The sequence below is a fragment of the Zea mays genome, chromosome 1 (assembly GCF_902167145.1).
Source record: "Zea mays cultivar B73 chromosome 1, Zm-B73-REFERENCE-NAM-5.0, whole genome shotgun sequence".
Classification (NCBI taxonomy): domain Eukaryota; kingdom Viridiplantae; phylum Streptophyta; class Magnoliopsida; order Poales; family Poaceae; genus Zea; species Zea mays.
Genome location: NC_050096.1, coordinates 67885505 through 68029242, shown reverse-complemented (window position 1 = coordinate 68029242; position 143738 = coordinate 67885505). Strand labels below are relative to the sequence as shown.

General features: G+C 50.0%; 3 protein-coding genes across 5 annotated transcripts; all 3 read right to left on the bottom strand.

The window, feature by feature from the left end:
• Positions 1-82477: 82477 nt before the first annotated feature.
• Positions 82478-87089, bottom strand: LOC100192808 (uncharacterized). Of its 2 annotated transcripts, none has more exons than NM_001138001.2 (5): positions 86874-87089; positions 84422-84685; positions 84248-84330; positions 84076-84157; positions 82478-83012 (listed from the first exon to the last, which is right to left on the bottom strand). In NM_001138001.2, exons 1-5 carry the CDS (start codon positions 86907-86909, stop codon positions 82959-82961), a joined length of 519 nt encoding a protein of 172 aa, NP_001131473.2. In that variant the 5' UTR covers positions 86910-87089; the 3' UTR covers positions 82478-82958. The 2 variants fall into 2 exon arrangements, with proteins under 2 accessions (NP_001131473.2, XP_008643509.1); XM_008645287.3 differs by having other exon boundaries at positions 82728-83012; positions 84084-84157; positions 86874-87084.
• A 2915-nt stretch (positions 87090-90004) lies between these two features.
• Positions 90005-97299, bottom strand: LOC100383440 (uncharacterized). Of its 2 annotated transcripts, none has more exons than XR_002262507.2 (16): positions 97013-97299; positions 95667-95774; positions 95453-95508; positions 95202-95344; positions 94887-95084; positions 94608-94807; positions 94097-94196; positions 93433-94017; positions 92925-93047; positions 92394-92474; positions 92008-92315; positions 91687-91923; positions 91279-91363; positions 91024-91204; positions 90744-90947; positions 90005-90419 (listed from the first exon to the last, which is right to left on the bottom strand). XR_002262507.2 is itself a non-coding variant. In NM_001176090.1 (16 exon segments), coding segments are annotated over 16 exon segments (2862 nt in total). In that variant the 5' UTR covers positions 97144-97200; the 3' UTR covers positions 90151-90268.
• Positions 97300-98156: 857 nt separating this feature from the next.
• On the bottom strand, positions 98157-100465 carry LOC100274492 (uncharacterized). Its single transcript, NM_001353618.1, has 4 exons — positions 99832-100465; positions 99435-99712; positions 98772-99294; positions 98157-98684 (listed from the first exon to the last, which is right to left on the bottom strand). Exons 1-4 carry the CDS (start codon positions 100384-100386, stop codon positions 98388-98390), a joined length of 1653 nt encoding a protein of 550 aa, NP_001340547.1. The 5' UTR covers positions 100387-100465; the 3' UTR covers positions 98157-98387.
• Between the last annotated feature and the right edge of the window lie 43273 nt (positions 100466-143738).

Sequence of the window (143738 nt, the reverse complement as noted above, 5' to 3'; positions counted from 1 at the left end):
CCCTCCGACGTGTTCTACCATGTTATCGGCACGCCAGCCGTCCGGAGCCCCGAAGGGCTCCAAATAACCAATGACAGCGAGGGCCACCGCATAGTCAACCTTATTATGACCGAAGACTGGCGGGCACCAATAACCCTGTTCCTACAGGGGTACTACCACCCAACCGACATCAACGAGGCCAAGCGCCTCAAGCATCGAAGCCAGGACTTCGCACTGATTGAGGGCTAGCTCTACAAGAAGGGGGTCAGTCAGCCAATGCTTAAATGTGTCACCGAGACCGAAGGCGTCCAAATCCTGCGCGAAGTCCACAGTGGTACTTGCGGCTCTCACGCAGGGCCAAGGGCACTAGCCGCAAAGGTAATCCGTCAAGGTTTCTACTGGCCCGCAATGATCTGCGCCGCAAATCGGGTCACAAGGTCCTGCGAAGCCTGCCAGAAGTTTTCTCCTCGATCAGGCAGCCCCTCGCAATTCACAAAACTGATCGCCCACACATGGCCTCTCCAGCGCTGGGGCCTGGACATCGTCGGGCCCCTGCCCACGGCTCAGGGGAACCTCAAGTTCACCTTCGTCGCTGTCGAGTATTTTACAAAATGGATCAAGGCGAGGGCTGTTTCCACAATAACATCAAAGACTGCACAAAAATTCTTCTGGCAAAACATTGTTTGCCGCTTCGAAGTACCGTCCGAACTCACAGTTGACAACGGCAAGCAGTTTGACAGCCAAGACTTCAAGGATTTCTGCTTCTCCATTGGCACCAAGCTTGCCTTCGCCTCAGTATATCACCCGCAGTCCAACGGAGTTGTGGAACGCGCCAATGGAAAAATTTTCACAGCTGTCAAGAAGATGCTCCTCGACGAAAAAAGGGCAGGTGGGCCGATTTGTTACCTGAAGCGGTCTGGGCGCTAAACACGACTGAGTGCAGGGCGACTGGGTTCACCCCTTTCCGTCTTCTATATGGATCAGAGGCCATGACCCCACAAGAAATAAAGCATGGGTCCCCGCGAACAGTTTCGTCAGCTGTCCCCGACGTGGACGAACCCACTTCGAAGGATCTTATCGATGGAGACAGCGTCTTCGCTCTACAGGCTCTAAATAAATACCAAGCCCAGACAAAAGCATGGCGCGACCACGCAGTCATCCCGAGGGAATTCAGCGAAGGGGACCTCGTACTCGTTCGAACAGCTCGGACAGAGTCTAGGGGCAAGCTGGAGCCCAAGTGGGAGGGCCCTTTCATTGTCAAGACGAAGGCATCCCCCAGCGCATACAGGCTCGCAACGCCCAACAGCGAAGACTTGGAGCATTCCTGGAACATCGATAATCTCCGCAAATTTTTTGTTTGACTCATCAGGGCCAGCTCGCCCTTGTAATTCGCAAAAACAATTTTATTCTGGCCCGCACTGTTTTCCTCCTGGGGGGTGAGGTTTTTAACGAGGCAGAGTCATGTAATATACAATTGAAAAATCCCTCGCAAAAATCTACGTCGAAAAAAGACCGCGCCGACGGTCTTCGACATTCGACCAATACAAAGTCACCGCGAGGCCCAACGCTAGCTACCCTCGCGTGCGACACTCCACGCAAAAGTCGCCTAAGGGTGCAGCCGGACTAGCACAACAAGTGCGAAAAATCGAAGTCTTCTCAAAAAAGACTATCCGTGCAAAAGTCGCCTAAGGGTGCAGCCGGACTAGCACAACAAGTGCGAAAAATCGAAGTCTTCCTCAAAAAAGACTATCCGTGCAAAAGTCGCCTAAGGGTGCAGCCGGACTAGCACAACAAGTGCGAAAAATCGAAGTCCTCCTCGAAAAAGACTATCCATGCAAAAGTCGCCTAAGGGTGCAGCCGGACTAGCACAACAAGTGCGAAAAATCGAATTCCTCCTCGAAAAAGACTATCCGTGCAAAAGTCGCCTAAGGGTGCAGCCGGACTAGCACAACAAGTGCGAAAAATCGAAGTCCTCCTCGAAAAAGACTATCCGTGCAAAAGTCGCCTAAGGGTGCAGCCGGACCAAGCACAACAAGTGCGGAAAGGACTACACCAAACTGTCCGCGCAAAGACCAACTACATGTGCGCCAGACTGACATAACAAATACACCAGACCAAGTGCGCAACGCCTTCGTGAGCATAGCCGAATGTGCGAAGGCACACAACCTCATCATACAAGCCATTACATATGTACAGCGATGGCATCACACTTTACATCGGCTCAACCTTCGGAATAATTCCCATCTCCCTATAGTTAAATAACATTATCCTCAGCTCCTCACCCGCAAAAAGACTTCGCAGCTCCCCCTCACCTACACTTGCAACGGCCGGCAAGGACAACGGTTCCTGCCAGCCAGCCCTACCAACACAAAGTCGACCGCCGTCCGCCTCACTCACTCTACGCTTCGCAACCGCCCTTCGCCGCCTACGCCTAGCACTTGGACCAGGCACAACTTCAGCGTCCACAGCACGCGGCAAAGCCTCCGCCGCTGCCACATCCAAGGCCGCAAAGTAATCCAAGTCCTCATCCGACGACTCTTCAGTCCACTCAACCGAACTCCCAGAGTCACCAAAATCAGAAAACTTAGACGCAGATTCATCTGATTCATTCCCACCATCCACGGTCGAAGCCGCCAAAAAATTAGCAGTAGCGGTTGCGTGCGCAGGCCCAAAATCTTGAACCTGCGCAGCAACCAAGGTTCAGCAACATATACAAAATTCCCTAACTACCCACACCCACTAAGCCACCTGCGAAGACCCAGCCGTCGTGGGATCCTCCGCTGCCGGCTCCGCCGCCATCTTCACAGGATCCTCAGCCCTCGGCGCAGCAGTTGGCGACGGGCCACCGCCGGCCGCAGTGGCTGCGGGGGCATCAGGGGCGCTTTCGACGGTCTCTGGGGGCGGCGCCGGGGCGACCTCGGACACAGCCGCCACCGGGTTTGACTCCGAATCAGGCTGCGCGCTGTTCAAAGTCCTAAAGTCCTCCACTTTATCGTTACGTGCCGCCTGAGACACAGCACATAGATTCATCAAGCCCACATATAATCCACATTCAGCAACACTAAACAAGAGTCAAACATTACCTGACCCCTCGTCGTCTCAGACCGCTCCCTGACCACCTCCCGACCGTGGGGACCCCACATCCGGCCGAAGAGGGCTCCCGCGGATTCCTTCACCACAGGGTCCTCAACCTTGTAAATCTCGCGCTTGAAATCCTCATCAGCTTGGTCAAAGACCTCATAGTGCCGGCACCCTTCGCGGGACAGCGCGTTCATCGCCCCTTCGCAGGTGACCAGGGAGGCATAGGACATAAAGCCCTCCACAATGGCGGGGAGCGCCAGTAACTTCCCCTGCAGCCACTCGAGGCAGCGAAGTCCGGGCTCTTGATCTGGCACTTCGAAGTCAGCGGTCCGCGCGCCCAGCTCGCGGTACGAGTCCATCAGCTGTTTGCGCGTCCGCTCAGCCTCTGAGCGCGTCGAAGCCTCGGCCCTCTCCACACGGGTCTGCAGAGCGTTGAACCGCTCCTCCCATTCCTCGGCACGCTGTCTGGCAAGGCTACCCTCCACCCACGCCAAATTGGCCTCCGCCTGCGCAGACTGCGCCTGGGCGAAGGCCTCATTAGCCTCCCTTCTCTCCTCCGCTAGTTGGCGCCGGAGGTCAGTCCTCTCGCCCTCCAGCGCGGCCACCTTCTCCGCCAGCTTGCGGTACTTGCTGTCGGCGGCCGACTTTTCTCGGACGGCGTCAGCATGTTGCGCCCGAAGTCTCTCGACTTCGGCAGACACAACCGCCGTCAGGGCCCCCGACGCCACGCGGTCAGCGAAGTCAGCCGCATACAAGACACTCATAAGACCACAATCCCAACGAAACTGGTAAAAGCCGAAGTCTAGCTCAACTTACCTGACTTAATGCCTCCTTCAGCCGACGGGACACAGCGCCTGCCTCGTCCTTGACGGCAGTGAGCGCCGGAATCTCACCATCGGCGCTGAAAGCACTACCCCTCGCCCCAGGCACCACGACAGCAGCCGCGGTCGCCACCGCAGGCGGAACAACCACAAGTTGCCCCTCGCCCGACCCTGCAACGTACCAACAGTTAAAAAAAACCCTCGGGCTATCGACTTACCAATGAGATAATCGTCCACGCTAATATCGGTGGCGAAGTCAGCAACGCGCTTGCCCGGCGGTGGCAATTCTCGGGCCTTCGCGGCTCCGGCCGGGACAGACTTGGTTCCGCCGCCGGCGGCCGCCTTCGCAGCCTCCGGCACCCTGCTGGACCCAGGGGCGGCCGACTTCGCCGCCAGCGTCGGCTGGCTGCCGCCGGGGGCAGCAGCCTTCGCAGTCCCCCGCGACCTCTTGGGCCTAGCCTCAGGCAGCCTGACGACCGCCTAGCGCTTCTGCGCAGCTCCCTGATGATCCTTGTCCATCACTGCCGACACAACAACAGCAATATTCCGTCCATAAGGAAACACTCTCCAGTCACGAACCATGCGAGATGTAAAAAAGTCTTCGCCGGCCGCGCGGGGGATAGGGACATTCTTAGGCCACCAACCCCCGGTAACCTTCAGCATCTGCGCCGAAGACTCCCGGAGCTCGGGCGAAGACATCCTTCCCCCGGGGGCCGCACATGTCCTCATCAATTCCCTAGCAAAACCATCGGAAACCCCCAGTCCTCCCGTAGCAGTACCTAGCTTCCTCTTTTTAGAGGATGGGGCGGCCGCCGGCGCGGGGTCGTCTCCAGTCACTGCCGCCGGCTTCTTCCCGCGACAATCCACATCGTCTTGCCCGGGATAACCGCCATACGGCAGACAGTTCAACTCGAAGACCCTGTTCAAGCGGTCGTTGGACCCGCGTATATCCCAGCTACGCTGGCCCTCCGTCTTCGGCACGTACCGACCAACAATCCGCACCACCCCATCCTCCGCCTCACGCACAAATGCGGCAGGATCGCGGCTATGCAAATCCAGCGCGAAGGCGGGACTTCGCACTAGCATCCCACCACGGGAAGGCATCTGGCGAGGGCATACTTCGCCCAACGCCCAGCCATGCGCCAAAGGCCACACCCCATACGCCACAAACTCCTCAACCAAATCGCGCCCGCTACTCAGGCCGGTCGCGCACCGCAAGGCCCCTTCGTCCGCATCCTCCTCCGCCACTTCAAACTGCGGGTATGCTGAGTAATAATGCGAGCACATCTCGGCCACGGGCAGCCCCGGATGGTCTTCGACTGTGCCCTCCGCAACGTAGAACCAAAACTCATACCAGTTGCCCCATTTATTGCGGGCGCAAGGAACCAACTCAACGACCTTTATCGAGGTCTTGCCGGTGTTCGGCGTAAATGTACAGGACCCAAACTGAGCAACCTTATTTCCGATCATCCTTTTCTGCCAGTGCAGACAATAGTACTTCGCGAAGACTTCAACCGATGGCTGCTCGCCGTACGAAGTCGTCGCCCAGACATATTTCGATAGGGCCGCCACGGCATTCGGCGTCAGCTGGTGGATCTGGACGTTGAATATGCGCAGGACTTCTCCCACGAATCGATGAACAGACAGGCGAAGACCAGCGGCAAAGAACGCCTCGAAGACAACCAACTCGCCTTCTGGCTCGGGGATCTCCTCCGCCCCCGGGACACGAGCGACTCCGCCGCCAAAGTAACCAAGCTGCTGCATATCTTGCACGCGGACCGAGGACATCCGCGACACACCGAAATCCACCGTGTCGCCGGCGCGCAACTCCTCCGCCGCCACAGTGCTCAGCGTCTCCTCAGACGACACATCGGCCGGCGGCATAGCGGCAGCAGAAGAAGAAGAGGTCGGCATCGCTACGTACCATCGGCGGCGGCGAGCGGTCTGCTTCACACGGGCCAGATCTCCAGCGAACAAGAGCAAGGAGGGCAGACGAGCAACGAGAGGATTGAGAAGGCGGTTAGGGTTTTCGTGGAACGCGGAAAGATAAAGTTCAAAACGCGCCGCCCCCCGTCCCCTTTTATACACAGGGCGCGACGCTTCGGGAAACCCGCAATCCAACAGTACGGCGTAAATCAACGGTCATGTCAAAACCCCCCGCGGAACCACTTCGAGCGAGGGTAGAGTCTCCGCCATCTAGCGACGTCTTCGGCACCAGATGACTTTGTCGAACTGGTCCCTTGGAGGGCAAATGTTGGGGCGAAGGCGAAGACGCCACCCTTCGCTCGAGGCCTTCGCCGTACTCGCTGCGCCAACGGTGACAAGACAACAGGCAGGCTTACCCTTCGTCTCATATGCCGCCGGACGAAGACCCATGACGAGGTCGTCTCATCTTGCGACCTCGTCCAGAATGGAGGCCCGCGTGCGATCCGGCCCATTGTAACAGGCCCTGCGTGGCCGCTGCGCGTTACGGGCCTAACTTGTAAAGGCCTCCCTATAATTACGGTCTGTAACCCCGCTTTATGGGAATATTCCGGGGATAACCTAGGTGTCTGAGGGCACATGCGTCCTTAACACGGGACGCCGGGCACTCAGATACCTATAAATACCCCCGCACAGTGCCCGTGAGAGGCTAGATTAACATAACTATTGCCATCTCGTGTTTAAACCCTGTTTGCGTTGCTACACTCCCCCGTTGGATCAACTTGCACCGGAGAGCAAGTTCCAACAATCCTTCAGCTGAGGCAACCTTAACGGGTGTAAAATTTTACAATGATGTCTGAGTGAATAGTGGTCGAGAGATGGCCCATGACATTATAAAAAAGAGTGAAAAAGACACCCACGACGCCAGAGCAGAAGCAAAGCGAGCTGAAGAAGATGCAGAACGCGATAGGCGTATAGGTATTATTTTTTGGTTTTTTAGCTTCGGTACTTGTTTTATGGCTTCGAGCTAATTAATTTTTCCTACTTTAGCTGAACTATCTCCGCCGCCAGAACCGTATGATCCCGTAGCTGATCCAAAAATGAAGGAAGCGCTGGACATCATAAACATGGTTGAATCCATTATCGACGAAGTCGTTAACAAATTACTGAACGAAGTTGCAGAGAAAGTTCTTAAAGAGGAATAGATTGTGTTGCAATAATAGCTGGAATGTATGGAACAATGTAAGTAAGACTAAGCTTCTATTGTAACAAAAGTATGTGACACTTGATGTATGTAACATTTTGAAATGGTCGATGTATGAGACACTAGAATGGACATTATGCTTCTATTGTAACAAGACTGTAATATTTGATGTTTGTAGCTTTGAATCGAATATGTAAATTATTGTAATTTATTTCTTTGCGATGCATGAAACTTACATACATACCGTTTTTGAGCCTTCGGCGAAAAAACACCTTCCCTTCTTTTCATGCTTCGTAAAGAAAAAGATTCATGCTTCGTAAAGAAAGATCCCTTCTTGTGACAAGGCTGGTAAAACTGTATTTCCCGAAGCTTACTTCGTGCCTTAGCACCTTTTCATTTTGACGAAGCATTTGCCGAAGATCAGCTCCGTATTTAATTCTCATGTCATTGATGCAATATGATGTATGATGTGATGTTATGCGAAATGATGTGATGATATGATGCAAAATGATGAGGATACCGAAGACACACACTCACACTGGAACACACAAGCTCTGCATCCCCTTAGGAACGACTTTTGAGCTTCTTCACCTTCTATTTCGGTGATATAAGTTATGCATCCCCTTAAGAATGTCTTTTGAACTTTTTCGCCTTCTATTTCGGCGGTATAAGTTCCGCATCCCCTTAGGAACGACTTTTGAACTTCTCCGCCTTATATTTCGGCGGTATTTGGCTCTGCATTCCCTTTGGAACGACTTTTGAGCAGGAAACTTACGCTGCGCTCCCTTAGGAACGACTTTTTGTAGCTTCAGAATTTTAGCTCTGCATTCCCTTAGGAACGACTTTTGAGCACAAACTTTCGTTGCGCTCCCTTGGGAACGACTTTTTGCAGCTTTGGAATTTTAGCTCTGCATTCCCTTAGGGGCGACTTTTGAGCATAAAACTTACGTTGCGCTCCCTTGGGAACGACTTTTTACAGCTTCGGAATTTTAGCTCTGCATTCCCTTAGGAACAAATTTTTAGCTTCCTAAATCTGTGAAGAAGATATATTTCATTCTGATAGAAGCAAAATCATTACAAGAAATTAAAACTAAGTTTTCATTGCTTGTTCCTTATTCAACAAGAAAATAGCCTAGAATATAAAAGTATTTAAGAAGCAGGATATTGCTCAGTATATGTGCTTTGATTCTGGTACAATACTATTGACTATACGAGCTTCGAACTCCTCCCTGAAGTCACGTTGTTGTTGGGAGTGCTGGCGCCCTTCTGGCTGCTGGCTTCGGGAATAAGTAGGTTGCAGTGGTGGTGGCGGTGGGAGCTGAGGCCAAGAAGCTTGTGAATGGCTTGCCGAAGCAACAGAAGCTGCAGGTTGATTGCCCACATATTCTGGTATGTAAGGAGAGTGGCACGAAGCAGTGTGTAAGACCTGCTTCGGCTGATTCTACCGAGCTTCTGCTTCGGCAATTTCCTTTTTCTTCAGAATGGTGATTTGGCACATTCTTTTAGTGTGGCCCTTGTCCTCACCACAGAATAAGCAATAAATTTTCCTGGGCTGATCCCCATATCTTCCTCCGAAGCCCCTGATGGCTCTGCCCTTGGAGCTGGTGGCCTGAAGGAGCTTTGCTGCTGTCCCGAAGACTGTGAGGTGTGCTGTGGCCTCTGAAGCTAGCTTCCTTTGTCATCATTCTGACTGGAGCTGTGGATTGATCTGACATGCCTAGGGTGGATTCTCCCTCTGAAGCCCCTAGTCATCTCAGAAAATCTATAAGCTTCCTCCCTTCTTTGTCGGAAGTCATTATCATCTCGGATGTACTCATCCATCTTCTGAAGCGGCTTTTCCAGAGTCTGGGGGGGTTTCCTGGCAAAGTATTGAGCCGTAGGTCCTGGCCGAAGACCCTTGATCATGGTCTCAATGACGATTTCATTGGGCACTGTAGGCGCTTGTGCTCTCAAACGCAAGAACCTTTGGACATACGCCTGAAGGTATTCCTCATGGTCTTGTGTGCACTGGAACAAGGCCTGAGCTATGACTGGCTTCGTCTGAAAGCCCTAAAAACGGGTAACCGGCATGTCCTTGAGCTTCTGCCATGACGTGATTGTCCCTGGCCGAAGAGAAGAGTACCATGTCTGGGCCATATTTCGAACTGCCATGACAAAGGACTTTGCCATGACAGCTGTGTTGCCTCCATATGAGGATATTGTTGCCTCATAGCTCATCAAAAATTGCTTTGGGTTCGAGTGCCCATCGTACATGGGTAGCCGAGGCGGCTTGTAGGATTGTGGCCATGGGATAGCCTGCAATTCTGCTGCAGAGGAGAAGCATCGTACCATTCATCTTCGTTGAATGAGCCCTCTTGACGAAGCTCCCGGTGTTGAGGCCTTTGGTCGTGATCATCTTGAGTAAGATGACGCACTTCCTCACTAGCTTCGTCGATCTTCTTTTGAAGGTCGGCCAATCGAGCCATCTTCTCTTTTTTCCTTTGCACCTGCTGGTGAATGATCTCCATGTTCCTGATTTCTTGGTCCAACTCCTCCTCCTGAAGTGATGGACTAGTGGCCTTTCTCTTTTGGCTTCTGGCCTCTCAGAGAGAGAGAGAGTCTCCTGGTTTGTGTCCAGTGGCTGCAGTGCAGCCCCTGGCGCTGTTATCTTCTTCGGCGACATGATGAAGGTTGATGCTTTGTCGAAGATTGTAGAAGTGAGTACACCGGAGGTGGGCGCCAATGTTGGGGACTTGTTCTCAAGTCCTATAAGTTAAGAACAAGGCAACACAAATGTTAATGATTAAAGCTCTTTGTCCTCCGAAGCATTATCTCCCTCAGGATATAATGGTCTTCAGACGAAGGTCATGAAGGACGTACCTTATCATCCCAGTTTATATTAAGGAAAGAAGAAGCATATGAAACATGAGAGACAACATGAATAATCATACAACATCTTTAATATATCTTTATGAAATCATCATAAATAAATATGAACAATATTGAATTACATTTGTACCTTCGTCTTGACAGAAAGCGAAAGTACAAGCGTGATGCACGAGTGAATACAAGTCAGCGTGAATAGTACGGGGGTACTGTTCATCTATTTATAGGTACAAGACACAACCTATGAAAAATTACATTCATGCCCTTTATCTTTACTATTGACTTAAGGACAATCCAACGAGGACTAGATAGCCTTTTCCCCTTTAAGTTGGTTCCCTTTTTTGCCGCTGAGCCGAAGCTCCATTGCGTGTAGTGTCGGCGTTTCGAGACCGGGGGGTCCCTGGGCCGACGAGTGAATGTCGCCGCGTGCCCCAGCCCAGATGGGTCGAGCGAGAGGGCGAGCGCGAAGGGGGGAGAGCGAGGCGGCCGGAGTCCGGCGTGAGAGAGGTGGGAATCCCGCGGCCTTCGTGTTCGTCCCGCGCCCAGGTCGGGTGCGCTTGCAGTAGGGGGCTACAAGCGTCCACGCGGGAGAGGGAGCGAGCGGTTCCAGGCGAGCGCTTGTCTCGTCCTTGTCCCCGCGCGGCCAACCCTCTCTAAGAGGGCCCTGGTCCTTCCTTTTATAGGCGTAAGGAGAGGATCCAGGTGTACAATGGGGGGTGTAGCAGAGTGCTACGTGCCTAGCGGAGGAGAGCTAGCGCCCTAAGTACATGCCGTTGTGGCAGCCGGAGAGATTTTGGCACCCAGCTGGTGTGATGTCGTGGCCGTCGGAGGAGCGATGGAGCCTGGCGGAGGGACAGCTGTCGGAGAGGTTGAGTCCTTGCTGACGTCCTCTTGCTTCCGTAAGGGGGCTGAGAGCCGCCGTCGTCACAGAGTATGCGGGGCGCCATCATTGCCTATCTGGCGGAGCGAGCCAGATGGGACACCGGTCTTGTTCCCTGCGGCCCGAGTCAGCTCGGGGTAGGATGATGATGGCGCCTCCTGTTGACGTGGCTGATCTGCGCCCTAGGTTGGGCGATGTGAAGCTCCTCCAAAGCCGAGGTCGAGTCTGTCTTCCGTGGCCGAGGTCGAGTCCGAGCCCCTGGGTCGGGCGAGGCAGAGTTCGTCGTCTTCTAGGGCTGAGCCCAAGTCCGAGCCCTGGGTCGGGCGAGGCGGAGTTCGTCGTCTTCTAGGGCTGAGCCCAAGTCCGAGCCCTGGGTCGGGCAGAGCGGAGTTCGTTGTCTTCCGGGGCCGAGCCCAAGTCCGAGCCCTAGGTCGGGCAGAGCGGAGTTCGCCGTCTTCCGGGACTTAGCCCGAGTCCGAGCCCTGGGTCGGGCGGAGCGGAGTTCGCCGTCTTCCGGGACTTAGCCCGAGTCCGAGCCCTGGGTCGGGCGGAGCGGAGTTCGCCGTCTTCCGGGGCTGAGCCCGAGTCCGAGCCCTGGGTCGGGCGGAGCGGAGTTCGCCGTCTTCTGGGACTTAGCCCGAGTCCGAGCCCTGGGTTGGGCGAAGCGGAGCTTCCTATGGCGCCTTTGGCAGGGCCTGACTGCCTGTCAGTCTCACTCTGTCAAGTGGCACCGCAGTCGGAGTGGCGCAGGCGGCGCTGTCCTTCTGTCAGGTCGGTCAGTGGAGCGGCGAAGTGACGGCGGTCACTTCGGCTCTGCCGGCTGGGGGGCGCGCGTCAGGATAAAGGTGTCAGGCCACCTTTGCATTAAATGCCCCTGCGATTTGGTCGGTTGGTGCGGCGATTTGGTCAGGGTTGCTTCTTAGCGAAGGCAGGGCCTCGGGCGAGCCGGAAATATGTTCGCCGTTGGAGGGGGGCCTCGGGCGAGACGGAAATCCTCCAGGGTCGGCTTCCCTTGTCCGAGGCTAGGCTCGGGCGAGGCGTGATCGAGTCGCTCGAATGGACTGATCCCTGACTTAGTCGCACCCATCAGGCCTTTGCAGCTTTATGTTGATGGGGGTTACCAGCTGAGAATTAGGAGCCTTGAGGGTACCCCTAATTATGGTCCCCGACAGTAGCCCCCGAGCCTCGAAGGGAGTGTTAGCACTCGCTTGGAGGCTTTCGTCGCACTTTTTTGCAAGGGGACCAGCCTTTCTCGGTTGCGTTTTGTTCCGGTGGGTGCGCGCGAGCGCACCCGCCGGGTGTAGCCCCCGAGGCCTCGGAGGAGTGGTTTCACTCCTTCGAGGTCTTAATGCCTCGCGTAATGCTTCGGCTGGTCTGGTTGTTCCCTCATGCGAGCTGGCCGTAGCCCGGGTGTACGGTCGGGTCCCAAGTTCTCGGGTTGGTATGTTGACACTGTCAACGGTTCGGCCGGAGCCGGGCTTGCGAGAGCAGCCCCCGAGCCTCTGCACAGGGCGAGAGGGCGATCAGGGACAGACTCAGCTTTTTTACATACGCCCCTGCGTCGCCTTTCCGCAAGGAGGAGGGGGGGAAAGCGCCATGTTGCCCTCGATGGGCGCCAAACATGGTGTCTCCGGTGAGCTGCAAGCGGGTAATCCGAGTGGACGTCCGTGCCCCGTTCGTTAGGGGTCGGCTAGGGGCCCAGAGGCACGCCCAAAAGTACCTGCGGGTGATCTGCCGGACCCGGTCCCCTGGCGACGGGGTCCGAGGGCTCGATGCCTCCCTCTGATGGGATTCCGTTACAAGATCGCTCCCGCTGGTCTCGGAAATGTCCTAGGGTACCTCGGGAGTGCAGCCCGAGCCTTGGTTATGTATCGAACGTACCCATGGTCATCCCTCGCTCGGCGTCTGAGGCGGCTGTGAACCCTTCGGGGGCCAGCCTTCGAACCCCTGATCAGTAATGGGCGCGGAGCCCGAGTGGCCTAAGGCGGCCGTGGAACCCTTCCGAGGGGCCGGCCTTCGAACCTCTGACCAGTAGTGGGTGTAGGGCCCACGCGATCTGAGGCGGCTGTCGAACCCTTCCGGGGGGCCAGCCTTCGAACCTCTGATCAGTAGGGAGGCTCGGAGCCTGGTTCCTTCACGGGGAAGGATCCTTTTCGGGGTATCCCTCTTTCCCGGTCCCTGTTGCAAGAGAGAGAAAGAGGAAAAAAGGAAAAGGATACGAAATCGAACGACGTGGCGTACCTTTACTGACGCGGTCATTATGGCGAAGGCGAAGCGTCGCCCGCTTCTCCTGCCAAAGGCGCCGCCTGTCCCACCGCGGAGTCAATGCGACGAGGCGAGTGGTTGGCGGGGCGGCGGTTGCGCGTGCGCGAGTCGTTCGAGGAACAGAACACGGGCGCGTTGTCTTCACGCCGTGAGAGAGGGTTCTCTCGCTGCCCCCGGATGGGACGTGAGCTTGGCTGACGACGTGACCGCTGCTCCTGCCCGCCTGCCACCGTCATTACTGCCGGCCCATTTTTGGCCGCACCGACCGCCGCGCCAGGCTGGCGCTGCTGGGTCGTGCGCTGGGTCACCTCGAGTCGCGGTATTGGTTCCGCAATCGAGGAGGCGCGGTGGTGGCGCAAGTGGCGGTGCAGTTGCATGCATGAAGCATTCGGCGCGCCGGTTGCATGACACGTGGGCCTGGGCCTCCAGGCTGGGCATGTTGGGAGTTGGAGAAGCGCGCCCACTTGGCGCGGTTGCATGCCGCCTGCATGGCTGCCCGCCCCTTTCGCCCGTTGGTCTGGGCAAAAGTGGAGGGTCACTTGTAACCGCTGGGCGGTTGTGCGCACCGCGCACGGCGGTTTGGCTTCTTCTGCTCGGAGCCGGCTTGCATGACGTGTGGGACCCAGCCCCCGCGCCGCAGGGGAGGACCTTGGAGCGTGTTGGAGAAGACTCAGTCCGTGACGGCTGGGGACGCAAGTAGGGATAGTCGCCTTTAAAAGGAGGGTGACCCCCTTGGAAGGCGACCATGTCTTCGTGCTCCCTTATGCATCGTGTCTTTCCACCTTCCAAGCCCCCGGGGGATACCCGCTGTCTTTCCGCCTCATCGTTGGAGGAACGCAACTCCGTGGGAGTTGGTACCTTTCAGCCATCGTTCGGCTTCAAGGATTTTCATCAGCCAGCCCAGCTGTACCCCCCCGCCGGCGGTCACCCAAGACGGCGACCACCAGCCCCTGGGTGGGGAGAAGCAAGCCGGGCTACGATCTTGGTCCCACCCTCAGCTTCAAGGATGTTCATCATCCTCGCTGGGGTGGAGGCCGGGCTGAGCCGGAGCTCTACCTCCCGCGCGGGTTCGTGGGTCACCCTCTCATGCGGCGTTCGAGGGAGAGGGCGCTCGCTGGCCCTGCGGGCGGGTCGGACTTCGACAACGCGGGGCTGGTCGACGACGGGCGTCGTCAGCCCCAGCGTGTCGAGCTCGTCGGCTTGGCTCCCGGTGGCCCCTCCTGCCGGAAGGCGGCTGCTGCGCCGTGTGCACGGGAGGACCGCCCAAGATGTCGCGCGCTGCTAGGGCGGCGTTCGTGTTCTGGGGCGGTCCTGCCTTTGCACCGGTATGGCTCCTCCGCGCGGAGGTCGGTGCCCCACTCGTCCGGGAGGATCTGAGTGGGGATCTGCCAGAGGGCTGACGGCCCCTGTCGTCGGTGCCGAGGTGGAGGCGGCTCGAGAAGTCCCCGTCGCCGATGGGATCACCGCCACCATCCGCGCTTCGGGCCTCCGGCTCTTTGTACTTGTCCTCGCCCCTCGAGCGTCGGCGTGGGCGAGGGCAAGATTGCAGCAGCACCCACCCTGAGGCCTGCGCTGCTGCAGTTCGGCCACCCGGAGTGGGGGTCGTTGTTGTTGCTGTCAGAGCGGGCGGCGGCGAGCCGCCCGTCAGTCTTCTGTTGCTCCGCAGGCCCTCCCCCATCGAGTGGGGTTGTTCGTACCTGCGGAGGTGGAACCGGAGTTCCGTTTGTAATGGCACCTTGAATGCCAGTGTTTTTGTTCATTGTGGCTGTCGAGGCCTGAACATGTATGTAATTTTGGCACGGAGCCGTGTTGTTTCCTCATTTTCGAGCACTAAAACTCGCCTGTTGGTTGTCTGAACCGCTTCACCAAGCGTGAGTCGCCCCGTGTCAAGGTGACGAGTGAGGTGTCCATATCCCGGAGGCGTAGGAGTCCCTCGGCTCGGTCGGCCTTGTTGTCCGAGGCTCCTCTAGCTTAGTTAAAGGGACCCCTTGGCCGCTCTTGGATGAGCCAAGGCCAGGGGTAGCAATATCAGCATGAACAGGGGCAGAGTTGGCTCGAAAATGAAACCTGGTTGGCCGGAGCCTAGCCGGGTTGTCCGTTAGCGGGATCGACGCCGGAATTAAACTGCCGAGGCCTCGGGCCGGGCTGATGTCCTCGGAGGACAGCTGGCCGAGGCCCCGGGGTGATCGGCCGAGCCGCCTGCTCGGGCCAGATTCTCGGGGAAGATCCTGGCGGCGATGGCCCGGGCTTGGTGATGACATCGTCCTTCAGAGCGGAGACCCTTGGACCGTGTCGCCGTCCGAGGCCAGGTCGGACCTCGCCGAAGGTGTTATCGACGCCGAGGGTGCTGCTGCTCCCTTCAAGCGTCAAGATCCGAGCCTGCAGGATCGGATCATCTTGTAGCGTGTGTTTTCTGCGGCCGCCGAGGCCAACTCACACCCTCACTGTGTTGTAAAGCTGCGTCTCTTTTCCTCTTGTTTCGAGTATCTGGACTTTTTTTGTCGGTAACAGGGATGTTTGTGCGAGCGAGAGTTGCTTCTCACGGAAGGTGATGAGTGAGGTATCCGTATCCCGGAGGCGTAGGAGTCCCTCGGCTCGGTCGGCCTTGCCGCTTACGCGCACTTTTACCCGTCCATGAGGCTCTGTCACTGACTCAGTCGAGAAGGCTCGAAGGATCGCTTCGGTAGAAGAACTTCCGAACGTGAGGACTTGTTCGGTCCGCAGAATCACTTATCCGAACGTGAGTTACTTATCACAGAAGGTGATGAGTGAGGTATCCATATCCCGGAGGCGTAGGAGTCCCTCGGCTCGGTCAGCCTTGGCTGCTTACGTGTACTCCGTCGTTTTCAGGATCCACTTTTCGAAGTAGTCAAAAAGCACGAAAGACATTCTGGCAGAAAAGATCTTTTTTCGAGGAAAATTTCAACGCAGAGGGGGTTCCCCCCTTTTAGCCCCCGAGGGAGGGTCGGGCTTTGCCGAGGCGAGGCCGACCCTTCCTTGATGACTAAACTTTGCGTGGGTGCGAGGTATATGAACAACTTGAAAACATCTTAAGGGTAGAAGCGACGTAGCTGTTGGATGTTCCAAGCGTTGCCGTAGACCTCGCCTTGACTGTTGGCCAGCTTGTACGTTCTGGGCTTCAGAACCTTGGCGATGACGAACGGTCCCTCCCAGGGGGGCGTGAGCTTGTGCCTCCCTCGGGCGTCTTGTCGCAGCCGAAGCACCAGGTCGCCCACCTGGAGGTCTCGGGACCGGACCCCTCGGGCGTGGTAGCGTCGCAGGGACTGCTGGTACCGCGCCGAGTGTAGTAAGGGCTTGTCCCGAGCCTCTTCCAGCTGGTCCAGCGAGTCTTCTCGGCTAGCTTGGTTGCTTTGATCGCTGTAGGCCCTCGTCCTCGGGGAGCCGTATTCCAGGTCTGTGGGCAAGACGGCCTCGGCATCGTAGACTAGGAAGAACGGCGTGAAACCCGTGGCTCGGCTCGGCGTTGTCCTCAGGCTCCAGACCACTGAGGGGAGTTCCTTCATCCATCGCTTGCCGAACTTGTTGAGGTCGTTGTAGATCCGAGGCTTGAGCCCTTGTAGAATCATGCCGTTGGCACGCTCTACTTGCCCATTTGACATGGGATGAGCCACGGCGGCCCAGTCCACCCGGATGTGGTGATCCTCGCAGAAGTCCAAGAACTTTCTGCCGGTGAACTGGGTGCCGTTGTCGGTGATGATGGAGTTCGGGACCCCGAAGCGATGGATGATGTTGGTGAAGAACGCCACCGCCTGCTCGGACCTGATGCTGTTCAGAGGTCAGACCTCGATCCACTTGGAGAATTTGTCGATGGCGACCAGCAGGTGCGTGTAGCCCTCGGGTGCCTTCTGCAAGGGGCCGACGAGGTCCAGACCCCACACAGCAAAGGGCCAGGTGATGGGTATCGTCTGCAGAGCCTGAGCGGGCAGGTGGGTCTGCCTCGCGTAGAATTGACACCCTTCGCAGGTGCGGACAATTCTAGTGGCGTCGGCCACCGCCGTCGGCCAGTAGAAGCCTTGTCGGAAAGCATTCCCGACAAGGGCTCGAGGCGCTGCATGATGGCCGCAAGCCCCCGAGTGTATCTCTCGCAGGAGTTCCTGACCTTCGGCGACGGAGATGCATCGCTGGAGGATGCCTGAGGGGCTACGGTGGTAGAGCTCCTTCTCATCGCCCAGCAAGACGAACGACTTGGCGCGCCGCGCCACCCGCCGGGCCTCGGCTCGGTCGAGGGGTAGCTCTCCTTGGTGGAGATATTGCAGGTACGGGGTCTGCCAGTTTCGATCAGGCGTGGCCCCGCTTTGCTCCTCCTCGACGCGCAGTGCCTCACCCTCGGGGGCCGAGGGTACCTCGGGCTGAACCGAGGGCGCCTCGGGCCGAGCTGAGGGTACCTCGGGCTGAACCGAGGGCGCCTCGGGCCGAGCTGAGGGTACCTCGGGCTGTGCCGAGGTTACCTCGGGTCGAGCTGAGGGTGCCTCGGGCTGTGCCGAGGGTACCTCGGGCTGGGCCGAGGGTACCTCGGACTGGGCCGAGGGCGCCTCAGGCTCGGGCGTGTCGTCGATCTTGACGGAGGGTTGATGCAGATCCCGGGAGAAGACATCCGGGGGAACCGTTGTTCGCCCCGAGGCTATTTTAGCTAGCTCGTCCGCAGTCTTGTTGTAGCGCCGAGCGATGTGGTTGAGTTCGAGCCCATAGAACTTGTCCTCCAGGCGCTGAACCTCATCACAGTAGGCCTCCATCTTCGGGTCGCGGCAGTGGGAGTTCTTCATGACTTGGTCGATGACGAGCTACGAGTCACCGCGGGCGTCGAGGCGCCGGACCCCTAGCTCGATGGCGATCCGCAACCCGTTGACTAGAGCCTCATACTCATCCACATTGTTGGACGCCGGGAAATGGAGGCGTAGCACATAGCGTAGGTGTTTCCCGAGGGGCGAGATGAAGAGTAGGTCTGCGCCAGCCCCCGTCTTCATCAACGACCCGTCGAAAAACATGATCCAGAGTTCCGGTTGGATCGGAGCCGTCGGTAGCTGGGTGTCGACCCATTCGGCCACGAAGTCCGCCAAGACCTGGGACTTGATGGCCTTCCGAGGGGCGAACGAGATTGTCTCGCCCATGATTTCCACCGCCCACTTTGCAATCCTACCCGAGGCCTCTCGGCACTGGATGATCTCCCCTAGGGGGAAGGATGACACCACAGTTACCGGATGAGACTCGAAGTAGTGTCGCAACTTCTGTCGCGTCAGGATCACTGCATACAGCAGCTTCTGAACTTGTGGGTAGCGGATCTTGGTTTCGGACAGTACCTCGCTGACGAAGTAAACTGGCCTCTGAACAGGCAATGCATGCCCCTCTTCTTGCCTCTCGACCACAATCGCGGCGCTAACCACCTGGGTGGTCGCGAAGACGTAGACCAAGAGGGCTTCTCCGGCAGCTGGAGGCACCAAGATAGGCGCCTTTGTGAGGAGCGCCTTCAAGTTCCCGAGAGCTTCCTCGGCCTCAGGGGTCCAAGTGAAGCACTCGGCCTTCCTTAAGAGGCGGTACAGAGGTAGACCTCTTTCGCCGAGGCGTGAGATGAAACGACTCAGAGCCGCGAGACATCCCATGACCCTCTGTACGCCTTTCAAGTCCTTGATGGGCCCCATGCTGGTGACGGCTGCGATCTTCTCCGGGTTGGCTTCGATGCCCCGCTCGGAGACGATGAAACCCAAGAGCATGCCTCGGGGCACCCCGAAGACACACTTCTCGGGATTGAGCTTGACGCCTTTCGCCTTGAGACATCGGAATGTCACTTCAAGGTCGGAAAGGAGGTCGGAAGCTTTCCTCGTCTTGACTACGATGTCATCGACGTAGGCCTCGACCGTGCGGCCAATGTGTTCGCCGAACACATGGTTCATGCACTGCTAGTACGTCGCGCCCGCATTCCTCAAGCCGAACGGCATGGTGACATAGCAGTACATGCCGAAGGGTGTGATGAAAGATGTCGCGAGCTGGTCGGACTCTTTCATCCTGATTTGATGATACCCTGAGTAGGCATCGAGGAAAGACAGGGTTTCGCACCCAGCAGTGGAATCCACGATTTGATCGATGCAAGGCAGAGGGTAGGGAACCTTCGGACATGCTTTGTTGAGACCAGTGTAGTCTACACACATCCGCCATTTCCCCCCTTTCTTTCTCACAAGCACAGGGTTAGCAAGCCATTCGGGATGAAATACCTCTTTGATGAACCCTGCCGCCATTAGCTTGTGGATCTCCTCGCCTATCGCTCTGCGCTTCTCCTCGTCGAATCGGCGCAGAGGCTGCTTGACGGGTCGGGCTCCGGCTCGAATGTCCAGCGAGTGCTCGGCGACATCCCTCGGTATGCCGGGCATGTCCGAGGGACTCCACGCGAAGACGTCGGCGTTCGCGCGGAGAAAGCCGACGAGCACTGCTTCCTATTTGGGATTGAGCCCGGAGCCGATCCGGACCTGCTTGAAGGCGTCGCCGCTGGGTCGAGGGGGACGGCCTTAACCGTCTCCACTGGCTCGAAGTTGCCGGCATGACGTTTCACGTCTGGCACCTCCTTAGAGAGGCTTTCCAGGTCGGCGATGAGGGCCTCGGACTCGGCGAGGGCCTCGGCGTACTCCACGCACTTCACGTCGCATTCGAACGCGTGTTTGTACGTGGGGCCGACGGTGATGACCCCGTTGGGGCCCGGCATCTTGAGCTTCAGGTAGGTGTAGTTGGGGACGGCCATGAACTTCGCGTAGCATGGCCTTCCCAGTACCGCGTGGTAGGTTCCTCGGAACCCGACCACTAGGGATGTCAACGGGGCTGCTCCCCGCCGGGGAATGATCCCCATACCCGTCCCCGTCAAAATTAAAAGTCCCCGTTCCCCGTCCCCGTCCCCGCTCGCAGGGAGATTTATTCCCCGTCCCCGTCCCCGTCGGGTATACGGGGACCCGATGGGGAAAAATCCCCGCCCCGCCAGCAGCTCCATTTAAAAACATGTCCAGCACTACAGCACAATAAATCAGCAGCATATTTACATTTGCAAATATATGAACAACACAAATCATAGCAGCTATTGCAACTATGGCATGATACATCATAAGTCATTAATACAATAATAAGTAATAAATAATAACCATAGTATATAGTACAACCACAAGTCCACATTCCACAATGCCACATAGCAGTACCAGTCTATTACACACATGAATGATACACCAAATCCAAACATAAGTTCTGTTCATAGTCCATACTTAAAGATTACAGTTCCAACAAGAGTACATAAATAAGATGACACATGGCAGTGTACCAAATACATGCAACAAGCTCACAAGTCACAAAGTCTGAACTAACTTCCTTGCACCAATATCACATTACCAGATCCTGCAAATGAAGAAAGTAAATTTTAACATGTATTCATCAAGCCAAAAATGACATTGTCTTTAGAACATTACCTGCATCCCTTCTGATATGTCCTGAAGAACCGTCCAAAAGCTCGAAGGAAGACCATTTGCATCATCTGTATTTCACGAACATAAAATTTTAGTACAAGTTAATAATACAACCAACCAAATTAAATGCTTTATATACCTTTGTATTGGTTTCTAAGCCAATCCTGTGTGCACATTAAGGCCTCTAACATCCCAGGAGTAAGACGGCTACGATGCTCACTAAGAACTCTTCCACTTGTGCTGAATGCTGACTCTGAAGCAACAGTGCTCACTGGAATCGCATAAATATCACGTGCAATCATCCGCAAGGTAGGATATCGTGTCCCAGCTACCTTCCACCAATCCAATACATTAAAATTTTCCTTTGTAGCTGGAACATAATCATCCTCCAAATAACGATCCAATTCAGATTTTAGACGTAGAGATGCCGGCCTCTTCTTAGCAACACGGGCATTAAAAAGAGACATAACTGCTGGAGCTTCAATGGATTGCATTGAGGTAGATGGTTCTGTGTTACCTTCATCATCTTGTAGTTGGTACTCATTCATCAAGTCACATAATAATTTGGTGACTCCTCTAACATGATCCTCACAGTCATCACCACTAATACCCATGAGCATTTCAAAACAAACTAGTAACATTTTAGTTTTAAATCGAGGATCAAGAAGTGTAGCAATGCCCATTAGACCTTGCACATCGAACCAATACTTGTCAAATTTCTCATGCATCTTAATTGACATTTCTTCTATGATTTCATTGCCACAACTTGACCACTGTCTCATATTCATTTTGATTTCACAAACCTTTGGAAACATGATATTAGCAGTAACATATTGGGTTCCAGAGAACATTTCTGTGATGTCGTAAAACATACGCAGCCTATCAACCACATCATGGGCAAATGACCATTCTTCTTCACTAGGACAGCATTCATATAGTTTCTCAACACGCACAGCACGAATAAAAACAGCCTTATAGGGAAGGGCAACACTAAGCATTGTGAATGTTGAGTTCCATCTTGTTTTGCAATCAAGGCACAACTTCTTAGTTATAGTGACTTTCATAAATTTAGCAATCTCTTCAAAATTTTCAACTCTTTTTGGTGTTGCTGTCCAAAAAGCTACACTATCACGAATCCTTTCAATAGCCTTTTGAATGATATCTAAACCATCCTTGACAATCAAGTTGAGAATATGGGCGCAACACCGCATGTGTAATGTGCTACCCTGTAACATAAGTTTACCTTTCCCTATCTTTCTCACTAACAAGTCTATAACCTTATCATTTGTAGAACAATTGTCAACAGTTAGAGTTGATACCTTCTCATCAAGATTCCATGCAATTAAGGATTCATTCAACTCTTCAGCGATAACCTCAGCAGTATGTGGACTTGGCACATAAATGAACCTACAATAGTGAACATACAACAGTAAACATACAATAGTAAACATAAAATTGGTTCCATGATTCCATGAACAAGTCACATTACCTCATCACAATGCTCCTAAGCTTCCATGATTGATCAATAAAATGGGCTGTGATAGCCATGTAGCCTTTCTTTTGGTTGTCTGCAGTCCACATATCAGTAGTGATAGCAACCCTAGAGTTGTTTGCTGCCATGAAATCAATGGCTTTCTTCTTTTCTATCTCATATTGCTTCATAATGTCATTCCTAAGGAAATATAAGTTAGCCAAAACACACTAAGTAGTTTAGTACAGTTAGCCAAAACACACTAAGTAGTTTACCTAATAGTGTTCCTTGTCACCATTTTAAACAAAGGTTGAAGTGCGCTAACAAATCTTCTAAATCCTGTATGATCAACCATGCATAATGGGTATTCATGCAAAACCATCATAGATGCAAGCTCCTTTCTAGCAATTTCTTGATCAAAAGTATAGTTCTCCACTGACACTTTCCCTGTATCACGACAACCAAACCTCAATGAGCTTTGACTAAATGTCTTGCTTTGTCCGGTCATTTTGCTTTTACGATATGGACATGTCTTGAGATGATCATGTAGATGTTTGGTTCCATTTTTTGTCTCTCCTCCAAGTTTCTTTGCGCACCAGTTGCACTTTGCTTTAATTTTATCCCCTACTCTAACCCTTTTGAATTCTTTCCAAACAGCTGAAGTCAACTTTCTCTTTGAACCAACACCACCTTCCTGGTCTTCATCATCAGAAACTTCAATCTCTTCCACTTCCGCATTTCCTCCTACTGCTTCGGAGTCATTAACAGATGGTAAAGAACCCTGCTGTGACTGTGATTCATTGACATTATGGTCATGATTGTTGTTGCTCGATGACATTATCTCAAGTCCTCAAGACCAACTGCAAATAAATATGGAATCACTGAATAACTAATCTGTGCTACACTACTACTATGGAATCACTAAAATCTGAATCAGCAGGAAGCCAGGAACAAATTACCGGGAGCAGCAGGTAGCAGCAGTAGGTAAACCGGAGCAGGCAACTGAAACTGAAGAAGCCGAGCAGCAGAGTTCTTTACTCGTCGGAGCAGTAGGAAGCAGCTAGCAGCAGCGCGCCGGAGCCAGCAGCAGCAGCGGACTCTGGAAGTCTGGAACCGGAGCCAGCAGCAGCCAGAAACTGAAGAGGCCGAGCGTGCGGCCTGCGAGCGACGGCCGACGGGGCGAGCGTGCGGCGTGCGGCACTGCGGCCTGCGAGCGCCGTGCCTCACTGCGGGCTGAGGGAGAGCGTGCCTGCCTGCGAGCGCCGTGCCGCCGTGCCTGACGCAGAGGGACTGAGCCACTGAGGGCTGAGGGAGCCACGGACACGGAGACGCAGAGGGACTGAGGGCTGAGGGAGCCACGGAGACGGAGCGCGCGGCGTGCCTGACCGCGGACTGCCTGCGGCCGTGCGGCGTGCCTGCGGGTGAGCGGCGGCGGGCCGGCGGCGGAAGTGGGAAGCTAGGGTCGCACGGCGGAAGTCGGAAGCTAGGGTTGCGCGTTGTTCGGGCCGGGCTGAACCGCTGAAGGGAACTGTCAAATGAGAATGAGTCCACGCCGAGACAGTGAGACACTGAATTATGGGACCCACCTGTCATACCGGATCCCCGACGGGTAGCGGGTATGGGTGGCCATTATCCGTACCCGACCCCGCCATACCCGATGGGGATTGGTTTTTACCCGTTTCGTTCCCCGCGGGGAGTATTTTCTCCCCATCCCCGTCCCCTAATGGATGAATTCCCCGCCGGGGATCGGGGAATGGGGCCCCGTTGCCATCCCTACCGACCACCTCAAATGTCAGGGTCTCCCTTCGGAAGTTGGAGGGTGTTCCGAAGCAGACGGGGAGGTCGAGTTGTCCGAGGGGCTGGACGCGCTTCCCGGGAATGATCCCATGGAAGGGCGCAGCGCCTGCTCAGGCGGAGGACAGATCGACCCGCAGGAGCCCGAGGGTCTCGGCGTAGATGATGTTGAGGCAGCTGCCTCCGTCCATAAGGACCTTGGTGAGCCTGACGTCGCCGATGATGGGGTCGACGACGAGCGGGTATTTCCCCGGGTTCGGCACGTGGTCGGGGTGGTCGGCTTGGTCGAAGGTGATGGCTTGTCGGACCAGTCTAGGTAGACTGGCGCCGCCACCTTCACCAAGCAGACCTCTCGGCGCTCTTGCTTGCGGTGCCGAGCCGAGGCATTCGCCGCTTGCCCACCGTAGATCATGAAGCAGTCGCGGACCTCGGGGAACTCTCCTGCTTGGTGATCTTCCTTCTTGTCGTCGTCGCGAGCCCTGCCACCCTCCGTGGGTGGTCCGGCCCTGTGGAAGTGGCACCGAAGCATGACGCACTCCTCAAGGGTGTGCTTGACGGGCCCCTGGTGATAGGGGCACGACTCCTTGAGCATCTTGTCGAAGAGGTTGGCACCTCCGGGGGGTTTCCGAGGGTTCTTGTACTCGGCGGCGGCGACAAGGTCCGCATCGGCGGCGTCGCGTTTCGCTTGCGACTTCTTCTTGCCTTTCTTCTTGGCGCCGCGCTGAGTCGACGCCTCGGGAGCATCTTCCGATGGGCGGCCCTGGGGCTACTTGTCCTTTCGGAAGATAGCCTCGACCGCCTCCTGGCCGGAGGTGAACTTGGTGGCGATGTCCATCAGCTCACTCGCCCTGGTGGGGTCTTGCGACCCAACTTGCTCACCAGGTTGCGGCAGGTGGTGCCGGCGAGGAACGCGCCGATGACATCCGAGTCGGTGATGTTGGGCAGCTCGGTGCGCTGCTTCGAGAATCGTCGGATGTAGTCCCGGAGAGACTCTCCCGGCTGCTGCCGGCAGCTTTGGAGGTCCCAGGAATTCCCGGGGCGCACGTACGTGCCCTGGAAATTGCCGGCAAAAGCTTGGACTAGGTCGTCCCAGTTGGAGATCTGCCCCGGAGGCAGGTGCTCCAACCAGGCGCGAGCGGTGTCGGAGAGGAACAGGGGGAGGTTGCGGATGATGAGGTTGTCATCGTCCGTTCCACCCAGTTCGCAGGCCAGACGGTAGTCCGCGAGCCACAGTTCCGGTCTCGTCTCCCCCGAGTACTTTGTGATAGTAGTCGGGGGTCGGAACCGGGTCGGGAATGGTGCCCATCGGATGGCCCGGCTGAAGGCCTGCGGACCGGGCGGTTCGGACGAGGGACTCCGATCATCCCCGCTGTCGTAGCGTCCCCCACGCCTGGGGTGGTAGCCTCGGCGCACCCTCTCGTCGAGGTGGGCCCGACGGTCGCGGTGATGGTGCTCGTTGCCGAGGCGACCTGGGGCCGCAGGCGCGGTGTTGCGCGTGTGCCCGATGTAGACCGAGGCTTCCCGCATGAATCGGGAAGTCGCGACATGAGGTTCCGAGGGGTACCCCTGCCTTCGGGAGGCAGAGCTCTCGGCCCGTCGGACCGCGGTGCCTTCCAGGAGATTCTTGAGCTCCCCTTGGATTCGCCGGCCCTTGGTGGTTGATGGCTCCGGCATCGCGCGGAGAAGCATCGCTGCTGCAGCCAGGTTCTGGCCGACCCCACTAGATGCGGGTGGCGGCCTGACCCTGACGTCGTCGGCGGCGCGGTGCTGGAAGCCCTGGGGCAGATGACGTATTTCTCCGGCCGGGGGTTGGCCCGCCCATGCCTGCCCGACGTCCCGGCGGATCGGCTCAAGCGCTCCTGCTCCGTCGTCGAGCCTGGCCTGCACCCCGCGGATTTGCTCGAGCCATGGGTCATGGCCCCCCGCCTGAACGGGGACCACAACTAGCTCCCATGGGATGTCAACACGGGGCACCGACCTAGGGAGATCACCGTCCTCCGGCATGCCGAGATGATTGCCTTCGGAGGGACCCCCTAGATCGACGTGGAAACATTCGCGGATTGGGCCGCAGTCCTCGTCGTCGAGGCTGCGGCTACCGTCGGAACAGTCGGAGAGGCAGTAGTCACATGCGGTCATGAAGTCCCGCATGGCACTGGGGTTGCCAACTCCAGAGAAATCCCAGCAGATGCTGGGCCCGTCGTCTTCCTCGGACCCAGAGGGCCCGTAGGTCAAGACGTCCGTCAGCCGGTCCCAAGGCGACCGCATGCGAAACCCCGGAGGGTTTGGACTCGCCTCTACGAGAGCGCCCGCCAAAGCGAGGTCGCTAGGCGGGTTGAGGCTGAATCCGAATGACGTGGGATGGGAATCGGTCGGTACCTCTTGGTCAACGAGCGGCGATAAAGTCACGTCGTGGACTGACTGCACCGTCGTCTCAGGTACGAGGGTGACGTCCAGCAAGCTTTTCGCAAGCGCGCTGGCGTCGTCCGCTTGCTCGGGATTGGCGTGTCGCGGGGAGACGGCGCTCGTCTTTGTCTCAAGCGCGAAGTCGATACCCGGTGCGCCCCCCCGTTGGGGTGCCGGCGCTGTCGACTTGCTCGACAGCCGATGAGGCGCTGCCTCCTGCTTGGTCTTGGTTGCCCTGCCTTCCCCTCCGTCGGCAGGGAAGAAGGCGGGACGAGCTCGAAGGTTGTTCTTCCACCACACGGGGAAGACGTCGTCGGTTCCGCCGCCGGCGGGCGGGCTGTCGGTTGCCATTGTCGTTGTCGCGCGGCGGTGGAAGGAGTATCATGTCGTAGCCGCCGTCGAGGGACATGAACTCAAGACTCCCGAAACGGAGCACCGTCCCGGGTTGGAGAGGTTGCTGGAGACTGCCCATCTGGAGCTTAACGGGAAGCTGTTCGTCAACACGCAGCAGGCCCCTACCTAGCGCGCCAACTGTCGGCGTTTCGAGACCGGGGGGTCCCTGGGCCGACGAGTGAATGTCGCCGCGTGCCCCAGCCCAGATGGGTCGAGCGCGAGGGCGAGCGCGAAGGGGGGAGAGCGAGGCGGTCGGAGTCCGGCGTGAGAGAGGTGGGAATCCCGCGGCCTTCGTGTTCGTCCCGCGCCCAGGTCGGGTGCGCTTGCAGTAGGGGGCTACAAGCGTCCACGCTGGAGAGGGAGCGAGCGGCTCCAGGCGAGCGCCTGTCTCGTCCTCGTCCCCGCGCGGCCAACCCTCTCTAAGAGGGCCCTGATCCTTCCTTTTATAGGCGTAAGGAGAGGATCCAGGTGTACAATGGGGGGTGTAGCAGAGTGCTACGTGCCTAGCGGAGGAGAGCTAGCGCCCTAAGTACATGTCGTTGTGGCAGCCGGAGAGATTTTGGCACCCAGCTGGTGTGATGTCGTGGCCGTCGGAGGAGCGATGGAGCCTGGCGGAGGGACAACTGTCGGAGAGGTTGAGTCCTTGCTGACGTCCTCTTGCTTCCGTAAGGGGGCTGAGAGCCGCCGTCGTCACAGAGTATGCGGGGCGCCATCATTGCCTATCTGGCGGAGCGAGCCAGATGGGACACCGGTCTTGTTCCCTGCGGCCCGAGTCAGCTCGGGGTAGGATGATGATGGCGCCTCCTGTTGACGTGGCTGATCTGCGCCCTAGGTTGGGCGATGTGAAGCTCCACCGAAGCCGAGGTCGAGTCTGTCTTCCGTGGCCGAGGTCGAGTCTGAGCCCCTGGGTCGGGCTAGGCGGAGTTCGTCGTTTTCTAGGGCTGAGCCCAAGTCCGAGCCCTGGGTCGGGCGAGCCGGAGTTCGTCGTCTTCTAGGGTTGAGCCCAAGTCCGAGCCCTGGGTCGGGCGGAGCGGAGTTCGTCGTCTTCAGGGGCCGAGCCCAAGTCCGAGCTCTGGGTCGGGCGGAGCGGAGTTCGCCGTCTTCCGGGACTTAGCCCGAGTCCGAGCCCTGGGTCGGGCGGAGCGGAGTTCGCCGTCTTTCGGGACTTAGCCCGAGTCCGAGCCCTGGGTCAGGCGGAGCGGAGTTCGCCGTCTTCCGGGGCTGAGCCCGAGTCCGAGCCCTGGGTCAGGCGAAGCGGAGTTCGCCGTCTTCCGAGACTTAGCCCGAGTCCGAGCCCTGGGTCAGGCGAAGCGGAGCTTCCTATGGTGCCTTTGGCAGGGCCTGACTGCCTGTCAGTCTCACTCTGTCAAGTGGCACCGCAGTCGGAGTGGCGCAGGCGACGCTGTCCTTCTGTCAGGTCGGTCAGTGGAGCGGCGAAGTGACGGCGGTCACTTCGGCTCTGCCGGTTGGGGGGCGCGCGTCAGGATAAAGGTGTCAGGCCACCTTTGCATTAAATGCCCCTGCGATTTGGTCGGTTGGTGCGGCGATTTGGTCAGGGTTGCTTCTTAGCGAAGGCAGGGCCTCGGGCGAGCCGGAAATATGTTCGCTGTTGGAGGGGGGCCTCGGGCGAGACGGAAATCCTCCGGGGTCGGCTGCCCTTGTCCGAGGCTAGGCTCGGGCGAGGCGTGATCGAGTCGCTCGAATGGACTGATCCCTGACTTAGTCGCACCCATCAGGCCTTTGCAGCTTTATGCTGATGGGGGTTACCAGCTGAGAATTAGGAGCCTTGAGGGTACCCCTAATTATGGTCCCCGACATGTAGCTTCGGAGCTGCATCAACCTTCGTCTCGACCATGCTTTTCATATAGTGTACAATTTTATTCCGAGTCCGAAGGTACCTGTATATATATTACACTTGGGGAACATTGTTAAATCATGTTTTTGAGGACCTTCGGAAGATGAAGGCCCCCAACATGTATATCCCTTATATAGAGTAAACTTTTATGTAAGAGAACATCATAGCTAACTTGGGTGTAACAACTAAGCATTAAGATCTACGGGCTCCCTTCGTCTCTTTGTTTATGGTTAGAGTTCTAGCCTAATATTCTTAATATACCTTTATGTATATGAAAGTCGCCTAGAGGGGGGTGAATAGGCGAAACCTGAAATTTATCAACTTTAAACACACACTAAGGTCAGGGTTAGCGTTAGAATTAAATTCAAGTCAAAAGAATGTTTATCTTGCTAAGAGTTGCTCAAATAATGCGGATGACGTATGGGAACCAACTCAAATCAATACTAGCAAGGAAACATTAGAGAGGGAAAACAAATGAAACGAGAATCAAAGCGAGTGAACATGATGATTTGTTTTACCGAGGTTCGGTTCCAAAGAACCTAGTCCCCGTTGAGGAGGTCACAAAGACCGGGTCTATTTCAACCCTTTCCCTCTCTCAAACGGTCACTTAGACCGAGTGAGCCTTTTCCTTAATCTCTCGGGTCACTTAGACCCCACAAGGACCACCACACACTTAGGTGTCTCTTGCTTAGATTACAAGTCTCTTGAGAATAAGAAGGGAAAAAGAAAAGGCCAAACCAAGCAACAAGAGCAACAAAAGAACATAAGTGATCCTCTCACAAGCTCTAATGCACTAGAGTTGATTTTGGGGCTTTGAGTGGATTGATTGCTTTGATTGTGTCTTGGAGTGTTGAGCTTTTGCTCTTGCAATGAATGAAGATTTCAGAAAGTTTGGATTGGAGTGAATGAGGTGGTTGGGGGTATTTATAGCCTCCCAACCACTTCTAGCCGTTGGCTGATTTCTGCTGGCGATATGCGTACCGGACAGTCTGGTGCGCCACCGGACAATCATTGTGCACTGTCCGGTGTGTGCCACGTCAGCGCAACCGTTAGGGTTCGGAGCAATTGACCGTTGGGGATGCTTGTCGTCTTGCTGCACCGGACAGTCCGGTGCCCTCTGACTCTGCGCTCTGACTTCTGCATTTTCACTGTTCACCGCATAGCACCTTTTGCAGTCGACCGTTGGCGCGCAGGGAGCCATTGCTCCACTGGTTCACCGGACAGTCCGGTGGCACACCGGACAATCCAGTGAATTATAGTGGAGCGCGCCCTAGAATTCCCGAGAGTGGTTGGTTCATCTGTTGTACGGCCTGGTGCACCGGACAGTGTCCGGTGCGCCAAAAATCAGCACACTCAAGTCTTTTTGCTCCATTTTCGATTGTGTCCCTAACCAGATTTCTTTCTCGATTTGTGTTGAACCTTATGCACCTGAGATAAATAGCATCAAGACAAACTAGTTAGTTCACGTGTTTGCGTTGGTCATCAACCACAAAAATTAATTATAGGAAATGGTTAACCCTATTTCCCTTTCAATCTCCCCCTTTTTGGTGATTGATGCAAACACAAACCAATGCAAATAATGAGTGTAGAAATGTAACTAGTTTGTAATTGAGATGAATGTGCATAGGTCACTGAAAGTCGCCTAGAGGGGGGTGAAAGGGCGAAACTGAAATTTACAAAGTTAATCACAACTACAAGCCGGGTTAGCGTTACAAATATAATCGAGTCCGCGAGAGAGGGTGGAAAACAAATCTCAAGCAAATAAGAAGTGTGACACGCGGATTTGTTTTACCGAGGTTCGGTTCTCGCAAACCTACTCCCCGTTGAGGAGGCCACAAAGGCCGGGTCTTTTTCAACCCTTTCCCTCTCTCAAACGGTCCCTCGGACCAAGTGAGCTTTCTCTTCTCAAATTAACCGGGAACAAAACTTCCCGCAAGGACCACCACACAATTGGTGTCTCTTGCCTCGGTTACAAGTGAGTATGAATCTCAAGAAAGAATGAGAAAGAAGAAAGCAATCCAAGCGCAAGAGCTCAAAAGAACACAACAAATCACTCTCACTAGTCACTAAAGCTTTTGTGGAATTGGGAGAGGATTTGATCACTTGGGTGTGTCTTGTATTGAATGCCTAGCTCTTGTAAGTGGTTGGAAGTTGGAAAACTTGGTTGACTTGAATGTGGGGTGGTTGGGGTATTTATAGCCCCAACCACCAAACTAGCCGTTTGGTGGGGTTGTCTGTCGCATGGTGCACCGGACAGTCCGGTGCACACCGAACAGTGTCCGGTGCGCCAGCCACGTCACCAGGCCGTTGGGTTCCGACCGTTGGAGCTCTGACTGCTGGGCCCGCCTGGATGTCCGGTGGCACACCGGACATGCACTGTAGAGTGTCCGGTGCGCCACTTTCGCGCGTGCCTGACTTCTGCGCGCTCTGGCGCGCATTTAATGCTTCTGCAGGTGACCGTTGGCGCGAAGTAGCTGTTGCTCCACTGGTTCACCGGACAGTCCGATGTACACCGGACATGTCCGATGTACACCGGACATGTCCGGTGAATTATAGCGGAGCGAATTCCCGAAGCTGGCGAGTTCTAGAGTCGCTCTTCCCTGGGGCACCGGACACTGTCCGGTGTACACTGGACAGTCCGGTGAATTATAGCGGAGCGCCTCTAGATTTTCCCGAAGGTGAAGAGTTCAGCGTGAAGTCCCCTGGTGCACCGGACACTGGCCGGTGGCACACCGGACAGTCCGGTGCGCCAGATCAGGGCACACTTCGGTTGTCCCTTGCTCTCTTTTGTTGAACCCAATTCTTGGTCTTTTTATTGGCTAAGGTGTGAACCTTTGACACCTGTATAACTTATACACTAGAGCAAACTAGTTAGTCCAATTATTTGTGTTGGGCAATTCAACCACCAAAATCAATTAGGAACAAGGTGTAAGCCTAATTCCCTTTCAATCTCCCCCTTTTTGGTGATTGATGCCAACACAAACCAAAGCAAATATAGAAGTGCATAATTGAACTAGTTTACATAATTTAAGTGCAAAGGTTACTTGGAATTGAGCCAATATAATTACTTATGAGATATGCATGGATTGTTTCTTCATTTTTAATATTTTGGACCACGCTTGCACCACATGTTTTGTTTTTTGCAAATTCTTTTGTAAATCCTTTTTCAAAGTTCTTTTGCAAATAGTCAAAGGTAAATGAATAAGATTTTGCGAAGCATTTTCAAGATTTGAAATTTTCTCCCCCTGTTTCAAATGCTTTTCCTTTGACTAAACAAAACTCCCCCTAAATGAAATTCTCCTCTTAGTGTTCAAGAGGGTTTTTATATATCAATTTTGAAATACTACTTTCTCCCCTTTTTGAACATAATAAGATACCAATTTGAAATTTCCAATTGAAAATCATTTTAAAATTAGGTGGTGGTGCGGTCCTGTTGCTTTGGGCTAATATTCTCTCCCCCTTTGGCATGAATCGCCAAAAACGGAGTCATTAGAGCCCTTTAAATTACTTTCTCCCCTTTGGTAGATAAAATATGAGTGAAGATTATACCAAAGTAGGAGAGTTGCTCTCTCCCCAAAGATGGAGAGTTGCCCGGAGTGACGGCGAAGGATGACTTACGGAGTGGAAGCCTTTGTCTTCGCCGAAGACTCCAATTCCCTTTCAATACACCTATGACTTGATTTGAAATAGACTTGAAAAGACATTAGTCATAGTATATGAAGGAGACATGATCATAGTTATATTTATGAGCTATGTATGCAAGACATCAAAAGAAATTCCTAGAATCAAGAATATTTAGCTCATGCCTAAGTTTGTTAAAAGTTTGTTCATCAAGTGGCTTTGTAAAGATATCGACTAATTGTTCTTTAGTGTTAATATAAGCAATCTCTATATCTCCGATTTGTTGGAGATCCCTTAGAAAGTGATACCGAATGGCTATGTGTTTAGTGCGGCTATGCTCGACGGGATTATCCGCCATGCGGATTGCACTCTCATTATCACATAGAAGAGGAACTTTGGTTAATTTGTAACCATAGTCCCTAAGGGTTTGCCTCATCCAAAGCAATTGCGCGCAACAATATCCTGCGGCAATATACTCGGCTTCGGCGGTTGAAAGAGCTACGGAATTTTGCTTCTTTGAAGCCCAAGACACCAAGGATCTTCCTAAGAACTGGCAAGTCCCCGATGTGCTCTTTCTATTGATTTTACACCCCGCCCAATCGGCATCCGAATAACCAATTAAATCAAAAGTGGATCCCCTAGGATACCAAAGCCCAAACTTAGGAGTATAAACTAAATATCTCAAGATTTGTTTTACGGCCATAAGGTGAGCTTCCTTAGGGTCGGCTTGGAATCTTGCACACATGCATACGGAAAGCATAATGTCCGGTCGAGATGCACATAAATATAGCAAAGAACCTATCATCGACCGGTATACCTTTTGATCGACGGGTTTACCTCCTTCGTCGAGGTCGAGATGCCCATTGGTTCCCATGGGTGTCTTGATGGGTTTGGCATCCTTTATCCCAAACTTGCTTAGAATATCTTGGGTATACTTCGTTTGGCTTAGGAAGGTGCCTTCTTGGAGTTGCTTCACTTGAAATCCTAAGAAGTACTTCAACTCCCCCATCATAGACATCTCGAATTTTTGTGTCATGATCCTACTAAATTCTTCACATGTAGACTCGTTAGTAGACCCAAATATAATATCATCAACATAAATTTGGCATACAAACAAGTCATTTTCAAGAGTTTTAGTGAAGAGTGTAGGATCTGCTTTTCCGACTTTGAATCCATTAGTGATAAGGAAATCTCTAAGGCATTCATACCAAGCTCTTGGGGCTTGCTTGAGCCCATAAAGCGCCTTAGAGAGTTTATAGACATGGTTAGGGTACTCACTATCTTCAAAGCCGGGAGGTTGCTCAACATAGACCTCTTCCTTGATTGGTCCATTGAGGAAGGCACTCTTCACGTCCATTTGGTAAAGCTTGAAGCCATGGTAAGTAGCATAGGCCAATAATATACGAATTGACTCAAGCCTAGCTACGGGTGCATAGGTTTCACCGAAATCCAAACCTTCGACTTGAGAGTATCCTTTGGCCACAAGTCGAGCTTTGTTCCTTGTCACCACACCATGCTCATCTTGCTTGTTGCGGAACACCCATTTGGTTCCTACAACATTTTGGTTAGGACGTGGAACCAAATGCCATACCTCATTCCTAGTGAAGTTGTTGAGCTCCTCTTGCATCGCCACCACCCAATCCAAATCTTGTAGTGCTTCCTCTATCCTGTGTGGCTCAATAGAGGAAACAAAAGAGTAATGCTCACAAAAATGTGCAACTCGAGATCTAGTGGTTACCCCCTTATGAATGTCGCCGAGGATGGTGTCGACGGGGTGATCTCGTTGGATTGCTTGGTGGACTCTTGGGTGTGGCGGCCTTGCTTCTTCATCCTCCTTGTCTAGATAATTTGCATCTCCCCCTTGATCATTGTCGTCATCTTGAGGTGGCTCATTTGCTTGATCTTCTCCTTCATCAACTTGAGCCTCATCCTCATTTTGAGTTGGTGGAGATGCTTGCGTGGAGGAGGATGGTTGATCTTGTGCATTTGGAGGCTCTTCGGATTCCTTAGGACACACCATCCCCAACGGACATGTTCCTTAGTGCGATGCATGGAGTCTCTTCAATACCTTTCTCATCAAGATCAACTTGCTCTACTTGAGAGCCGTTAGTCTCATCAAACACAACGTCACAAGAAACTTCAACTTGTCCAGAGGACTTGTTAAAGACTCTATATGCCCTTGTGTTTGAATCATATCCTAGTAAAAAGCCTTCTACAGTCTTAGGAGCAAATTTAGATTTTCTACCTCTTTTAAGAAGAATAAAGCATTTGCTACCAAAGACTCTAAAATATGAAATATTGGGCTTTTTACCGGTAAAGAGTTCATATGATGTCTTCTTGAGGATTCGGTGTAGATACAACCGGTTGATGGCGTAGCAGGCGGTGTTGACCGCCTCGGCCCAAAACCGATCCGAAGTCTTGTACTCATCAAGCATGGTTCTTGCCATGTCCAATAGAGTTCTATTCTTCCTCTCCACTGCACCATTTTGTTGAGGGGTGTAGGGAGAAGAGAACTCATGCTTGATGCCCTCCTCCTCAAGGAAGCCTTCAATTTGAGAGTTCTTGAACTCCGTCCCGTTGTCGCTTCTAATTTTCTTGATCCTCAAGCCGAACTCATTTTGAGCCCGTCTCAAGAATCCCTTTAAGGTCTCTTGGGTATGAGATTTTTCCTGCAAAAAGAACACCCAAGTGAAGCGAGAATAATCATCCACAATAACTAGATAGCACTTACTCCCGCTGATGCTTATGTAAGCAATTGGGCTGAATAGATCCATGTGTAGGAGCTCCAGTGGCCTGTCGGTCGTCATGATGTTCTTGTGTGGATGGTGAGCACCAACTTGCTTTCCTGCTTGGCATGCGCTACAAATCCTGTCTTTCTCAAAATGAACATTTGTTAATCCTAAAATGTGCTCTCCCTTTAAAAGCTTATGAAGATTCTTCATCCCAACATGTGCTAGTCGGCGATGCCAGAGCCAGCTCATGTTAGTCTTAGCAATTAAGCAAGTGTCAAGTTCAACTCTATCAAAATTCACTAAGTATAGCTGACCCTCTAACACTCCCTTAAATGCTATTGAATCATCACTTCTTCTAAAGACAGTGACACCTACATCAGTGAATAGACAGTTGTAGCCCATTTTGCATAATTGAGATACAGAAAGCAAATTGTAATCTAATGAATCTACAAGAAAAACATTGGAAATAGAATGGTCAGGAGATATAGCAATTTTACCCAATCCTTTGACCAAACCTTGATTTCCATCCCCGAATGTGATAGCTCTTTGGGAATCTTGGTTTTTCTCGTAGGAGGAGAACATCTTCTTCTCCCCTGTCATGTGGTTTGTGCACCCGCTGTCGATTACCCAACTTGAGCCCCCGGATGCATAAACCTACAAAACATGTTTAGTTCTTGACTTTAGGTACCCAAATGGTTTTGGGTCCTTTGGCATTAGATACAAGAACTTTGGGTACCCAAACACAAGTTTTTGATCCCTTGTGTTTGCCCCCAACATACTTGGCAACTACCTTGCCAGATTTGTTAGTTAAAACATAAGATGCATCAAAAGTTTTAAATGAGATGTCATGATCATTTGATGCACTAGGAGTTTTCCTTTTAGGCAACTTAGCACGGGTCGGTTGCCTAGAGCTAGATGTCTCACCCTTATACATAAAAGCATGGTTAGGGCCAGAGTGAGACTTCCTAGAATGAATTCTCCTAATTTTGCTCTCAGGATAACCGGCAGGGTACAAAATGTAACCCTCGTTATCCTGAGGCATGGGAGCCTTGCCCTTAACAAAGTTGGACAATTTCTTAGGAGGGGCATTAAGTTTGACATTGCCTCCCTGTTGGAAGCCAATGCCATTCTTAATGCCAGGGCGTCTCCCACTATAAAGCATACTACGAGCAAATTTAAATTTTTCATTTTCAATTTCATGCTCGGCAATTTTTGCATCTAACTTTGCTATATGATCATTTTGTTGTTTAATTAATACCATATGATCATGAATAGCATCAATATCAACATCTCTACATCTAGTACAAATAGAAGTATGTTCAACGGTAGATGTAGAGGGTTTGCAAGAATTAAGTTCAACAATCTTAGCACACAATATATCATTTTTATCTCTAAGATCGGAAATTGTAACATTGCAAACATCAAAATCTTTAGCCCTAGCAATTAATTTCTTATTTTCAATCCTAAGGCTAGCAAGAGAAATGTTCAATTCTTCTATTTTAGAAAGCAACTCAATATTATCATTTGGAATTGAAACATTACAAACATTTGACTCAACCTTAGCTAACAAATTAGCATTCTCATTTCTAAGGTTGTCAATGGTCTCATGGCAAGTGCTTAGCTCACTAGATAATTTTTCACATTTTTCAACTTCTAGAGCATAAGCATTTTTAACCTTAACATGTTTTTTGTTTTCCTTGATTAGGAAGTCCTCTTGGGTGTCCAAGAGGTCATCCTTCTCATGTATGGCACTAATCAATTCATTTAACTTCTCTTTTTGTTGCATGTTTAAGTTGGCAAAAAGAGTACGCAAATTATCTTCCTCATCACTAGCATAATCATCGCTAGAGGATTCATATCTAGTGGAGGATTTAGATTTAACCTTCTTCTTTTTGTCATCCTTTGCCATGAGGCACTTGTGGCCAACGTTGGGGAAGAGAAGGCCCTTGGTGACGGCGATGTTGGCGGCATCCTCGTCGTCGGAGGAGTCGCTAGAGCTTTCGTCGGAGTCCCACTCCCGACAAACATGGGCACCGCCGCCCTTCTTCTTGTAGTACCTCTTCTCCTTTCTTCTCCCCTTCTTGTCATCGCCTCTGTCACTAGAAATAGGACATTTTGCAATAAAGTGACCGGGCTTACCACATTTGTAACACACTTTCTTGGAGCGAGGTTTGTAGTCCTTCCCCCTCCTTTGTTTGAGGATTTGGCGGGAGCTCTTGATGACGAGCGCCATTTCCTCATTGTCGAGCTTGGAGGCGTCGATTGGTTGTCTACTTGGTGTAGACTCCTCCTTTTTCTCCTCCGTCGCCTTAAATGCGACCGGTTGAGCTTCGGACGTGGAGGGACCATCAAGCTCGTTGATCTTCCGTGAGCCCTTGATCATAAATTCAAAGCTCACAAAATTCACGATTACTTCCTCGGGAGTCATTAGTGTATATCTTGGATTGCCACGAATCAATTGTACTTGAGTAGGGTTAAGGAAAATAAGTGATCTTAAAATAACCTTAACCATCTCGTGGTCATCCCACTTTTTGCTCCCAAGGTTGCGCACTTGATTCACCAAGGTTTTGAGCCGGTTGTACATGTCTTGTGGCTCCTCCCCTTGGAGAAGACGGAAGCGACCGAGCTCCCCCTCGATCATTTCCCGCTTGGTGATCTTGGTGAGTTCATCACCCTCGTGCGCGGTTTTGAGCACGTCCCAAACTTCCTTGGCGCTCTTTAATCCTTGCACCTTGTTGTACTCCTCTCTACTTAGAGAAGCGAGAAGTATGGTTGTGGCTTGGGAGTTGAAGTGCTCGATTTGGGCTACTTCGTCCTCATCATAATCCTCATCCCCTACGGATGGTACCTGTGCTCCAAACTCAACAACATTCCATATACTTTTGTGGAGTGAGGTTAGATGAAATTTCATTAAATCACTCCACCTAGCATAATCTTCACCATCAAAGGTTGGCAGTTTGCCTAATGGAACGGAAAGTAATTGAGTATGTCTAGAAGTACGAGGATAGTGTAAGGGGATCTTACTAAACTTCTTGCGCTCATGACGCTTAGAAGTTATGGAGGGCGCGTCGGAGCCGGAGGTAGATGGCGATGAAGTGTCGGTCTCGTAGTAGACCACCTTCCTCATCTTCTTTTTCTTGTCGCCACTCCGATGCGACTTGTGGGAGGAGGCTTTCTTCTCCTTCCCTTTCTTTTTGTTGCGGGACTCTTCCGATGAAGCCTTCCCGTGGCTTGTAGCGGGCTTGTCGTCGGTCTTCATCTCCTTCTTGGCGAGTTCTCTCGACATCACTTCGAGCGGTTAGGCTCTAATGAAGCACCGGGCTTTGATACCAATTGAAAGTCGCCTAGAGGGGGGTGAATAGGGCGAAACTGAAATTTACAAAGTTAATCACAACTACAAGCCGGGTTAGCGTTACAAATATAATCGAGTCCGCGAGAGAGGGTGGAAAACAAATCTCAAGCAAATAAGAAGTGTGACACGCGGATTTGTTTTATCGAGGTTCGGTTCTCGCAAACCTACTCCCCGTTGAGGAGGCCACAAAGGCCGGGTCTTTTTCAACCCTTTCCCTCTCTCAAACGGTCCCTCGGACCGAGTGAGCTTTCTCTTCTCAAATTAACCGGGAACAAAACTTCCCGCAAGGACCACCACACAATTGGTGTCTCTTGCCTCGGTTACAAGTGAGTATGAATCTCAAGAAAGAATGAGAAAGAAGAAAGCAATCCAAGCACAAGAGCTCAAAAGAACACAACAAATCACTCTCACTAGTCATTAAAGCTTTTGTGGAATTGGGAGAGGATTTGATCACTTGGGTGTGTCTTGTATTGAATGCCTAGCTCTTGTAAGTGGTTGGAAGTTGGAAAACTTGGTTGACTTGAATGTGGGGTGGTTGGGGTATTTATAGCCCCAACCACCAAACTAGCCGTTTGGTGGGGCTGTCTGTCGCATGGTGCACCGGACAGTCCGGTGCACACCGGACAGTGTCCGGTGCGCCACGTCACCAGGCCGTTGGGTTCCGACCGTTGGAGCTCTGACTGCTGGGCCCGCCTGGATGTCCGGTGGCACACCGGACATGCACTGTAGAGTGTCCGGTGCGCCAATTTCGCGCGTGCCTGACTTCTGCGCGCTTTGGCGCGCATTTAATGCTTCTGCAGGTGACCGTTGGCGCGAAGTAGCCGTTGCTCCACTGGTTCACCGGACAGTCTGGTGTACACCGGACATGTCCGGTGAATTATAGCGGAGCGAATTCCCGAAGCTGGCGAGTTCTAGAGTCGCTCTTCCCTGGGGCACTGGACACTGTCCGGTGTACACCGGACAGTCCGGTGAATTATAGCGGAGCGCCTCTGGATTTTCCCGAAGGTGAAGAGTTCAGCGTGAAGTCCCCTGGTGCACCGGACACTGTCCGGTGGCACACCGGACAGTCCGGTGCGCCAGATCAGGGCACACTTCGGTTGTCCCTTGCTCTCTTTTGTTGAACCCAATTCTTGGTCTTTTTATTGGCTAAGGTGTGAACCTTTGACACCTGTATAACTTATACACTAGAGCAAACTAGTTAGTCCAATTATTTGTGTTGGGCAATTCAACCACCAAAATCAATTAGGAACTAGGTGTAAGCCTAATTCCCTTTCAGTTACTTAGAATTTGAACCAATGAAATATTTTAGTCATATGAATAAGAATGAATGCTTGCTTTTCTTTTATTTGACATTTTGGACCATATTTGCACCGCTTGATTATTTTTGCAATTCTTTTGGAAAATCCTTTCAAAATCTTTTGTAAATAGTCAAGGTATAGGATTATGATTGCAAGAAGCATTTTAAGAAAGCATAATATCATGTCGAGATGCACATAAGTAGAGTAAAGATCCTATCATCAACGGTATTGAAAGGGAAATGTGCCTTTGGGCCATTTCTATAATGTTTTGGTGATTAAGTGCCCAACACATTTAATTAAGTTCTTATGTGCCAAATAAAGTGAGAAGTGCAAATCAAGGCAAAAGGTATGTTTCTAGACTTGGTGAATTGTTTTATGTACTAACATGGTTATCCAAGTGCTAGAAACAGTGACTAAAGAAGAGAGAAGAATGGAAAAGATTGGCTCTGTGCAGCCAATCTTCTGCTCGGTCTGGCACACCGGACTGTCCGGTGGTGCACCGGACAGTGTTCCGTGCGCCAGGCTAGTCCGCGGTGAACTTGCCGCTCTCAGGTTTCGATGGCGGCGTATGGCTATAATTCACCGGACTGTCCGGTGGTGCACCGGACTGTTCGGTGAGCCAACGGTCGCCTAAGCAACGGTCGGACGCGCAATCTTCGCGCGACACATGGTCTGCTCCAACGGTCAGCTGGTACACCGGACATTGTCCGGTGCGCCAACCAGCCCAGAGGAGCAACGGTCGGATATACCAAATTTGGAAGGAGATCGCGCACCAGACAGTCTACAGGACCTGTCCGGTGGCGCACCGGACTGTCCGGGTGCCACTCGACAGAAGGCAAGGATAGCCTTCCATGTTGATCTCCAACGGCTCCTAGCTGCCTTGGGGCTATAAAAGGGACCCCTAGGCGCATGGAGGAGTCATCCAAGCATTCACTAAGCATTCTAAGACTCCCACACTCCGCCTCCACGCATTTGATCGATTGTGTTAGTGATTTGAGCTCCGTTCGAGTTGTGAACTCTATGTGCTACTTTTCGAGCTCAAGTCTTGGCTTGTGTGCGTGTGTGTGCTGCGGAATTGTGTCGTGTGTGCGTTGCTTCTCCCAACCTTACTCTGTGCTTTCTTTGTGATCTTTATTGTAAGGGCGAGAGACTCCAAACTGTGGAGATTCCTCGCAAACGAGAAGATACTCTAAAGGAAAAGACCGTGGTATTCAAGTTGATCATCGGATCACTTGAAAGGGGTTGAGTGCAACCCTCGTCCATTGGGACGCCACAACGTGGAAGTAGGCAAGTGTTACTTGGCCGAACCACGGGATAAAATTGTGTGTCTCTTGTGATTACTTTCTCTGTGATTGTTTTGTCCACAAGAACTCGCCTCTCAACTACTAAGTAGCACTAACACTTTTATAACTAAGTTTTGTGGCTATTTAGTGTTGAATTTTACAGGATCACCTATTCAACCCCCTCTAGGTGCTCTCAATTGGTATCAGAGCCATAATCTTCATCTAAGGGACTAATCGACCGAAGAGATGGATCCTAAGGGAAAGGGGATGGTGGTCAACGACAAGGAGAAGGAGTCCATCTTCAACGAGCCAAGAGATGACAAGCCCACTGACTCAGGCTCGAGTCATAAGAAGAAGGACGGGAAGAAGAAGAGGCGCATCAAGAAGATCATCTACTACGACAGCGATGCATCTTCTTCTTCACCAAAAGACGATGACGATGAAGATTCTTCGTCAAAGAAAAAGACGGTTAATCAAAACTATTCTTTTGATTATTCCCGCATGCTGTACAATTCGAATGCTCATTTGCTATCAATTCCACTTGGTAAACCTCCACACTTTGATGGAGAAGACTACTCTTTCTGGAGTCATAAAATGTGTAGCTATTTATTTTCTCTCCATCCTAGCATCTGGGAAATTGTTGAAAACGGAATGCACTTTGATAACACTGACAATGCCGTTTTTATAAATGAGCAAATTCATAAGAATGCCCAAGCTACTACTGTGTTGCTAGCATCTCTTTGCAGGGATGAGTACAATAAGGTGAGTGGCTTGGACAATGCCAAGCAAATCTGGGACACCCTCGAGATATCTCATGAGGGAAACGACGCCACCATGATCACCAAAATGGAGTTGGTGGAAGGCGAGCTAGGAAGATTCACGATGATCAGGGCAGAGGAGCCAACACAAACCTACAACAGGCTCAAGGCCCTGGTCAACAAGATTCGAAGCTATGGAAGCACAAGATGGACGGATCATGATGTCGTCCGACTCATGCTAAGGTCATTTACTGTAATTGACCCCCATCTTGTCAATCTTATTCGTGAGAATCCTAGGTACACCAAGATGACGCCCGAGGAGATTCTTGGAAAATTTGTGAGCGGGCGCATGATGGTGAAGGAGGCTCGATACGTGGACGATGCTCTAAATGGTACACTACCCGTCTACGAGCTTCAACCTGTTGCTCTTAAGGCAACCAGTAGCAGGGAGGCGCTTCCAAGCAAGGTGGCACAAGTAGAGGCTGCTGGCCTCAACGAGGATGAGATGGCGCTTATCATCAAGCGCTTCAAGACCGCGCTTAAAGGACGCAAGGAGTACCCCAACAAGAACAAAACAAGGGGAAAGCGCTCCTGCTTTCAATGCGGTAAGACTGGTCACTTTATTGCAAATTGTCCCGATAATGATAGTGACCAGGGACAAGAAAAGAGCGAGAAGAAGGAGAAAAAGAAGAACTACAGGAAGGCAAAGGGCGAGGCGCACCTTGGAAAGGAATGGGACTCGGACTGCTCCTCTTTCGACTCTGACGACGAAGGACTTGCTGCCTCAGCCTTCAACAAATCCTCACTCTTCCCCAACGAACGCCATACATGTCTTATGGCCAAGGAGAAAAAGGTATGTGTTCGGGACACACCCAAGTACACTTCATCTAGTGATGAAGAATCCTCCGATGATGAAGTAGATTACTCTAGTTTATTTAAAGGTTTAGATAGAGCTAAAGTAGAGAAAATTAATGAATTAATTGATGCTCTAAATTAAAAAAGATAAATTGCTAGAGAAGCAAGAAGATATTTTGTATGAAGAGCATGACAAATTTATTAGTGTTCAAAAATCTCTTGCTCTAGAAATTAAGAGAAATGAAATGCTATCCTCTGAGTTGTCTGCTTGCCATGAATCTGTTTCTAGTTTAAGGAGTTTAAATGATGATTTAAATGCTAAGCTAGAAGAAGTTAATAAATCTAGTTCATGTGTAGAGCATGCTGTTATTTGTAATAGATGTAAGGATTTTGATGTTGATGCATATAATGAACATATTGTTTCTATTACAAAATCAAGTAATGAGGTGGCAAGTCTTAATGCTCAACTTAAGACTTGCAAGGACGATTTTAATAAATTGAAATTTGTTAGGGATGCCTACACTATTGGTAGACACCCTTCAATTAAGGATGGACTTGGTTTTCGAAAGGAAACCAAGAACTTAACAAGCCAAAAGGATCACGTTCTCAACAAGGAGAAAGGGAAGGCCCCTATGGTTAGTAGTTCTAAAAAATGTCATGCCTACATTTATGATAGAAAATTTTCTGGGAAAGCTTATAATTATAGAGACTATGATCATGCTATGATTGCTTCCAGCTCTACTTATGATTATAGTAGAAATAAGCCTAGGCGCAATCATGTTGTGTCTCATGCACCTAGGAGAAATAATGTTGTGTCTCATGTGCCTAGAAAAATATGCAATGAACTTACTACTGTTTTTCATGCTTGCAACACTTATTTTGTTCTTTCATGTAAGAATGCAAAAGTAGTTGCTAGGAAGTTGGGATCCAAATGCAAGGGAGACAAAACTTGCATATGGGTTCCAAAAATTATTTTGACTAACCTTGTAGGACCCAACAAGAGTTGGGTACCTAAAACCCAAGATTAAATTGCCTTGCAGGTTTATGCATCCGGGGGTTCAAGCTGGATTATCGACAGCAGATGCACAAACCACATGACGGGGGAGAAGAAGATGTTCACCTCCTATGTCAAGAACAAGGATTCCCAGGATACGATCATCTTTGGAGATGGGAACCAAGGCAAGGTCAAAGGCTTGGGCAAGATAGCCATCACCAACGAGCACTCCATATCGAATGTATTTCTAGTAGGGTCGCTTGGTTACAACCTTCTGTATGTAAGTCAATTGTGTCACATGGGTTACAATTGTCTTTTTACAAATGTTGATGTATCTGTCTTTAGGAGTGATGGTTCATTAGCGTTTAAGGGTGTATTAGATGGCAAACTCTACTTAGTTGATTTCGAAAGAGGAGGCCGATCTAGATGCATGCTTAATAGCTAAGACTAGTATGGGCTGGCTGTGGCATCACCGTCTAGCACATGTTGGGATGAAGAACCTTCATAAACTTCTAAAGGGAGGACATGTGTTAGGACTAACCAATGTTTGTTTCGATAAAGATAGGCCTTGTGCAGCATGTCAAGCAGGGAAACATGTGGGAAGTACTCATCATAGCAAGAATATGATGACAACATCAAGACCACTGGAGCTTCTTCACATGGACCTCTTCGGACCCGTTGCCTACCTTAGCATCGGGGGAAGTAAGTATGGTCTTGTAATCATTGATGATTTTTCCCGCTTCACTTGGGTGTTCTTTTTGCAAGATAAATCAGAAACCCAAGGGACCCTAAAGCGCTTTCTAAGGAGGGCTCAAAACGAATTTGAGCTAAAGGTGAAAAAGATAAGGAGCGACAACGGGTCCGAGTTCAAGAATCTGCAAGTTGAGGAGTATCTTGAGGAGGAAGGCGTCAAGCACGAGTTCTCCGCTCCCTACACACCACAACAAAATGGTGTGGTAGATAGGAAAAACACGACACTTATCCACATGGCGAGAACGATGCTTGGAGAGTTCAAGATGCCCGAGCGGTTTTGGTCGGAAGCTGTGAACACAGCTTGCCACGCCATAAACCGGCTCTATCTGCATCACCTTCTCAAGAAGACCTCCTACGAACTCCTTACCGGTAACAAACCCAACATCTCAAACTTTCGTGTATTTGGGAGCAAATGTTACATTCTGGTGAAGAAAGGTAGACATTCTAAATTTGCTCCCAAGGCAGTAGAAGGGTTTTTACTAGGGTATGACTCAAATACAAAGGCGTATAGAGTCTTCAACAAATCATCGGGTTTGGTTGAAGTCTCTAGCGACGTTGTATTTGATGAGACTAATGGCTCTCCAAGAGAGCAAGTTGATCTTGATGACATAGATGAAGATGATGTTCCAAAGGCCGCAATGCGCATGATGGCGATTGGTGATGTGCGACCACAGGAACAACAGGAGCAAGATCAGCCATCGTCCTCCACAATGGTGCATCCTCCAACTCAAGACGGTAAACAGGTACCTCAAGAAGAGGGACAGGATCAAGGGGGAGCACAGGAAGAACAAGTGATGGAGGAAGAAGCATCACGTGCCCCTCCAACTCAAGTCCAAGCAACGATCCAACGACATAACCCCGTTGACTAGATTATGGGTGCCATAAGAAAGGGAGTAACTACTCGCTCAAGATTGGCTAACTTTTGTGAGCATTACTAGTTTATCTCTTCTATTGAGCCTTTCAGGGTAGAAGAGGCCTTGCAGGATCCGGATTGAGTGTTGGCCATGCAGGAAGAGCTCAACAACTTCAAGAGAAATGAAGTTTGGAGTCTGGTGCCACGTCCAAAGCAAAATATTGTGGGAACCAAGTGGGTGTTCCACAACAAGCAAGACGAGCATGGGGTGGTGACAAGAAACAAGGCTCGACTTATGGCAAAATGTTACGCCCAAGTCGCAGGTTTGGATTTCGAGGAGACTTTTGCTCCTGTGGCTAGGCTAGAGTCTATTCAAATTCTATTATCCTATGTCGCTCACCACTCTTTCAGGCTATTTCAAATGGATGTGAAGAGCGCTTTCCTCAATGGGCCAATAAAGGAGGAGGTATACGTGGAACAACCCCCTGGCTTTGAGGATGACAGGTACCCCGACTATGTGTTCAAGCTCTCTAAGGCGCTCTATGGACTTAAGCAAGCCCCAAGAGCATGGTATGAATGCCTTAGAGATTTCCTAATTGTTAATGCCTTCAAGGTTGGGAAAGCCGATCCCACTCTTTTTACAAAGACTTGTGATGGTGATCTTTCTGTGTGCCAAATTTATGTCGATGACATAATATTTGGTTCTACTAATCAAAAGTCTTGTGAGGAGTTTAGCAGGGTGATGACACAAAAGTTTGAGATGTCGATGATGGGAGAGTTGACCTACTTCCTTGGGTTCCAAGTAAAGCAACTCAAGGACGACACCTTCATCTCCCAAACGAAGTACACACAAGATCTTCTCAAGCGGTTTGGGATGAAGGACGCCAAGCCCGTGAAGACTCCGATGGGAACCGACGGGCATGTTGACCTCAACAAAGGAGGTAAGTCCGTTGATCAAAAGGCATACCGGTCTATGATAGGGTCATTACTTTATTTATGTGCAAGTAGACCAGACATTATGCTAAGTGTATGCATGTGTGCTAGATGTAAATCCGACCCCAAGGAATGTCACCTTGTGGCCGTTAAGCGAATTCTTAGATATTTAGTTTCTACGCCTTGTTTCGGGATCTGGTATCCAAAGGGGTCTACCTTTGACTTGATTGGATACTCAGACTCCGATTATGCCGGGTTCAAGGTTGATAGGAAGAGCACATCGGGGACGTGCCAATTTCTAGGAAAGTCCCTGGTGTCCTGGAGTTCTAAGAAATAAACATCCGTTGCCCTAACCACCGCTGAGGCCGAGTATGTTGCCGCAGGACAGTGTTGCGTGCAACTACTTTGGATGAGGCAAACCCTCCGAGACTTTGGCTACAATCTGAGCAAAGTCCCACTCCTATGTGACAATGAGAGTCCTATCCGCATGGCGGATAATCCTGTTGAACACAGCCGCACTAAGCACATAGACATCCGACATCACTTCCTGAGAGACCACCAGCAAAAGGGAGATATCGAGGTGTACCATATTAGCACCGAGAACCAGCTAGACGATATCTTTACCAAGCCATTGGATGAGAAAACTTTTTGCAGGTTGCGTAGTGAGCTAAATGTCTTAGATTCACGTAACTTGGATTTATCTGTAGCATACATGTGTTCTATGCCTTTGATCATGTTACTTTATGCATTTTGTTTTATCTATTTGTGGTGCTCAAGTTGTACAAAATATCCCCGGACCTCACAAGTCCATATGCAAATGGTGCACATATTTAGGGGGAGACATGCTACAACTTGACCCTTTGAGACTAATCTTTGTGTTTGAGTATACTCGATGTACTCTCAAAAGTGAATTGAAAGGGAAAGGTGAACTTGGACGATGCAAAGACTTCCACTGCACTCCGGTATTAGTGTACTCTCTTCCAAGTTCATACTTATGCTCTCATTGCCTTTTTGCTCTTAATTGACATTTTTGGTGAGGCAATACGGTTAAAGGGCAAAAAATGGTCCCGTTTTGGTGCTTAATGCCAAAGGGGGAGAAATTAAGGCCAAAGCAAATGGATCAGCTACCACTTGTGAATTTTGAAAACAATAGAGTTAGAACTTTTGATTTGTCCAAAATACTCTTATTGCAAAATTTGGTCTCTTGTGGGAGAGAACTTTGATTATGGGAAAAGGGGGAGTTTTTGGCACTTGATCAATTTTTCTCTTGGAACATCTCTCCTTGTGCCCAAACAAGCGTGTTTGACTTAGAGATAGGAAAATGAATTTGATTTGCAAAAACAAACCAAGTGGTGGCAAAGAGCGATCCAAATATGCCAAATTATAGTCAAAAATAATTTGGTCCTCAATTGCATTGATGTTGCACTTCTTTTGGTTGCTTTTGGTTGTGTTGGCATAAATAACCAAAAAGGGGGAGATTGAAAGGGAAATGTGCCTTTGGGCCATTTCTATAATGTTTTGGTGATTAAGTGCCCAACACGTTTAATTAAGTTCTTATGTGCCAAATAAAGTGAGAAGTGCAAATCAAGGCAAAAGGTATGTTTCTAGACTTGGTGAAATTGTTTTATGTACTAACATGGTTATCCAAGTGCTAGAAATAGAGACTAAAGAAGAAGAGAGAAGAATGGAAAAGCTTGGCTCTGTGCAGCCAATCTTCTGCTCGGTCTGGCACACCGGACTGTCCGGTGGTGCACCGGACAGTGTCCGGTGCGCCAGGCTGGTCCGCGGTGAACTCGCTGTTCTCGGGTTTCGACGGTGGCGTACGACTATAATTCACCGGACTGTTCGGTGAGCCAATGGTCGCCTAAGCAACGGTCGGCCGCGCAATCTTCGCGCGACACGTGGTCTGCTCCAACGGTCAGCTAGTGCACCAGACAGTGTCCGGCGCGCCAATCAGCCTAGAGGATCAATGGTCGGATATGCCAAATTTGGAAGGAGATCGTGCACCAGACAATCTACAGGACCTGTCCAGTGCGCCACTCGACAGAAGGCAAGGATAGCCTTCCATGTTGATCTCCAACGACTCCTAGCTGCCTTGGGGCTATAAAAGGGACCCCTAGGCGCATGGAGGAGTCATCCAAGCATTCACTAAGCATTCTAAGACTACCACACTCTGCCTCCGCGCATTTGATCGATTGTGTTAGTGATTTGAGCTCCATTCGAGTTGTGAACTCTCTGTGCTACTTTTCGAGCTCAAGTCTGGGCTTGTGTGCGTGTGTGTGCTGCGGAATTGTGTTGTGTGTGTGTTGCTTCTCCCAACCTTACTCCGTGCTTTCTTTGTGATCTTTATTGTAAGGGCGAGAGACTCCAAACTGTGGAGATTCCTCGCAAACGGGAAGATACTCTAAAGGAAAAGACCGTGGTATTCAAGTTGATCATCAGATCACTTGAAAGGGGTTGAGTGCAACCCTCGTCCATTGGGACGCCACAACGTGGAAGTAGGCAAGTGTTACTTGGCCGAACCACGGGATAAAATCGCGTGTCTCTTGTGATTATTTCTCTGTGATTGTTTTGTCCACAAGAACTCGCCTCTCAACTACTAAGTCGCACTAACACTTTCATAACTAAGTTTTGTGGCTATTTAGTGTTGAATTTTACAAGATCACCTATTCACCCCCTCTAGGTGCTCTCAGGTATACCTTTTGATCTACGGATTTACCTCCCGTGTTGAGGTCGAGATGCCCATTAGTTCTCATAGGTGTATTGATGGGTTTGCCATTCTTCATCCCAAACTTCTTAAGTATGTCTTGAATGTACTTAGTTTGGCTGATGAAGGTGCCATCTTGGAATTGCTTGATTTGAAATCCTAGGAAATACTTCAACTCCCCCATCATAGACATCTCGAATTTCTGAATCATTATCCTACTAAACTCATCACAAGATGACTTGTTAGTAGACCCAAATATAATATCATCAACATAGATTTGGCGTATAAACAAGTCTTTTGCAATAGTTTTAGTGAAGAGAGTAGGATCGGCTTTTCCGACTTTGAAGCCATTAGTGATAAGGAAGTCTCTTAGGCATTCATACCATGCTCTTGGGGCTTGCTTGAGCCCATAAAGCGCCTTTGAGAGCTTATAAACATGATTAGGGTACTCACTATCTTCAAAGTCGGGAGGTTGCTCAACATAGACCTCTTCCTTGATATGGCCATTGAGGAAGGTACTTTTTACGTCCATTTGATAATGTTTAAAGTCATGGTAAGTAGCATAGGCAAGTAATATACGAATTGACTCAAGCCTAGCTACGGTGCATAGGTTTCATCGAAATCCAAACCTTCGACTTGTGAATAACCTTTGGCCACAAGTCGGGCTTTATTCCTTGTCACCACACCATGCTCATCTTGCTTGTTGCGGAATACCCATTTGGTACCTACAACTTTTTGATTAGGACGTGGAACTAACCGCCATACCTCATTCCTTGTGAAGTTGTTGAACTCCTCTTGCATAGCCACCACCCAATCCGGATCTCTTAGTGCATCCTCTATCTGGTATGGCTCAATAGAAGACACAAAAGAGTAATGCTCACAGAAATGAGCAACTCGAGATCTAGTGGTTACCCCCTTATGAATGTCACCAAGAATGGAGTTGACGGGGTGATCTCTTTGAATTGCTTGGTGGACTCTTGGGTGAGGCGGTCTTTGATCCCTAATTTCTTGATCATCTTCCTTATCTTCATCTCCCCCTTGATCCATGTCCTCCTCTTGAGGTGGCTCATCCTCTTGATCTTCATCTTCAATACCTTGAGCCTGATCCTCGTCTTGAGTTGGTGGAGATGCTTGCATGGAAGATGATGGTTGATCTTGTGTTTGTGGAGGCTCTTCGGATTCCTTAGGACACACATCCCAATGGACAAGTTCCTTAGTGCGACGCACGGAGCCTCTTCATCATCTAATTCATCAAGATCAACTTGCTCCACTTGGGAGCCATTAGTCTCATCAAACACAATGTCACAAGAAACCTCAACTAATTCAGTGGATTTGTTGAAGACTCTATATGCCCTTGTGTTTGAGTCATACCCTAGTAAAAAGCCTTCTACAGCCTTAGGAGCAAATTTAAAACTTCTACCTCTTTTAATAAGAATAAAGCATTTACTCCCAAAGACTCTAAAATATGAAAGATTGAGCTTTTTATCAGTGAGGAGTTCATATGATGTTTTCTTGAGGATTCATTGAAGGTAGAGCTGATTGATGTAGTAGCAAGCTGTGTTGATTGCTTCCGCCCAAAACCGGTCTGGAGTCTTGTATTCATCAGGCATGGTCCTTGCCATGTCCAGTAGAGTTCTATTCTTCCTCTCCACTACACCATTTTGTTGAGGTGTGTAGGGAGAAGAGAACTCATGCTTGATGCCCTCCTCCTCAAGAAATCCTTCAATTTGAGAGTTCTTGAACTCTGTCCCATTATCACTTCTTATCTTTTTGATCCTTAATTCGAACTCATTTTGAGCCCATCTTAAGAATCTCTTTAGGGTCTCTTGGGTTTGAGATTTTTCCTGCAAAAAGAATACCCAAGTGAAGCAAGAATAATCATCCACAATAACTAGACAGTACTTACTCCCGCCAATGCTTATGTAAGCGATCAGGCCGAATAGGTCCATGTGGAGTAGTTCAAGTGGCATGTCCGTTGTCATGATGTTTTTGGGTGGATGATGGACTCTAACTTGCTTCCCTGCTTGACATACGCTACAAATCCTGTCTTTCTCAAAATAAACATTGGTTAGTACTAAAATGTGTTCTCCCTTTAGAAGTTTATGGAGATTCTTCATCCCAACGTGGGCAAGTCGCTGATGCCAGAGCCAACCCATGTTAGTCTTAGAAATTAAGCAAGTGTCTAGTTCAGTTTGGTTATCATTAAAATCAACTAAGTATAGCTGACCATCTATCACTCCCTTAAATGCTACTGAATCATCACTTCTTCTAAAGACAGTAACACCTACATCAGTAAATAGACAGTTGTAGCCCATTTTGCATAATTGAGAAACAGAAAGTAAGTTGTAATCTAAAGAATCTACGAGAAAAACATTGGAAATAGAATGGTCAGGGGATATAGCTATTTTACCCAAACCTTTGACCAAACCTTGATTTCTATCCCTGAATGTAATAGCTCTTTGGGGATCTTCATTTTGCTCATATGAGGAGAACATCCTTTTCTCCCCTATCATGTGGTTTGTGCACCCGCTATCGATTATCCAACTTGAACCACCGGATGCATAAACCTACAAAACAAATTTAGGCCTTATTCTTAGGTACCCAAACGGTCTTGGGTCCTTTCACATTAGAAACAAGTACCTTGGGTACCCAAACACAAGTCTTTAGGCTCTTGTGTTTGCCCCCAACATATTTGGCAACTACTTTGCCTGATTTGTTAGTTAAAACATAAGAAACATCAAAAGTTCTAAATGAAATGTTATGCTCATTTGATGCATTAGGGATTTTCTTCTTAGGCATTTTAACATGAGTAGTATGCCTAGAGCTAGAAGCCTCATTTCTATACATAAAAGCACAGTGAGAAATAGTATGAGGTTTCCTAGCATGAATTTTCCTAATTTTAAGCTCAGGATAGTTTGTGGGATATAAAATGTAGCCCTCACTATCCTGAACTATGGGAGCCTTGCCCTTAACAAAATTAAACAATTTCTTAGGGGCATTAAGCTTGACATTGGATTGACTCTCTTGTTGGAATCCAATGCCATCCTTAATGTCAGGGTGTCTCCCATTATAGAGCATGCTTCTAGCAAATTTAAAATTTTCATTTTCTAACTCATGCTCGGCAATTTTAGCATTTAATGTAGCTATGTGATCATTTTGTTGTTTAATCATAACAAGGTGATCATCAATAGCTTCAACATTAATATCTCTACATTTAGTACAAATAGCATTATTTTTAACAATAGATGTAGATGTTTTGCAAACATTCAATTTCTCAATCTTAGCATTTAATTTATCATTCTCAATTCTAAGACTAGAAATCGAACCATTGCAAATATTCAAATTTTCAATCTTAGAAACTAAACTAGCATTCTCAGTTCTAATACTTGAAATTGAATCATGACAAATGCTAAGCTCCTTAGATAAGTTTTCACATTTTTCTACTTCCTGAGCATAAGCATTTTTCAACTTAACAAATTTTTTATTTTCTTTAACGAGCAAGTCCTCTTGGCATTCCAAGAGATCATCCTTCTCGTTAATGGTCTCAATTAATTCATTTAATTTTTTCTTTTGTTCAATGCTAAGGTTGGCAAATAGAGAAAGTAAATCATTCTCATTATCGCTAGAGCTATCCTCATCACTAGATGTAGTATATTTGGGGTTGGCTCTAGAGTGTACCTTCTTCTTTCCGTCCTTGGCCATGAGACACTTGTGGCCGACGTTGGGGAAGAGGAGGCCTTTGTTGACGGTGATGTTGGCGGCGTCCTCGTCAGAGGAGTCGGTGGAGCTCTCGTCAGAGTCCCATTCACGGCACATGTGCGCATCGCCGCCCTTCTTCTTGTAGTATTTCTTCTTCTCCTTCTTCCCCTTCTTGTCTTTGTCCCTGTTACTTTCACTAGAAATTGAACATTTAGCTATGAAATGGCCGGGATTACCACACCGGTAGCACACCCTCTTGGAGCGGGGCTTGTAATCCTTCCCCCTCCTTTGCTTGAAGATTTGGAGGAAGCTCTTGATGATGAGCGCCATCTCCTCATTGTCGAGCTTAGAGGCGTCGATTGGAAGCCTACTTGGTGTGGACTCCTTCTTTTATCCCGTCGCTTTGAATGTGACGGGTTACACCACGGGTGTAGAGGTGGCGCCTTGCTCCAAGTTGACAATGTGTTTGGAGTCTTTGATCATAAGTTCAAAGCTCACAAACTTGCCAATAACTTCCTCAGGAGACATTAGTTTATATCAAGAATCCCAACATATTAATTGAACTTGAGTAGGATTACGAAAAACGAGGGATCTAAGAATAACCTTGACCATTTCAAGGTCATCCCATTTTTTGCTCCCGAGGTTGTGTACTTGGTTCACCATAGTCCTGAGCCGGTTGTACATGGCTTGTGGCTCTTCTCCTTTGTTGAGGATGAATCAACCGAGTTCTTCCTCGATCATCTCGCTCTTGGTGATCTTGGTCACTTTGTCCTCGTCGTGCGCGGTTTTGAGGATGCCCCAAATTTCTTTGGCGTTTGTCAGTACCCTGGAACAGGGGTACCCCTTACTATAGTAAGAAGGCACGGTAAACCGCACCTTACCCCACCACGTGGAAAACCCCGAGGTCACCAGGTGACCTCGGAGTAGGTAACATATACCGTAATATCATCAGTGGATCCGGACCCTCGTGAGAGAATGCCGGACCCCGGCATACCTAACTAGGGCTTCGGCGGGACCCGGACCCCTCCTAAGTGAGGTCCGGACCGCCCACGACAAGACCTCGGGGCAAAGAATACCCTGGCCTGAGTCAAAGGCATACATGGGTCCGGCACAGACACTTGTCTGGGTATGGTCAGGCGCGCCTGCGCTCCCCACTCAGGCAGGGACCCGGTGCTGCCACGTGGCCTGCGGTCTGTGACGTAGGACGGAGGGCAAAGCCTGACGTAAGGCCTCGAAGCCACGCGATCTCTACATTTATTGCGGAGATCGCGCGCCGCCTGACCACCCTACGGGCAGGCGATGTGCCGACTCGGCATTTAATGCGCCCCGTCCACTCTGATGGCAGGCGGCGACCAGACCAGGCGGCATGCCTGTCCAATCAGGCAACGGGCAGTACGCCCACACCAGTGCACGCGCGCAGTGGTCATCATGACTAAAACGATACCAAGGAACCTTCGGCAGCACGCCAATTCTACTCGAGCAGCGGATGTCGGGGCACAGGGGGATGGTGCAAGGTGATCGACATTAGTTGCTCCGGTTATCTCATTCGTTATGTCTCTGAGCCCGCGTGTCAGGGTTGAGAGTCCTTTTGTACATGCCCCCTTACATCTATAAAAGGGGAGGCATGTGGCAGATCCAATCTTAGGCTCACTCAGACACTCATGAGTTCATACAAGCTCTCAAGCAATACATCACATAGTGGAGTAGGGTGTTACGCTCCAGCGGCCCGAACCACTCTAAATCCTTGTGTGTTCTTGTGTTTCCACCCAGCTTCCAACTAACAAGCAAAACGTCGAGGCCCCTCCTCATCTTAGGATTTAGGGCGGGTGCACTCCGCCACCCGGCTGGAGATTTCCTCTCTGACATTTGGCGCGCCAGGTAGGGGGCTAGGCATTAGGTTTTTGCTGGTTTTCTCGCTCAACATGATGGTGCAAATCGTTGAGCACCGCGCCGAGACTTCGACGGATTTCCTGGTGGAAGAAGAAGATGTTTCTTCCACGCCACAGGTCTCCGACCGCCTAGTGCCGAGCGCTGCTACTGTACACGCTGCACGACAGCATACAGCAGCGCAGACATCCCGGACTCCGTCAAGGACGGCCCCGGGAGCATTGTCAGCAGCCAGGGAGTTGCTGTGCCACCCCCCCAAGCTCCACGGCCTCACCAGGGGCCATGAAGCAGTGGCGGGACGACGTCGACCGACTACTCAGCATGGCGCATTCTACCTCGACCAGGTCAAGGCCACGGTCATCTCGGCGCCAACATGAGGTGTCAGCATCTATGTGTTCACCCCCAGTAAGGGGCGCACAAACCAACGACCTCCGGGCCGAGCTCAACCGCAGACGCGTGGGAGAGGACGCCCAGATCTCTTTGGAAAGGGCGTGCGAGCGCCGCCAAAACATCGAGGGCCGCAACCTCGATCAAGACTTCGCTGCGGCAGCACCACAGGCACCAATGGACACCCGGTCCCAAGTGGGTGTCCCCCTGGCCGGCGTGGGCTGTGCCGCTCTCGCGGACCATCTCCGTGCAGCGTCTTGGCCGCCCAAGTTCAGGTCGCATCTGCCGGAAAGTACGACGGAATGTCAAATCCGTCGGAGTTCCTGCAGGTGTACGTCACCGCCATCACGGCAGCAGGTGGAAACACCGCTGTGATGGCAACATATTTTCACGTCGCCTTGTCTAGACCAGCCCGGACTTGGCTCATGAACCTTGCCCCAGGGTCAATCTACTCTTGGGAAGAGCTCTGCACGCGGTTTGTAGTGAACTTCGCCAGTACTTACCAGTAGCATGGAGTGGAGGCCCACCTCCATGCGGTGAGGCAGGAGCCCGGGAAGACTCTCCGGACGTTCATCTCCCGCTTCACCAAGGTGCGAGGTACTATACCTCGCATTTCCGATGCTTCCATCATCACGGCCTTCCGTCAGGGAGTACGTGATGAGAAGATGTTGGAGAAGTTGGCCACGCACGACGTGGAAACCCCACACTCTTCGCTCTGGCCGACAAATGCGCCAGAGCCGCCGAGGGCCGTGCATGGCACTCGGCCCCACAAACTGGGGCCGCCCAGTCGGGTGGCTCGGGTGCCGTCTCCCAGGATGGCAAAAAGAAGAAGAAGAACCGTGGCTATAAGAGGCCACAGTTTGCTGCCCTGACTGTCGCAGCCGCGGATAGAGGGCGGGGCGAGCGCAATAAGCACCCCCGGCCACAGGGAGGCAATAGCGGCTCGTGCCCAGTGCATCCCAACGCTCACCACAGTGCCTAGGAATGTCGCGAGATCATCAAGCTCGCAAAACACGTCAGTGAGCGACGCGAGCAGCCGTCCAAGGATGACTCCCCGCTCCGTCGTCAGCCTGGTAAGGAGAGGGTCGACGACGGTAAAGTAGCCGCGGGAGAACGAGAACTCGGGTATCAATCACCCGAGGGGGACCTCAAGGACGTCCTCACCGAAGATTCTGACTCTAGGGATGACAGCGACCGCCGCAAGAAATTGTACGTCATGTATGGCGGGAGCTGGGAGCTGACCTCCCGCAGGAACGTCAAGTCCTTACGCCGTGAGATCCTATCGGTAACTCCAGGGGTCCCGAAGGCTGCCCCCAGCAACGATGGAGGAGCACCACCATCTTCTTCGGGGCACCCGACTGCCTCGACAACATGGCAGGGGCCAGCATACTGCCACTCATCACCGCTCCTGTCATCGCCAACATGCGACTGCACCATGTCCTGATTGACGGCGGAGCAGGCCTCAACGTCATCAGCCATGCTGCGTTTAAGCAGCTGCAAATCCCGGGATCCCATCTGGGACCCTCATGCCCATTCTCCGGAGTGGGCCCGCAGCTGGTGTATCCCCTGGGGAGTATCGCACTCCCAGTTACATTCGGAACTGAGGAGAACTTCCGCATGGAGAACGTCGTCTTTGACGTGGCGGAAGTCAACCTCCCCTTCAACGCCATCATTGGCAGGCCGACCCTGTACCGGTTCATGGCCATTGCCCATTACGGGTATTTGGTCCTCAAGATGCCATCCCCAACCGGGGTCCTCACCGTGCAAGGTGACCGCCACTGCACTTGCAGCCATAGAGAAGTTGCATGCCATGGCGGCAGAGACTGCTCGCCCAGACGACGGAAGGAGGGACCCCTCGACCTCTGGCACCAAGGCGCCCCTCAAGGCGCCAAAGGTATAACCATCCGGAACGGATGGTGTCCCCGTCAAAGCCATCTGGCTCGCTGAGGACTCCACCCAGACCACTCGCATGCATTGCGGGTGATCTGGACAAGAAATAGGAACTCGCGCTCGTTGCTTTTCTCCAGGCAAACGCCGACGTATTCGCATGGGAGCCGTCGTAGATGCCTGGGATCCCCAGGGAGGTGATCGAGCACTGCCTGAAGATTAACCCCGACGCCAAGCCAGTAAGCCAGAAGCCTCGCAGACAGTCTGTTGAGCGGCAGGACTTCATCCGAAAGGAGGTCCGGAAACTGCTGGACGCTGGCTTCATCGAAGAGGTTCATCATCCAATATGGCTGGCCAACCCAGTCATCGTCCCCAAAGCGAATGGAAAACTTCGGTTGTGTATCGACTACACCAGCCTGAATAAGGCCTGTCCTAAGGACCCGTATCCACTGCCACGTATAGACCAAATCGTAGATTCTACCTCCGGGTGCGATCTGTTATCATTCCTAGACGCTTACTCTGGTTTCCACCAAATCCAGATGTCTAGGGAAGATAGAAAACATACTGCCTTCGTGACAGTGGATGGGCTGTACTGCTATGTTGTAATGTCATACGGTCTGAAAAACGCCCTGCCAACCTTAGTGCGGGCGATGAGTAAGACTTTCGGGGACCTGATTAGGGACAATGTAGAGGTCTACGTCGATGACATCATGGTCAAGACTAAGAAAGGGTCGACCCTAGTGGAAGACTTAACCCTGGTCTTCGACAAGCTGCGGGCAACCCGCACGAAGCTGAACCCGGACAAATGCGTTTTTGGCATTTCCGCCGGGAAGTTGCTTGGATTCCTGGTTTTGTACCGAGGCATTGAAGCGAACCCGGAGAAGATCAGAGCAATCGAGGCAATGAGGCCCCCAGGCCGAGTCAAGGATGTCCAGAAGCTTACAGGATCGCTAGCTGCCCTTAGCCGCTTCATTTCAAGGTTGGCTGAGAGAGCGCTGCCTTTCTTTAAGCTGCTACGGAAGTCCGGGTCTTTCTCTTGGACCGAAGAGGCGGAACAACCTTCTAGGAGCTGAAGCAGCACTTGGTGTCCTTACCAATATTGGTAGCTCCGGAACCAGAGGAACCGCTATATTTATACATCGCGGCGGTCGCAGAAGCAGTGAGCATGGTGCTGGTCGTCGAGAGACCGGCACCAGAAAGCCAGGAACCTGGGGGCTCGGGACCGACTGCAGGGGTCTGAACCATTCAAAGACCAGTCTACTACGTCAGTGAGGTCCTTCATGAGGTGAAAACCAAGTACCTTGAGACACACAAACTCCTCTATGATGTGCTTGTCGCATCCAGGAAACTGCACCATTATTTCCAAGCGCACATGATTGTGGTGGTGGCCTCCTTCCCATTAAGGACCATCCTCCACAACTCCAACGCCATAGGCAACATCGCTAAGTGGGCTGCGGAACTCGCTGAGTTCCACCTGGATTTCCGACCACGCCACGCCATCAAGAGTCAGGTCCTGGCTGACTTCATCATAGAGTGGACGCCCCCCGCAAGCGTCCCCAAGGGTCTGGGCCCTAATTCGGACCCCACGCCTGTGGAACCTAGGGGACCAGTCTTCACCGAGCCCCACTGGACGCTCTACTTCGACGGATCTGCTCGCCAGCAAGTTGGCGGGATCGGAGTGATACTCATCGATCCAAGCGGAGATCAAGTGAAGTACATGGTGCACCTTGAGTTCAAGGCCACCAACAACATGGCAGAGTACGAGGCACTGATCTTCGGCTTATCGGCGACCCTATCCTTGGGGATTCGCTAGCTCCTAGTGAAGGGAGACTCCCACGCGGAGAGTGTAGCTGCAATGAGCCCAGGCTCGCAGCCTACCTTCTTCACGTAAGGAAGGGAAGCTGGAGAAAGACTTCACGGCCCTGGAACTACAACATGTTCCTCGGACCGACAACTCAGTGGCAGATGACCTCTCCGTGAAGGCATCAAATTGGGCACCCGTGCCCGAGGGCGTCTTCGAAAGACGGCTGCTGAGACCCACCGCCCAGCCTGCCGGACTGGGCGAAGGGGGTGAGACTAGCACCTCGAAGCTAGCGGTCCTGGTGGCGTCCCAGTACCCACCAAAGACTGTGTGCACTACAGGGGGGCCTGCCAGCCCCTTAGCGCCGCAGCCAATATCTTAGAGTGGTCCCGATGCATGGATCTCCGAGATCCGAGACTGCCTGAAGGAAAATATCCTTCCTGAAGACCATGCGTCTGCAGAACGCATAGTGCGGTTGGCTAAGCGTTACACGATGGTGAAAGGGGATCTCTACCACCGCGGCGCCAACGACATTCACATGTGATGCATTACCCAGGAGGAGGGTCGTGGGTTGCTCACGGAGATCCATGGAGGAGAGTGCGGAAGTCATTCATCATCTCGCACATTGGTCGGCAAGGCGTTCCGGCATGGCTTCTACTGGCCAACCGCTCTCTAGGACGCAGCTGAGATGGTAAAGTTTTGCAAGGCGTGTCAGTTCCACGCAAAACAAATACACACACCAGCTCAGGCGCTGCAGATGATTCCACCCTCTTGGCCATTCGTCGTATGGGGGGTGGATATCCTGGGACCATTTCCCAGGGTTGTTGGCAGGTACCGGTACCTCTTCGTCGCCATCGACAAGTTCACCAAATGGCCAGAAGCCACCCCTATGGTCAACATCACTCAAGGTGCCGCTGTCACCTTCCTAAAGTCCATTGTCTGTAGATTTGGGGTCCCAAATTGTATCATTACGGACAACGGAACCCAGTTTACAAGTCGGATCTTCTAGGAATATTGTGAGGGCATTGGCACCCAGCTCTTCTTTGCATCTGTGGTCCACCCCAGAAGCAATGGCCAAGCAGAAAGGGCAAATGCAGAGATCCTCAGGGGACTCAAAACGCGCACCTACGACTGCTTGAAGAAGCATGGTGCGAATTGGGTCAGTGAACTCTCCTCCGTCCTATGGGGGAACCGGACAACACCGAGCTGGGCCACCGGGGAGACCCCGTTCTTCTTGGTATACGGGGCCGAAGCCTGTCTCCCCCCCCCGGAAATCATCATGGGCTCCCCTCGGGTCCAAGCCTTCGAGGAATCTATGCAGGGACAACTACGACGTGAAGACATGGACTTCGTCGACGAGCGTAGATGACAGGCAGCCATCCGAAATGCACGGTACAACCAAGCACTCAGGCGCTACCACCAACGGTTCGTGCATAGTAGGGAGCTCAGGGTCGTGGACCTAGTCCTAAGGCGAGTACTGAACCGAGAAGGGCTCCATAAACTCTCCCCCAGCTGGGAAGGACCCTTCAAAGTGACGGAAGTAAGCCGACCCGGGTGCGTCCGCCTCGCCACAACCGAAGGAGAGTCTCTGCCCAACCTCTGGAACATAGAACACCTCTGTAAGTTCTTACCATAAAAGAAAAGCTGGGGGATATAGTTTTCTTCCTTTGTAGCTAGGTAGCACACATATGTACGCCAGCCTGGTAAGGCCCGCCCTTACAAGCTCGGTCTGTCGGTTTACGCTCATGAAGCTATGAAGAGAAAATTCATCCCACCCCCGGATTTACTTTGTGGTGGTCTTATCCTGTTCAATCTTGCAACCATTATTTTTATCTAACCCACCCACTCGGATTCCATCTATTACTGGTATATCGCATCCGGATTGAATAGCCAGGCCATGTAGCTTGGGGGCCAGCCCAAGAGAACGGATCATCGTCCACAGGGAGGTCCGGGGCTGTGTGGCCACTTAGCTTGGTCCAGTACCCTAAGCGCACTCGCCCCACCACCCCATGGCGGGTGTCCTAGTACTCGGAACTATAAGTCCAGACACACGGGTCGGCCCCCCAGTCCAGGCCCTACAGGTCATGTTACGTAACTCAAAGGATGAAGGATACCAGCTAATGGGTCCGATGGGTGCACTACTGAAACTCCCTAGCTAAGACTGTGTGCAGGTACGGATCCCGCTGGGGGCCAGGTCACCAACTCCTTCTTAAGTTTACTGGCATCCAGCCTCGACAAGTCGAGACCACATCCCAGAGGGGCCAAGCACTAGGGAAGAAGTTGACAACAACACACATAGCAAAAGGAAAGTAGCATACAGATAAGTTATAATGTTGCATGGCAGGAAATACTTAAATGTATCTTACAAAACCAGAATATGATAAGCCGCTCCCAGCGGAATCCTTGCTTTCTTTCCACAGATCCGACTACTCATCAGTAGGATCTCGCTGGAAACGCTTGGCCACCACGTCTACAACGTCCTGCACCCTCCCCCGGGCGGCGTCTTCGGTATCGGCCACCGGACCGGCAATCACCGGTCCCAAGGAAATGGTCGGGTCGTGGCTCCGGAAGCACATCAGGATGTATTCTATCACCACCCGGCAGAGTCTGCTGCCCTCAGCCTCCAAGCGGGCGCCAAGGATCTGATCCAGGCGTCGGAGGCGGTCAGCAGCGGAATCCAGCACCAGGAGCGCATCAGAAATGGACACTGACTGCTTTGACACTGGGATGGGGCTCACCCCCAGCGGCACCAGAGCCTCGCGAGCTCGCCTCGTTGGCCCATGCGGTGATACGCTAGACCCCGATGTGATGCTCCGCCCGGAGATCCTCTAGCATCTTCTTCATCGTCTCTGCCGCTTGAGAAACCGGAGCCACCTGCGCCATCTGGCTACCTGCGCCACCTGGAACCAGCGGACCCACTCCTCCAAGTTCTTCTCCTTCTCCTCCTCGAGCTCGTGCTCGGCCAGCAAATTGTCCCGCCTTTCCCACATCTCCTCCCTGTCACACCCGGTTTTGGAAGGCAAACCGAATGCGAACTATGTACGTGCCAGGATCAGAACTCACGTACACAGCGATTACATAACTGAACATCATCACACAATGCTCGAATAATAACATAAAAGAGTACTTATTACATCATAGAGTCATAGACATCCACATAGTCATTGTCTTAACAAGTAAATCAAAGTGCTAAACGAAACGCAGTAAAGATAAGGCCTTCACAGGCAGCTGACTGGGGGTTGCCGCCAACCCACGCCTAGAATTCATCGTAGTCTTGAAACTCCTGGAAGTCTTCTTCCACGGCTTCGCCTTCTCCTGAGCAGTGATTACAATGCGGACAACCTGGTGTTTTGTGGTAAAGCAAGGATGAGTACACATCAACGTACTCAGCAAATGTCCCGTTTGGCTGAAGTGGACTAGCTTTATGTGGGGTTAGGCTCAAGCAGTTGCTTTTAGTTGGTCAAGTATTAATCATTAGTAGAAGCCAGATTTTAGCATTAACCAACCCGTAAACCATTTCCTCATCGAGGAACATCATCAACATAGTCGAACCAAAACCATATCATAACCATTGTATCTCGAACCATCTGTATCTCTAATCAAAGAGGATCCCAAGGCTGCTCTTAACCGTGAGCACGGCTGATATACCAGTTTCACTACCCTCTGCAGAGGTTGCACACTTTACCCATGAGTCATGATCCCCTTTCTACCCGGGGAGAGCTAATCCCCATTGACCACTACCTAGGTGGTCCGGCAGGGCATCACTATGTAGCTTTTACAAAGATTCCCTAGAGATCGTAGCTGCCCGTTAGGTTTCTCCAGTTTGATAAACACAGTACCCCTCCCCGCAGGAGAGTGACTAACAAAGAGCAAAACGAAAGAACCTCGGCACTCAGCCTCGGCAGAGCAAGCACTGTGCCTGGACCCCATTGACGGCACGACGGCTAAGCAACTACACCCCTAGTTCATCTAATTAATCAGCTAAGGGCATCCCATTTCACCCTCATGGTTGCACTGTTATCCCGGGTGGTCTCTCAACGAACCAGTCCTTACGGAGAGGTACTCAGGAAACAGCCTGAGCCCCCTTAGAGTATCACAAGATCATCCACATCAACAGGATAACAGTATCATAAATAGCCACATCATGTTCATTGATTATGTTAAAGCAATAGCAAAGTGCTAACCATAATAGCCCATAAGGTCATCAAGGATCAAGTAAAGTGTAAAGCTAGTCAATCCTTAGGTTTCAAGTAAGTAATGCGGGGTAGTAAGTTGTAAGTGAATAGGACATAATGGGACAGAGGACACTTGCCTTCACCAAACTGCTGATCAGGGACTTCCTCTGCAACTGCCTCGGGAAACACAGACTGCTCGTTGTCTACGCAAAGCAATCATTCACACTATGCACTTGGGAAAATAACAAACAAAAACAATATACCAAACATATGCAGCAGAGAGGGGTCACAAGTTCATAACAGAAAAGGGATAGGCACTCTAGTGTTCCCTAGGTCTGGGGTAGAGGACTACACAAAGTGATTCACTATCTACTAATCAGGTCTAAGTTAGTGGTGGGATTAAATAATTATCTGGTTTAAGTTCCTAAACTTAAGTGTTTAAGTCCATAAACTTAAGTAATCCAACTTTTATTAAAGTCTACTCATTTCCAATTATCTTAAATAAGGTTTCAATAGTCTTAATCCTTTCCTAGTGATTAGCTATTAATTAATACATGGGAACAGTAGGGAAACATTACATAAACAGATAGATAATAATATTATGAACATTTTGCAATTTGAAGCACCTAATTTGGAGTTCATATGACGAAGTTATGAATTTTACAAGTTTAGGGGTTAAAATTATACCCTAAGGACTTATTTTGAATTAAATAAAAGGGCAAGGGACTTAACTGCGAGAAACCAGGGACGGCGGGCGCAATTTCCAGAAAATAGGGGGCTCTTTAAGAAAATGCGCGGGCGAAGGGGTATCGGGCGCCTACAGCCGTTGGATCTCAGATCTACGGCCAGGATTAGATCCTGCGGGCGGGCGCGCGGGCGCGCGGCGGCGGGAGCGGCTGACAGGCGGGGCCGGGCGGGCAGCGCGGGCGCGGGCGACTGGCAGGCGGGACCGGGCGGGCAGAGCGCGCGGGCGGACTGACGGGCGGGGCCGGGCGGACAGCGCGGGCGCGCGGGCGAGCTGACAAGTGGGGCCTAGCGGGCAGAGAGACGGGGCGAGGGGGCAGTGGGCCTGGGCCGCCGGATCGCTGGCGGACGGCCAGGATTAGGTCCGGGCGAGTTGAATCAGGGCCGCCCGATCTGAGTTGAACGGCGGAGATCGAATGGGCGGCCTGGGTCTTCCCTACGGCTAGCTGGGGCGGCGGCGCTCGTCCCCGCGGCGGAGGGTTCGCCGGAGACGAGGGGCACGGGCGATTGGCGGGGCTCTGGGGCAATCCGAGTGGTCGGGGAGGTCGGGGAGGGCGCGGGGAGTTCTCCGGTAGGGTCTGGGTCGGGGCAGAGGCACCGGAGGGGGGCGGTTCACGGCGGGGCGGCTCGGCGGCGGGGTTACTCTACTCCGGCGAGCAATCAGACGCAACAGAGAGCAAGACAAAGGGCGATAGGGGCGGGAGAGGTCCGTTACCTCAAGGCGGGCTCCGGGGACTCCTCGGCGGCGACGAAGACGCGACGGGGACCCGGGTCGACGGTGGCGGCTGCACGGCGGACGACGGGTGAGCGCGGGCAGAGAGAAATAGGGAGGGGGAGGGGGAATTGGGGGGCGTTCCGGGTTGCGGACGTCGGGGCGGAGCTCACCGGGGCTAAGGGCGCGGCGGAGCTCCAACGGCGACGGGGAACCAAGCTCGGGACGGCGGGGTTATGGCGGCGGCGCTCTGCGTGCGCGCAGCGAGGGGGAAAGGGGGCTACTGGGGCGCAAATGGGGGGAGAGGGTGAGGGCGAGTGGGGTTCGGGGCACAAGTGGCCGAGGGCGAGGTGGGGCGAGTTCCACGCGCGACGTGGGCGCGGGGAAGGTGGGCGCGAGCAGCTCGGCGGCGGTTACGCGGGGACGACGGGGCTGACAAGCCGGGCCCGCAACGCAGAGAGAGAGGGGAAAGCGGGTGCGGGCGCGAGAGAAGCGGGGCTGACGGGTTGGGCCCACGGGCAGAGAGAGAGCGAGGGAGCGGGCGCGCGCGGGGAAGGCGGGCGCCGACAGGTGGGGCCGGACGAGCAGTGAGAGAGGGAGGCGGGTGCGCGGAGGGCGGCCGCGCCGACAGGCCGGGCCCGCTGCGCAGAGAGAGAAGGGGGGGAGAGGCGCGCGCGCGAGGGATGGGCCGACTGGGCCGAAAGGCCGAGGGGGCGGCTGGGTTGGGCCTCTTTGCCTTTTTCTTTTATTCTGAATTGTTTTTCCCTTTTCTTTTATTTATTCTATTTGATTCAAATTCAAATGAGCCCCAAATTCAAATTAGACCTTTTGAGAATTATGCACCAAACAAAAAGTGAAATCTAGGGTTCAACATGATGCAACAACTCATACTCCCTTAGGGTTTTAACATAATAAACTATAGTTACAAGTAAAATAAGCACTTAGCTCCTATAGAAATGAGAGAGAAAAGAATTAGGAAGGATGAGAAAAGGAAGTAACACCTGAATTTGTGAATATGAGCAAAGAAATTTTATACCCCCAAATTCAGGGTGTTACAAACCTACCCCCCTTAAAAGAATCTCGCCCCGAGATTCAAGGTTGGTCAGCAAAGAGTTCAGGGTATTTGGCCTTCAGGTCATCTTCTCGTTCCCAGGTTGCTTCTTCCTCAGAGTGGTGACCCCATCTGACTTTGCACATTCTGATAGTATTCCTCCGGGTGACTCTGTCTGCAAACTCCAGAATCTGCGTTGGCTTTTCTATGTATGTCAGATCCTCCTGGACCTCCAAACCCTCCATTGGCAACTGTTCTTCTGGTACTCGCAGACACTTTTTCAATTGCGACACATGGAACACATTGTGCACTGCTGACAAGCTCTCTGGTAGGTCAAGCTGGTAGGCCACTTCTCCACGCTTTGCTTGAATCTGATATGGTCCGACGTACCGGGGTGCTAACTTGCCTTTAACTCCGAACCTTCTGACTCCCCTGATAGGTGACACCTTCAGATAGACGTAGTCTCCCACTTCAAAACTCAGTTCTCTTCTCCTTCTGTTCGCATAGCTTCGCTGTCTTGACTGGGCTGTCTTCAGATTCTCCCGAACCATTTTGATATTCTCTTCGGCTTCAAGCAAGATGTCGGGGCCAAACACCTGTCTCTCTCCAGGCTGGTCCCAATGCAGCGGAGTCCTGCAACTCCGCCCATAGAGTGCCTGAAACGGTGACATCTTCAAGCTGGCCTGGTAACTATTGTTGTAGGAGAATTCTGCATAAGGTAACCTTTTGTCCCATCCTGACTTGTCTTGCAACGCACAGGCTCTCAACATATCTTCTAGGATCTGATTAGTTCTTTCAGTCTGACCGTCTGTCTGCGGGTGATAAGCTGAGCTGAAGTTCAAATGTGTGCCCAAAGCTTCTTGTAGCTGCTGCCAAAAATGAGATGTGAACTGCGTTCCTCGATCTGACACTATCTTCTTCGGCACACCATGAAGGCAGACTATTCGTGACATGTATAACTCAGCTAACGTTGCTCCGGTGTATGTCGTCTTCACCGGTATGAAGTGGGCCACCTTTGTTAAGCGGTCCACAACCACCCAGATGGAATCGTAGCCGGCCCGGGTACGAGGTAGGCCAACTATGAAATCCATCCCGATCTCATCCCACTTCCACTGAGGAATCCGCAATGGCTGCAACAATCCGGCAGGCCTCTGATGCTCCGCTTTGGTTCTCTGACAGCTATCACAGATGGCGACATATTCTGCGATCTCCCTTTTCATACCATACCACCAAAACCTCCTTTTTAAATCCTGGTACATCTTCTCACTCCCTGGGTGTATGGAGTAGGCTGTCTCATGAGCTTCCTTGAGGATCAATTCCCGAATAGGTTTGAGGTCGGGAACACACAATCGGTCCTTGAACCAGATTACTCCTTCTTCATCCTCTCGAAAGTCTTTGCCTCTTCCTTCTAGGATCAGCTGCCAGATCTTGTTGATGTTTTCATCATCCTTCTGCCCTTCTTTGATCTCCCGCTCTAGGGTAGGCTCTAATTCCACTGTCACTCCTTGCGTACTATTCAGGAAACCGAGGCTCAGTCTGTCAAACTCCTTGGCTAACTCATACGGCATTGGGTGCGAGGCCAACATATTGACTTGACTTTTCCTGCTCAGAGCATCTGCAACAACATTGGCTTTGCCCGGATGGTAATGTATCTCCAACTCATAGTCTTTGATCAGTTCCAACCATCTTCGCTGCCTCATGTTTAACTCTGACTGGGTGAATATGTACTTCAGACTCTTATGATCTGTGTAGATGTCGCACTTCTGCCCATACAGGTAATGTCTACAGGTCTTTAAGGCATGAACCACTGCTGCCAATTCCAGGTCATGTGTGGGGTAATTCTTCTCATGGATCTTCAGCTGTCGAGATGAGTATGCTACAACTCTCCCTTCTTGCATTAGCACACATCCCAAACCGGTGTAAGAAGCGTCGCAGTACACTGAGAATGACTTGTGAACATCAGGCAGGACTAACACAGGAGCTGTAGTCAATCTATTCTTCAGCTCCTCAAATGCTTCCTGACACTTTTGAGTCCACTTAAACTCAACTTTCTTCGCGAGTAACGCTGTCATTGGTCTAGCAATCTTCGAGAAACCTTCAATGAAACGCCTATAATACCCAGCCATTCCAATGAAGCTCTTGATCCCACGAACATCTTTCGGTGCTTTCCAGTTCAGGATATCTGCTACTTTCTTTGGATCCACTGCTAACCCATCTTGGTTTATGATGTGACCCAGAAATAAGACTTCATGAATCCAGAACTCGCATTTGCCCAGCTTGGCATACAACTGATGTTCTCGAAGCCTTTGCAATACCATCTTCAAATGCTCTACATGATCTTCCTCACTTTGAGAGTATATGAGAATGTCATCGATGAACACTACCACAAACTTGTCTAGATAGTCCATGAACACACTGTTCATCAGGTACATAAAGAAGGCTGGCGCATTTGTCAAACCAAAGGACATAACTGTGAACTCATATAACCCGTACTTGGTGATGAATGTTGTCTTCGGTATGTCCGAGGGTCGGATTCTGAGTTGATGGTAACCTGATCTCAGATCTATCTTCGAGAATACGCTGGCACCTCTGAGCTGGTCGAACAAATCTTCTATCCTTGGCAGGGGGTACTTGTTCTTGATAGTGACTTCATTCAAGGCTCTGTAGTCTATGCACATCCTTTTGGTACCATCTTTCTTCTCTACAAACAACACTGGAGCGGCCCAAGGCGAGGTGCTTGGCCTGATGTAACCCTTCTCTAACATCTCGTCTATCTGCTTCTTGAGTTCCACCAATTCTGGTCCAGACACTCGATAGGCTCTCTTTGAAATGGGGGCGGTACCAGGGATAAGCTCTATGGCAAATTCGACTTTCCTCTCGGGTGGCATGCCCGTTAGCTCCTCGGGAAACACATCCGGAAAGTCCGACACAACCTTGATAGCCTCGAGCGGGTTGGGCTCCTTACTATCAACTGAAATCTGGTGACAGACTCCCTCTTCTGACTTGGGCATCCTTAGCTCGGCCACTACCTCTTCTCCTGACGAGGACTTCAATGTTATGGTCCTCTTGTCACAACTAACATTTGCTTCATACTTCATTAACCAGTTCATTCCTAGAATGACATCTATCCCAGGGGTGCCTATTACTATTAAGTCACTGGGGAATCCTATCCCCCTTATTTCCACCATTATGTTTGAACATATTTTATCTGTTTGCACCTTGCCACCAACCGAATTAATCCTCATGGGTGGCATCATTGCCTCTACTGAGATGTTATGCAATTCTACCCATGTTGCAGTGACAAAAGAATGAGTTGCACCAGTATCAAATAGCACTTTCGCGGGATGAGATTCGACTGAGAACATACCTACTGCCACATCTGGTGCATCCTGGATCGCTTCGGCCTCCAAGTGGTTCACCTTTCCACGGTTGTACGCTTGGTTACGATTGCCTGCTGCCGGCTGCAGTACACCTTGCCTTGCTGGAGCATTGGGGTTGATCTGCTGCTGAGCCGACTTCTTTGGGCACTGCATCGCCCAGTGGCCTTGATCTCCACAGTGGAAACATCCTCTGCCTCCTCCTTGTGCTGGGGCTGCTTGGTTGTTCTGATTCGCTGCTGGGGCAGGAAGGCGAGGTGCCTGGTTGTTCTGCTTCTGATACTGATTACCTCCCTGCTGGCTGTGCTGACGATACTGCTGCTGCTGCTGCGGGTACTGTCTCTGAAACTGCTGCTGATGCGGACGCTGATTCTGATTCTGATATCCCTGTGGGTGACCAGATCTGCCTTGCTGAGATGAACTGCCTGAGAAACGTGGGCGGCTGATGCCTCCGGACTGGGGTCCACTCATCTTGCGCTTCCGATCTTCCATATCCTTACGCTTCTTCTCAGTCATGACTGCCCTATCGATCAGGTGCTGGAAGGTTGGGAAGGTATGATTCATCAGCTGGTAATGCAGGGGATCCACCAAACCTCTCATGAACCTGTACTGCCTCTTGGCATCAGTGTTGACATCCTCGGGTGCATAACGAGACAGCTGCAGAAACTTGTCTCTGTACTCACTAACAGACATGGGTCCCTGCTTCAGAGCCAGAAACTCCTCCTTCTTCACGATCATCAGTCCCTCTGGCACATGGTACCGACGGAAACTCTCGCTGAATTCCTCCCAAGTGATAGCTTCGAGGTCAGCATGGGTGGCGAGGTAGGACTCCCACCAGGACTAGGCTGCTCCCCTCAGCTGGCGGGGACCATACAGAACCTTCTCCCTGTCGTCGCATTGGGGGTGCGTAGCTCCCTCTCCACTGCGCGCAGCCAGTCTTCTGCATCCATGGGGTCAGCAGAATGGGCGAAGGTAGGAGGGTGCCCTCTCATGAACTCACCACGCTTATCTCGTGGCATCTGGGGCATCTGCACTTGCAACTGGGGTTGGGGCTGCTGTTGAGCCTGCTGCATGGCTGCCAGAGTCTGCCCAATGGCCTGCACTGCCTGGGTCTGCATCAAGAACATCTGCTCCACTGACATCGGGGGTGGTGGGGGAGGCTGCCTCTGATTTTCCTCCTGCTGGTCATGCTGCTCCAGCTGAGCACGCCTGTTGCATCGGCGCCTGTTGTCAGACATCTGTGGAAGACATTCATACATCAGCATTGATCTTACAATCTTTCAGCATAAGAAAAGAGAATACAGAATTCTTCATGACACTGAGTGAACAAAGAGCCTCACTGATCCTCATTCATGATTCAACACAGCTTCTCAGATAAGAAAGGAAAGTAAGAGTAAATGGTTTCCCAACTAAACAACTGACTTCATTAATATTACTAGCTAAGCCAAACTGCAGGGGAAACCCGCAGGTTGGCAACAGTCATTACAAAGATTCAAATCCAGTACAAGTTCATCATAACAAGCATGAAAGCAACTGATAAGCAAACTAAACTAAATGGAAGCAACTGATAAGCAAACTAAACTGACTACCTAAGACTGAGACACCTGACTTAAGAATTATTACAAACTCCGACGCTAACGACCTAAGGATCCAAATCTATCCTGGTCTTACAGACAGGGGAACCATAAGTGTGGTGACCACGTGGCGGTGAGCGGTATGGGTGCTGAGTCCCGACAGGAGCGGGAGAACCACCCTCCTGGTGATGGCGCTCTGCCAACTCAGCACGCAACTCCGCAATCTCCGTGCGAGCCCTGCTTAGCTCGTCCAGAGAGTGATCCAGCTCCGTGTTAAGCACTGCGACTAGGTTGACTGTGCTGCTCAACCTAGGGTTAGCCTCACCAACAGGTGAAACAACCACACTCTCTGTGCTGCCAGTAGGGCGGCGGGGGTAGTACCGAAGGTTAAGACCGTCGGCCACGCCACCGAACAAAGAACAGTACTGAGAGAGTGCACGTCGTGCTGCATCCTGCATAGCCGCCTCTGCAGTGTCCCTCTCGGAGATGGAATAGTGCTCCGAAACGGCCTCCGCACCCCGGAGGTCATCCTCCGGACGGCGAACTAGGCAGGTAGCCTCCCAGCGGTCCGGGTACCTCCCGCGACTGTGCTGGTAGACTACACAACGATACTCGATCAACCAGGTGTGTCGGTCGAAAGCCTGGCGCAGCAAGGTGTCGAGTGCGTCGTGGAAGTGACAACCGCGAGCGGCGTCACGGGTGATGGGTCGGGCGACCCATCCTTCCGCCTCCTGCGGCTCAGAAGACTCTGTGCTGTGGTCTGAGTCGTCGTCGTCGGGATCTCCTCCAGTAGCTCCTCCAACAGCCGGGACGTCCCGCGGTGGAACAAGGGGCGCCTCCAGCTGAGCAACAGAGGAACGGGGCCTCACGGTCTCCACCTCCTGCTGGGGTGAGGAGGAAGAGCCCTGCTGCTCTCCGTGCTGGCGCCGGCGTTCCTGCTCCTCACGCAGGCGGTGGTGCAGCCTCTCCAGGTGACTCGACTGTCCGGACACGGTGCGGTGCAGAGGACGCTCCGCAAGTCGAGACGGCAGGAAAGGAATCACCGACTTATGTGCAGTGTGTCTAAGACGAGCCATCTACAAAAGACACCGTAAGCATAAGAGTAAGAGCAGAACTAATATGACAAGTGAATAAGCCAAAGACAGAATAAGATAAAAATTTTAACAAGGTATTGTATAGATAGATAGTAAAATATAGGGTTGGTCGAGGTGACCGACTTTTTGAAGTAACATCAGATGTCAAGGTGAGGGGGAGGGTCAATAGTCCTTAGTACGACCAGTGCTACTCTAGGTCAGCGGTCCTACAGTCAGCATGGGCTTTGATACCACTTATGTCACACCCGGTTTTGGAAGGCAAACCGAATGCGAACTATGTACGTGCCAGGATCAGAACTCACGTACACAGCGATTACATAACTGAACATCATCACGCAATGCTCGAATAATAACATAAAAGAGTACTTATTACATCATAGAGTCATAGACATCCACATAGTCATTGTCTTAACAAGTAAATCAAAGTGCTAAACGAAACGCAGTAAAGATAAGGCCTTCACAGGCAGCTGACTGGGGGTTGCCGCCAACCCACGCCTAGAATTCATCGTAGTCTTGAAACTCCTGGAAGTCTTCTTCCACGGCTTCGCCTTCTCCTGAGCAGTGATTACAATGCGGACAACCTGGTGTTTTGTGGTAAAGCAAGGATGAGTACACATCAACGTACTCAGCAAATGTCCCGTTTGGCTGAAGTGGACTAGCTTTATGTGGGGTTAGGCTCAAGCAGTTGCTTTTAGTTGGTCAAGTATTAATCATTAGTAGAAGCCAGATTTTAGCATTAACCAACCCGTAAACCATTTCCTCATCGAGGAACATCATCAACATAGTCGAACCAAAACCATATCATAACCATTGTATCTCGAACCATCTGTATCTCTAATCAAAGAGGATCCCAAGGCTGCTCTTAACCGTGAGCACGGCTGATATACCAGTTTCACTACCCTCTGCAGAGGTTGCACACTTTACCCATGAGTCATGATCCCCTTTCTACCCGGGGAGAGCTAATCCCCATTGACCACTACCTAGGTGGTCCGGCAGGGCATCACTACGTAGCTTTTACAAAGATTCCCTAGAGATCGTAGCTGCCCGTTAGGTTTCTCCAGTTTGATAAACACAGTACCCCTCCCCGCAGGAGAGTGACTAACAAAGAGCAAAACGAAAGAACCTCGGCACTCAGCCTCGGCAGAGCAAGCACTGTGCCTGGACCCCATTGACGGCACGACGGCTAAGCAACTACACCGCTAGTTCATCTAATTAATCAGCTAAGGGCATCCCATTTCACCCTCATGGTTGCACTGTTATCCCGGGTGGTCTCTCAACGAACCAGTCCTTACGGAGAGGTACTCAGGAAACAGCCTGAGCCCCCTTAGAGTATCACAAGATCATCCACATCAACAGGATAACAGTATCATAAATAGCCACATCATGTTCATTGATTATGTTAAAGCAATAGCAAAGTGCTAACCATAATAGCCCATAAGGTCATCAAGGATCAAGTAAAGTGTAAAGCTAGTCAATCCTTAGGTTTCAAGTAAGTAATGCGGGGTAGTAAGTTGTAAGTGAATAGGACATAATGGGACAGAGGACACTTGCCTTCACCAAACTGCTGATCAGGGACTTCCTCTGCAACTGCCTCGGGAAACACAGACTGCTCGTTGTCTACGCAAAGCAATCATTCACACTATGCACTTGGGAAAATAACAAACAAAAACAATATACCAAACATATGCAGCAGAGAGGGGTCACAAGTTCATAACAGAAAAGGGATAGGCACTCTAGTGTTCCCTAGGTCTGGGGTAGAGGACTACACAAAGTGATTCACTATCTACTAATCAGGTCTAAGTTAGTGGTGGGATTAAATAATTATCTGGTTTAAGTTCCTAAACTTAAGTGTTTAAGTCCATAAACTTAAGTAATCCAACTTTTATTAAAGTCTACTCATTTCCAATTATCTTAAATAAGGTTTCAATAGTCTTAATCCTTTCCTAGTGATTAGCTATTAATTAATACATGGGAACAGTAGGGAAACATTGCATAAACAGATAGATAATAATATTATGAACATTTTGCAATTTGAAGCACCTAATTTGGAGTTCATATGACGAAGTTATGAATTTTACAAGTTTAGGGGTTAAAATTATACCCTAAGGACTTATTTTGAATTAAATAAAAGGGCCAGGGACTTAACTGCGAGAAACCAGGGACGGCGGGCGCAATTTCCAGAAAACAGGGGGGCTCTTTAAGAAAATGCGCGGGCGAAGGGGTATCGGGCGCCTACAGCCGTTGGATCTCAGATCTACGGCCAGGATTAGATCCTGCGGGCGGGCGCGCGGGCGCGCGGCGGCGGGAGCGGCTGACAGGCGGGGCCAGGCGGGCAGCGTGGGCGCGGGCGACTGGCAGGCGGGACCGGGCGGGCAGAGCGCGCGGGCGGACTGACGGGCGGGGCCGGGCGGACAGCGCGGGCGCGCGGGCGAGCTGACAAGTGGGGCCTAGCGGGCAGAGAGACGGGGCGAGGGGGCAGTGGGCCTGGGCCGCCGGATCGCTGGCGGACGGCCAGGATTAGGTCCGGGCGAGTTGAATCAGGGCCGCCCGATCTGAGTTGAACGGCGGAGATCGAATGGGCGGCCTGGGTCTTCCCTACGGCTAGCTGGGGCGGCGGCGCTCGTCCCCGCGGCGGAGGGTTCGCCGGAGACGAGGGGCACGGGCGATTGGCGGGGCTCTGGGGCAATCCGAGTGGTCGGGGAGGTCGGGGAGGGCGCGGGGAGTTCTCCGGTAGGGTCTGGGTCGGGGCAGAGGCACCGGAGGGGGGCGGTTCACGGCGGGGCGGCTCGGCGGCGGGGTTACTCTACTCCGGCAAGCAATCAGACGCAACAGAGAGCAAGACAAAGGGCGATAGGGGCGGGAGAGGTCCGTTACCTCAAGGCGGGCTCCGGGGACTCCTCGGCGGCGACGGAGACGCGACGGGGACCCGGGTCGACGGTGGCGGCTGCACGGCGGACGACGGGTGAGCGCGGGCAGAGAGAAATAGGGAGGGGGAGGGGGAATTGGGGGGCGTTCCGGGTTGCGGACGTCGGGGCGGAGCTCACCGGGGCTAAGGGCGCGGCGGAGCTCCAACGGCGACGGGGAACCAAGCTCGGGATGGCGGGGTTATGGCGGCGGCGCTCTGCGTGCGCGCAGCGAGGGGGAAAGGGGGCTACTGGGGCGCAAATGGGGGGAGAGGGTGAGGGCGAGTGGGGTTCGGGGCACAAGTGGCCGAGGGCGAGGTGGGGCGAGTTCCACGCGCGACGTGGGCGCGGGGAAGGTGGGCGCGAGCAGCTCGGCGGCGGTTACGCGGGGACGACGGGGCTGACAAGCCGGGCCCGCAACGCAGAGAGAGAGGGGAAAGCGGGTGCGGGCGCGAGAGAAGCGGGGCTGACGGGTTGGGCCCACGGGCAGAGAGAGAGCGAGGGAGCGGGCGCGCGCGGGGAAGGCGGGCGCCGACAGGTGGGGCCGGACGAGCAGTGAGAGAGGGAGGCGGGTGCGCGGAGGGCGGCCGCGCCGACAGGCCGGGCCCGCTGCGCAGAGAGAGAAGGGGGGGAGAGGCGCGCGCGCGAGGGATGGGCCGACTGGGCCGAAAGGCCGAGGGGGCGGCTGGGTTGGGCCTCTTTGCCTTTTTCTTTTATTCTGAATTGTTTTTCCCTTTTCTTTTATTTATTCTATTTGATTCAAATTCAAATGAGCCCCAAAATTCAAATTAGACCTTTTGAGAATTATGCACCAAACAAAAAGTGAAATCTAGGGTTCAACATGATGCAACAACTCATACTCCCTTAGGGTTTTAACATAATAAACTATAGTTACAAGTAAAATAAGCACTTAGCTCCTATAGAAATGAGAGAGAAAAGAATTAGGAAGGATGAGAAAAGGAAGTAACACCTGAATTTGTGAATATGAGCAAAGAAATTTTATACCCCCAAATTCAGGGTGTTACACTCCCTCCAGGCGAGGTCCTTCTCCTGTCGAAAGAGATCCATCGCCCGCTCCTCTAGGGAGGCATCCTTCACCCTAAGGTTTTCCTCGGCAAGAGAGATTTTGCCAGCCTTGTCATCAAGCTCCTGCTGCAGCTTCTGTAGTGCCGCCTCGGTCGCGGCCTGCTTATCCCGCTGCTTCTCCAGCACTGCATTGTAGGCTTTCAACTTCTCATGAAACTCTGTGATGACCACCTCCCGTTGGTCCAGGCGCTCTTTCTTCTTGACCAGCTTAGCCTCCTCCCGGGTCGCTTTCTGTTCCCGCTCGATCACCTCCTCCAGGTCCTCCTTGAGGTCCTTACGCCCCTGCTCAAGCTCGAACTGCTCCGAAGCAAATTGACAGGACGCGGCTTTGGTACGTTCCTCCAACTGGGTGCCCCAATCGCCAAGGCGCTAGTGCACAGTCTCGAGCGCCTCCCACTCCTAGAGGATCGCCGCTTCAGTCTCCCGGAGAGCCTGACGGGCGCGGGACAACACCTAAGGGAGGGGAGGCGGTGCTGTTTCTGGCCCGGCGCCGGTCTGGAGCCGCCGCCCAAGAACGACCTCTGGCTCCTCAAGAACGGGCGGCGGGACGGGATCGGGCACGCCCCCCATGGGTTCCGCCATTGCCGAAGGTATATTCGACGTCGCCGCCGTCGTTGGGTCTGCCATAGCCGTTGGCAGTGCTGCAGCTACTGGACTCCCGGCTAGAGCCTGGGGTCCCGATGGCACTGCCTCGGCAATGTCAGCCGGAACCTGGGGCCCGGCGACGCTGCTACTGGACCCCCGGCGGGAGCCTGGGGGACCAACGGCACTACCTCGACAGTGCCAGCCAGAACCTGGGTGTCCGACGGCGCTACCACGACAGCAGCCGGAACCTAGAGGCACGACGGCGTCGCATCGACAGTGGCAGGCAGAGCCTGGGGGCCCGATGGTGCCGCCTCAACAGTGGCAGTCAGAGGCAGGTCACTGGCATCAAAGCCAGCAGACACTTGCTGCTGGGAGCCGGACTCGCCAGTGGGAGCGACTTTGGAGGCAGAGGAAGAAGAGGCCCTGACAAGCAAGGAACGGGTTAATACCCGTCAACATGGTAACTAAACCAATGGGGGAAATGAGAAGGGGCACACTTACTTGGGGGCCTGGACTTTCCAATGACCTTGGAAGCGGGGTGTCTGCTGCCCTTGCTGCTTTTGTTGTTGATGTTGCTGCCCCTGTGGCGATGGCAGGCCAGATGATGGTGGCAGCGGTGGCGGAGGGACTAATGGTGGTGCTGGTGGAGGACTAGCGCGCCTTTGCGAGTCCTGAGCTGGGGAGCCGGCCTCCCCAATCCCGTCGGCTGTCTTCTGGCGCTTCTGAGGAAGGTCCGAATCAAGGGGTGGATCCGTGACGAAAGATCCGTCGGCACGACACAGTCGGTGCCGCCTCTCTCCCTCCGACCTCCCGAAACCACCCGGGGTGGAAGAACTGCTCACGGCTCCCTTGCCCTTGTCAGAGGGGCTGAGAGTTGCTGGGGGAGCTCTGGAGCCGGCATCGGCAGGCCGAGAATCTCCGACCAGTACACCAAGGATCTGAATCCCGCGGTGGGGGTCCCGACCACCGGTCTGGCGAACCGCCACGCCGCTCTCGTTAAGGGTCGGCAGCCAGCCCAAGATCGCTGCCCTCAACCCTTGGTCATCGCAAAGCGGAGGAATGTCCTCGGGAGGAATCAAGGACTCAGCAACGAAGGGCTCACAAGTGATCCCCTTCACCAGGAGCTCTAGCTCCTCCTAGGACAGGTCGGTGCCTGGCCCGCGTTGGATCCGGCCGAGGTCGTTCGAGCCAGTGAACCAGCAGCTCAAGCGTGCCCTCGTCTGTAGCGCGCGCGATCCTGCGCTGCAAAAAGTCGCCGACCACATGCATTGACGTCAGACCACAGGTCGCCAGAGACTCGATCCTGCCCAACACGGGCTCGAACTCCGGCACCAACGACGGCTTAGCTCTCCATAGCTTCCTCTCAAGCCTCGGCCTGTCACTCAGAAGTGCGAGGCGGTCGCTAGCCTCGGTACTAGCGATCACCCATTCGGCCCGCCAGTTTTCCCACCTCGCACCGCTGAGGGAGGAGATATAGGCGCCGGCCGAATCCGCCCTTGTCTGGAAGTAATACGCACCGAGATGGTCCTTGGCCTTCCCGGACTTCACCAGCACGAAAAAGTGGCGGAAGAGAGAGGTGCATGGTGCCACCCGCACGAACATCTCGCACAGGTGAGCAAAGATGGCCGCCTGGAGGATGGAGTGGGGTGTGAGGTGCTGCAGCTGGAGACCGAATTCCTCCAACAGTAACATGAAGAAGGGGGAGATCGGCAACGCCAGCCCGCACGAGATGTAGGAGACAAAGAGCACAAATTCCCCAGCGGCGAGATCGCCAAGGGGGGAAGCGCCGGCCCGGATCCTTCGGGCGTGCGACGACGCACTCCATCCGAGCAGGCAGCGCACCGTATTGAGCCTTCTCTCGGTCTAGTAACGCTCGGGATGAACCAGTGAAGCCATGGCTGCTACAGCGGCGAAAAGCAGAGGAATGCGAGTGCAATAGAAGCGCAGAGGACTCAGAGGAGAAAGGACACGGTAGTTGAAGAAAAGTGTGAATGCGAAACTGCTGGTCGCGGAGTGAGTCTGCTTTTCTCAAAGAGGGCTCTTCCACGCGCGCGTCCCAACCCCATCCAGCGCGCACTCAGTACTCACAGTAACCCGGTCCCCGACATGGGGGCCTAGGTCCACATGACACACACCTAGAGAACCAGCCTCGAAGTGTATGGAAGACGGGCCGTCCTCCCGGAAGCGAACCGTCACGCACGACCGCACGTCGCCTAGGGGCCGCTGGAAGATATTTTTTAGGCGGCGGCAATAAGGCGCCCCGCGCGCACCCCGACGAAACTGGCGGGAGCGGGGGCCACGTACTTGCCAACTGCGGAGACATACGTGCAGGCGGTATGACTGAAGATGGATTGGCGACCGTTACGTCAGCAAGTGCCCGAAAATGGCACGCCAACTAGGCTTTGGCCCCACCTGCAGGTTTGTAACCTCCCCTAAGGCGGGCCCGGGGGCCACTGTCAGTACCCTGGAACAGGGGTACCCCTTACTATAGTAAGAAGGCGCAGTAAACCGCGCCTTACCCCACCACGTGGACAACCCCGAGGTCACCAGGTGACCTCGGAGTAGGTAACTTATACCTTAATATCATCAGTGGATTCGGACCCCCGTGAGAGAATGCCGGACCCCGAGCTTCGGCGGGACCCGGACCCCCCTAAGTGAGGTCCGGACCGCCCACGAAAAGACCTCGGGGCAAAGAATACCCTGGCCTGAGTCAAAGGCACACAGAGGTCCGGCACAGACACTTGTCTAGGTCTTGTCAGGCGCGCCTGCGCTCCCCACTCAGGCGGGGACCCGGTGCTGCCACGTGGCCTATGGCCTGTGACGTAGGACGGAGGGCAGAGCCTGATGTAAGGCCTTGGAGCCACTCGATCTCTGCATTTATTGCGGAGATCGCGCGCCGCCTGACTGCCCTACGGGCAGGCGATGTGCCGACTCGGCATTTAATGCGCCCCGTCCACTCTGATGGCAGGCGGCGACCAGACCAGGCGACGTGCCTGTCCAATCAGGCAACGGGCAGTACGCCCACACCACTGCACGCGCGCAGTGGTCATCATGACTAAAACGATACCAAGGAACCTTCGGCAGCACACCAATTCTACTCGAGCGGCGGATGTCGGGGCACAGGGGGATGGTGCAAGGTGACCGACATTAGTTGCTCCAGTTATCTCATTTGTTATGTCTCTGAGCCCACGTGTCGGGGTTGAGAGTCCTTTTGTACATTCCCCCCTTACATCTATAAAAGGGGAGGCATGCGGCAGATCCAATCTTAGGCTCACTCAGACACTCACGAGTTCATACAAGCTCTCAAGCAATACATCACACAGTGGAGTAGGGTGTTACGCTCCAGCGGCCTGAACCACTCTAAATCCTTGTGTGTTCTTGTGTTTCCAACCAGCTTCCAACTAACAAGCAAAACGCCGAGGCCCCTCCTCATCTTAGGATTTAGGGCGGGTGCACTCCGCCACCCGGCCGGAGATTTCCTCTTCGACACAAGGAGGCGAGGAATATAGACGTGGCTTGGGAGTTAAAGTGCCTAATTTGGGCGGCCTCATCCGAGCCGTAGTACTTGTCCCCCACCTTTGGTGTGTGCGCTCCAAACTCAACAATATCCTAAATACTTTCGTGGAGTGAGGTTGGATGGTGTCTCATTTTATCACTCCACATACAGTAATCCTCACCATCAAAATATGGCGGTTTGCCTAGGGATATGGAGAGTAATGAGGCGTGCTTTGAAATACGGGGATAGAGAAGGGGCATCTTACTATACTTCTTGCGTTCATGGCGCTTAGAAGTAGTCGACGACTCGGTGCTGGATGTGGAGGGTGACGAAGAGTCGGTCTCGTAGTAGACCACTTTCTTTTTCTTCTTCTTCTTCTTCTTGTTGTTGTTGTTGTCACCTCTCTGATGTGACTTGATGGAGGAAGAGGATTCCTCCTTATACTTGTTGTCGGACTCCCTTGAGAGAGTCCTCCCCGAGCCCGTGGGCTTTTCACCAGTCATGATCTCCCTCTTGGCATGATCTCCAGACATCACTTCGAGTTGGTTAGGCTCTTAATGAAGCACTGCCTTTGATACCAATTGAAAGTCACTTAAAGGGGGGTGAATAGGCGAAACCTAAAGTTTATCAACTTTAAACACACACTAAGGTCGAGGTTAGCGTTAGAACTAAATTCAAGTCAAAAGAATGTTTTTCTTGCTAAGAGTTGCTCAAAGAATGCGGATGACGTATGGGAGCCAACTCAAATCAATACTAGCAAGGAAACATTAGAGAGGGAAAACAAATCAAACGAGAATCAAAGCGAGTGAACACGATGATTTGTTTTACCGAGGTTCGGTTCCAAAGAACCTAGTCCCCGTTGAGGAGGTCACAAAGACCGGGTCTATTTCAACCTTTTTCCTCTCTCAAACGGTCACTTAGACCGAGTGAGCCTTTTCCTTAATCTCACGGGTCACTTAGACCCCGCAAGGACCACCACACACTTAGGTGTCTCTTGCTTCGATTACAAGTCTCTTGAGAATAAGAAGGGAAAAAGAAAAGGCCAAACCAAGCAACAAGAACAACAAAAGAACACAAGTGATTCTCTCACAAGCCCTAATGCACTAGATTTGATTTTGGGGCTTTTAGTGGATTGATTGCTTTGATTGTGTCTTGGAGTGTTGGGCTTTTTGCTCTTGCAATGAATGAAGATTTCACAAATGAATGAAGGTGGTTGGGGGTATTTATAGCCTCCCAACCACTTCTACCCGTTGGCTGATTTCTGCTGGCGATAGGCGCACCGGACAGTCCGGTGCGCCACCGGACAGTCACTGTGACCTGGCCGGTGTGCACCACGTCAGCGCAATCGTTAGGGTTCGGAGCAGTTGTCCGTTGGGGATGCTTGTCGTCTTGCTACACTGGACAGTCCGGTGCCGCACCGGACAGTCCGGTGCCCTCTGACTTTGCGCTCTGACTTCTGCATTTTCACTGTTCACCGCAGAGCGCCTTTTATAGTCGACCGTTGGCGCGCAGGGAGCCGTTGCTCTGCTGGTTCACCAGACAGTCCGGTGAATTATAGTGGAGCGCGCCCTGGAATCCCCGAGAGTGGTTGGTTCATCTGTTGTATGGCCTGGTGCACCAGACAGTGTCTGGTGCGCCAAAAATCAGCACACTCAAGTCTTTTTGCTCCGTTTTCGATTGTGTCCCTAACCGGATTTATTTCTCGGTTTGTGTTGAACCTTATGCACCTGAGATAAATAGCATCTAGACAAACTAGTTAGTTCACGTGTTTGCGTTGGTCATCAACCACCAAAATTAATTATAGAAAATAGTTAACCCTATTTCCCTTTCAGTATATCCCTTATATAGAGTAAACTTTTATGTAAGAGAACATCATAGCTAACATGGGTGTACCCTCTTAGGGCATGTACAACCTAGATACTATGATTCGATTCTCCAAGCACTAAATACACCTAAGAAACCCTTTCATACAACCTAATGTACCTAAGTCTTATATCTTATTGACTAGAACCTCTCGAGATACGACTCGTTTATGTGGGTTGTATGCATAGAACGAACCGTATCTAGACGTAGAGAACCGTGCTAGAGACATTCCTTCATCAAGATATCATCTTTTATGTTTTTGCACTTACTCCCTTAATACCCCTTAAGATACGGGGATATCTATGTGGGTTGTACATTCCCTTAAATGTTAGTTTGTCTCTTCTTTTTATGTATGACAACAATGTGTGTTCGGGGCAGGTCACTACGGGATTGTGGATTTTGGACCTCGTGGAGGCAGGGGGCAGGCTGAGGACCCAAAGAAGAGCGGATGCGAGCTCGGTTGTTAAGGGGGGCATTTGGTTCGCTTGCCTAGACATGTCTGGCTCACACTAGCTCAGCGGGGCTATAACTGATCTGGCTCAGTACATGCAGCAGAACATGTTTGGTTGTTTGTATGTGTTCAACCTGGTTCACAAGAGATGATGTTTGGTTGTTTGCACGAATGTTTGTTGCAGGAGTTTAAAAAATTGTTAAATAAATAGAAAATGTATTAATATACACTAATTACATGTTAAAATTATTTAATAGACACTAATTACATGTTAATAGACACTAATCATATGTTAATCTTAATCACGTAAATTTTTTATTTGAAATATACATAGCATGTGTGGTCTAGTTTCGTTTGCAAAGATGTTAGGAATACATATATGAAATCGGTTCAGTGATTAAATCTTTTGATTAGAAGATTAAACAAAAGGACAAATAAAAAATATGTCTCGATTTCGTGCGAGAGCATGTGCGCGCGACGGGATGTTTCCGGCGAGCGAGGCTATCTCTAACCATTCATCCTCCGACCCCTCATTCGTACTACCTCTTCTCAAATATCCTCCACATATTTCTCCTCTTCTCGGACCATTCCCTCTATTCAGCTCTCATTTTATTCTTTAACTAAGACATTTGACTTATATATCTTAATTTTTTGGAGTTTTTAAAAATACTATCATAATACACATTGTTATAATGTAATAAAACTAAAAAAATTAATTTTGCACTAAATACAATCAATTAGTAAAGAGAGGGAGATTCCAGAAGGAAAAAAATGGATGACACACCCTCTCGAGAGGAGGGGCCGACGACGGGGGTGATGTTGGACGCAGGCGTGCCCCGCAGGGAACTGGGGAGCGGAAAGGTGGCCCTTTGGGGCTGGTTTGGGAGTCCAAAAACTGGAGGGGATTGGAGAAGCTAAAATCACATCTTTATTCAAAATTAAATAAGGACTGGATTTTAAACCATCCAATCACCTCTGATGTTATGGCTCCCAAACTAGACTTTGGAGTTTAGAGTCAGCCTAAGATGCTTTGAGTTCAGGGGAGTGGGAGGGTGGCCCGTTGAAGCCAGCCTCAGACGCTTTGAGTTCTATGTTGATCAGTCTCTAGAGATACAACAAACCAAACAAAAACTGTTTTTTTATGCACAGATGCAATTGCATCTCTAGAGACGGGCTCCCCTGTGGCGCCCAAAATCCCTTCTCTCACGGATCCCCTCCAAATCCCTTATCTCCAATCCCCTCCAGTTTTGTAGCTTCCAAACTAGTCCTTCCTCTTAATCCCCTCCTTCAATTCATTGTCACCAAACCAAAGAGCCCTTAAGAGGAGTATCATCCATGTATATCGCCACGGAAGGCGCTCACTACTTTGAAGATCCCAGTGCATCAAATTTGCATCGTAAGCCTAATCGAGTTGCGTCACAGTGCAAATATGGGGAATCACGAATCATTTTCTGAACTGTATAAAGAAAATTGTTAACTGTGACGCTAGTTTCTCAGCAGCGCACAACATGACCGTTAGGAAGAGCAACAGGGCATTCTTCAAGCCAAAAGGGATTTCTTATTCTGTAGAGAGCTCCAAAAAAGGTAACTTGGCGCCAGTTACCAAGGAAGAGAAGCCGGCACAACATCGTGAGTTCATACTTCTTTTGCATTGTAGGATTACAGAGGTCCAGGGAAGGTGCCGTTTTCGCGTTGCTCGTTCCAGCGATCAACCTGCGAATTGAACACAATTCAGCCGAGCTTAAGATGCCAAGACGGTAACAGGAAAAGCTGAGGGACTGAAAAATTACAGACAATACAGTTACAGACACAGAATTCTTCTTCAATTATGAAAAATTAATGCGTGCAAGGGCAGCTATTTACAAAATGTGTTTAGACCATTAGATGTTAGGATATGGAATGGGACATTACTCACTATGCTAATGCTGTAGTACTGTGAACCATCATTTCACTTCAATAAGACCAATAAGTGCAGATATTGGGCTGAAGCTCCACATTAATTAACCCATATTATTCACAACTTGAACAAATTTATATACAGCTATGAACAATATCGGTTTCCATTCGCTAGACAAACATATTAAACACTTGAATCTCGGTTAACCAGCTATGTTCAGGTGGTTAACCATTTCACTGAAAAAATATTATATCTATTTCACCAACTACTGGGTACAAGTTATGAACCAAGACTACACATTTTTTTACATAACTACACTCATGGTTATTAAAGAGAGAATTAATAACCAAAGCACTACAGGATCAGGTTTATTATGCTCCTAAGATTATATGACTGGTCCCTTTGGAACCTTTGCCTAGTCTTGACAATGCGAAAACAGAAAGCTTGCAAGTAAGGCGAGCCCTGAAAGCTAAAAAAGCCATGTCCACCTGAGCACACATGGACATGGATTTTTTAGCTTTCAGGGCTCGCCTTACTAGCAAGTCCTTGCACATATAGGCAAAAAAAACATTCAGGACCCTCCGTGACTTCGCTAGACAAGGACAAGGTGAAGCAACACATCCAACCATTTATAACTCTACAAAATCCAAACATATCCTAAAGTTCAAGTATTTTATCTGGGTAAAGTACAGTAATAGTGCTAGACAGCTAAAACATCGTTATTCTTTTTAAAGAACAGTGCTGCTGTAAAGTGAATGCTTAATTGCGTATCAACTCGAAATGCATAATTCACATGCCTCAGAAAGTTTTTTCTAATCTCAACACTATAACAAGCAACAAGGACAGAATGTAAATCTGATGAAACCAATAAATACATACCCATTCACCTGGGCACAGGGATCGATAGTACTTGGCGAACTTATCACACTCAGGTGCATCCTCACCTTTTGCAGCCACACACCTGATTAATTAACCACAGTTATTGAGAAGACTTACCACGATGATCCTTATCTATCTCGACTTTATGAAATATCAGAATGATAAACCCTACCTGTGATATTCAACATAGCGTGTGAAACAATGCCTTGTTTGGTTTGTTGTTGGGAAACGAAAATCTGCTGGAGCTGTTTCGATCTGTATATTGAAATTTAAAAGCATTTAGCATCTATTAACATGAAATTACCAAGTGATATCACCATCAGTATATTTTTTGGCAGCAACAAACCTTGATCTCAGGTTTCTCAGCCTCTTCCTCCTCGGTAGTCTCACTTGCTTCCTCTACAGCAGGTGTTTCCTCTGCAGCAGTGTTAGTTTCTTCTGCCTCTGGATTTTCAGCAGCATCTTGTACTTCAGAAGTTCCATTCTTGTCTTCTACAGATGGAGGAGTTTCATCATTGGTTGAGGGAGCAGCTTCAGACTCAGTACCACTAGAGGGCTTCTCCTCAGCTGCCTTTTCCACTGGAACTTCCTGTGGTGGAAGTGAATACTCCTACAAATGAAGCATGGGTTCAATAACACTAATCATGGATCATAAAATGGAAATAAAAGCGCAAATCAAAGAGGAATGAGCTTTCAGAAGAACTAGTGTATTATTCATCACATACAACTAGTGAAGTTTAATGCAAGCAATTAACATCAAAGGAGATCAACTTTTGCATTTAAGATCTAACATGAAAGTAAGCAAGCCAGTATGCATATGCAGACCCAATGACAGAGGCTATCACATGAGTAGGATCTGGGGAAGCCAGTATGCATATGCAACTTTGAGAAATGAACCTTATGACACATATGTAGCCATGACGGTGTAATACACTTGGGATTCCTTACAAATTCTTGCAGGCCATAGACGACGAAATTGTTGTAAGTGAAAAACTTAAAACTGTATTCAAGAAGGGAGCACATGTAGAAGCCTTAATAACCTTAAACTGTATTAAACAGCCAAGTCCAATTTAATATTGACTAAACTGTCCCAACTCATATACAACTAGTGCAGTGTAGCAATTACCAAGCAACAAGTACATGAACCCATATAACCAGCCCCATCAGATTAAAATATATAACAACACAACCAACTTCAACATAGGAGACCAATTTTACATGTGCACTCAAAAGTTCCATACAAAGATTGCAAGTATGAGCACACCCAGACACTATGATCCGGTAAACATTAGACAGCAACAGATGAAAATAAGAATAGATAAACGATGTTCGATGCTGGTCACATAAAGAAAATGGTGAATATGCATGAGAACATTCTTGTAAAGAAAAGTTCCAAAAAAAATGGGCCACCTATGTGATTACCACCTAATCTAACCAATTAGAACCTGCCCTAGGGCTTTCTAAAACACATACAAAAATTAATAGACCTGACAGGTACTGTTCATAGTTAAAAAATGCACACTGTCGTTTCTACTAAAAAAACTGAGCCTTTGAGCAAACTACGAAAAAACTATACAGGAATTTATCTTCTCTATAGAAATTCCAATTCACACGCAAAACAGACCATATACTTAAACCACCTACATCATATTCGATTCTCCTAACAGCTAGTGAAGATCTATTTTGTGATTCTCACTCCAGATCATCTATAGGATTAAACTAACATTGTCTAAAGCAACTATTAAGAACAATCCTATCCATTTACAAAAAATGTCAATTTTGACTCTACTATTCAAACTTTGACCAGGTTTCTTATGCTCATGCAAATTGTTACAAGTATAATCCTTCGTCATGATTCCAGTACATCTTTTCACAGCTTTAGATAACTATAAATTTGAAACTTATGAACAGACAGTTTGAACAGTAAAAGTCAAAGTTAATAGATATATGCAAAGGAGGAGAGAACCACTCATAATTTTAATAACATTCAGAAGAATTCGAACACCAAGTGGTCAATACTTATCTACAAAAATTCTAGAAATCAAAATCAATAATTATAAATTTTATATAAACTAGACATTTTGAAAGAATCAGGTAGAAAGACCATGTCCTTTGTAAAAGACTAAAAGGAAAGATATTAGCATAATGGCACTATCCTTTCCTTACAAAGAACATATCTAGCACTAAAAATTATGTCCAAGAATATCTAATCACAGAAAAAGTCCTTGACTATTTTGATATTACAGGGCTCATAGCAAAAAATAGTGTTGCATAACCAGAAATCCTTATAGCCCGTCAGCGTTGACGGCTTTCATCCTAAAATCTACACGACCCTCAGAATCTCATACGCGTTTAGGCACCAAACTTGCACGAGAGACTAAGCGCCACCACCGCCTACAGCATAACACAAACTTTAAATCTATCAGCATTCCACAAGGACCTAATTAACAGGTAATTCGACTACCTCCAAACAAAATCGAAACTAGCGGCAGGTAACTTTATGTTCTTCGTCCACCCAAAACCCTTAACACTACGCTTACAGGTCCCTGAATCCCACGAAATTATCGGCCAACCAAATCGACCGCTCGGCATTTACGAATCAGCAGCGGCAGATAAACGTTCCTTGCTACCAGACACGAATCCGGACGCTGAGCATAACCCAATCCTGCACGGGCCATCGGAGAAGCGCAGATCTGGGGGCGCCCGCTAGATCCGTCCCCATGGGGTCGCCAAGTCCAGATCGGGTGGTGTGGGAACCAGATGAGATGATGGGCTAGAAGAGTCGGTGTGCTGCGTACCTCGGCGAGGGACGGCGTCTTGCCTTCCGCGGCCATGGGCGCAGCAGCAGCAGCCTCGAAGCTTCTACAAGGGGCGGCTGCGACAGTGAAGGAGAAGAGTGGAGGAGACAGCTCGCAACTCGGGCTTCGGAGCAATAGAAAAGGGAGGGCGAGGGCTAGGGGCCAGTGGCCAATGGGCACCCGATACGCGTTAAGCCGAGTTTAGACATGTTTGAGAGTGATCCGCTTCCACAATTTTATATTTATTTTAGCTTTTTCTGTCAATCAGGTCTAGCTTCACGATCTCTACCTTTAAAAAAAATTAAAACTAGAGGTCAGTTTTATAAAAAAAATACACTATTTTCATATCTCCCCGTGAAGTTGCACAAAAATTACCTATCATATCATTGATTACAAGATCTTACCGATTCATGTCGGTGAGATCTTAGAGGACGGGTTTGTCTTCCCGTAGCTTATGCTTTCGTCGATCGAACGAGCAGGAGTTAGAGACTATGAGGTTGCGTGAGGAGATGAGACATCAACAAGAATTTATTAAGGTTTGCAATGCACATAACCAAACGATGTATCGAGTAAATATAGATAATATGAACTCTAAATTCTTATATTTCAATCCAACATCTTCAATAGTAACACATATGTTTAACAATTAATGCAACAACAGGGCATAATACCAAACATTCCACCGCCGCCACAATGGAGCCAATTTGCATCCATACCAACTCTGGTACGTTAATCTTAGCAAATTCTCTTAATGATGTTATCTAAACTACCATTTCATCTAGTTAGTGTAGTAGCAAAACATGAACTGTATCTAAACTTAATCAAATATTCATTAAACATGGACCGAGGACTCAACAGTTCAACACCCCTCCGACACATATACATGCACTTGGAGACATGGTACGTTTGATAACTCTCGATAATTGTATACACTTGTATACTTAGCTTGTTAATATTTACATTTAACTTGTTCATATTTGCATCTTGCATAGGTTACGCCTGAAGCGGGCGAAAGTGGGTCTGAACCCATAGAAACTGGATTTGTTGAGTCCCTCTTCGCGTACCCTCCTGGTGGTGGCAGCGGCCAAAATTCTAACCATCCGAGTGGTGGTTATCTCTGAGTACAGTGTTTGGTCGTCTTTATTTCTTAACTCGAGTGGGGTTTCCCTCGGTAGGTTAAACCAAACTTTGTGCGCTATGTGTTTTCGTGAACTAAATGTTGGGGCGAAGGCAAAGACGCTACCCTTTGCTCGATGCCTTCGTCGCCTCGCTTCACCAACGATGCCAAAAGACGCCGGTCCGATGAGGACTTCGCGACTGGACTTCGCGGACGCCCTTCGCCCTTCTCCATTGCAAGACGAAGGCAAGACTCCGACGATGTCTGCTAGTCTCACGTCCTCATCGGGTCCGGAAGCCCAAGTGGGATTCGGCCCACTGTAACGGGCCCCGCAGGGATAAACATGTTGCAGACCTCATCTGTAATAGCCTTTTCTGTAATGACGGTCTGTAACCTCCCCTCGGGGGAATATTCTGATGATACTCTAGGTTCCCGAGGGCATAAACGTCCTTGTTTGAGGGCGGTAGGCACTCGGGCACCTATAAATACCCTCGTACAGTACCCTTGAGGGGACAGATTAACAGAGCTATTGACATTCTCCGTTGAATTTTGCAAACACTCTCCACTTCCCCGTTGGATCCTCTTGCTTGGAAGAGCGAGTACCAACACTAATTCCCATGAACCAGTCGTTGCGGACGGGAATTAACGTATTAATTTTTATGGGCCAAGCCAAGTCGACGAGAATTAGTTAATCCCTGTAGCTGTCATATAGCTGACGAGAATTAAGTAATTTCTATCAGCAATTAACGAGAATTAACTAAACCCAATCAGTAATTTCCGTCAGTATATCGGTGCTTGGCTGACGGAATTAACTGAATTGTTGTTGTGCATGAACGGGAGATGAGGAGAGGAAGACATGGACGAGAGGGAGCCTGTCGTGGCGGCGCTGGAGCAGGTATTAGCAGGTTCACGCCACGGGAGAGAAGGTCGTGTCTCATGAGGGAAGGGGAACTACTGTACAGAGCCTGGATGGTTATCAGATATTCAAGGTAGCAGTCTTAATTTTGAAACAAACCGAAAAGGACGACGTCTCGGATCCTATAATTGAGATATTAACTCCGGACCAGACGAGTAGGCGACCTGCTAACCTCTGCTCCGCTCCATTCCCACAACCCGGGGCCCCAGACGCCCAATTCCACCTGGTAGTAGGGTTGAAAACGGATGGAAAAAATCCCGTCCCGACCCGTACCGTTTTCTACATTTGACCCGACCGTTTCCGTATTTACGGAAAAATATGGAAACGGGACGGAAACGGGAGAGGACTTATTCCGTCCGTTTTTGCGGGATCCCGTTTTTCCGGATTGAACCCGTATTTATTCCGTATTTGATGAATATGGGACGAGCCTAATATACATTAGTATATGAATTAAATCCTCGTGTATTTAGGTGACAAATTATAGCACAATTGGCCACTGTAACCACCTGCTCTTTTCAAATGACAAGTGATCTAAAGTCTTAAACAACATCAGATGTAGCTAAATGTACACATTTAGCAACCAAACAACAATAGAATGTTGCCTCTCTATATCTATTTGTTTTATGTTATTGTTCTGACAATCAATCACTAGTGAAACATCAATAATATTTCTATTTGTATTAAATTATGAGTTTCCGTTAATATTTCCGTTCCGTTCGTTTTCGCAATTCCGTTTATCCCGCTCCCGTTTCCGTTCCCGACTATTCCGGACCTGATCCCGTTTCCGATGATAAAATGCGGATACGGAAACGGGAGAAGGGGTTTTCCGTTCGTTTCCGTCCGTTTTCATCCCTACCTGGTAGATCTGGAACTCGATCGTTGGTGTCATATTTGGGCAGAGAATACTCATCGTGCAGTACGTACTCGATCCCAGACTTCGTTCGCGTTCGCGTTTCAGTGGAGTACAGTCACCGGATCTTCGTCGGAAACCCTTTTTTTCCTCTCCTGAAAACGATTCAGCGTGCCAAGCAACGTCATGGTATATATGTTGTGTAACCGAGAAATTGGCGTTGCGTGCGTGGGTCATGCACTGAGATCTGCACAGAAATCCCCTGTGGCACATCAGTCCCATGCGATTTATGTTGCCGATCTGAAACGATTTCAACGGTCTGCGGTTCATTTCATAGAACCATTTCAGGGATCTCAATATTATCACCAGCCATAGGAAAATACGGGCATGCCGTGTCGAGCCTTCGTTATTTTCCCTACACTTTTTTTTTATATTTGGAAGTTACATTCGTCGGAGGAACAACAACATACACGTATGTTCAGAAAGTTTTTTTTTTTTTTGCTGGTGTTTAGTTATGCTGAGCGAACTGCAGAGTCCTGGTACCGGTTCAGCTCTCCCCAGACCAGGTTCTCAACGTCCTCCCAGGACGTTGCAGCCCTCATCTCCTTCCACAGGCTGAATATAGCTCCCAAGACGTTGTCCTCGTGTAATATACAGTAGCACCTGCGAAACCAAAATAAAAAGCTACATGAGAATGTTGCGGCTGCACGCTGGCAACTGTCGGTGAACTACTGGGCGCATCGCTTGTCCGGAGGGGCAGCCACCATTTGGCTACTTCCACTGATCGCTAGCGCATAAGGGGAAAAACATGATGGATGAGAGACTTATGTTAGAAACCATGTGTGTGGAACCAGTGGCTTTCAAAGTGCAGATAAATTGGAGACAGACACAGCCAAACCATCCATTGGCTTGTCATATAGACACAGCAAACAGAAGGGTAAAAATGTACATGGACAAAGAACTGGATTCAGAAACTCTACTACTTACATCGCGCGATATGATGCCCTGCTGAACTTCGAGTTTCGCACTGATCTGTAGACATCGGTGGTTGATTCCCCCCTCAGAAGGGGAAGTTGATAGCTCCGTAGAAATTCCTTGAGAAGGTCACTATCACCCCGGAAAATATCCAAGTGCAGCGGAATTATGTCACATATAGGATCCCCTGCTCACACACAAGAAATATAGGATCCCCTTCACTTCAAACTCGAAAAAAAGGTGCACATATATAATACCAAAAACCAAGGAGCAAAGATGACAGTCAGCTCACCAATGGACAGATCACTGAAATCAATGATGTGAATTGCATTTATTTTGTCCCGATCTGAGTCATAAACTCTTTCCCTCTCACCAGAAGAACTCAGTTTTATGATCCCCTCGATAAGAATGTTATCGTCCATTATATCTGAATGTATCCAAGAGGGGCATGGGTACAGCAACTCACCATCATCCTGTTAACTTAATCAGCACTCGTCAAACCTAATGCTCGACACGAGCAACGAAGAAGACAAGGATGCAAATTTACCTTAACAAACTTGATGAGGAAGCCCATATTCGGAGGGAGATATTCTTCAGCCTTTTCTACTAGAACTTGTGGAACAGAGTCCCCCCTATGCAGACAAGGTATACAGATTAAAGCATGTTATCAAATTGATTAATAACAAAAACATAGCGGCTGCATATCCAGCTGAGACAAGCCTATGCAAATCAATGCATAATTGCAATCACAATTTTGTTTTTCGAAATTTTAGCTGTTAAAAAACTAATTGTGATAAAACCATGATTTATCAAAGACATATCTAACATAACCCTGGCAATGTTATTGGAAGTCCAAGAACATGTTATCAAAGACACTATGATTTCGAAACCATAGTGTTTTAGTGGCCCCTTCAAACTAGTCCAATTTAATATGTCTTGCATGATTTTCACTCACCAGTTAGCTAGGTGCTTTTTTACATTCTGCTTCCTCCTATTTAGAGTAGAGACAAGTTGCTGCCATTCAGGTAGAACCGTGGTATCATCACATGTTCCTACCACTTCTTTCACATCATTGTTCCCAGATTCAGGTACATGCTCCACGGGTGGCAGGGGTAATAAATGTATGTTTCGCATTTGAACTCCCAAGGATGATGCAAGATGAAGAATATCAGTCTTCGACAGCATATCGCGGCTGAAAACGAACAGGTTCACAAAGTCATGACCATTAGACAACTACAATTCTCTTGAGAGGAGAACAAAAAACCTGTATACTTACATGCGAGCAAAAATATCTCCTTTGCACTTTCTTGTTACCATGTAAGGCCAAATTGGTCTGTCTGAAACATCAGCCGAACTACACATCCCAAATCGTTGCTTGCTCCAAAGCCCAAGAGGAAAGCAGCTGTTCGCACAAGAAACCTCCAATGAGTAGTACTTAACCAAAATTTCTGGTATTCCTTTTCCATTCCACGGAACCGTGCTGTAGATATCATCCTTATACTCAAGGAAGCCACTAGCAATTATCTCAGGAATGTGATTGATCAAAGGTGAACCACTTTTTTGCAGGAGATCATAGAACTCAAGCTGCAGGAGAACGATCGAGTATCACCATAATAGAAATGACATTTTCCACCACAAGTTGAAAAATAACTAATACAATACCTCTGTGCCCAAACCATGGACAGAATAAACCAATCCTCCTTCAGCATATATTTTAATCACATTGCCCGAGACAATGAAGACCTGAAAAGTTTGTAGCATATGTTACAAACAACAGACATGCAAACATTCATTGAAGCTTCAAAAGTTGAAATTATGCCATTTTAATACGGTGTTGAAATTTCACTTCCACAGTTCAGATGATTTCAGGAAGCAATTATGCTGAATCCATAAGGGAGCAGTGACCTTACTAAGGGGTTGTTTGTTTGGGATTATAATCTGCCCAGATTATATAATCTAACTTATTTTGAACTAAGTGTTAGTTCATATAATCTGAGCAATACATTAACAACTAAACTACGTTGCCTGACATCTGTCATGCATCTGTTTCTATGTGCAATACATGTGTGTGTGAAGTAATCATTTAAAATAAACATTGTAGTACAAGACATTTCAGTGTTATCTAGGAACAGCTAAGCTGATATGCAGTTATAATTTCTTGATAGTGGTAACTTTACACGAGAGAGTACTTACTGGGTTGCTACCAGTGCCAACAGGAAGCTTCTCATCCTCTGTAGGTGGTGGTAAACTATGGCATGCACATATCTCCTCTAAGCATGAATACCATTTGTCAACATTTATTGCAAGGCATGCACCCTGTAGGAACAGGGAGATCAGTTAGCACAAGGAAAAAGAACATCCTTAACAAACTTCCAAAAGTGTTCAAAAAACAACTCCACTCCAGAATGTAACAGGTTTTAGTTTTGTCCTAAGTCAAACTTCCTTAACTTTGCCCAAGTTTATAGATAAGTGCACCAAGAACTGCAACATCAAATTAGTTTCATTAAAAAAACATGAAATATGTCTTCATAGTACATTTATTTGGTATTGAAGATGTTAATATTTTTTACTACAAACTTTTTCGAAGTTAGAGAAGTTTGATTCGAGAAAACTAGAACATTTTACATTTTGGAAAAGAGGGAGTACATGATAACTATGCGCACAGAACATCCGGGACAGTAAAATTTAGAGCAAAACACACCTTCCATATTAGTTCTCTCAGATCAGGTTTCAGAACCCAAAGCCTTCGCAGCCATTCTCTTGCTTCTCTCTGCCCAATTGAATTAGTTGGACTCCAGAGAGAAGAATAATGGTCCCTTTCTTTCTCAATGAATTGTGACAAAAAATCAATATCATATGAGAAATCTTGATTCTCCAAACTCTCTTGAACACCTGAGAACTCAAATGCAGAACAATGATTTATGCTATTTGAGATTCTTAGTGCTTCAGAACCTTTAAGCCTTTTTTCCTTACGACTCATATCAGGGTGGTTCCATCCACTCATTGTGACAGATTGATGGTTTTTATTATCTTTAACGAATTTTCCTGGAACAGCAAGTAAGCCAGCACGGCAAACTCCTTTGTGTCTGTGACCAGGTGCCATATCCAAACATACATGCTGAAAATTAGACTGGTTTACAAAGTTCTGTGTAACTGCAATTGTTGTCTCGAGATTCAGAACGCAATGCCACCACCCACTAGGAACAAAAATGGTCTCTCCTGGCAATTGTGTGCATTCCAATGGCTTCTCATGTTCAGGAAGGTGTGGATATATATCAAGCCACCACTGTAAATGAGTGCATGAATCTTAAATGCTCTGGAAAAAAGAATAAAAAGGAAAGTTAATAGAGTTTTGAGAAAATTACTTGCAATGATGTCGGAGTTTCAATGTCAACATCACCGTCTTCATCATTTACATGTACTGTGACACCACCAGGCACTCTTCCTGGAGGGTACAATGCCCATCTATGAAATAAGATCGATCTTGTGAGTGAAAAATCAAATTCTATTCATTAAGAAGTTCACCATATGCACAGTACGGACAATCAGCAAAAGTAGCAAAGGTTAGCATACACATTCCATTCTCTGAAATACATGTATGGTGATTGGTGAATATAAATGAAGTTGCAAATTAATGACGGAAACAGAAAATAAGCCCACCAAGGGGGTAACTCTTTCTCTGCCTCTGATTTTGAAAGCTAAATGGAAGTAGTCATAAAGAAAAATTTGCATGACCTTAAAACGCCACAAGTTTAGAAGTTACCAATTCACAAGTGTAATAAGCATCCATTAAGTTGCATGTACCAGAATTTGGAATAATTCAGGTGTTACTGTTAGGTGACATTTAATACAGATAATACAAGAAGGGACTCCAACCTTTTTCGGCCACAAAGAAGAGTATTCCATGCACTTGTCAGTCCAGGATCAACATGCCAAGAAGCACCTGATCTCTCTGGTCCAATAATAAGCCATCTGAATGCTGGTCGTTGGTCATAATCCAAGATATCAAAAAAGTCTTCTTGGAATAAATGAGGGACACTATAATCTTCAAGTAATGTTGGTGCTGATTCTCCAAACTGCAATGATTTGCCAAATGAGTTTTTCTCAGCTGGTAACTTTTGTAGCAAATGAAATGAAATGACGAATACAGAATACCTTATCATCAAATATGTATAGAGGATCTTCATCATGCTGGAGTTCCATGTAAGAAACATAATCCTTTAGTTTCATTGTTATCTTCTGAGGGCTTCTTTGTGATATCCTGAATGGAACTTCCCCAAAATCCTTTGTCAGTTGCTGCAGTGTCCATTTTGTCCTCGCAGGCCAGGTTTCGGCCAACTTCGTAACCAAAACCTGGCATCGTAACACCAATAATATGTCTTCAGGGGTGGGTGGAATACAAGAACAAATGCAGAAAATCCAATTGTCATCATTAAAAATCTATATTAAACCGAAAGGCTCACAACTCACTGGGCATTTTCCATCATACTGAGAACGAAACTGATCCAATAAAAAGTCATCTTTCCTTTCCACATGTCCATCGTCAAACGAAAAACTATTCAAAGTAGTAAAACATCTATACCATCTCCGGTATAGATACAAAGAATTAAAGCCTGCAGGGAAGTAAGCATAAAAAGGTACACAATGAGAGAAATAATCGGTGTGTCACCTTATTTAGAAAAAAATACAGAAATGGAAAACAAAACGTTCATGTAAATTACCATCGAACTGACGAGGCTTCTGCCAAATCTCCTTATTTTCTGAACATAGACCAAGCCTGGAAATGAAGCAATCAGTGTCTCACTTTCTCAAAATAGTCTACGTTGATCAATAAGGATGGTACCCTAAATACTAAAGTAGTAAGATTTACACGATAAAATGGCTTGGCATAAGTAAAACATTACCAAATGTTGCAGGACTTGAATTTGCACGTACCTACATAGTGCCGTCTTCTTCCAGGAAACTTTGTATTCAAGAGGACCCCCGATTGAAAGACATTTGCTCATCCAGAGAGGTTCTTCATTACAAAGTATGTACATGACACTGAAAGTGATCTAAGAATGAACATAGTTCCAAACCCTAGAAGGATATTATGTATAGATACTAGCAAGACAAATAACTAAGAAAATGTAACATAAGGACCCTGTTTTTCTAATCAGGTAAGAAAGAGATCGCCAGATCGAGAAAGGGATTTTGAACTGTTTAGAACAGGGTCAGCATTAGGAGCATAACTAGAAACATATCAAAGCTGCAAAATTCTCAAACGAAACTTGAAAAAAAAAATATCTAGCGAACCCAGAAGCAATTTTTTTGCGCATCATTGGGAGGAAAGGATAAGGAAAATGTTTTTTCTGATCATTGTTATACTTATTTCTGGGGTGATCTTCCTTGAATCTGTTTACAAAATGGCCATTTTTTTATGAAGTGGTACATAAAGTTAACTATTTCACTTCATGCACGCTACCGGTAGGCTCCAGGTTCCCCCATGATAAAAACTAGTAAGGCCTTGTTCGGTAAACTTGTGCAATCCATAACCGAACAAGGCCTTAGTGGATACCCTGAAATCCCACTATGGATTTAATCTGGGTATGTATTGGGTGAATTCATACCTCACACCTAATCCCATGGTGAGATTAAATCCATCAACTAATCCATGTGTCTCTCAAAGCTAGCTATTCTTTTGATCCATGGATTCTAATGTAAACTTGTGCAATATCTTCATTGATTTGTTCCATACCTAATGAGCTATGGATAGAATCCATGTCTTCCATATTTTAAAAAATTCCCAAACCCTTAGATTATATTCCATGATGGTTTAACCGAATAAAAAAATTTAAGTAGTCTTAGATTATTTTGGGGGCACCGACTATGACATGGATTTAATTCCAATCCATACTAAACCAGAGATGTAAACGAACAAAGCCTAGGTAGTAACGATAGTCATGAATGATGAACCAAACAGCTGATCCCCAGGACTTGTGCATTTTCGCACGTTTTGACATCGATACTGCTGCCTAGCTTGCGCAAGTGCATTCCCATTCCCTTGCCTTTCAGAACTGCAAAATTCTGCTGGCCCACTGACATGTAATGATGTACTCTAATAAATACTAGATAGGCAAGGCACCCACGTCCCAGGACTCGGACGCGGGGACATAATCCGTGATTCCTGGCTACTACTAGTAGTACTAGCTAACAAGGAGGGAGCTAATCGCAAAGATGGTAGTAAAGCCGAAGACGAAGCGAAGGGGAGAGGTGCGGGCGGGCGGGCGGGGGTAGCGCACCTGCTGACGCACGCGAGGCGTCCGATGTCAGCGGGCGAGAGGATGTCGACGACGGCGCAGAGCACCTCGTCAGGGAGCACGGAGAGGGCGCCTAGCGCCGCCTCCCTCCGGTCGTTGCCCGCCGCTTCCATCGCCCCCCGCCCCCCGGTCGGGCTGGTCGGTGGGTTGGGTTGAGGCGTTGAGCAGAGAGAGAGAGACAGAGCCCAAGGCCGGGCGTGGGAATTGATCGGACTTTCTTCAGATCGGTAGGAAATTGCGCGTGGGAAACAAGCAGGGGGACGCGCTGGACCACGCGTCCACGCGGCGCGGGGGGGGGGGGGGGGGGGGGGGGGGGGGGGGGGGGGGGGCTTATTTATAGGGAGCCTGGGGACCGTATTCGGGCTCTGGGCGTGGGTCCCTTTCTGCTTTGGCGCCTGCAAACTCCGGAAGCCAAAAAAAAAACTTCAGTTTATTTATTATACGGAGTACTATGTTGCAAACACACCAGACCAAGCGGCCATTAGTTGACAGCCTCCAAAAATGGTCCAAATAATGCTTCAAAAGAAAAAACGCTACTCCCTCCATTTCAATGTATTCTATGTGTCTAGATTTATAATAATTTATTTGAGTATGGACAAAAAAATGCTAAAATGACTAAGGGTTCCATGACACTAAATTGTAATCTCTCTTTTTATAATCCCTAAATTACCAAAAAAATAGGACTAAAGGGATGGAAGAAAAACTGATTTATTCCCTTTTGATCCTCGTATTTAGTAATAAAATAGACTAAAAGGGAGGGAACCAAGCAGCACTCCCTAATATATTGGAAAGGAGAGATTTATTTTATAGCGCGAGACGAATCAAAATGTATAATAAACGCGAAAATTGCGTGCAGACAGAATCAACCTAGCACTACCGCACATGTGTCTCGACTCTAGACAGAATTGTAGTCGATATTGGAGATCGAATCACATCCTCCTCCATCTGTTCGGTTAGCTCGCCTGCTGGCTTGTCAAGAATGTACGGCAGGCGTGACTTTTTGAGCATCTCACACACCACACACGGAGCAGGAGTATGTAGGGATGGTCATCAACACAGACACGGTAAAACAGGTCTAAAGACGAGTTGAAGGAAACAGTTGACGACAGCAGCAATGGACTTTATTAATTCACAAAGCCAACTCCGTCTATATATGTGGCAGCAATAGTATTATTCAATCTCTTATGAGCTGCAGCTACGTACAAAAAGAAACAAATAGAAGAAGAAGGGAAAAAACGACGTAGAATGCAGTAAATTAAAGCATTACATACTACATAGCAAGGCAAACGACAACGTAAGATTCTCCTACCACACCCCTGCACTGCACCCTGCATGCACACAGCCAGCGTGCAAGACATCAAAAGCCAAAGGGCGGCAAGGGCAAGATGCTGCCGCCGAGCCCAGACGCCACCGACGACCGCCGCATCCTCCGCTTCCTAAGCTTCTCGGCGAGTATGAAGGCGAGCTCCAGGGACTGGGACGCGTTCAGCCTGGGGTCGCATTGCGTGTGGTAGCGGTCTCTCAGGTTGTCGAAGGTGACGTTGCTTGACCCGCCCGTGCATTCGGTCACGTTCTGACCGGTCATCTCAAGGTGGACACCTCCAGGCTGGCTTCCCTCTTGGTCGTGCACATCGAAGAAGGCCCGTACCTCGGCCTGTAAATATATATATGCATGCATGGTGTATCACATTCATATTGGTTTGAGGAGTACGACGTCGACAGAAGAAGAAAGAAGAAGAACCAGAATGGAGTCAAATGGCCGAGTCTTTCGTCCGCAAGGAGTCTTGATGGTGTTCCCGTGCATCGGGTCAGTGATCCAGGTGACACTCTGTCCAGCCTGGCGGACCGCGCGGATAAGGTGAGGTAACTTGACCCTGATGTTCTCTGCCCCCATCCTTGTGATGACGGTGATCCTCCCGGGCTTGTTCGTCGGGTTCAGTATGTCGATCAGCTTCACCAGCTCGCCGGGCTCCATCTTGTCGCTCACCTTGATGCCAAGGGGGTTGGCGATCCCCCTCAGGAACTCCACATGGGCGCCATCAAGCTGCCGGGTGCGCTCGCCGACCCAGAGCATGTGGGCGGAGCAGTCGTAGAAAAGACCGGTGGTGGAGTCTTGCCGGGTTAAGGCTTGCTCGTAAGGTAGGAGGAGGCACTCATGTGAGGTCCAGAACTCGATCATCGTCGTCAAAGGCTGGTCCACTGTTAGCCCAGCTGCACCCATGAATCCAAGGGCATCATCAACCCGATGTGCCAATTCACGGTACCTACAAACTCAGTCATGCATGTCATAAAAAAAGGATGAAATTTTGGGACATATAACATAACTGAATAATGAAACTCAGTCACCCATGACATATAATATAACTGCAATCAGTGAGTGAGTGCGTGCAAGATTTTATTTCACCTGTCGCCCTGCTCGCTGTGTTTAGTGAAGTCAAGGTTCCACTGTGTCACGCGTTGGATGTCCGCGTAGCCACCGGTGGCGAAGGCGCGGAGCAGGTTGAGCTTGGAAGCGGATTGGTAGTACGCCTTGAGCATCCTCTGTGGGTCGGGGACGCGGCTCTTCTCGTCGAAAGCCTCGCCGTTGATGATGTCGCCCCGGTAGCTGGGCAGCTTCACGCCGCCCCTCTCCTCGAACGCGTCCGACCTCGGCTTCGCGAATTGGCCGGCCATCCTACCGACCTAGGGCGCACGAACAGTCGAACACATAAAAGCCATCCGCCCAGTTCCTTCCAAGGCAAAGGGAATTTCGATTCACGTGGTTTTGTGTGGCGTGCGGCGTAGATGGGTAGGTAGGTTACCTTGACAACGGGCATTTGGCCGCCGAACGTCAGCACGACGGCCATCTGCAGGATGACGCGGAAGGTGTCGCGGATATTAGCACTGGTGAACTCTTTAAAACTTTCGGCGCAGTCGCCGCCCTGGAGGAGGAATGCGCGGCCGACGGCGGCGTCGGCGAGGCGCTCCTCCAGGTGACGCGCCTCCCCGGCAAAGACGATCGGCGGAGACTTCTCGATCGTGTTGACCGCCTCCTCGAGCTCTGTCTGGTTCGGGTATTCTGGCTGCTGCAGGGCCTTCTTCGTCCTCCAGCTGTCCACCGCCCACCTCGCGCGCAACGACGCGTTCGGGCCAAGGGACGGGGCCGGGACGGTGTCGTTCTCGGGCACGACCGTCGGCGTCGAGGCCTTCGCGGCGGCCGGGACGACGCCGGGGTTCTTCGACGGCTCCGCGGCGTGTACGGCGCCGACGGCGCAGCGGCGCCTGAGCAGGAGCAGCGACGGCGACGCGCGGCGGGGCTGTGAGGCGGACCCTCCGGAGATGGCGGCTGCGGCGGCGGCGTTGGTGGCGAGGGCCATTTCGGAGCAGAATGCAGTGGAATAGCGTTAGGATTCGGGTAAGTAGTGGAGAAGGCGGTGCGTGCGCGGTGTTTGTCCTGGGACGAACGAGAGCGGGGGCGAGGGTACTTATAGGCGCCTGGAGCCGGAGTTGGTGAGAGCGAGACGAGAGACGAGCCGCCGGGTGGTTGGATGAAGCGCCTATTTACCATTTCAAACGTTCTATAAATAGCCAATTCTCTCCGCTGGTGACGGCGAAGCAGGAGAGTGGTGAGTGGTGATGGTTCTTCTCTGAGATGGCTGCCGTTGCAGCAGCTGCTCCTCCACTCGGAGGCGGCCCAGCCCCACGAGGGTTAGGTAAGGAGGATGACCGGTGGGGCCACGTCGTAAGTTTGTGGTGGTTCGGCTCGGTTTCGAGCTGATTTGCTGCCTAACCCGAGGCTGGTTCGGTGATTAGTGGGGGAAACTAGTGGTTATGGCGGGTGATGATGAAAAAAAATGGACTAATGCGGTGATGTTAACCCGGCAACAGACGACACGTGTAAGCTGATCACTAGTGGCGTGCATATATCATTGTGTCCCGTCCGTACGTCTAGTGCACGAAGAAGACACCTCTAACGTACACACACGTACTCCCTACAACAACAACGCTCTCGAAAATTTGTAAACAATTCGATATCATGCTTTGGATATCACGTATGACAATAATTAGCACTAGTCCTCCACGTGGTTTAATCAACCTACTCCCCCGTCTCAAAATACAGTTATTTTTAGCTCTCTTTTTTTTCGTCTACATAATGAATACTGATCGTATGCTTCTGTAGTCACAAATGGTATGCATCGATCGGTAGGAACATCGAAGTTGTACATCTTTAACGAGTGGGCGAGATTTAGAATACTGATCGTGCTCATTGACGCGCACTACAACCTCACTAATTAAACAAATCTATATGCTGTTTCTCGTGCATGTATCTGGAGCAGCTAGCGTTTTTGAGCTGCTGCTAATCATCCCTGTCTAATCGCTACCACAGTAGACAAAGAAGCCTAACTGCGCTGCACCACTCGAGCCGAACGGCAGGCAAGCCAAGCCGTGTGTGTTCGGCTCGGGCGCTCGATCGGCCGTGCGAAGCCGAGCCACGGGACGACAAAGACGGCAACTGCTGTAACCACTAACCACCAGCTACCGAGTACCGAGTCACGAGCGTGCCAGCTTGGACCACCGGGGCCCCACCCCATCTGTCGCACGAGAGGCACCTTGCACGACACCTCACTGCAGGTGGGGCCAGCGTGTCGGGACGATGGGCATGACCACCCTCGAGCCAGCAGAATTTCTATCTTATTCTCTGTTTTACTCTCTATTTCAAAAATTTTATGTAAAAAATATAATCTACAACATAAAATAATATTTTACACGTCGGTTTACAAGGTTTTGGCGAAGATGCCTGAGATCGGATCTGTCCAGATTGTGTGGGCCGGAAGTTGCTCTTCTCACTCCACACGTCGACACTGCTAACACTAGTTTTAATAATAACGACAGCATAGACCATGACACAATCAACGCCTACCTCTGTAAACACACACACACCTTGATGCACGCACCGAGAAATAAGATCAGCCCATCGAGGCATCGACCATGCAGGGTCTGTTTGAATTCGGCACCACTAAAAATCAGCTGGCTACTGGTATCTCTGGTCGTATCCATTTGCTAATAGATAGTTAGACATATGTATATTATTAGCAACTCTAAACCTGCTATAATTAGGATGTTTATTAGCAGGTCTATTTAGATCTACTTGTACTACAAAAATTAGTGTTAGGGTCCGTTTGGTTCTTTTAGTCCAACGACTAAAATTTAGTTAGGGGACCAAATTTTATTCTCTACCATGTTTGATTTATAGGGACTAAAAGTATCCAGAACACATTAAATAAATCATAAGAGGACCAAAATACCTCTTAATATTCTTCCGCTATTAGTGCAATTGAAATAAAGAAGAGATAAAAAATGGAATTAATATGATTTAGTCTCTTTTAGTCAACCCGACTTGAGACTAAAACACTTTAGTCCCTGTTTTAGTTTCACCGTTTGGCAATTTAATAACTAGATGAGATTAAAATGGAGGGACTAATCTTTAGTCACTCAAACCAAAACGGGACCATAATATAAATTTGCTTTTAAAGAAACCATGCTTTCGATGGAGATGATCATATGACACGTAATATAATTACAAAATTTGTTGCTACAATGCTACGTGCATGCGGTCCATGTATAGAAGTAATGCATGCCATTTACGGTTCCTACTTCTTTGCAACTACCAGCTAAATAAGCCGATCCAGATCCCATAGCAGCCACAGAATGGCTTCAAGAACAGACGGCCGGCCAAAGCTTCCTTGTCCTGCTGGCTCCACAGTACATTTACCCTTACTACCATCTGCTACCTGGATTATTGCTGCTTGGATGCACACCAACGTTGCTTTGCATGAGCACGCGCTAGTTACTTCTTCTATTTTGTATTATAATTTAATATTAGATTTTTAGGTACGTAATTTTTACTATATATCTATATGAAAATATCAAGATATCTAAGAAGGCAGAAAAAAAATGAGCTTCTCTGAATTTTCTTGCACAAATTCAAACATATAATCAAGCCCAACTTCGTCTCTTGTGTCTAATGATGTGATAAAGAGTTTTATACCTTAAATCCCAATTCTATACTAGCATGCCAATTCTGGTAATGTAAATGCTTGACAAGAATGACTTATATATGTCACGCCGCTGGAGATTGGTGCCGCTAATTACAGAAAGGAGCGAAAGTTCGGGAGAGAGCAGGGGCGAGAGCGAGAAAGGGCAGTTGCAAAATAAAATGTCATATTTCATTTTAACTAAAAATATTTAAAAGAAAAGGTAACGTTTGGTGTTGAGGTGGTTGTAGGCTAACGAAGACTATGTATCGAATCAGTATGGTTTGTTTGGTTCAGTTTTTTTCGATCAGCTTTTCTGAGAATCTGGCTGCGAAGAGAATCTGGTTGATCGTGAGGATTATGCGTGGAGAAAAATGAAGTGGTCCAAAAAGTCCAGGATCTAGATAACGATGGATTCTTACTATCGCGATGACTCGGTCGATTGTGTTTTATGCGTGATTTTAGACAGTTTTTACTAAACCGATCATTATTGAAACGGACTGAAAAACTGGGTCGTTTGGCAGTCCGCGACAACTTTTAGTGGACAGAAGCTGAAAAAAGTCCAAAAAAAGGACCTATGGTAGATAAATAGTGATGATGATCAATAGCATTATTGGTAGCATGGTTGATAACAGATGTGATGATCAAAGTCTTAGTCATTGTCACGGTCCCTGCAGCTATTGTCCTTGTACAATCAATTTATCATTTCTCAGGAGTAGGTAGAACATCATTGTACTTTTGTTTCTGTGTCTGGCTCTGTTGCATAAGATGCCACTTCCGCGGCACAGCACACTAGATCCGAGCAGCCAGTGTCCACGGGCGTCCGGGCCTATTCAGGTGTACAATATTTTTTTTTACAACCGGACTGTTTGCTTTGTATTAAAGGAGTGTTTGGATTACTGCACCTGCAATCTATAAGGATAAAAATATTGTATAATCGTTAGAAGCTGATAAGATTAAAGTCAAACGAACAGACCGAAGAAACATAGGATGACCGAAGGTTGATGTAGAGTAAATATAATAAAATGATGGTAATAAGTTGTTTGTATGCTGAGCGGGAGTTAGACTATAAGTGAACCAACTACTACATGAGTTGGGTTATAAGGTCATGCTCGGTAGAGCTTACATGTTACATATGACTATGCAAAAATATCGTTTTACACTGTAGATTGCACTATTTATAGATTAAAGTTTGTTGAGAACCAAAATAACCACCGGACAGTCTGGCCCTATAGGCCGGATAGTCCACGATCCGAATGGTCTGTAACGAGTCCATACATCCTCTTTATCTATACTTACTCTATTAATACCCTAAGGTCAACATCCACGCCTCCCACGCCCCCGCCTACCCCTTCGCCCCTGCCACATGTTCCCCACCCCGCCGCACGATCCCAGTCTCGCACCCTCGCCCCCGTGATGCCCCCACACCCCACACCCCAACCTGCCGCTGCCACCGCCATCAAGGCATGATGCCCAGCACAAACCCTAACCCTAGATGGATGTCATCACCTCGATGGTCATGGCACGCTTCACCTTCTTCTCGCCGAGCCCGTCGTCGTACGCGCCGTGAACTCCCCTCCCCACTGCTTCTGCTGTTCGCGGCGGCGGAGGCACGTTTCGTGGTGGAGCGCTTCACCTTCTCGCCGATCCCACCGTGACACGAGATCTCATCGTCTCGTGCGGCCTAGGTGAGGACACCGAGGCCGTGACACCCGTCGAAGAGGCGAGCGGCGGGCACGTGGCAACGACGAAGAAGGAGTGGAAGGTCAGCCTAGGGCCCGAGTTGTCGTGTTTTGGGTCCGACCGCACACCCGGGGTTGCCCCTCAAGGTGTTTTTAGGAGTAGGACGGTGTTGACGACTGTAGCAAAATGGTTCGTGCCGATCGCACGAGGGACAATGGACAAGATTTGCAGGTTCGGGCCGCTTAGAAGTGCGTAACACCCTACGTCCTGGTGAGTATATGAGCATGGTTACAAAAGGATTCTCTGAATAGAGGGCGCGGAGAGTTTTTGTGGGTGGCTAAGTAGAACAGGGTCGATCGATCTGAAGGGATGCCCCCTAGGCCTTATATACTCGGCCGTGGGGCAGTACATGTGATACGATAACAACAAGTAGCTAAAAGATAGTGAACCTCTTGAGTTTATCTCTACGTAACCTTCGCCGACTTATCCTCGCATGGCTCTGCTGCATGGGGGCTTCAGCGCGGGAAAGTCGGGTCTCTGTTGTGATTCATTCGTTCGACATTGTGGGCCGCCTGTGTTTGCACTAATCAGTCTCACGTCTTCTTTATTGGTTATCTTTCCCTAGGCCCACGAAAGAATGACCTTACGAATTATTGGGCCCTTGGGCTTTTCGTGAGGCCTTTTACTTCTTTAGTGGACCCAGGGGATATCTATCCCCCATAAGCCCCCGATCTTTGGGTTGATTTAGAGGTAATCAATTCAAAGATCCAAGGTCCAGAAAATGACTTCCTGCTGTCTTCTCTGGCTCTGATCACTCGTCCGACCAAGGTTTGGTTTTGTGCTTGTGCCTTAGAGGTCGGCATTTTGGATTGTAAGACTCTAGACTTCATTGGGTGCACCGGAGGTGCACCCAATGGGTGTAGCCCCCGACCTTTGAGTAGATTTTAGAAGGTAATCTACTCTAAGGTCTTCCTCCTAAGGTTGTCTCCATTCGCGCTCCTGCATCTTGGTTGAGGATTAGTCTTTTCAATCTTGCTCTACGCCTTAGAAGTCGGCGCTATACCGGTATAGAATAATATTCCATGGGGTGCACCGGAGGTGCACCCAATGGGTGTAGCCCCCGACCTTCAAATGGATTTTTTAAGGATAATCCATTCGAAGGTCTTCCTTTCACTTGTGGAAACTAGCATGAAGCCATTTTGCGTTATGCTTTGGAGGTCAGCATTATGTCATCAATAGTTTGCTGCCAAGGTCAGCGTATATTTTGTCTTTAGCAGCCGAGTTTGCAATCCATCCATATCTTGCTGGGTAGTGCAATTTATTTGCTTCTGCGATTGATTGGACGTTTGACGGACGTTCTCTGTCTAGTCTTCACGTCGCTTCTGTCGGCCATATCTTGTACTTTGCTGGTTATATTTGGCTTTCCTCTGATCCTTACTGATATCTCATTTTTGTCTTGAGGTATTCACTGCATGCCCTGCACGGATGTGACCGTTTGAAAAATATACTGATAATTCCTGGGCGTCCCCCCCAATGGGTGTGGGCAAGGGACGGCTTGGTACGCTGAGTGTTTTAGCCGGTTGCCTCTGAGTAGTAATGCGATGGGACGACTAGTGTAATCATATCCTTTGCTCTGTTGACTGGAGTCCCAATGGGTGTGGTGTTGCATGAAACGGCGTCCGCCGTCTGACGTGTCTTCGGGTGGGTGGAGGCGCTTATTGAATGCCTTGCGACTGTTCAGTGACCGCGGTTAGAAGTGAGCGGTTGCCTTTCCCTTCTATAAATAACCCCTTTGCTTCTCTGGTTTCTTCACATCTCTTCGCTGCTCCTTACTGCCTCTTCCCTTTCTTCTCTCCCAAAGCTTCAACCATGGGCAAGAACAACAAGCGCAAGCGTGAGCCGACTCCTCCATCGGAGGAGTTTGGTGACTCGGAATACTCGGAGGAGGAGTTCTCCTCCGAGTTCGAGGGGTCTCCGGCTCCCGTCTCTCCCCCGGCGTCGTCCGATGACTCGGACGACTCCCAGGGGATAGCCACGGAGGTCTGGACGTACATCCGGGCCGTCGAGCGCGCCGGGCTCGAAGGCTCGGATGAGTCGGAGTACTCCTCGGATGAGGAGGACTCGGACGGCGGCGACGAGGGTGAAGACGACGACGACGACGGCGACGGTGACGGCAGCGGCAGTGGCAGGGGCGGCGGCGACGGCAGCAGGGACAGCACCAAGGGCAGCAGCAGGGGCAGCACCGAGGGCGGCGGCGGCGGCAGGGGCAGGGCCAGTGGCTAGACGCCACTAGTCTTCTTAGATATTAGTATAGTTTAGTATAGCTAGAATAATGTAGTAGTAATTAGTGTAATTTAGTAGTAGTAGTAATGTAGAGTAGTATATTGTAGTTTAGTAGTAGTAGTAACGTAGAGTAGAATTAGGGAAGTACCAACTCGTAAAGAGTTGGTTTGTAAACTTGTTAACTTCCCTTTAATGAAGATTGTCGTTTATCCCCTCTTTTTGATGACTTGTCACTGCTTTTGCTGAATGTTGAACTGATTCTTTTGATATAGTAGAAACAGCGCCGAGCGATGTGAAGATTGACATCAGCGTTTTAGAAGTAACACTGAGCAATCGAACACAAGACCAGCGTTTTAGAGGCAATGCCGAATGATAGAAGGTCGGCATCGGCATTTTAGAAGTGATGCCAAGCGACAAAATACGGGGCCGACATTTTAGAAATAACGCCGAGTGATAGAATATCGGCGTCAGCATTTTAGAAGTAATGCTAAGCGTTTGAACACGTGGTCGGCGTGTTAAAGGACACGCCGAGTGATTGAAGGTTGGCGTCGGCATTTTAGAAGTAATGCCGAGCGATTGAACACGTGGTCGGCGTTTTAGAGGCAGCGCCGAGTGATTGAAGGTCGACGTCGGCATTTTAGAAGTAATGCCGAGCAATTGAACACGTGGTCGGCGTTTTAGAGGTAGCGCCGAGTGATTGAAGGTCGGTGTCGGCATTTTAGAAGTAATGCCGAGCGATTGAACACGTGGTCGGCGTTTTAGAGGCAGCGCCGAGTGATTGAAGGTCGACGTCGGCATTTTAGAAGTAATGCCGAGCGATTGAACACGTGGTCGGCGTTTTAGAGGTAGCGCCGAGTGATTGAAGGTCGGTGTCGGCATTTTAGAAGTAATGCCGAGCGATTGAACACGTGGTCGGCGTTTTAGAGGCAGCGCCGAGTGATTGAAGGTCGGCGTCGGCGTTTTAGAAGTAATGCCGAGCGATTAAACACGTGGTCGGCGCTTTAGAGGCAGCGCCGAGTGATAGCCAGCTTCTCAAGTTACTTTGAGGAAAATGGCCGAGTGATGAGGTGACACATCGGCTTTCTTGGAAATAACTGTTAGATATCCACGTGGCATGCTGGGATTTCGGAGATGACCGCCGGGTGATGACTTGGCACTTTTGAAAAGGTATCTGGCTCAAGAATATCCCTTAAGAGTCGCGCTTTTAGCCGCCTTTGCTTTCCGTGCCCTAGTTCTTGCATTTCCGCATCTGAGTCTTCTCTGCCACTCGCCTCCTGCTCTGTTTCGCCGGCGAGAAGCAAGATGGCGCCCAAGAGGAAGACTGCGAACTCGTCTGCCGCAGTGATCCCCGCCATCGACCCCAACAGTCAGTTACCCTTCGCAGGTAACCATATGTCTGTGATTTCTGAAGTTGAGCTTCTCCGCCTTGTCTCCATCGGGGTTCTCCCTCCACGGGAACTCTGTTCTTGGCGAGCTTGCCACGGGACTACTGTCCCAACCGAAGATACCCACGAGTCAGTGGTTTACACTCCTTTCCTTCTTCGCGGCCTCGGCCTTCCCATATCTCCTTTTTTCCGTGGCATCCTTGATTTTTATCACATCAACCTGACTCACTTGAACCCTAACTCCATTCTCCAAATCTCTATTTTCGTTCACCTTTGCGAAGCTTATCTTGGCGTGCTGCCGCATTTTGGCTTATGGAAGTATCTGTATCACTGCCGTCCTGGGATGGCCGGGGGGCAACATCAATTGGTCGGAGGTGCCAGTTTAGAGATGCGCCGGGGGCGGAAGACCGAGTATCTCGAGATACCCCTCAAAGACAGCATTAAAGGTTGGCGTCTGGAGTGGTTTATAATGGATAATTATGGAAATTCTCTCCCTTCCCGCTCGGGAAGACAGGCAGACGTTCGTACTCCGAGTTGGACTGAGTCTCCCACAGACCAAGAAGTAGCCGAGGCGGGCGTGTTGCTTACTGAAGTTGGATTACTGAAAGAGAGAGGTCTGACTGCCGAAGCCGTGGTCACAGATTTTGTTTTCAAAAACATTCAGCCGCTGAAAGACAGAGCCTATCCGGCATATCTTTACCGAGGGCTGGCCGACTCAACCCGAGTTACTAATAGGAGAATTCCTTCTGTGGATTTGGTGAGCCGACTCGAAATGATCCTCAGGGGTAAAGTTTCAAACGTTGGAGCTCCAGTGGCATACTCGGCTTGGAACCTACCTTCTTCCCAAGCTTTCACTCTTTTTGTGTCCAACCCGCCCGTGACAGATAGCAATCTGGGTCTTAGAGTTCGACCTTCTGCTGAAGAGGTCCGTTCCTTAGTTGCTTCGCTTGGGGAGATACCTGATGATGAGCGGCAGATTTATTTTGAAGTGCCCCTGAACCCTAGCGATGCAGACATAAATGACATGCTCGATCTGCTAGCTGAGGATTCATCTGATACTGCTCCTGGTGGTACATTGGCAGTGGTGCCCCTTCCAGAGGTTGATGCGACCTTGGATGTCTCGAAACCTGTCAACACTCGCCCGAGGCGTCCTAGCCGAACCAGTCAGCCCGAGCCTTCTGCTGATGAGCAGAAGAAGAAAAGAAGACGCCTCCGGCGAGTGTCCAGCTTTGACGAGGATGCCCGCACCTTAGCTCCTGCTGCCGAAGAAATGACTGCCACTGGCCTTGCTGACATTGATCCCAATGGGTGTGCTCCGCCTGCTGCTGACCCCAATGAGGATGCTGTTTGTGCTGTTGCTGTGGAAGATGAGGAGGAGGAGAATGAAACTCCATTAACTCGGAAAAACAGTCGGCAGTTCGTCGCTAGCGGGGGTAGTAGTGGGGTTCCTTCTCCTGCCTTGTCTGCTCTTATTGGTCTGCAAGAACTGTCCATGGCCAATTTTGATCAAGCTCTAGAGGATATGGTCCCTGAGAACTTGTTGTTGGAACCTGCAGACGTTGATGCAACAGAAACTTGTGCAGCCGTGCCAGATGCTGGGTTGAGGTCGTCCCGTGCCTCGTCGACCTTAGAGCACGATCTCGAGGGTCGGGATGATGACTTGGATCGTCCTAATACTATGGAAGTAGCTGAAGGCCCATCGACCTTAGAGGTGGTCACGGCAGAGAGCTTGGATCCCTTGAATAGCGCTGACATGTGCCCAGCCCCCGAGGGTGTCGCCGGGGAGGACTCAGCTCAGGTGAGGAGTGTAGGCCGCTACCCAGCCCCCGAGGGTGTTGCCGGGGGTGACCCGGCTCGAGTGGGCAGTGCCAACCTTGACCCAGCCCCCGAGGGTGTCCGAGCGAGGTCTCCCTCCTGCACTTCCATGGATGTTCATGTGGGTTCACCTCCGCATTCTGGCGGCATGATGGTGGCTCAAACTCCAGATCAGGGGGTCGCTTTGGAGGGCAGCATCCCCACTGGTCTGGCGTTAAGCTCTGCTGAATGTACTGAGCTCGTTCCTGCTGGTCTGCTGCAAGCTGCTTCGAGTGGTGGTCTGGCGCCTGGTCATCAGCCGATTTCTCCTGACTTGGGGATCCCTTCGCTTTTTTCCAACCTCCAGGTGCTGTGCTGTGCTTTAGTTTGATCTTTATGTTGCATGAATTGTTGCCATTATGCTCATCTGCTCTTCTTATCAGGCTTTGGTGGATGGAATGGTCGGCCAGCTGAAGTCGCAGGGTGCTTCTATCCCGGAGGTGGCTTCATCTCTTGAGCGTTGGAATCCGGTGTTGCTTCGGGGTCGTGTGTCTGAGTTGGAGGCCACCAATGCTGGTTAGAGTCCTTTCTTCTTCTTCTTTGTTCTTGCCCGTGGGTTGTTTTACCTTCTGACCTCATTTTGTTTGAATACTTCTTGATAGGGATGACTCGGCAGATCACAGTTCTTGAAGAAAAACATTCTCAAGATCAAGCTGAAATGGCTCGACGATGCGCTGACTTCGAGGAGAAGTATTCCCAAAGTCAGGTTGAGTTGAGTCAGGTCTCTGCGGCTTTGGATGATGCCAACGCTCTGAGTTCTTCTCTTCATGCTCAGCTTGACTCTGAGAAGGTAGCTTACGAACCTGAGCTTCGCCTTATCATGCTCTTGGATTTTGAATGAGTTGATTTTTGCTCGTAGGAAGAAAAACGCATCCTTGCTGCTTCTCGCGACAACTTGGACAGATTGTACCGAGATTCCAGCAACTCGCTGACCATCTTGGAGAGGAGCCACCGTTTTACGATGGAGGAGCTTGACAATCAGCGCCGTCAACTGCAAGAATCCTCGGACGAAGTGGCCCGCCTTGCACAGTTGCTGTCGGCAAAGGACGCCACCATCAAGGGACTCCGAGCTTCTAAGAAATCCATTGCTCAGGAGTTAGAAACTGCCCAGCAGGCTGTTAAAGTTGCTGAAGAAGCTGCTGTCACTTTCAAAGCTCAGCGCGATAAGGCCCTGGACAAGGCCATTCGAGCGGGACGAATCTTAATGAGAAGACCCGGCGTGGTTGTCCCTGAAGATATAAGAGCCGATGTGAATGCTGCCCCTGATTCCTCGAATCGCCCTTCTTCGTCAGTCGTTCCTGAGAGAGACATTGGAAAATAAAGAAACAGTTTGCGTGCTCTAAGCGCAGTTAGCATGATCAAGTACTCGTTAGAGGTTATCGGCTTATCATTCGAATGACGTGATTACTCCCTTATTGTATCAGAATTTATTAGTTTGCAAGTTTGTGGTAACGCTGCATGATGATTATGAAGTTTGTTTGTGGGATATGGAGATCATCCCTTGAACCGCATAAGCGCGAGTATGCTATACTGGTTTAAGCCGTCAATGACTTTTAGCCGGTAACTTCCGTTAGTAGGGTATAGTGGTCACCCTAGGTAACGTAAGCGTGAGCATGTTGCACCGTCTCAAGTCGTTGCCGACTTAAGTCGATTGCTCCGTTTGTAGGGCATAGTGGTCACCCCGAGTTAAGTAAGCGTGAGCATGTTGCACCGCCTTAAGTCGTTGCCGACTTAGGTCGATTGCTCCGTTTGTAGGGCATAGTGGTCACCCCGAGTTAAGTAAGCGTGAGCATGTTGCACCGCCTTAAGTCGTTGCCGACTTAGGTCGATTGCTCCGTTTGTAGGGCATAGTGGTCACCCCGAGTTAAGTAAGAATGCAAGTCAATCATAAATGAGCCAAGTATCTTTGAAATCTCTCTTTATTGATGACGTATTTCCATTATACAGAATACATGGTCGCTCCGGCTGTTTTGAAATACAGCTAGGAGTAAAACTTTCGGAGGTGTTCTATGTTCCAGGAGTTCCCAACTTCTGTGCCATCCATTTGGGTGAGGCGATATGATCCGGGACGAGTGACTTCTGCTACTATGAAAGGTCCTTCCCTTAAGGGTGATAACTTGTGCCGTCCCTCCCCCGTTAGAATTCGGCGGAGGACGAGGTCTCCCATCGAAAAGAAACGTTGCCGCACAGCTTTGTCGTGGTAGCGCCTTAGAGTCTGCTGGTATCGTGCTGATTGAATCACTGCATTCAGTCGTTCTTCCTCAAGTACGTCAATATCCTCCAGCCTAGTGGCTTCGGCTTCTGCTATGCTTTCGAAGATCAATCTTGGCGCCCCAAACTTGAGATCAGCAGGTAGCACTGCCTCCGACCCATAGACCATGAAGAAAGGAGTGTTTCCATGTAGGGCCCGGCTAGGTTGGGTTCTCAAGCTCCAAACAACATAAGGCAATTCTCTTATCCATTTTCCTGCGAATTTTTCGTTTTTATCAAAGACCCTTTTTCTAAGTGCCTCCAATATCATTCCGTTGGCTCGCTCAACCTGCCCGTTGGCTCTTGGATGGGCTACAGATGCATACTTGATCTGTATGCTTTTTTGCTCGCAGAAGTCAAAGAATTCTGAACTGGTGAAGTTGGATCCCAAGTCAGTGATGATACTGTTTGGTATCCCAAATCTGAATATTATGCTTTGTATGAATTCCACGGCTTTAGCAGAGGTTAAAGAGGCAATGGGCTGGAACTCTATCCATTTAGTGAATTTGTCAATTGCCACCAATACATGGGTGTATCCTCCTTGAGCTTTCTTGAAAGGTCCAATCATGTCCAATCCCCAGCATGCGAAGGGCCAAGTTACTGGTATGGTTTGTAGCTGCTGTGCTGGCATGTGCTGTTGTTTTGACAGGTATTGGCAAGCTTCGCATCTCTGAACTAATTCGGCTGCATCATTCTTCGCCGTCGGCCAATAGAATCCTGACCTAAAAACCTTCCCGACTAATGTTCTGGATGCTGCATGTACTCCACACTGCCCAGCATGGACTTCCTCCAGAAGTTGCTTCCCGGTGGACGGGAGAACGCACTTCATGAGGACGCCTGACGTGCCCCTCCTGTATAATATCTCCCCAATGAGTGTATAGTGAGCTGATTGTCTGGCAATGCGCTCTGCCGAGTTCTTGTCATCTGGTTCTTCTTCATTCTTTATATACTTGATAATCGGTTGCCTCCAGTCATCAGAGTCTGACTCGGGTTGGTTTATGATGTTGCACTCTTCTATTTGATCCGTCGAGATGCTCGGCTGAAGGATTTCTTGCACGAAGACCCCGGGCGGGACTTGAGTCCGACCGGATCCGAGCTTGGACAGTACATCAGCCGCCGTGTTCCGATCTCTTTCTATATGATGAAAATCCAGGCCTTCGAATTTATCTTCTAGCTTTCGGACGGCGGCGCAGTATCTTCCCATTGAATCAGTTGAACAATCCCATTCCTTGTTTATCTGACTGATGACTACTAGAGAATCTCCGTACACCATCAGTCTCTTGACACCCAGCGATATGGCGATGTTCAATCCGTGTATCAAAGCTTCATATTCGGCTGCATTGTTAGAGGCCGGGAATAGCAACTGGAGAGCATACTTGAGGTGTTCGCCTCCAGGTGCAGTGAAGAGAATTCCTGCTCCTGCACCCTGCAGCTTCAGCGAGCCATCAAAATACATTCGCCATACTTCTGCGGTTTCTGGATTATCCGGCACTTGCTGTTCTGTCCACTCTGATACGAAATCGACCAGTGCTTGAGTTTTGATGGCAGTGCGAGGTCGGAACTCGATATCATGGGATCCCAACTCGCAAGCCCACTTGGCTATTCGGCCAATGGCTTCCTTGTTGTGAAGAATGTCCCCTATTGGAAAACTAGTAACTACTATGACTTTGTGGTCGTCAAAGTAGTGGCGCAGCTTGCGGGCAGTTAGAAGTACTGCATATAATAGCTTCTGAACTTGAGGATACTTTTTCTTCGATGGGCCTAGAACCTCACTGATGAAGTAGACGGGATGTTGTACCGGGTAGGCATGCCCTTCTTCCACTCGCTCGACTACCAACGCAGTGCTTACCACGTGAGTCGTGCAAGAGATATATAGCAGCAAATCTTCAGCCGGCTGAGTCGGCGCAGCTCGCCGGGGCGGTTTCAATACTGGCGGTGTTGTCAGGAATTTCTTCAGTGCGTCTAGAGCTTCTTGTGCCTCTGAAGTCCATTGAAACTTATCCACCTTCTTCAGCAGTTTATAAAATGGCAGACCTTTTTCTCCCAGCCTGGATATGAATCTGCTCAGGGCTGCCATACATCCAGTGAGTCGCTGAACTTTCTTTTGCGATCGAGGAGCTTCCATCTTCATGATAGCTTCAATCTTATCTGGATTAGCTTCAATTCCCCGGTGGCTGACAATAAATCCGAGTAACTTTCCTGCTGGTACCCCGAAGACGCACTTTTCAGGATTGAGCTTCCATCTATATCTTCTCAGGCTGTTGAAAACCAGCTGTAAGTCTTCGATGAAGTTTTCCGGATTCTCCGTCTTGATCACCACGTCGTCTACGTAAGCCTCCACACGCTTGCCCTAGTGATCGGCTAAGCATGTTTGAATAGCTCTCTGATAAGTCGCTCCAGCGTTTTTGAGGCCGAACGGCATGGAGGTATAACAGAAAGCACCAAACGGGGTGATAAACGCCGTTTTTTCCTCGTCTTCTTTTGCCAAACTAATCTGATGATACCCGGAATAGCAATCTAAGAAAGACAGCATCGAACATCCAGCGGTGGAATCCACCACCTGATCTATCCTTGGGAGCCCGAAGGGATCCTTCGGACAGTGTTTGTTGAGATCAGTATAGTCGACGCACATGCGCCAATCCACTTTATTCTTTTTGAGTACAAGAACAGGGTTGGCTAACCACTCGGGGTGTAGTACTTCTCTAATAAATCCGGCCGCGACCAAGCGAGCTAACTCGGCGCGAATGGCCTCTCTCTTGTCGGGCGTGAAACGACGTAGCTTTTGCCGGATCGGCCTCGCCTGGGGATAGACCTTCAATTTGTGCTCGGCCAGTTCTCTTGGGACTCCCGGCATATCCGCAGGTTGCCATGCGAATACATCTCGGTTATCTTGCAGGAACTGGACGAGCGCGCTTTCCTATTTGTCGCTCAAACTGGAGCTGATGATGGCCGCCTTGCGCTCATCAGCGAACCCCAGGTTGATCCGCTTGGTGTCCTCAGTCGGCCGCATAGAGGTCGCGGCCTGAGCTTCGTTTGCCGGCACGTCGAGGTCTTCTTCAGGCTTAGAGTTCGCCGGTGTAGAGGGAACCGTTGACGGCTTGGTGGTGAGGGCTGCTTGGATGGCCACTCGGAAGCATTCTGCGGCGCCTTGGAAGTCGGCGCGTACAGTTATGATTCCTTGCGGCCCTGGCATCTTCAGTATCATGTACGTATAGTGTGGGATGGCCATGAATTTGGCCAGCCCCGGCCTCCCGATGATGGCGTTGTACCCGCAGTCGAAGTTCGCCACCTCGAACCTCAGGAACTCGGTTCTGTAGTTATCCGGAGTCCCGAAGGTGACCGGCATGTAGATGTGGCCCAGCGGGTATTCCCCTTCCGTCGGCACGATGCCGAAGAAAGGAGTGTCTGACTCGTGGAGCTCTTTGAGGTGAACTCCCAAGCCTCCGTGACCTCGGGGATGCGGTTTCTCATGGTCTGGAACCTTTTAAGGTATGACCGGAGAGTTTCATCCCCCCGGCGCTTGATGGATTTGAGGTCCCATGGTTGCGCTGGCTTGTCAGAGAGAGACTGGAAGTTGGCGGTGAAACATCGGCTGAAGTCTCCCCAGTCGTCGATGCAGTGTCGGGGTAGATGTCGTAGCCACTGCAGCGCGTCTTGCCCGAGGACGATGGGCAGATACGCAGTCATGACGTCTTCGGACGCCCCGGCCGCCCGAGCAGCGGTGGTGTAGACGGCTAGCCAGCCCCCTGGATCCTGCTTAGGTTCATATTTGTCGACATTGGATACCTTGAAGTTGGGAGGCCATTGGATGGCCCTAAGGCGCGGAGTAAGGGCGGATACTCCGCACGTGTCCTCCTGTCGTCGAGGATGTCGTCTGTCCTGGGGAGGGGAGTGGCGGTGGTGGTTCCTCGACCGTCCCCGGGTGGTTCCACCAGTTGAAGCTGTTGCCGACTCAGTTCGGGTGGCCTGGCTTTGAGTCGGGAAGCCATGATCTCGATCATACTCCTCCCGACGGCGAATTTCGTTCTCGTGCCGCCGTTCGCGCGAAGCATTGATAGAGCTTCGCGCGTCTCGGCGACTGTTGATGGCGTGTCGCAAATCGTTCGGCGGGTGAGCGAGCGGCAGAAGATGGTTGGCTGCCTGAGTGAACAGGCGCCGGTATCCCTCGGCGTCGAGAGTCCAAGGAAGCCCGTCAGCTATCCGGGCTAGAACGCCTCCGACTTCGCTCGGCGTGTTCATGGCTCGGGCGAAGTCGGGGTTCAAGTTGCGCCCGAAGAGCGGATTCTCGCGTCGTTGCCTTGCATCTTGCTCGGCTTGCTCCTGAGTCCGACGGCGATCACGTCGTCGGGAGTTCCTTCGTTCCCTGAAGACGCGTTCTTCCGGAGTTTCTCCTATCTCTGAGACCTCGTCTCGCGAGACAGGCTGCTCCGGATCCCGTTCTCCAGCTGCGTGATGTCGTCGAACATTCCTGCGTCGGTTCCTTCGTCGGCGGGATTCCCGCTGAGGCGGTTCTTCTCCGGGCGCGGTCGGTTCATCGTCGGAGACGGCGGGCGACTCTGCCCTCCCGATGAAGAGGACGTCGGGGTAGAACGGTATTGCTGCCACGGCGACTTTCTTTCTGTTCTCCTTTGAGGTCGGAGGAACGGGAAGAACGACTGGCCTCTCCCTGGTCTCCTTCTTTCTCATGACCTGTGTCCATTCTGTCGTCGGGGAAGTAGACAGCGGAGTCTTCCGGGTCAGCGAGCTTCTAGCTCCAGCCTCCCCGGAGACGATCTTGTTCCGAAGAGCCGGAGGTAGCGTCTTTCCAGCATTTTCGGAGTTTGTTGGAGGAGACTTCTGTTCCGGCAGATCCGCGAGGCGGTGTAGAATTCCTTCTTCGTCCGCCACGGATGAGATTGTCCCGAAGCAGAATATGGATCCGGGACGCATGGTGATCTTGCTGTGGAAGGTGACGGCCATTGAGCTAGCTTGGATCGTCGACACACCCCCTACCTGGCGCGCCAGCTGTCGGTGTTTTGGGTCCGACCGCACACCCGGGGTTGCCCCTCAAGGTGTTTTTAGGAGTAGGACGGTGTTGACGACTGTAGCAAAATGGTTCGTGCCGATCGCACGAGGGACAATGGACAAGATTTGCAGGTTCGGGCCGCTTAGAAGTGCGTAACACCCTACGTCCTGGTGAGTATATGAGCGTGGTTACAAAAGGATTCTCTGAATAGAGGGCGCAGAGAGTTTTTGTGGGTGGCTAAGTAGAACAGGGTCGATCGATCTAAAGGGATGCCCCCTAGGCCTTATATACTCGGCCGTGGGGCAGTACATGTGATACGATAACAACAAGTAGCTAAAAGATAGTGAACCTCTTGAGTTTATCTCTACGTAACCTTCGCCGACTTATCCTCGCATGGCTCTGCTGCATGGGGGCTTCAGCGCGGGAAAGTCGGGTCTCTGTTGTGATTCATTCGTTCGACATTGTGGGCCGCCTGTGTTTGCACTAATCAGTCTCACGTCTTCTTTATTGGTTATCTTTCCCTAGGCCCACGAAAGAATGACCTTACGAATTATTGGGCCCTTGGGCTTTTCGTGAGGCCTTTTACTTCTTTAGTGGACCCAGGGGATATCTATCCCCCACACGAGTCTTCTAGGCCGCTGCGGCAGAAGTGCACCCAGGTGAATACGATGGAGCACGTGCCATGTGAAGACGACAGAGCGTGCGACGGAGATGGAGGCTGCGGCGGCTGTCGTCGAAACATAAGGAGGGATTGCTTGGAAAGCCCTGAATAGGAAGACTAACAAGTCTGGAGGCGCTGGGGGGTAGGCTCAATCGAGCAGTCGAGCAAAGCTTCCTGACTCGAGCACCTCGGATGGTCCGGTGCTCAAGTAGTCAGTCCGTATGACTCAGCTAGACAGTCCGCCCATGGCTAGAGGCATCGGCCTCCACACAAAGCAAGAAAGAAGACGCAGGAGAAAAGCACTTGTAACACACATGGTCGGTTGGTCAAAGTCAGTCCTACTTTTGATTAATTGCTCTCCAAATACGCTAGCAAGAAGGTCGTTCTACGCGATCGACCAACAAAGAAACCTCGACCACCCGCTAAAACAAAACTGCCGAATAAAACGACCCGAAAGGTGACACAACAAGCATTGCCTATTCATCCAGTGATACCATGATATTTTCCACCCGCCTACTCATCATCGATACATTGTCCTATTCAAATGTGGAATGGTACGACGATGAACTCGTGGTACATACATAGTCCTTGCTTATTCAGGCTGGGGGGACCTCCATTCTATACCTTTTAATCCTTTGATCAGATGATCATGGCCGAGAAAGATGCAACCTGAAACGTCCTTTATGCATTAGAGCTCTACTGAATGATCACCATATTGGATCGAAAAGCTGGTGACTTGCATCAGGCTTAGTTCTTACTTCAGGAACAAGATAACTTGTGAGATCTTTGTTTCTCACAGAGTGCTAGCATTACATATGCTTTTGGTTCGTCAACCTCCACCAAAAAGCAGGGGGCATATGTTGAGAACCAAAATAATCACCGGACGGTCCGGCCCTATAGGCCGGACAGACCGCAGTCTGAACGATCCGCAGTGGCGACGCGGCGGTCCGCACGTGCACAGAATCAGTTAGGGTTCCATATTTCTTACGTGATTTGTTAGCTAAACTTGCGAGATTTACTCGAGAGCCGACTTGTAACGGGTGTGGACCTCCCCTTTATATGTATAGATGAAGGGTCACGGTCGATTGAACCACTACACTCGATCCAATCAACTCTACTTATCGTTTTTACCTTATGCAATAGGAGTAGCCCTAGTTTAGCTTTCCTCTAACTCGAATCTTCACATCTCTTCGGCTCTACGTCGACTAGAGTCGTCTTGGGTGGCTTGTCGACACCAAGACACATCCTAGGATATCTCCTTTCCGATGGGGTCCCTCCTGGCAGATGAGATCTAGGTTTGTTGCGAAGAAGACGACTCTCTGCGCGACCGCGGACTGTCCGAGCTCCAGACGCGGACCGTCCGGACGTACGTAGAGAAGGAGCCGCTCCTGCGTCCAGGTCACGGATCGTCCGGTCCAGGGCCACAGATCGTCCGCGCCTCCACAGAGAGCCCCTCTAGGTGGTTCGTTCCTGTTTTTGGCGTCCAGAGATCGGCGCCAACAAAGTTTAAAGTAGGAGGTGGAATAAAACGTGGGATAAAAAGTCTGCTGGAGATGTATTAAGGTTGTCTCATCATCTTACCCATCATATCCACTATTTCAAACTTCACTTTATGAGCGGTGCAATCTACAGTATAAATAGTGTTCTATATGATCATGTACACAATTTATTGAAGACAGCCTAAGTGTCTATCGAACCAACTCGCGATTGTATTGTAGTCTTGCCGTTATATAAAAAAAACTAAGGAACTTACGAAGAAACCAAGCTGGTAATAAGCAAGCTACTGCTACATGAGTGGACTCATATTGCGAGAAATAGACTATATAATTATTACTATATATTACACATGATAGGAATATATATTCTCGTTCGTAGAAATATTTCAGATACATAGCATTTCACAAAACCAGAAGCTCAGGAAAAAGAGGTATAACTCATGGATAAAACGAAATCTTCCAAGTTGCAGCCTGCAGGTGCATTGAACGAGGAGAACACGCAGATGTTGCTGGTGGACACCGATAGTGCTGGACAAAATACTCGTGCCTCGTGAGCTCGCTCGACTCGTAATCAGTTCGGCTCGGCTCGACTCGGCTCGTTTTAATTTTATCACGGGCTAAGCTAACATCTCAACTCGGTTCGTTAACAAGCCAGCTCGTTAGCTCGAATGAGCTAGCATTTATCTGTAAAACAAAGCCTATACTTATAATGGATGAACTAATTGTAGGACCGGTAAGGCGACCAGAGAGGGGTGAATGGGAGCCAATGGGATTTTTGTCTCCAAACACTGAAAATCAACACCTTACTTCAATTGAGATGAAATAAGTGCACAAACCATAAACACATCAGCGAACGACTGATCTCATGATTATAAAATGTTCCTAACACTCACATGAGACCAGCAAACAAACGGATCGCAAATCGAACACCAAAAAGTCCAAAACGGTCCAATACAGTATCGTCAACAAGTGCTGTTTTCAGCGGTACGAAAATATGTTCTTGATTTCAAAACTGAACCAAACGAACTCCGATTGATATGAAATTTTACACACACCTGAGCAAATACCTTTGCAAGATCTCCCCAAATTTTGAGCTCAATCCGACTTGTGAATCACCCACAGATTTAAAAATACAGCAGAAATTGGGGTTTTGTTGGGGTTTTCTAGAAACGAGTTCAACCTCAGTTTTTCTCAAATTGCGACCAAAATCTGCAACAAATAGGTGTATGCAGTGGTCCGAAGAGTGCAACTCACCACCAAACAATCCCCAAACCAAATTCTCTCAAAGGAATCAAAGTTTTTCACCAACAACACAAGATCGGGAAAAGGAGAAACCAAGACTATAAAACTTCAGGAATTTCAGCAAGGGTACAAACTGAGATTTGAAGCCAAAGAGCCCTGTGGGCCGAACCGGCGACCCTTCCTCTGATTAAACTTGAAAATCAAGAACACAGTCGAAGTACGAAATCACTGCGGAAACCTTGGCTCAAATGGTGTCTACCTCGAGAGAAAACTAGGAGCTCTAGAATGAGTGCTCAAAACAAATGGCAGACAAAGGATGTTGAACCAACCAGCCCTCCCCTCTACTTATAGAGGGTTATTCTCACTTCCTAAACTACCTCTATTTACATAGAGCCTATCCACTCCACCGGGGGTGAAATGGACCAACTCCTAGGTTTTCGATCCAACAGCCATATCCTTCACACGGAGTTGCTTCGCCTTTGATGCACTCTCCGCGATCATGCCGCGTGCCGCCACCGGTTCCCTCCGCAACCGCCACCACCGAGTTTTGAGGCCCAAACTCAGCAAAACTCGCCATCCATAGCGCTGGGTGGTTTTGAGACCCACAAACCACCAAACCTGTCGTGAGCACCGCACCTCGTGCACGTCCTTCACGATCAGACGCGTGTCCCGCCAGTCCTCGACCATGCCGGCAACACGGTCCACTCCACCACGTCCTCGCACAAGTGTGTGTCCCAGGTGTCAGCCACGGGGTTGGTGAAAGGGAAATGTGCCCTTGGGCCATTTCTAAGTATTTTGGTGATTGAGTGCAAACACAAGGGCCTAAATGTGAAAATATGCTCATGGATGAACAAAGTGTAAATCACAAGTAAAGGTATGTTTCTAAGCCTTAGTACATTAGTTTTGTGTACTAACATCTTGTCTAAGTGTTAGAAACAGGAGAAAGAAGAAAAGAAAAGAAGTGGAGAGTGGCTGTGTACAGCCAAAGGCTGCTTCGGGCTGGGGCACCGGACTGTCCGGTGTGCACCGGACAGTGTCCGGTGCGCCAGATCAGCGCAGCGCAAACCAGCCGCTCTCGGGTTTTTCTCCGGCGACTTCGGCTAAAATTCACCGGACTGTCCGGTGTGCACCGGACTGTCCGGTGAGCCAACGGTCGGCCGGGCCAACGGTCGGCCGCGCGATCGGCGCGCGACACGTGGCCGAGCCAACGGTCGGAAGGGAGCACCGGACTGTCCGGTGTGCACCGGACTGTCCGGTGCGCCAGATCTGCAACGGTCGGCAACGGTCGGCTTCGCTTTCTATGGAAACAAATCGGGCACCGGACAGTGTCCGGTGTGCACCGGACTGTCCGGTGCGCCACGAGACAGAAGGCAAAGATGGCCTTCCAGATTTGTTCCCAACGGCTCCTAGCTGCCTTGGGGCTATAAAAGGGACCCCTTGGCGCATGGAGGAGTACACCAAGCATTCCTTGAGCACTCTTGATCACTCACACATCAATCTCGCGCACTTGTTCGACATTCTAGTGATTTGAGCTCCGTTCTAGTGTGCTAGTCTTTTGAGCTCAAGTCTGGGTCTTGTGTGTGCGTATTCGCAGTGATCTTTGTGTCGTGTGTGAGTTGCTAATCCCTCCTTTGCTCTGTGATTCTCTGTGAACATCTTTTGTAAGGGCGAGAGGCTCCAAGTTGTGGAGATTCCTCGCAAACGGGATTGAGAAAAGAAAAGCAAGAACACCGTGGTATTCAAGTTGATCATTGGATCACTTGAGAGGAGTTGAGTGCAACTCTCGTCCGTTGGGACGCCACAACGTGGAGTAGGCAAGTTTTGTACTTGGCCGAACCACGGGATAACCACTGTGTCATCTCTGTGATTGGATTCTTGTGGTTATTGTGTTTTGACTCCTCTCTAGCCACTTGGCATAAACTGTGCTAACACCTAATCAAGTTTTGTGGCTATAAGTTTAAGTTTTTACAGGATCACCTATTCACCCCCCCCCCTCTAGGTGCTCTCAATTGGTATCAGAGCCGTTCTCTTCAAGAAAGGGACTAACCGCCCGAAGAGATGGATCCTAAGGGGAAGGGAATTGTGATCAACGACAAGGAGAAGGAGTCCTTCGTCAACGAGCCAAGGGATGACAAGTCCAATGACTCGGGCTCGGGCCACAAGCGAAGAGATGGGAAGAAGAAGAAGACAAGACGCATCAAGGAGATCGTCTACTACGACAGCGATGAGTCCTCTTCTTCCCAAAAGGACGACGACTACGACAAACAAAGGAAACCGGTTAATTCTAACTTTTCTTTCGACTACTCTCGTATTCCGCATAGTTCAAATTCACATTTGCTTTCCATTCCACTCGGCAAGCCCCCACACTTTGATGGGGAGGACTACGGATTTTGGAGCCACAAAATGCGTAGTCACCTATTCTCTCTCCATCCTAGCATATGGGAGATTGTAGATAGTGGAATGCACTTTAATAGTTCGGATAGTCCTATATTCATTAATGAGCAAATCCATAAGAATGCACAAGCTACTACTGTTCTTCTAGCCTCATTGTGCAGGGATGAATATAATAAAGTGAGTGGCTTGGATAACGCCAAGCAAATCTGGGATACCCTCAAGATCTCTCATGAGGGAAATGACGCTACCTTGCTCACCAAAATGGAGTTGGTGGAGGGCGAGCTTGGACGGTTCGCGATGATAAGGGGCGAGGAGCCAACTCAAACATACAACCGGCTCAAGACCCTTGTCAACAAAATAAGGAGCTACGGAAGCACGCGATGGACGGACCACGACGTCGTCCGACTAATGCTCAGGTCCTTTACCGTTCTTGATCCTCATTTGGTGAATAATATTCGTGAGAATCCCAGGTACACCAAAATGTCGCCCGAAGAAGTACTAGGAAAATTCGTCAGCGGGCGAATGATGATCAAGGAGGCAAGGTATGTGGACGACGCCTTGAATGGACCGATCAACGAGCCGCAACCTTTTGCTCTCAAAGCCACAGGGAACAAGGAGGCGCTACCCAGCAAGGTGGCGCAAATTGAGGCGGCCGGTCTTAATGAAGAAGAAATGGCCCTCATTATCAAGAGATTCAAGACGGTGCTAAAGGGTCGCAATGGACAGCCGAGCAAGACTAAGACCAAGGGGAAGCGATCATGCTTCAAATGCGGTAAGCTTGGTCATTTTATTGCTAACTGTCCTGATAATGATAGTGACCAGGAAAAGGGGAACAAGAGGGAAAAGAAGAAGCATTACAAGAAGGCAAAGGGCGAGGCGCATCTAGGCAAGGAGTGGGACTCGGATTGCTCCTCGTCCGACTCCGACAATGAAGGACTCGCCGCCACCGCCTTCAACAAATCAACCCTCTTCCCCAACGAGCGTCACACATGCCTTATGGCAAGAGAGAAGAAGGTATGTACTCGCAACTCTACCTATGCTTCTTCAAGTGAGGACGAATCTAGTGATGAGGATGAAGTAGATTATTCATGTTTGTTCAAGGGCTTAGATAGATCTAAGATAGACAAAATTAATGAATTAATTGATGCCTTGAATGAAAAGAATATACTTTTAGAAAAGCAAGAGGATTTGTTGTATGAAGAGCATGATAAATTTGTTGAGGCACAAAAATCCTATGCTTTAGAAGTTAAGAGAAATGAAATGCTTTCTTTTGAACTATCTACTTGTCATGAAACCATTTCTACTTTGAAAGGTGTCAACAATGATTTAAATGCTAAATTAGAAGTAGCAAACAAATCCAATTCTTGTGTAGAACATGTTAAAATTTGTACTAGGTGTAAAGACTTTGACATTAATGCTTGTAGTGAACACCTAGTTTCAATTTCCAAGCTTAATGATGAACTGGCTAGTCTTAATGCTCAACTTAAGACTAGCAAGAATGATTTCGATAAGCTAAAATTTGCAAGGGATGCCTACACAATTGGTAGACACCCCTCAATTAAGGATGGACTTGGCTTCAAGAGAGAAGCTAAGAACTTAACAAGCCATAAGGCTCCCATTCCCGCCAAGGAGAAAGGGAAGGCCCCTATGGCTACTAGTGCTAAAAGGAACCATGCATTTTTGTATCATGATAGAAGACAAACTAGAAATGTAAGTCATGATGCTTATGATTCATATGTTTATGATTCTCATACCATGTTTGCTCCTAGTTCCTCTTATGTGTATGATAGAAATGTTACTAGGAGAAATGTTGTTACTAAAAGAAATGCTATTCATCATGTGCCTAGAAGGAATGTTATTCATGCTCCTAGGAAAATAGCAAATGAACCTTCCACAATTTATTATGCTTTAAATGCTTCCTTTGCTATTTGTAGAAAGGATAAGAAAATTGTTGCTAGGAAGTTAGGGGCAAAATGCAAGGGAGACAAAACTTGCATTTGGGTCCCTAAGGATATTTGCACTAACCTTGTAGGACCCAACATGAGTTGGGTACCTAAGACCCAAGCCTAAATTTGCCTTGCAGGTTTATGCATCCGGGGGTTCAAGCTGGATTATTGATAGCGGATGCACAAACCATATGACGGGGGAGAAGAAGATGTTCACCTCCTACGTCAAGAATAAGGATTCCCAAGATTCAATCATATTCGGTGATGGGAATCAAGGCAAGGTAAAAGGGTTAGGTAAAATTGCAATTTCTAATGAGCACTCTATCTCTAATGTGTTTTTAGTAGAGTCACTAGGATATAATTTACTATCTGTTAGTCAATTGTGCAATATGGGATATAACTGTCTGTTTACAAATATAGATGTGTCTGTCTTTAGAAGAAGTGATGGTTCACTAGCTTTTAAGGGTGTATTAGACGGCAAACTTTATTTAGTTGATTTTGCAAAAGAAGAGGCCGGTCTAGATGCATGCTTAATGGCTAAGACTTGCATGGGCTGGCTGTGGCATCGCCGCTTAGCACATGTGGGGATGAAGAACCTTCACAAGCTTCTAAAGGGAGAACACGTGATAGGTCTAACCAATGTTCAATTCGAAAAAGATAGACCTTGTGCAGCTTGTCAAGCAGGGAAACAGGTGGGAGGAGCGCATCACAGCAAGAATGTGATGACCACTTCAAGACCCCTGGAGCTGCTGCATATGGACCTCTTCGGACCCGTCGCCTATCTAAGCATAGGGGGAAGTAAGTATGGTTTAGTTATTGTTGATGATTTTTCCCCGCTTCACTTGGGTGTTCTTTTTGCAGGATAAGTCTGAAACCCAAGGGACCCTCAAACGCTTCCTCAGGAGAGCTCAAAATGAGTTTGAGCTCAAAGTGAAAAAGATAAGAAGCGACAACGGGTCCGAGTTCAAGAACCTTCAAGTGGAGGAGTTCCTTGAAGAGGAAGGGATCAAGCACGAGTTCTCCGCTCCCTACACACCACAGCAAAATGGTGTGGTAGAGAGGAAGAACAGGACGCTCATCGACATGGCGAGGACGATGCTAGGAGAGTTCAAGACCCCCGAGTGCTTTTGGACGGAAGCCGTGAACACGGCGTGCCACGCCATCAACAGGGTCTACCTTCATCGCCTCCTCAAGAAGACGTCGTATGAGCTACTAACCGGTAACAAACCCAATGTATCGTACTTTCGTGTATTTGGGAGTAAATGCTACATTCTAGTAAAGAAGGGTAGAAATTCTAAGTTTGCTCCCAAAGCTGTAGAAGGGTTTTTATTAGGTTATGACTCAAATACAAAGGCGTATAGAGTCTTCAACAAATCATCGGGTTTGGTTGAAGTCTCTAGCGACGTTGTATTTGATGAGACTAATGGCTCTCCAAGAGAGCAAGTTGTTGATTGTGATGATGTAGATGAAGAAGATGTTCCGACGGCCGCTATACGGACCATGGCGATTGGAGAAGTACGGCCACAGGAACAAGATGAACGAGATCAACCTTCTTCCTCAACTATGGTGCAACCCCCAACCGAAGATGACGAACAGGTACCTCAAGTGGAGGCGCTTGATCAAGGGGGAGCACAAGATGATCAAGTGATAGAGGAAGAAGCGCAACCGGCACCTCCAACTCAAGTTCGAGCGATGATTCAAAGGGATCATCCCGTCGACCAAATTCTGGGTGACATTAGCAAGGGAGTAACTACTCGATCTCGATTAGTTAATTTTTGTGAGCATTACTCCTTTGTCTCTTCTATTGAGCCTTTCAGGGTAGAAGAGGCCTTGCTAGATCCGGACTGGGTGTTGGCCATGCAAGAGGAGTTAAACAACTTCAAGCGCAATGAAGTTTGGACACTGGTGCCTCGTCCGAAGCAAAATGTTGTGGGAACCAAGTGGGTGTTCCGCAACAAACAGGACGAGCACGGGGTGGTGACGAGGAACAAGGCTCGACTTGTGGCAAAAGGTTATGCCCAAGTCGCAGGTTTGGATTTCGAGGAGACTTTTGCTCCTGTGGCTAGGCTAGAATCAATTCGTATCTTGCTAGCATATGCCGCTCACCATTCTTTCAGGTTGTTTCAAATGGATGTGAAGAGCGCCTTCCTCAACGGGCCAATCAAGGAGGAGGTGTACGTGGAGCAACCCCCTGGCTTCGAGGATGAACGGTACCCCGACCATGTGTGTAAGCTCTCTAAGGCGCTCTATGGACTTAAGCAAGCCCCAAGAGCATGGTATGAATGCCTTAGAGATTTCTTAATTGCTAATGCTTTCAAGGTTGGGAAAGCCGATCCAACTCTTTTTACTAAGACTTGTAATGGTGATTTGTTTGTGTGCCAAATTTATGTCGATGACATAATATTTGGTTCTACTAACCAAAAGTCTTGTGAAGAGTTTAGCAGGGTGATGACGCAGAAATTCGAGATGTCGATGATGGGCGAGTTGAACTACTTCCTTGGGTTCCAAGTGAAGCAACTCAAGGACGGCACCTTCATCTCCCAAACGAAGTACACGCAAGATCTGCTAAAGCGGTTTGGGATGAAGGACGCCAAGCCCGCAAAGACTCCGATGGGGACCGACGGACACACCGACCTCAACAAAGGAGGTAAGTCCGTTGATCAAAAAGCATACCGGTCAATGATAGGTTCTTTGCTTTACTTATGTGCTAGTAGACCGGATATTATGCTTAGCGTATGCATGTGTGCTAGATTTCAATCCAATCCTAAGGAGTGTCACTTAGTGGCGGTGAAGCGAATTCTTAGATATTTGGTTGCTACGCCTTGCTTCGGGCTCTGGTATCCAAAGGGGTCTACCTTTGACTTAGTTGGATACTCAGACTCCGACTATGCTGGATGTAAGGTCGATAGGAAGAGTACATCGGGGACGTGCCAATTCTTAGGAAGGTCCCTGGTGTCATGGAACTCTAAGAAACAAACTTCCGTTGCCCTATCCACCGCTGAGGCCGAGTATGTTGCCGCAGGACAGTGTTGCGCGCAACTACTTTGGATGAGGCAAACCCTCAGGGACTTTGGCTACAATCTGAGCAAAGTCCCACTCCTATGTGATAATGAGAGTGCTATCCGCATGGCGGAAAATCCTGTTGAACACAGCCGCACAAAGCACATAGACATCCGGCATCACTTTTTGAGAGACCACCAGCAAAAGGGAGATATCGAAGTGTTTCATGTTAGCACCGAGAACCAGCTAGCCGATATCTTCACTAAGCCTCTAGATGAGAAGACCTTTTGCAGGTTGCGTAGTGAGCTAAATGTCTTAGATTCGCGGAACCTGGATTGAATTGTAGCATACATGTAGTTATGCTTTTGATCATGTTCCTTTTTGCATTATGTTGCTTATTATGGTGCTCAAGTTGTACAAACACTCCCTGGACCTCACAAGTCCGTTGCAAAGTGATGCACATGTGTAGGGGGAGATGTGTTACAACTTGACCCTTTGAGACTAACCATGTGCTTGAGTTTGATAATTTAGTCTCGAAGGAGGATTGAAAGGGAAAAGGTGGACTTGGACCATGAAAGACTTCCACTGCACTCCGATGAGAGGGTAACTAATTCCAAGTTCATCTCATGAAATCTTATTGCCATTTGCTCTTAATTGAAGACTTTGGTGAGGCAATGGGGTTAACGGGCCAAGATTGATCCCGTTTTGGTGCTTGATGCCAAAGGGGGAGAAAATAAAGGCCAAAGTGATAAATGGATCAGCTACCACTTGAGAGATTTTGAAAATAGTATAATAGAGTTTTTGTTTTGTCAAAAGCTTTTATTGTCTCTTATTGTCTCTATTTTCAAAAGTTGGCTTCTTGTGGGGAGAAGTGTTGATTATGGGAAAAAGGGGGAGTTTTTGAAATCTTTGATCAATCTCTTTTGGAATGACTCTCTTTATACTTCAACATGTGTGTTTGACTTAGAGATAGAGATTTGAGTTTGATTTGCAAAAACAAACCAAGTGGTGGCAAAGGATGATCCATATATGCCAAAATTGAATAAAACCAATTTGAGTTTTTATTTAAAGTGATTTTGCACTTGTTCTAGTTGCTTTATATTGTGTTGGCATAAATCACCAAAAAGGGGGAGATTGAAAGGGAAATGTGCCCTTGGGCCATTTCTAAGTATTTTGGTGATTGAGTGCAAACACAAGGGCCTAAATGTGAAAATATGCTCATGGATGAACAAAGTGTAAATCACAAGTAAAGGTATGTTTCTAAGCCTTAGTACATTAGTTTTGTGTACTAACATCTTGTCTAAGTGTTAGAAACAGGAGAAAGAAGAAAAGAAAAGAAGTGGAGAGTGGCTGTGTACAGCCAAAGGCTGCTTCGGGCTGGGGCACCGGACTGTCCGGTGTGCACCGGACAGTGTCCGGTGCGCCAGATCAGCGCAGCGCAAACCAGCCGCTCTCGGGTTTTTCTCCGGCGACTTCGGCTAAAATTCACCGGACTGTCCGGTGTGCACCGGACTGTCCGGTGAGCCAACGGTCGGCCGGGCCAACGGTCGGCCGCGCGATCGGCGCGCGACACGTGGCCGAGCCAACGGTCGGAAGGGAGCACCGGACTGTCCGGTGTGCACCGGACTGTCCGGTGCGCCAGATCTGCAACGGTCGGCAACGGTCGGCTTCGCTTTCTATGGAAACAAATCGGGCACCGGACAGTGTCCGGTGTGCACCGGACTGTCCGGTGCGCCACGAGACAGAAGGCAAAGATGGCCTTCCAGATTTGTTCCCAACGGCTCCTAGCTGCCTTGGGGCTATAAAAGGGACCCCTTGGCGCATGGAGGAGTACACCAAGCATTCCTTGAGCACTCTTGATCACTCACACATCAATCTCGCGCACTTGTTCGACATTCTAGTGATTTGAGCTCCGTTCTAGTGTGCTAGTCTTTTGAGCTCAAGTCTGGGTCTTGTGTGTGCGTATTCGCAGTGATCTTTGTGTCGTGTGTGAGTTGCTAATCCCTCCTTTGCTCTGTGATTCTCTGTGAACATCTTTTGTAAGGGCGAGAGGCTCCAAGTTGTGGAGATTCCTCGCAAACGGGATTGAGAAAAGAAAAGCAAGAACACCGTGGTATTCAAGTTGATCATTGGATCACTTGAGAGGAGTTGAGTGCAACTCTCGTCCGTTGGGACGCCACAACGTGGAGTAGGCAAGTTTTGTACTTGGCCGAACCACGGGATAACCACTGTGTCATCTCTGTGATTGGATTCTTGTGGTTATTGTGTTTTGACTCCTCTCTAGCCACTTGGCATAAACTGTGCTAACACCTAATCAAGTTTTGTGGCTATAAGTTTAAGTTTTTACAGGATCACCTATTCACCCCCCCCTCTAGGTGCTCTCAGTTGGTCACCTGGCTGCTCTGATCCGTCAGTCAAGACCCAGCACTCGCCCTTCACCGCTCCCGGTCCATCAGCACGAGCCCGCATGACCTTCACCTCAGCCATCAACCACCGTTCCTGTGCTCCTCACCTGCACACCACAAGTTGACTGACATGGTTGCACAAGCATAATCTCACACTCTGGTCAGTCCACTGACTATCCCAGAGTGCTACCCATTGACAATCACTCATCATCAACCCGAACCACAAGGGACAAGTCAACCTTGTGTTCGCAATCTCCCCCTTGATGAGTGCATTGTCAACACCACCATTTGAGCATATGTAAACAGAAAGAGTAAGAAGAGAAACTCACTCAAATGACCATAAGCCAGATAAAAGCCAGACAAGTCATTTAGAGTAAGCAAAACTTGGTCCCCAAAGAAATGGGCAACGGCTCAACACGACCAAGCAAGAAAAGACTAGCCCTCATTAAGAGGCAAAAGCAGGGTTCAACACCACTAGCCAGAAGCCAAAATCTCATCGGAGCACAAAAGCTAAAATCAAAGCTAGTTCCTCCAGAAGGAGGCAAACGGCTCAACACAACTAGCAATAGCTCCAAATAACATATCTCGCCCTATTGAATGAGCGGAAGCCCGAAAGACAAAATTCTCCCCCTAGATAGAGGAAACGGAAAATCTCAAAATCTCTCCCCCTTGTTGACAATGGAACTCATCAAGCACAGATAGGGGTAGAAATAAAAACTCCCCCTTGACAAGAGAACCTTCCCTGAGAAAAAACAGAAATGCAACAAAGAGTGTGAAATAGAGAAAATGCATGAGCTTCAGGAGTATACCAGCCATAGTGTAAAAAATGCTCTAAGCGGTGTTGTGCTAAGTGTGCAGCAATAAATGCACGTGCTAACAGATGCTCAAACTGGGCATATGCACAAGATATGTGAAGTGTAAGTATTTTGAATCAGTTTTAAGCATTTCAAAGAGATGTTCACCACAAAGACAACACTAAGCATATAGTAAGCAGGAAATCAACTAAGTGCCAGTCACAAGTGAACAAGGTGAACTACCCCAAACAGTGATCACTCATCATGCTAGAAACATATATGAAATAGATACCATTTGAAATTTTCGGGATTTATCGGATTTTGCAGCGGATTCCAAATTTCATTGAAAAGCATGTGAGTGCGAGAGGTTGTAAGCATTGTCTTTGTATGACTTTTCAACCGGGTGTAGCCTATGCAGACACGCAATTAGAAGCTAAAAACACCGGTTTCGATCGTCCACTACACTGCTCAAGTTCATCCAAAAGTGCAAATGGAAGCAGTCTTGATACAGTGATGTGGTGACAAATACAAACCCATCTCGATCTTTCTGATTATCACTTATCTTGATTTTTAATTTTTAGCATGATATGAATAAATCAAGACAATTGAATGACTCAAAGCATGAGACATAACCACCTAGCATACTAGTAATAGCAAACAGGATTTCAACACATCCTACACATGCTAGGTGACAATCTTAATGGTGAACAATTTGAGATTGAGAAAGTAATAGTCAAGTTCATAATTATGAAAACAACTTAGCTCAACAATATTGTATCAATATGAGCAAAAAGAGTGTAAGCATGCCATAGCATTATCATGTACATAAAGAACATACTACTAGGAGCAAAATCACATTCTAGCAGTTATACAAGTGAAGCTCAATATGACATGCAGATATAATACAAAAGAAAGTGAAAGCTGAAAATAAGAAGAAAAGACAAAAAAGGGAGCCCTCTAATAAAAAGGGAAACAAACACCTAATTCCCCTCGCAAATGAACAAAAGTTTTTTGATCAAGGGGTTTGGTCAAAATGTCTGCAAGCTAGCGAGTGGTATCAATATATCGCAATTCGATGTCGCCTTTCTCATAATGATCACGAAGAAAGTGAAAGCGAACATCAATGTGCTTGGTCCTCGAATGTAGCACAAGATTCTTGGCAACACTTAGGGCACTCGTGCTATCACAAAGCAGAGGCACATGATGAAAATCCAAGTCAAAGTCCAATAAGGTAGCCATCATCCAAAGTAACTGTGAACAACGGCTAGCGGCAGCAATATACTCGGCCTCTGTGGTAGACAGGGCAACACTAGACTATTTTCGAGAAGACCATGAAACCAACGAAGTACCCAAAAACTGACAAGTCCCAGAAGTAGACTTGCGCTCCAAAAGGCAACCCGCAAAATCAGCATCAGAATAACCGCACAAGGACGGAACAGACGATGAGGAGTACCACAGACCAAATTCGGGAGTGAAACGTAGGTACCTCATAATCCGTTTCATAGCCATTCTGTGAGATGTGCGTGGGGAAGCCTGGAAATGAGCGCACAAACATATTGCGAAGTGTATGTCCGGCCTCGTCGCAGTCAAGTACAGGAGAGAGCCAATCATGCTCTTGTACTCCTTTTGGTCCACGGGTTCGCCATCCTCATCAGTGTCAAGTGTCGTCGAGGTGGACATGGGCGTCGAAAGAGGCTTGCCCTCGCCCATGTCGAACTTCTTCAGGATGTCCTTTGTATACTTGCCTTGATGTACAAAGGTCCCGTCTTGAGTCTGCTTGATTTGCAACCCAAGAAAGAAATTCAGCTCGCCCATCATGCTCATCTCTAATTCCCTGCTCATAAGATCTGAAAATCTAGACACAAGAGCATTAGAAGAACCACCAAAGATGATATCATCCACGTAAATCTGGACTAAGAGGGTGTCATTATTATGCTTGAGGAGAAAAAGAATTTTGTCCACAGAGCCCATTTTAAAACCCTTAGAAAGTAGAAAAGATTTCAAACGCTCATACCAGGCTCTAGGGGCTTGTTTCAAACCATACAAAGCTTTTTGGAGTTTAAAAACATGGTTTGGAAACTTGGAAATCTCAAAACCAGGGGGCTGCTTAACATATACCTCTTCCTCTATATACCCATTTAAAAAGGCACTTTTGACATCCATTTGAAAAAGCTTAAAACCCTTTGAAGCAGCAAAGGCTAAAAGGATCCTAATGGCTTCTAAACGGGCAACAGGGGCAAATGTCTCCTCATAATCAATTCCCTCTTTTTGGCAATACCCTTGGGCAACCAACCTCGCCTTGTTTCTCACTACCAAACCATCCTCACTTTGTTTGTTTTTGAAAACCCATTTTGTACCGATGAGATGGCAGTTAGAAGGAGGTGGCACAAAAACCCAAACCCGATTTCTTTCAAAATTTTCAAGCTCCTCATGCATAGCATTAACCCAGTTAGGATCAGATAAAGCATGTCCAACATCTCGGGGCTCAAAAGTAGCAACAAAAGTTGAGTGAGCAAAATGAGAAATGTGTTGTGACCTAGAGCGAGTGACTCGCTCGTGAAGCTCCCCGATCATCTGCTGAGGTGGGTGACAGCGCTGAATATGCTGTGGAGCCTCCCTTGAGGAAGTGGCCTCCCCCTCAACAACAGCTTCAACTCCTCCAGTATCAGCAGGAGCTGGCTCGAGCGGACCCCAAGTGGTGGAAGGAGTGGGGTCGAGTCTATCAGCCGTAGTAGTGGAAGCAAGCTCAACTGGGGCGGCCGGTGGAGTTGGCTCGAGAGCAACCCAATCAGCGTCGTCGTGCTCCTCCTCCATAAAGATGGTCTGTCCCATCTGATCTGGACCTGCAGGCTCAAAGATAGGGGATGGACAAGGTGCAGTCTCATCGAATGTAACCTCACAAGTCTCCATAATGCGGTTAGTCTCTAGGTTAAGAACACGATAAGCACGAGAATGTAATGCATAACCTAGAAAAACCCCATCAGAAGACCGGGACTCAAACTTGTCTAGGTTACCCTATTTTAGCACAAAGCATCTGCAACCAAATACCCTGAAATGACTGACCTTGGGTGGCCGTCCAAATCGCAGCTCATAAGAAGTTTTGTTCAGAAAAGCCCAAAGAAAGATGTGATTGGATACATGGCAAGCAGTGTTGATCGCTTCGACCCAAAAATGCCTAGGAGTCCTATGCTCATCAAGCATCGTCCTGGCCATATCAACAAGGGTCTGATTTTTGCGTTCAACAATACCATTCTGCTGGGGCAAATACAGAGAGGAAAACTGATGCTCGAGTCCCAAAGAAGCACAAAAGGTTGCAAATTGAGTATTTTTGAATTCTATGCCATTGTCACCGTGTATAGATCTCATGGCATTTTTAGGAAACTCATTTTGCAACCGAAGAATCAAATCTCGAGCATGAGTAAAAGCATCATCCTTCGTTGTCATAAAGAACACCCAAGAGTAGTGAGAGAAGTCGTCGACAACCACAAGCACATACCACTTCCCTCCAAAAGAGAAAACCCTGGCTGGTCCAACAGTGTCCATGTGAAGCAATTCGCCAGGATGCGTGGTCATCACCTTGGTGACCGGGAATGGGAAGCGGCAATCATTTTGCCATGACGACAAGGGTGACAGACAAGATCTTTCTCAAATTTTAATTTAGGCAATCCTTGGATGAGGTCAAATGAGCTCAAACGACACAAAAGATCAAAGCTCAAGTGACCTAGCCTCCTATGCCACTTCCAAAGAGAAGAGAAAGATCCTGCCAACAAACATCGAGAAGGGCCATGAGAATGTGAAAAATCAGCACTGAAAACTCGACTAAAAGGGAAACTCTGGCAAATAAGATCCCCACGGGCATCCAAAACTCGAGACAAGCCTTTTTAAAGCGCACTTCATAGTCATCCTCAAGGAGTTGCGAAACTGAAAGCAGATTGAAATGCAGATTCGAGACCAAAGCAACATCCTTGAGAATAAAGCTCTCGTTCACCCGAATGGTGCCACGAGAAACAACCTTACCTCTTGACTTATCCCCGAATGTGATGTATTCCTTACCAATCACGGGGTCGAGGCTGGAAAACCATTTTGAGTTTTCGGTCATGTGGCGTGAACAGCCAGAGTCCATGAGCCATGTGTTCTCCAGGCCTCCGTCCTGCATCAATAGTAAGACATGGGGTGAGCAAATGGAACAACACTGGGGTAAGTAAACTGTGAAGAATACCAGTGATGTGGCATTTGCCCCTGAAAAGTGTTAGGGAAAACACCAAACATCCCCGGTCCCGAAGGGAAGCGATCACCACAAGAAGAAAATTGTGGTCCGCTAGGGAAGTATGAACCAAAACCTCTGTCACATGGTCCTTGGCCATATGATACACGACCAGCATTCCGTCGGGCATGACCACCACGTAGTCTCACTGCCTGAGACCTAGCGGCAAGAGGCAAAACACCTCTAGGCCTCCTAGGACGTCTCTGAACAAGCTGAGCATGAACACCATGAGAGGGGCGGTTCATGTCCTTCCTGCTCGACTTAGAAACCCGCCGCTCATCTCTCTTCCTCTTAAAGCAAAAAGAAGCTAGATGCCCATCCCTCTCACAATATTCACAATGGTACCTCACCTCTCTCTTGGGTGGATTTTGTTTGTGGAAGAGGATTTTCTTTTCGGATGGCTGAGGGGCTCTAGGAAGGGGATCGCTAGAGATGCCGGGAAAGGTGTCAAGTGTGTTCCTAAGATGGTTAGGTTTTGGAAGCCACACTTGTTTCTGAGGAGGATCTCTCATAGGTTCATCAATCACACCATCTCTCATAGGGGTGATAGGCTTAGCAAAGGTGGTTTTGATAAGCTTGGGAGTGGATGAAGGTTTCTCTGAAGGTGTCAAACCACTTGTCGGGGACCATAATTAGGGGTACCCTCAAGGCTCCTAATTCTTAGCTGGTAACCCCCATCAACATAAAGCTGTAAAGGCCTGATGGGTGCGATTAAGTCAGGGATCGGTCCATTCGAGGGACACGATCACGCCTCGCCCGAGCCTAGCCTCGGACAAGGGCAGCCAACCCCGGAGGATCTCTGCCTCGCTCGAGGCCCCCCTCCAGCGGCTAACGTATTTCCGGCTCGCCCGAGGCCCTGTCTTCGCCAAGAAGCAACCCTGACCAAATCGCCGCGCCGACCGACCAAATCGCAGGAGCATTTAATGCAAAGGCAGCCTGACGCCTTTATCCTGACGCACGCCCTTCAGCCGACAGAGCCGAAGTGACCGCCGTCACTTCGCCGCTCCACTGACCGGCCTGACAGAAAGACAGTGCCGCCTGCGCCGCTCCGACTGCGGTGCCACTTGACAGAGTGAGACTGACAGGCAGTCAGACCCGTCCGCAGGCACCATAGGAAGCTCCGCTTCGCCCGACCCAGGGCTCGGACTTGGGCTCAGCCCCAGAAGACGACGAACTCCGCTCCGCCCGACCCAGGGCTCGGACTCGGGCTAAGCCCCGGAAGACGGCGAACTCCGCTCCGCCCGACCCAGGGCTCGGACTCGGGCTAAGTCCCAGAAGACGGCGAACTCCGCTCCGCCCGACCCAGGGCTCGGACTTGGGCTCAGCTCCAGAAGACGACGAACTCCGCTCCGCCCGACCCAGGGCTCGGACTTGGGCTCAACCCCAGAAGACGACGAACTCCGCTCCGCCTGACCCCAGGGCTCGGACTCCGCCCTGGCCTCAGCCGACGGTCTCTGCCTCGCCCGACCCAGGGGCTCGGACTCGACCTCGGCCACGGAAGACAGACTCGACCCCGGCTTCGAAGGAGCTTCCACATCACCCAACCTAGGGCACAGACCAGCCACGTCAACAGGAGGCGCCATCATCACCCTACCCTAAGCTGACTCGGGCCACGGGGAACAAGACCGGTGTCCCATCTGGCTCGCTCCACCAGATAGGCAATGATGGCGCCCCGCATACTCTATGACGACGGCGGCTCTCAGCCCCCTTACGGAAGCAATAGGACGTCAGCAAGGACTCAACAGCTCTGACAGCTGTCCCTCTGCCAGGCTCCAGCGCTCCTCCGACGGCCACGACATCACACCAACTGGGTGCCAAAATCTCTCCGGCTGCCACAACGGCATGTACTTAGGGCGCTAGCTCTCCTCCGCTAGACACGTAGCACTCCGCTACACCCCCATTGTACACCTGGATCCTCTCCTTACGCCTATAAAAGGAAGGACTAGGGCCCTCTTAGAGGAGGTGGGCCGCGCGGGGACGAGGACGAGACAGGCGCTCGCGTGAGGCCGCTCGCTCCCTCTCCCGTGTGGACGCTTGTAACCCCCTACTGCAAGCGCACCCGACCTGGGCGCGGGACGAACACGAAGGCCGCGGGACTTCCACCTCTCTCACGCCCATCTCCGGCCACCTCACTTCCCCCCTTCGCGCTCGGCCTAGCGCCGACCCATCTGGGCTGGGGCACGCGGCGACATTTCACTCGTCGGCTTAGGGACCCCCCGGTCTCGAAACGCCGACAGTTGGCGCGCCATGTAGGGGCCTGCTGCGTGTTGACGAACAGCTTCCTATCAAGCTTCAGATGGGCAGTCTCCAGCAACCTCTCCGACCCGGGACGGTGCTCCGTTTCGGGAGCCTTGAGTTCATGTCCCTCGACGGCGGCTACGACATGATACTCCTTCCACCGCCGGACGACAGCGACAATGGCGGCCGACAGCCCGCCCGCCGGCGGCGGAATCGACGACGTCTTCCCCGCGTGGTGGAAGAACAACATTCGAGCTCACCCCGTCCTCTCCCCCGCCAACGGAGGAGGAGGCGGGGCAACCAAGGCCAAGCGGGAGGCAGCGCCTCGTCGACTGTCGAGCGAGTCGACGGCCCCAGCGCCCCAACGGGGTGGCGCGTCGGGCATCGACCTCACGTTTGAGACGAAGGCGAGCGCCGTCTCCCCGCGACACGCCAATTCCGAGCAAACGGACGACGCCCGCACGCTCGCGAAAGGCTTGCTGGACGTCACCCTCGTACCTGAGACGACGGTGCAGTCAGTCCCCGACGTGACTTCATCACCGCCCGTCGACCAAGAGGTACCGACCGATTCCCATCCCACGCCTTTCGGATTCAGCCTCGACCCGCCTAGCGGCTTCGCTTTGGCGGACGCTCTCGTAGAGGCGAGTCCGAACCCTCTGGGGTTTCGTATGCGGTCACCTTGGGACCGGCTGACGGACGTCTCGACCTACGGGCCCTCCGGGTCCGAGGAAGACGACGAGCCCAGCTTCTGTTGGGATTTCTCCGGACTCGGCAACCCCAGTGCCATGCGGGACTTCATGACCGCATGCGACTACTGCCTTTCCGACTGTTCCGACGGTAGCCGTAGCCTCGGCGACGAGGACTGCGGCCCAAGCCGCGAATGTTTCCACATCGATCTAGGGGGTCCCTCCGAAGGCAACCATCTCGGCATGCTGGAGGACGGTGACCTCCCTAGGCCAGTGCCTCGCGTTGACATCCCACGGGAGCTAGCTGTGGTCCCCGTTCAGGCGGGGGGCCATGACCCACAGCTCGAGCAAATCCGCGGGGTGCAGGCCAGGCTCGACGAGGGAACAGGAGCGCTTGAGCCGATCCGCCGGGACGTCGGGCAGGAATGGGCGGGCCAGCCTCCGGCCGAAGAAATACGTCATCTACCCCAGGGCTTCCAGCACCGCATCGCCGACGACGTCAGGGTCAGGCCGCCACCCGCATCCAGTGGGGTTGGCCAGAACCTGGCTGCAGCAGCAATGCTCCTCCGCGCGATGCTGGAGCCATCAACCACCGAGGGGCGGCGAATCCAGGGAGAGCTCAAGAATCTCCTGGAAGGCGCCGCGGTCCGACGGGCCGAGAGCTCCGCCTCCCGAAGGCAGGGGTACCCCTCGGAACCTCATGCCGCGACTTCCCGATTCATGCGGGAAGCCTCAGTTTACCCCGGGCGCACGCGCAACACAGTGCATGCGGCCCCAGGTCGCCTCGGCAACGAGCACCATCACCGCGACCGTCGGGCCCACCTCGACGAGAGGGTGCGCCGAGGCTACCACCCCAGGCGTGGGGGACGCTACGATAGCGGGGAGGATCGGAGTCCCTCACCCGAACCACCTGGTCCGCAGGCCTTCAGCCGGGCCATACGACGGGCGCCGTTCCCGACCCGGTTCCAACCCCCGACTACTATCACAAAGTACTCGGGGGAGACGAGACCGAAACTATGGCTCGCGGACTACCGTCTGGCCTGCCAACTGGGTGGAACGAACGATGACAACCTCATCATCCGCAACCTCCCCTTGTTTCTCTCCGACACCGCCCGCGCCTGGTTGGAGCACCTGCCTCCGGGGCAGATCTCCAACTGGGACGACGTAGTCCAAGCTTTCGCCGGCAATTTCCAGTGCACGTACGTGCGCCCCGGGAATTCCTGGGACCTCCGGAGCTGCCGACAGCAGCCTGGAGAGTCTCTCCGGGACTACATCCGGCGATTCTCGAAGCAGCGCACCGAGCTGCCCAACATCACCGACTCGGATGTCATCGGCGCGTTCCTCGCTGGCACCACCTGCCGCGACCTGGTGAGCAAGCTGGGTCGCAAGACCCCCACCAGGGCGAGCGAGCTGATGGACATCGCCACCAAGTTCGCCTCCGGCCAGGAGGCGGTCGAGGCTATCTTCCGGAAGGACAAGCAGCCCCAGGGCCGCCCATCGAAAGATGCCCCCGAGGCGTCAACTCAGCGCGGCGCTAAGAAGGGCAAGAATTAGTTGCAAGCGAAACGCGACGCCGCCGACACGGACCTTGTCGCCGCCGCCGAGTACAAGAACCCTCGGAAACCCCCCGGAGGTGCCAACCTCTTCGACAAGATGCTCAAGGAGCTGTGCCCCTATCACCAGGGGCCCATCAAGCACACCCTTGAGGAGTGCGTCATGCTTCGGCGCCACTTCCACAGGACCGGGCCACCCGCGGAGGGTGGCAGGGCCTGCAACGACGACAAGAAGGAAGATCGCCAGGCAGGAGAGTTCCCCGAGGTCCGCAACTGCTTCATGATCTATGGTGGGCAAGCGGCAAACGCCTCGGCTCGACACCGCAAGCAAGAGCGCCGAGAGGTCTGTTCGGTGAAGGTGGCGGCGCCAGTCCACCTAGACTGGTCCGACAAGCCCATCACCTTCGACCAAGCCGACCACCCCGACCATGTGCCGAGCCCGGGGAAATACCCGCTCGTCGTCGACCCCATCATCGGCGACGTCAGGCTCACCAAGGTCCTCATGGACGGAGGCAGCAGCCTCAACATCATCTACGCCGAGACCCTCGGGCTCCTGCGTGTCGATCTGTCCTCGGTCCGGGCAGGCGCTGCGCCTTTCCATGGGATCATCCCCGGGAAGCGCGTCCAGCCCCTCGGACAACTCGACCTTCCCGTCTGCTTCGGAACACCCTCCAACTTCCGAAGGGATACCCTGACGTTTGAGGTGGTCGGGTTCCGAGGAACCTACCACGCGATACTGGGAAGGCCATGCTACGCGAAGTTCATGGTCGTCCACAACTACACCTACCTGAAGCTCAAGATGCCGGGCCCCAACGAGGTCATCACCGTTGGCCCCATGTACAAACTGATAGTCGCCTAGAGGGGGGGTGAATAGGGCGAAACTGAAATTTACAAATATAAACACAACTACAAGCCGGATTAGCGTTAGAAATATAAACGAGTCCGCGAGAGAGGGCGCAAAACAAATCGCAAGCAAATGAAGAGTGTGACACGCGGATTTGTTTTACCGAGGTTCGGTTCTCGCAAACCTACTCCCCGTTGAGGAGGCCACAAAGGCCGGGTCTCTTTCAACCCTTCCCTCTCTCAAACGGTCCCTCGGACCGAGTGAGCTTCTCTTCTCAAATCAAAGCCGGGAACAAAACTTCCCCGCAAGGGCCACCACACAATTGGTGCCTCTTGCCTTGATTACAATGGAGTTTTGATCACAAGAACAAGTGAGAAAGAAAAGAAGCAATCCAAGCGCAAGAGCTCAAAAGAACACGACAAATCTCTCTCGCTAATCACTAAAGCCTTGAGTGGAATTGGAGAGGATTTGATCTCTTTTGGTGTGTCTAGAATTGAATGCCTAGCTCTTGTAAGTGGTTGAGAAGTGGAAAACTTGGATGCCTTGAATGTGGGGGTGGTTGGGGTATTTATAGCCCCAACCACCAAACTTGACCGTTGGTGGAGGCTGTCTGTTCGATGGCGCACCGGACAGTCCGGTGCACACCGGACATGTCCGGTGCGCCAGCCACGTCACCAATGCCGTTGGATTCTGACCGTTGGAGCTCCTGTCATCTGGGCCCGCCTGGATGTCCGGTGCACACCGGACATGTCTTGTTCATTGTCCGGTGCGCCAGTATGGGCGCGCCTGACGTCTGGGCATTTAATGCGTCGCAGGTAGCCGTTGGCGCCGATATAGCCGTTGCTCCGCTGTTACACCGGATAGTCCGGTGTACACCGGACAGTCCGGTGAATTATAGCGGAGCAGCTCAAGTGAAATCCCGAGGCTGGCGAGTTACTGAGGCCGCTCTTCCTTGGAGCACCGGACATGTACGGTGTACACCAGACAGTCCGGTGAATTATAGCGCGAGTGCCTCTGGAAATTCCCGAAGGTGGTTAGTTTAAGTTGGAGTCCTCTGGTGCACCGGACACTGTCCGGTGGTGCACCGGACAGTCCGGTGCCCCCAGACCAGAGGTGCCTTCGGTTGCCTCTTTGCTCCTTTGTTGAATCCAAAACTTGATCTTTTTATTGGCTGAGTGTGAACCTTTTACACCTGTATAATCTATACACTTGGGCAAACTAGTTAGTCCAATTATTTGTGTTGGGCAATTCAACCACCACAATTAATTAGGGACTAGGTGTAAGCCTAATTCCCTTTCAATCTCCCCCTTTTTGGTGATTGATGCCAACACAAACCAAAGCAAGTATAGAAATGCATAATTGAACTAGTTTGCATAATGTAAGTGCAAAGGTTGCTTGGAATTGAGCCAATGTAAATACTTACAAGATATGCATGGATTGTTTTTTCTTTTTTAATATTTTGGACCACGCTTGCACCATAGGTTTTGTTTTTGCAAATTCTTTTGTAAATCTTTTTCAAAGTTCTGTTGCAAATAGTCAAAGGTAAATGAATGGAATTTTTGTAAAGCATTTTCAAGATTTGAAATTTTCTCCCCTTTTTCAAATGCTCTTCCTTTGATTTTGCAAAACTCCCCCTAAATGAGATCCTCCTCTTAGTGTTCAAGAGGGTTTTAATATATCATTTTTGAAAAACTACTTTCTCCCCCTTTGAACACAATAGGATACCAATTGATAATATTCTTGAAAACACGAAGTTTTTGAAATTGGTGGTGGTGCGGTCCTTTTGCTTTGGGCTCTCACTTTCTCCCCCTTTGGCATGAATCGCCAAAAACGGAACCATTAGAGCCCTCGATGTACTTTCTCCCTCTTTAAATAAGATAAGATTATACCAAAGATGGAGTTCTTTTGCTTGGTGCTCATGGTTTCTCTCCCAAGAATGGAGAGTTGCTTGGAGTGACGGCGAAGGATGAGTTACGTAGTGGAAGCCTTTGTCTTCGCCGAAGACTCCAATTCCCTTTCAATACACCTATGACTTGGTTTGAAATAGACTTGAAAACACATTAGTCATAGCATATGAAAGAGACATGATCAAAGGTATACAAAATGAGCTATGTGTGCAAATCAACAAAAGAAGTTCCTAGAATCAAGAATATTTAGCTCATGCCTAAGTTTGTTAAAAGTTTGTTCATCAAGAGGCTTGGTAAAGATATCGGCTAATTGATCTTTAGTATTAATGTAAGAAATCTCGATATCTCCCTTTTGTTGGTGATCCCTAAGAAAATGATACCGAATGGCTATGTGCTTAGTGCGGCTATGCTCGACGGGATTGTCGGCCATTTTGATTGCACTCTCATTATCACATAGCAAAGGGACTTTGGTTAATTTGTAACCGTAGTCCCGCAGGGTTTGCCTCATCCAAAGCAGTTGCGCGCAACAATGACCTGCGGCAATGTACTCGGCTTCGGCGGTGGAAAGAGCAACCGAATTTTGCTTCTTTGAAGCCCAAGACACCAAGAATCTTCCCAAGAACTGGCAAGTCCCCGATGTGCTCTTCCTATTGATTTTGCACCCCGCCCAATCGACATCCGAATAACCAATTAAATCAAATGTGGATCCCCTAGGATACCAAAGCTCAAACTTAGGAGTATAAGCCAAATATCTCAAGATTCGTTTTACGGCCGTAAGGTGAGCTTCCTTAGGGTCGGCTTAGA

What these genes read in the sequence shown, in the direction of transcription:
- LOC100192808 (NM_001138001.2), bottom strand. Translation starts at nt 86,909, where the DNA reads ATGGCCGCGGAAGGCAAGACGCCGTCCCTCGCCGAG. An exon ending in CTGAGAAACCTGAGATCAAG is followed by an intron (nt 84,331 to 84,421) that starts GTTTGTTGCTGC and finishes TTCAATATACAG; the next exon opens with ATCGAAACAGCTCCAGCAGA. An exon ending in CCCTGTGCCCAGGTGAATGG is followed by an intron (nt 83,013 to 84,075) that starts GTATGTATTTAT and finishes TTCAATTCGCAG; the next exon opens with GTTGATCGCTGGAACGAGCA.
- LOC100274492 (NM_001353618.1), bottom strand. Translation starts at nt 100,386, where the DNA reads ATGGCCCTCGCCACCAACGCCGCCGCCGCAGCCGCCATCTCCGGAGGG. An exon ending in GCCAAATGCCCGTTGTCAAG is followed by an intron (nt 99,713 to 99,831) that starts GTAACCTACCTA and finishes CGTGCGCCCTAG; the next exon opens with GTCGGTAGGATGGCCGGCCA. An exon ending in GGCCATTTGACTCCATTCTG is followed by an intron (nt 98,685 to 98,771) that starts GTTCTTCTTCTT and finishes ATATATTTACAG; the next exon opens with GCCGAGGTACGGGCCTTCTT.